Source organism: Mesoplodon densirostris, chromosome 2, assembly GCF_025265405.1.
Source record: "Mesoplodon densirostris isolate mMesDen1 chromosome 2, mMesDen1 primary haplotype, whole genome shotgun sequence".
Classification (NCBI taxonomy): domain Eukaryota; kingdom Metazoa; phylum Chordata; class Mammalia; order Artiodactyla; family Ziphiidae; genus Mesoplodon; species Mesoplodon densirostris.
In genome coordinates this window covers 161,342,281-161,486,459 of record NC_082662.1, presented here as the reverse complement: position 1 = coordinate 161,486,459, position 144,179 = coordinate 161,342,281, and the positions used below count along the sequence as shown (strand labels likewise).

Here is a 144,179-nt window from a genome sequence, read left to right as displayed (position 1 = left end):
GAGTATTGCCATTATAACACTATTAACTCTGCCAATGCATGAACATAGGATGTCCTTCCATTTACTTAAATCGTCTTTTTGACAGTTTTGTAGTGTTCTGTGTACAAGTCTTGTACTTCTTGTACTTCCTTTGTTAAATTTATTCCTGGTCTTTTAAATTTATTTATTTTTGCCTGCATCGGGTCTTCGTTGCGTCACGTGGGCTTTCTCTATTTGTGGCGAGTGGGGGCTACTCTTCTTTGCAGTGCGTGGGCTTCTCATTACAGTGGCTTCTCTTGTTGCAGAGCACAGGCTCTAGGTGCATGGGCTTCAGCAGTTGTGGCACACAGGCTCAGTAGTTGTGGCTCACGGGCTCTAGAGCTCAGGCTCACAGCTCTGTGGCACACAGACTTAGTTGCTCTGCAGCATGTGGGATCTTCCCAGACCATGGCTCAAACCCATGTCCCCTGCATTGGCAGGCAGATTCTTAACTACTGCACCACCAGGGAAGTCCCTGTAGTTGCCTTTATATCATATAAAAGAATAAAACAGTTAGAAACAAAAATATGTTTATATTGTCTTTTATATTTAGCTATGTATTTACCTTTTCCAGTGCTCTTTATTTCTTTGTATGGGTTTGAGTTACCATCTAGTGTCCTTTTATTTCAGCCTGAAGGGCTTCCTTTAGTACTTCTTATTAAATAACTCTGCTAGTGACAAATTGTCTCAGAGTTTGTTTACCTGGGAATATCTTAATTTCTCCTTCATTTTTCAAGGATAGTTTTGCTGGATATAGAATTCTTGGTTGACAGTCCATTTCTTTCAGTATTTTGAATATGTCATCTCATCTCATCTTCTGACCTCCATGGTTTCTAATGAGGATCCTTTGTATGTGATGAGTCACCTCTCTTGCTGCTTTCAATATTGTCTTCTTGTCTTTGGCTTTCTAAAGTTTCATTATGATGAGTCTTTGTGTAGATCATTTAGAGTTTATCTTACAGTTCACTGAGCTTCTAGGATGTGTAGAATGCTGCTTTTCATCAAATTTTGGAAGTTTGGGCCCATTATTTCTTCAAATATTCTTTCTGCCCCTTTATCTCTTCTCTCCTCCTGAGACATTCATTTTGTGTATGTTCATATGCTTGATTGTATGCACAGGTCTCTGAGGTGCTGTTCATTTTTCTTCATTCTTTTTTTTTTCTATTCCTAGGACTGGATAATTTCAATTCACCTATCTTCAAGTTGACATTCTTTCTTCTGCAAGCTCAAATTTGTTTTTAACACCTCTATTAAACTTTTCTTATTTTTGTGACTGTACTTCTCAACTCCAGAAGGTCTACTGAGTTTTTTTTTTATTATTTTTCTTTTTATTTATATTGTCTAATTGGTAAGATATCATTGTCATGTTTTCCTTTAATTCTTTTGTTATTTCAACATATTTATAATAGTTGGTTTAAATTCTTTGGCTACTAAGTTCACCATCAGTTCTCCCTCAGGGACATTTTCTTTGGCTCCCTTTTTTTTTTTTCCATGTATGTGTCATATTTGTATTTTCCTTTGCATGCCTCATAATTATTTTGAAACTGGATACTTTACATAGTATATTGAATAATATAACAACTATGGTATCAGATCACCCTCCTCTCCAAAGTTTATTATCGTTGTAAGTATTCTGAAATATGTAACCAATGAGTTCTCTCCTAGGCTTTTTTTAAAGTTCTTGTTTTTATTTTTAATCTGAGTTCCTAGGGGTCATCCTTGAGTCAGTATTACTTGTAGCCAGCCAATGATCTAGTGGAAGATTTCCTTAAATGCTTTGTCTACATGTCTTTCACCCTGTGCCAAAGGGATCTGTATGTGAAGGCATGCCTTCAAATTTCAGGCAATGTATGAAGCAGTCTTAGCTTTCACTTCCTGCTGTACAATGTCAGTGTCAGCCAAATGTGGACTGGAATGGCTGAAGCCTTCTCCTTTTCAGGTCAAGTCCTGCACACACACACTACCTTCTAGATCCTCAGAAATCAGGGCTTTCTGAAGTTCCTTAGTTCTAGTTACCTAGCTCTAGGACTTCCTTTAAATTTTTTGGTCATACTCTTTTTTGCCTCAACTGAAATCACAGCCTTAGACCAACCACTATGATGTTGCCAGCATATTACTATTATTTCAGGTAACATCCTGGGGATAGAGCTTTTTGTTGTTGTTGAGCTATCTCTGAGTCAAAACGAATAGCCCCAACACCCTGGGAATGAAAATTTTCCAGGTAGCTGCACATACAGACAAAATATCAATGGTACTATACAGATGTGTATTTTAATCAAGTTCCAGAAGTGGTCATCCCTCTCCATTGGCTGCAAGACTGCTGGCTTGTCATGATTACCCCACTACCTGGCTGGAGAGGAAAGGGGGATGGGAATAGTTAAAATGAGTTAGTTAAATGACATAGATACTGCTACCTTACAGAAGTTTAGTTTCTCTTGCATAGACAATTTTCAATTTGTTCCGTGGTTTTGGTTAATTTCTAAAGTCGTGAAATGATTTTAGTTGTTTTGCCTGTATTTTCTGTTTTTGTGAGAAAGGAGTTTCACCATCTCACTCTGCCATTCCACAACACTTCTTTAAGTGTTACTTTTTTATCCTGGCTGTGCCTGTGTAATTAGAATAATATGTGTGGGTGTTAAACCAATGTCCACTTGTACTCCATCAAGAGCCAGACCTGGCCAACTCAGAGTTTAGAGTTTCTTTTCAAATTATAGTTTCTCCCACAATATGGAAATACTTCTCTTCTATTAAGAAGGAAACAGGAGAATATTATGTAAGTGAAGTCTATGCCAGGAAGGAGAAGTAGATCAATTGCCCCTTCTATCCTGGTGGATTATGGGAAAGAAAAGAGAGTTGACTAAGTACTATGGAGAGATCTTTCATTTCTTCATTTCCCCCCACTCAGGATGAACCCCAAGGAAAGGGATCCAGGGGAAAGATCCAGATGCACATGCCTGAAGATCCTGAAGGAGAGTGCCCAGAAAGATTGTCTTAAAGTATCTCTCCTTCTTTCCCAAGGCCTGTACATGGTACTCAAACATGTGACCAGATGTTGAGGTGCTGATTGGAGCAGCATACTGGCTAAGACCCAGGGTCTGAATGAAGTGGTTGCCACATTTAAAATACCATATAAATGCCCTAGACTGTGAGTTCTAGTCACAGATGCTTGCATATCCTCCAAAACGTCAAATAAAACCAGCTGTACCTGAAAGGCTGAGTAGCTGCCTCATGGCAGGGCCCAGAAGAGACCAATAAGATTCTAGAGAATGCTACATGAGTTCCAATCATTTGTCTTCTGTGTTGCCATGAGGTTGCCCTTGGAAAAAAAGCAAGGGATGGAGGCAGGAGTAGAGATGGGGAGAGGAAATCTGAAAAGCATTTATCCAAAAGAGACTGAGTCATTGAAAATACACTGTTCCAACTAGTATAGCCTGTGATGCAAGAAATAGGAAGTTGAAAGTCTCTGCTTTCCCCTCCCAAGGGGATGTGAGGAGATTGTAAAGAAGATCAGCCAAGAAGATCAGCCATGTATTAGAAAATAAAGAAGCTAATTTTCTTTGTACATCTAAGTATAGTACAAGTTCACATGTGATCCAATTGCATCTTTTTACTTTTTCCCAGTCAGACAGAAGTATGCTCTCCTCTCCTTTCTCTTTTCCTCTCTGGTACACCCCACAGAAGTGCTAGGGCTATGGTCAACCTGACAGAAGCAAATTTCTGTGCTTGTTCTCACTGCTAGGAATCTCCATGTAAGGTCATAGAGGACTCCAATGCTTCAAGTTCCCCTGCCTTGAACGCCCCCTACCTCTTCCCCTTCTCCATATGACTGGCTGCCTGTCCTTAGTAATCAGCTTGCACATCTATCTCCTACTCCCCCTCCTGAGTCAAACACCAGTTCTCTGGGCTCCCACAGCACCCTACCCACCTCCATCTTCCTCCCTCCAACAATATATCATGTGTTCACTTACTTCTCTTCTTTCCCTACTGGACTGTGAGCTTCTGGATGCCTGTTCTGTGTTTTATTTGCCTTTTCTCAGTACCTAATCTAGTAACTGGAAAACAGAAGATATTAATTCTGGCACTGGGTGTTTATTACTTTTGATTCTGTGTCTCAAATTTTACTACTTTGTACTTTTTGTTCACTCAAATTATTGAGCACCTACCACAGGTCTAGTACTAAATAAAACCCAGCCCTTAAAGTTGAGGAGCTTATAATTCTGTGGGGCAGATAAATACACTGAAATACAATGTGTTGAGTATTTTAAGGAAAAAAAGTGTTGTTAAGCAGAATAGACAAAGCCCTAACTTTCATGAGAGATCAAGGTAGATTTCATATGGGATGATATGTTTTATTTGAATCTCAAAGAATGAGTAAAATTCTGCAAGAAAAGTATAGGTGACACGGGGGTGGTGGTCACTAACAGTATGTGAAAAACAAGGAAAGATAATTCACGTTCACATGTTTAACATTTATTATTCCACCCAAGAGTTGAAATGATGGATATAGGTTGACTAAAAGTGTTAACCATATTTAGTGGGTGGAATCTGGGAGCTAGTTGAATCACAATCCCATGTCTTAGAACTGAGCTTTCAGCACCAACTTCGTTTCTAAGTAAAACTACAGACTTAATCATTATATTTAGATTGGCAATGGCTTTCATTCATCTATGCCATCATAAGGTAGGAAAGGATTTTCAGTGTCATCTCTTCCAGTTTCCCTGACAATGTGGAATCCTTCCTGGAGTATCCATGTCAGGAGTTCAACCAATAGCGTGGCCCATGTTCTGGCAATGTTTCCTCTGAAGTAAAATGCTAAAGAGGACAGGTACTGCTTGATCCTAAATGTCTTCTTTCCTCAAAACCTTAATCTGTTTGAAGATTATATCTGAAGCATATCTGGATTTCCTAACACTTGCTCTGGTTTGAGGAAATGAATAATAGGGGAGAGAGAAATTATGATTTTCAGTGTGTGAAACTCTTGAATACTTACGTGCACTACATCAGAACAATATCTTGCTCTCTCTTTCTCTGTGTGTCGTTGTGTAGACTATACTTGGCTCTTTCTCTTTATCGGGTTGAGTAAATCTGTCTCTTACATGCTTTGATATGTCTGTCAATAAGATCTCATTATAGATACTTAATGAATATTTAACTATAAACGTAAAACATAGACAATAGCAATATAGACTATAAACATCAAAAAGTATTTGAACAGATAAAGATACCTACAGTGAAGGCAAAATAATATAAACAATACAAGAAGAATACCATAAATGTAACTTTATAAAGAGATGCTATAGGTGACTAGGTGCCAAATGAATGCTAAAGAAAATAGGTGCTTTAAAGATCAGAGACAAAGGAAGTTATCAGAGGTCTGTATGAGCTCAGGAGGATATCCCAGAAGTGAAGTGGTGTGTGGGGATTGTGGGCTTGAGCTGAGAACAGGTGAATAGGTGGGGTGAGTGGTTATCTTTGGGGAGAGAAAAGGGGATGTGATTAGGAAAGGGCATGAAGAGGACTTCTGGTGAGCCAGCAATGTTCTAGTTTTTGAATGAAGTGGTAATTACACTTGTGTTCATTTGTTTTATGAAGTTTTCTGTATGTGTTAAATTCCACCATAAAGTAGTTTAGAGAAAAGATTCATGGATGAAAAAGGCTCTATTAATTAAAAATAAAGTGCTTCTGAAGCCTCCACTATGATACTGGGAGGTCAAAGATGAGTAAGATATAGTCATGGCTCTCTGGAAGCTGCCATTCTACACACAGGGAGAAGAGGCAGTGACTGGAGATGAGTCCAGAAAGGTAGCCAGGAACAAGGTCATGGACACTTTGTACACAATGCTAAGGCACTTCAACTTTCTCCAATAAATAACGAGAACCCACTAACGGTTTTAGGCAGATTTATGCGATGAGATTTTCATTTTAGAAAGCTAACTCTGGTCATAACATAACATATGGAATGGGGAAATGAGATAAAACTCAGGGCCAGTATCTCTGATAGTCTTATACTGTTTTCACTTTCTCAGATACACGTTTTCTTTTCGTAACAGCTTTGAACTAAACAGCTGTGTCACAATCTTATATTTTCCAGAATAGTGTACACAGTCCTTGCCAGTCACAATAAATACAATTTAGCTGCTTTAATCCATTTTGTTAGAGTAGAAAGAAGAAAAGAGAAATATGAGTTGAATAAATGAATGGACCAATGAATTATCTTAATGTCTTTGGCCTCCTAAAACTTATTGAGTTGTGTCCAATTTTATCAGCAACATCTGGTCAGTTCCTAAATTTTTATTTTTCTCCTGATTGCATTTATTCCATCTTTATCTCCTTAAATCCCTTTCACCGTACCAGGAAATTTTTTTTAATTTATTTTATTTATTTATGTATTATTTGTGGCGGCGTGCAGGCTTTCTCTAACTGTGGCGAGCGGGGGCTACTCTTTGTTGTGGTGAGAGGGCTTCTCATTGTGGTGACTTTGTTACGGAGCACAGGCTCTAGGCATGTGGGCTCCAGTAGTTGTGGCGAGAGGGCTTCTCATTGTGGTGACTTTGTTACGGAGCACAGGCTCTAGGCATGTGGGCTCCAGTAGTTGTGGCACGTGGGCTCAGTAGTTGTGGCTCAAGGGCTCTAGAGCGCAGGCTCAGTAGCTGTGGTGCACAGGCTTAGTTGCTCCATGGCATGTGGGATCTTCCCAGACCAGGGCTCGAACCCATATCTCCTGCACTGGCAGGCGGATTCTTAACCACTGTGCCACCGGGGAAGCCCCATACCAGGAAAATTTAAAGAGGTATTTATAGTAAATAAGCCCCCAGTTGGTATATATCTCTATAAAAATATAATTTTAATTATATTATTTTATATTATAAAAATATATTTAGGGCTTCCCAGGTGGCACGGTGGTTGAGAGTCTGCCTGCCAATGCAGGGGACACGGGTTCGTGCCCCGGTCCGGGAAGATCCCACATGCCACGGAGCAGCTAGGCCCGTGAGCCATGGCCGCTAAGTCTGCGCATCCGGAGCCTGTGCTCCACAACGGGAGAGGTCACAACAGTGAGAGGCCCGCGTATCGCCAAAAAAAAAAAAAAAAAAAAATATATATATATATATATATATATATATATATATATTTATATTTATTAATATATTTAAATATACACTTACATGTTTGGTATATTTAAATTTATATTTACAAATATATTTAAATATAAGTTTAAAGGGGGCCATAGCTCTAAGATTTTCTTGTAAGCATTGTGGGTGCTTGTTTACAAGGTTGCATTCAAGGGTCACTGCCCAGAACCCAGATTTCAGGAAATACTGATGGGAAAGAATGAGAAAAAGAGCAAAGGATCAGCAATCATGTCATTGGTGTCAACAGTTCCTCAACTTAATAACACTTGCATCATGTCTGTAGGAGAATCTGAGCTATTTTCAGAATTTTGTTTCCCATGTTCTGACAAGAACCCTTCCCTTTTCTTTTTTTATCAAGGGTGTTTTTTTTTTTTTTTCTTTTGAGTCAATGGTTTTGAGTGGAAAATGCCCTAGAGCAGTAAGAGGAGGAAGGAAGCTCCAGAAAACCTCAGTGATGAGAACAGGAGTCCCAGTTTTTACAAGAATCTTGTGTGGCTCTGTGCATGTGTGTGCATGTGTTTTTGAGGTTGGAGTGGAAAAAAGAGAGGGTGGAGTACAGAGGACTTTATCCTCTGCTAGTTCTCAACCCACCCAGGATAGGGGAAAACTTCAGGAGGGACCTAAGAAAACATGGAAGGTCAGATACAAGCTGAGGTCCAATTTGAAAATCTATATAAGACCTCTTTGCCTTAAACCAGCAAGAAAGTAAAGGTCAGCCAGTGGTCAGGTTTGAAAGTCTCTATCTGCCTCTGACAGTAGACTTTATGATGGAAATCACCAGGCCTTTATCCAGAAAGAAGAGAAGCATAGCCTACAGGGAGAAAATCCTTCTAAGCAGACGTCTACTCATAACAGTTTCAAGTCCAGGTGTGAAAAAATAAATCAAGACTCATGTACCACATTCTACATATTTGAAAGTTCTAAGTCAAAGTAAGAGGCTGTTAAATTAAATATTTTGTATCATCTTACATGGATTATAATAGTTTGGAAAACCAAGTTCAAATTCGGAATTTTCATATTCTGCTCAGAGTTCTGTTCTTGAATGTGGTAGCATGACAGAGCTGGTCCCTGGACCCCCAGCCCACAGTCTGCTTCCCCTTTCCACCTCTGGATCTGTTCCGTAATGTGATGAGCCATGAACACATGTGAGTACCCCAGCCTGCCTGTCCAAGCTCTGTCTCTATCCCTACAAATAGCAATTCTGCGGCTAGCTCTCGGACCTAGGCTTGGGTCATCCCTTGGATGAATTTTACAGAGAGAAAGAGGGAGAAAGAGGGTGAGCTCATGGGCCACAGCACAAGGTACTGTGCCTGGGAAGAGAAGAGTCAGGGGAGAGTGGGTGCCCAAAGCAAACTATATTTTAACTTAATTTAGGGTAACTATACTTTCTCTGATTCAGCATCAGATTTTACACTTGACCAGCAGGATAAAACCAGAGGAAATCTAGGAAACAACAAACCAGTTGTTTTTAGTAAGGACAAGCCAAGCTCATTAAAACAGTTGAAAGGACTTTAACAAGGAACCCAGAATACTGAATTGTGGTCCCATGTCTATCACTCACCAACAGGTCCACCCCCCAAATTTGTGGGGCCATGGGAAAGAGTACAAATGGTCTTCCTCATACCATACACCTAGCTATGTGAAAGTTAAAATCAAGTATCAAACTGTTAAATAAAATATGTCCTGTCCTATTACTCTGACAAATATGCCTTCATAATGATCTGGAAGGTCAGGTACAAATTCAGAATTCTTGGCCTCTTCAAACTTGGTATGGAAAATTGCTGCACCCCTACCCTTGCTCTTCCAGCCCTTGGCTCCTTCCTACACATTGAGGGATCTCACACCTTAACTTACACATCCAAGGTATGTCCACAGCACTCCCCACTCCCTACCCTTTCCATTCTTGATGCAAACTCCTGCCCTGATAACTTGGAAGCCTAAAGAAGGGCACAACACAAGCATGGTTCACTCACTAGATGACTGGCCCAGGGAAATGCCCAAGCAAGTAAGCCTGGAAGCAGGTAAATATGGTATAGTCCACAGGCTCCATGTAGGCATATCCACTTGGACCTGACAGCTCCTTACCAGGGAAGGGGGCAGCCAAGGAAAGGCTAGCATGTGGCCCATGGGCTGCCAGTACTACTACACATGCACCTGGCCCCAGGAACTACCTGCCCCTTATGCCCTTGTCAGGCATCTGAACTCTATCATTGACCCCAAGGAGAAGAATCTGAATGAGATGTTGCTTTGTGAGCCACTATGATTCAGGCTTCACGACCTTCTCATACCCTGAAAATTCATCCAGCCGGGACAGGAAACTGGGAGCTGAAAAACTTGACCAATTCAGACCACCTGCTGAGGCAGCAGCTGTCAGCTATTGAGGAGACGTCCTTCGAGATCTCAGGGCTGGAGTTCTCTTATGCTTTATCTTAGGGCAAGAAGTTATAGCTGTGGCATTTAATAGCAAGTGGTGAAGATGAAAGAAAATTTCCCAGCTTCTATTATTAAAAAACAAATTTTGTATTGGTAAAAGAATAGATAAATAGATCAATGGAACATAATAGAGAACCCAGAAATAGACCCACATAATATAGTCAACTGATTTCTGACAAAGGCAAAGGCAGTACAATGGAGCAAAGATAGTCTTTTCAGCAAATGGTGCTGGAACATCTCGACATCACATGTCAAAAAACAAAAGAATCTAAACACATACATTACATCCTTCACAAAAGTTAACTTAAAATGGACCACAGATCTAAATGCAAAAGGAAAAACTATAAAACGCCTAGAAGATAACATAGGAGAAAACACAGCAGAAATGACCTCAGGTTTGGTGATAACTTTTTAGATACCACATCAAAGGGACAATCCAGGAAAGAATTGATAAACTGGACTTCATTAAAATTAAAATTTTCTGCTCTGTGAAAGATACTGTCAAGAGAATGGGGGTGATTATGATGTCTCAATGCAAATTCATCAATTATAACCAATGTATCACTCTAGAGGGTGTTGTTAATAATGGGGGAGGCTACGCATAGGTGGGGGTAGAGAGAATATAGGAATATATAGAAGTCTCCTTTCAAGCATGCCGTGAACATAAAACTGCTCTAAAAAGTAACGTCCATATTAAAAAAGTATCTAGGCAAAACAGAAACCAAAAAAAATTTTTTTTGATCAGCCATAAAAGATTGAATTATCTTTCTATTCTCTCTATAGAGAGTATTACCAATAATACTTATCAGTAAGAGGTGATAGAGTATGCAGTCATAAATGTAGGGATAATCATGGTAGAGGAATGTAAGACAGACACTGTTTCAAACTTATTTTTAAAGAGATATTGCTATAGACTGATTTGTGTCCCCTTAAAATTCACATGTTTAAATCCTAAGCTTCAATGTGATGGTGTTAGGAGGTGAGGACTTTGGGAGGTGATTAGGTCATGAAGGTGGAACCTTCATGAATGGAATTAGTGACCTAATAAAAGAGACCCCCAAAGAGCTCCCTCACCCCTTCTACCATGTGAAGACAGTGAGAAAACAGCTGTCTGTGAACCAGAAGTCCACACCAAACATGGAATCTGCCAGTGCCTCAGTCTTGAACTTCCCAGCCTCCAAAAGTGTAAGAAATAAATTTCTGTTGTTTATAAGCCACCCAGTCTATGGTTTTCTGTTAGAGGAGTCTGAATAGACTAAGGCAGAGATCCAGGAACTAAAAAAAATAATAAAAAAATTTTTAGGGCTTCCCTGGTGGCGCAGTGGTTGGGAGTCCGCCTGCCGATGCAGGGGGTGCGGGTTTGTGCCCCGGTCCGGGAGGATCCCACGTGCCGCGGAGCGGCTGGGCCCGTGGGCCGTGGCCGCTGGGCCTGTGCGTCCGGAGCCTGTGCTCCGCAACGGGAGAGGCCACAACAGTGAGAGGCCCGCGTACCGCAAAAAAAAAAAAAAAAAAAAAAAAAAAAAAAAAAAAAAAAAAAAATTTTAATAAATAAAAACAAAACAAAACAAAACACAGTACCGCACCCACTCCTACCAGCTTTTGAGCGTTAACTATATTCCAAATACTAGCACTTGCTTTACAGATTTCCTCATACAATCCTCTTTATCCCCATTTCAGAGATGGGGCAGGAAGAGTTTAAAGAATGTGTCGGAAGGCACACAGGTAGTACTTGATGGTGCCAGGACTTGAACCCAGATGGCTGGTTCTTTAGAACATACTCTTTTTTTTTTTTCTCGGTACGCAGGCCTCTCACTGCTATGGCCTCTCCCGTTACGGAGTACAGGCTCCGGACGCGCAGGCCCAGCGGCCATGGCTCACGGGCCCAGCCTCTCCGCGGCATGTGGGATCTTCCCAGACCGGGGCACGAACCCACGTCCCCTGCATCGGCAGGCGGACTCTCAACCACTGTGCCACCAGGGAAGCCCTAGAACACACTCTTAAGCACTGGGCCTCACTGTCTTCCCGGATCCTCACTGAGCATGGAAAAAAAAAAAAAAAAGCTGTATCCTAATCCCATCTAGTAGTCCTGCAATCCTGAACTGATGTATTTAATCTCTCTGTCCTCATTTGTAAAACAGAGGAAACAGTATCTCTCCTAGGGCTGTGCTAAGAACTGGAGGAAATAAGATAAGTGCCCAGCACAAGGATAGAAGAGCAAGGTATTCAGTAAGTGTTGTTTCCTCCCTTCCCTCTTTCCTTCGGTTGGGCTGCAGTCGGCACACCTACAAAGCCTGCACTTGCCCAACTTTAAGACGGAAGAAAGCCCAGAGTCAGCAACAGAGACATCAATGGTTTCATGGATGGGGGAGCTTACCCGTTTGAAGCAAGGTCCTGGAGCGACTTCCCACAGCGAGCGGCCGACAGGACATGGCGGCAGGCTTCCCTCCTGGAAGGAAGGGAAGATTGCCAGTTAGAGTGGGAATTTAAGTCAGGTTGGCTCTTCAGTTACCATGGAAACTAGCAGAGGGGCAGGCCCCACCCCTTTGATTAGAACAATCACCAGCTGGGGTCTGGGGCAAGTATGTAGGAAGGTCAGCCATTGTAAGTAGGGTGTAGGTGAAGCAGGCACTGGTCCCGGGGGGTTGGTACTGAGAGCAAGAAAACAGCCATCTCGAGTGGCTTGATCATACACCTTCCTTCCTTCTTTCTTCGGCTACTTGGCTCTTTCTTTGACTGCTTTCTTTTGGCTACTTGAATGCACAATTCACCGAAATAATATTGATTTTCCTTTTGGCATATCTTCTAACCAAACATGTCCCTCTACCTGTCTTACCTTGTTTCTACTGTGATCACATGGATGCCCATTTTGTTTGTTTTGTAATATGCTACCACAGTTTTTTTTTTTTTTTTTGAGTGAGGAGAAGGCAGGGTGTGATTTATAAATTAAGTAAATGAAAGTATGAGGCCCTGTGAACCAACGTAACTCTGTCATCAGTACTGGAAATGATCGTGCAAAGCATGTGTCTTTTTCGCTGAAGTCAGCAGTTCTGTTTTGACACAGAAGGACAGAATAACCCCCCGAGGAAGTCTGTTCTTCAGTTCTTGCACAAGCAGTTTAAGGGCTGGCATTTGTTTAGCCTGGGCTGCCTTCTACTTTCTTCAACTGTGAGCCTCCTGTGAGCTGCAGCTTCCTGATTTTCCAGGTGGGTCACAAATCAGCTGTGTGAAATAAAGGTGCTGGCACAAACCTGGAGGATCAATTTTCTGTCCTGAGAAGAACAAGTTATTTTATCCTTTGCTAAACAAGTTATTTTATCTTTGTTAAAAGACCCTTCCACAGAGGCGGGGGAAAAAATCTACTCCTTAAAATCAGAGGAGACTGATCAGGAACGTGGATTTCATCCCTTGCAGCTGTGTCTCCATTCAGTGGGTGGATTCAAGAAAGCAAAAGTCTGAGCTGCCTGTTCCTCCCACTGGGCAAGGATGCCACTTTTTTTCCTAACCAAAAGACTGTTCCACGCACCAGAGATTCCTCCTGGGCTGGCCCAAGCTATTTGCATCACAGCTGCTCCCTCCCAGCCCCAATTGCATCATCAAAGCAGAAGCCCTGGAGGGACCTTATCTCTGCCAGTTTCTCTAAGTTGTGATTACTTTAAAAAGTGAAACCAAATATCTACTTCCTTCACTTGGCACACTCCTGAGGAGCTGCAGCTACTCGCTGGAATGTATCCAGACTCCTCCTTTCACGCATCAGAGCCCTGTCCCACCCTCAAACCTTTGTTGACCTGACTTTATTCCCCCAACTGCCGGATTCTTTAGTGGTCCCATAAGGTCCTGCCTCCCTAACACCAGGCGATCGAGGCTGGGTCCCTGCTCCTGGAGAGATGGAGGGGCTTGGAGTAGACCCCTGGGGTTTGGTGCCAAGGTAATTCTACCACCCTGAGGACTTGGAATAATGATTCTTCTTGAAATCGTGCAAAATATGCCAGTGGAACACTGACTTGTGCCTAATTAAAGGAGGCTTTGCAAGTACCAAACCTACCCCCTTCCCTTTTTTGGGTTCCTTGTTATGTAAAGTCTGAGACGGATTTTTTTTTCTTTTTAATAAAGAAAGTCCAGAAAGGACCACCCAGCATGTTCTCCTTAATCTCTGGTGTACCTGTAGGTTGAGGGGGGACTCCAGTTTGAAGACCCAGCTATGAACATCCTATTACACTGATCCAGCGCCCCGCTCCTCTCCCCTCCCTTTGCCCACTTGTCTCTCAGGTTTCGTTTTACTGAACTAGTGGTTCCCTTCTCAGCTGCAGTCTGTGGAGCTACATCATGGACTTTCTGCCTGACTTTGCTGGCCTTGTACAGACTCTTCAGTCACCTCCTGCCCTGAGGTGGGGAGAGCGGAGCCAGGTTCTTGTGAATGAAAAGGAAGGAATCATCACAGGGCACACCTCACTGCACCTCTTCTCAACCAGCTTCCCAGGTATTGACTTGTGCTAACAACAAAAGGGAAATTTCTTGGGTGTATGTTTCCACATCTCAACTTCAAACAGCACAAACTGGCTCAATCCCAAAGCCTAAAAGACATGCTCTGCAGATAATAATGAGTTCTAATTTAATTCCTTAGATTCTTTTTTGCATTCCAAACATCGCTAAGGGGCAGGTTTTTTCCATTGAATGCTCCAACACGTTACCTTTTTCAAATTCAAGTCACCAGGTATTTTCACAAAGCTCAGGATCCTGTCTTAGTTGCTGAGAAGAACTAGCCTCAAAATGTTTTTTTTTTACAAAGTAAATAAATGTCTCAAGAAATAAAAAAAAATGTTTAAAAATTTTCTTCAGATGAGGGTCACCCATCTCCTTCTCCCAGACAGACAGAAAAGCCAGTTCTGGGGCTAAGGTGACCTCCCCATTCTTTGCACAAAGCCAAGAGTGCTGATAAGGGCTCCCCACTAAGGGTAAGGAGTCAAAAGTGGGGCCCCATGTCACTTAGTCCCTTAGTCCTCACTTTAAGCCCAATTTAAAAGTTTTCAAAGCGGATCTTTGATTAGAAGGAAAATATTGTACAATTGAAAAGGCTGCTTTTCAGGAACCCTGGTGTTTCCCCAAGGGGCAGCCATTTTAAAGCAGTCCTACTAATGGGTCTCTTGGGCTTAAATGTCAGTATCACAAATGCTGGCTCTGGGCTCTGGCAGGTACCAGGGGCCTGATAACTTCAACAGGTACCATTTCTCCACAGCTTCAAATTAGCCTCCTCCAAATTTACTTTGGTCAATGGCTCTTCAGTGTCCTCAACATAATTTTGAAACTCTTCTGTCTGGCTTTCAAAACATGCTACAACCACTTTCACCCATCTGTCCACTGGACCCCCACTACAACCCAGCATGGACACTCATCTGCTGCCCTCCCACTGACCCGTAGTTCTGATGTTCAGACCTTCCAGCTCAGCCCCACCACCACGCTTAGCTCTCACTGTTCACCTCACCTGGAGATTCCCTGCGGCTTTATTCCACCTGCCTACGCTCCACTGTGCTTCCAGGCCTGGCAGTAGCTGACCTCATTGGCAAAGCTTCCCCCGACTGCTCCACCCCCACTGGTCTGGGTAACAAACAGAAAAAAAAAAAAATTTTTCTTCAGGCACTTTTTTGAGGCAAGGTCAATCTAGAAATAACTGGATGTCTTCAGTCCTTCAGGCAAATGCTATTCCAAGCAGACCTAACTGAAGAAAGTGCTCCACACGGCATGTTTTTTATGGCACCCTCACTGGAGATCAGAAACTCATGTCCTTATTTCTGTGAAATGTCTCACACACAACTCTTAAGGATAAGGAGTTAGCAAGGTTAACAATGTAATAAAACCCAACTGGAGCTGGGTACTCATAGCTGCCAGGACTCCCTTTCAGTCTCTTCCACATTTCTCTGCACATGGATCTCATCCTCTCTCATTGCTGAGTGGTCTTCTCCACATTGGGGTAAAACATGGTCACCAGCCAACACTTGAGTTTGACCTCTTGCAACTTTTACTACCGGAGATGGTCTAACTGATCTTTCCCTCTCTCTCTCCTTCTCTCCCCCTCCCTTCCTCTCTCTCTCTCTCTCTCCCCTCAAGCCCAAAAGTCCTTGGGCAGAGAATTCATTGATTCAGCTTGGGAGACCCAGGGCATGGTCTATTCTGACCAGACACTGGGAACCATGAAATATAGTCACAGGAAACCAAAATGTTTTGAATGGTTGGAGTGGGGAAGTAACCATTGGCTGAGATCATGAACGATCTTCTATAACAGATTTGGGTTTTACTTTGAAGGTAATGAAGGAGTCATTGAAGGATTTTAAACAAGGTAATGGCTGGACACCTGCATATTTTAATGAGCACACTGTAATGTGGCAGAGAAAGCTTGGAGGGGATTGAGTGAATGCAGCTGTGCATCAGTGCTCTACCTCTCCCTTCTACACATCTGTGCCTCATACAAGATTCAGGCCCAGAGCGGCCATGACCTGGGCCCCAGCATTAGCCTTTAGCCAGATCAACAGCTAGGATGCCTTGCCACATTAACTGGATGGGCAGAATCTAGTGGAACACATATATCCCTGACCCAGAGGAAAGGTAGAAAGTATCTGTGGGTTCTGCTCCCAAGGAGGCTTTGTCACCATGTTCTCTGTGCCCCTGCTAGCTGTAAGAGAATGCACGTAAGGAGTTCAGGTACTAGGGAACAGACTTCCTTTCTCTTCCTGGAGTCATTATGGCCCTGAAGTGAGGGGAAAAAATTATTTTTAATTGCATGTTTATGAACTGCTGCAGGAGTGTCTCCACTTAAGTGCAGGGGAGGAAGAAGTATTAGGTTCCTTGGGTGGGCCTGAAAATTAAACTGACAAAGACAGATTAACAGAAGAAAAGTCATACATATTTATTTAATGTAAGTTTTACATGACTCTGGAGCCTTTATAGGGAAATAAAAACCTGAAGAAATAGTTAAGCCTGAGTGTTTCTATACTAGGTTTGATGAAGAGTGGGAAGTCATGGAAAAACATGATAGAACAAAGGGATATAAGCTAAAGGTAGTAAACTGGGAAACTTAGCAAGACACGTTCCTCTGGATTCCTCTTGACATCCCTCCATCTTTGGAAATAAGAATCTTTTTTCCCTGCAGGTATAGAAAGGGCTGCTTCAGGAGAGAAGGGGACATTCAGAATTCTCCCTGCACCTGTCAGTTCTCTATTTCTTCTAGCTTCCAATATTCAATGATGCCAAGGCACCATGTTTCAGAGTAATGTTTTCTTAACCCCATCAAGCAACCTCTATTGGAAGCTGTTTTACACCTCTTCCCTAATGTGGCCTCTTGAGGCATAAAATCTTGTTATTTATGTTGTTTATTTGCTGAAGGTCAGTTTGCTCATTGCTTCCTTCTCAGAAATATTACCTGTTATGTCTAATTAATGGTTCATGTCTAGGAACTCTAGGGCGAGGGCTCTGAATTGTCCATGCCACTCTTGAACCACACCACCAAGAGAGTTAGAAGCTGCTTCTCTCCCCTGTCACTGAGAACTGATGTTCCATTACCTGCTTTCCTCTTTAATGAGAAATAAGCTTTGATGTATGCCATAGACCAATTTACCTAAGAAACTTAGCTTTAACTGAACACTGTCCAAAGGCATCCTTGCTGGACCTGATAGTTAACCTCAGCCAGCAAGTATGGATCAGCCCTGGCCTCTACAAAAACCATAAAGACAGCCCCATAAACCCCATGGTCCCTCAGCTCCTGGCTTTTCTTTAATAAACTTACATTGTTGAAGGGGGGAAAACTAAGCATGTGATAAAACCTACATTAGATCTTACCTCAGGACATTTTTATTATTTATATTATTCAGTAGAGTCCAAATGAAAGGTTGAAAACAACCTAACATTTTGGGTAAACTACTCCCCCCAAAGAAGACTTTTTTTTTTTTCAGTGAGTCAATGGAGAGAAAGTAATGATGAATCTTCAGAGGCCGAAAACCAGGAGAAAGTGGGAACCCAGAGAAGTCAGGCAACATTTGAGTTCATAATGGGTGAGAATTTTCCAGAATAGATAAACGACATCTACTCTCAGATTGACGCCCCAAACAAGGTCAATGAAAGGAAACCTACTTCTAGACACATTGTGCTGAATACCATCATCAGCACTTGACATTGGTTTCCAACCCCCTTCTGTGGTTTGGTTGGGTTTGGATTGGTTGGTAATCTGAAAAACTAGAGATTACATTTCTTAGACTCTTTCTCAGCTGAGGTCCTGGATGTGACTGAGCTTCTGCCTGGGCTCTCCCGTGAAACTGGGAAGGCAGAAGGGAGGCAAGGCCATCTTCCTGTGGCAGCTCTGTCTGGCGAGTATGGTCCTGAGACATGAGTGTTTCAAGACAGTGGTGGCAACTGGACACAGTGATCCAGCACCCGACAGGCCCCACCGTTGTGGGGATATAAGCACTGAGGCGTTTGGGATGATGGACACAGCATTCCTGTTTGGTCACCCACCTGGTGGAGTTTCCTGACTTCTCACTGCAGCTACAGCTGTGAGTCCCAGTCCCAGGAGTGAGGACAGCCCCCGCCTCCCACCGTGTTAAATGGTGTTCAACTGTTCCCTGTGTTAAATCGCACTCTCCTCACTCCCAACTCTGAGGAGCACAGGAGGGGCCTCTCATGATCCAGACCATCAACTACCAGAGAAGAAATGGAAAAGATAACAGAACATCATCACTCCCCAATGTGTGGGGTTCACTCTGAGGGGCGTTGCCACTCCTTCTCTCTGTCTTTGTCTCAGGTGGAGCTCCTTATTCTCGGTGCCTGCCTAAGAAGGGTCCCTAATTGGCAAAAAGGCTGGAAGCTCTGCTTCAGCCTTCTGATTACCTGTGTCATCTGCTGTGCAATGCTGAGACTCTGCCACCATCCCCTCGGACAGGTTTCCTCTCTCTTGGTTCAGGGAACCCTTGCTAACAGTCTCTTCTACTCTGTTTTTTCTGCTTTTCTTCCTTTTTCTTCTTCCTTTTCTTCCATTTTCTTTTCCTTGATAAAATCTGCAGTCTTCTAAGTGTAATTATGGCTCTTGGGGTTGTTGGTTCTGCTTTTAACATTTTTTTCTTTTTTAAATATTTATTTATTTATTTTTGGCTGCGTCGGGTCTTAGTTGCAGCACGTGGGATCTTCGTTGAGGTATGCAGGATCTCTCCTTGTGGCACGCGGGCTCTTTGTTGCAGCACGCAGGCTTGTCTCCAGTTGTGACCTGTGGGTTTTTTCTCTTCTCTACTTGTGGCGTGCAGGCTCTAGGGCGCATGGGCTCTGTAGTTCTGGCGTGCGGGTTCCAGAGCACGTGGGCTCTGTAGTTTGCAGCACATGGGCTCTCTAGTTGAGGCACGTGAGCTCAGTAGTTGTGGCACACAGGCTTAGTTGCCCTGTGGCATGTAGGATCTTAGTTCCCCTGTGGCATGTAGGATCTTAGTTCCCTGACCAGGGATCAAACCCGTATCCCCTGCATTGGAAGGTGGATTCTTTACCACTGGACCACCAGGGAAGTCCCAACGTTTTTTTCTTAACAATTAATTTTTTCAGCTTTTGTTTTACTTCACTTCTGCTAGTTTTCTTAGGACTTTTAATGTGTTTTTTCCCCCTATATAATCAAGGTAAATGCTTTATTTGTTTATTTTCTCTTTATTTTTTTAAGAGTGAAAGCATTTAAAACTATGAATTGACCTCTGAATATTCCTGTGACTCCATCCCCAAGATTTTCTGTATTACAAAGAGTTCTAATTTTTGTTTTTTACTCCAAGGTCTGTTATTAAGTAATTGGCTTATGTCTTATTTTAGTGGTTATATTGGAGATTTTTAAACATTTTCCATATGGTATTCCTGTTATTCATTTGAATTCTTACATCAATAAAAGTAATAGCAATAAAGTATTACTAATAACTATTTCTCACCTTATTGTACTGTGACCAGAGAATATAACCTGGAGAATTTCTTCTATTGTTAATTTATTCAGATCCAAGGAAACTAATTCTACTCATTAAGAAATTCCTTGTGCTTGTTTTCTATTTTTCCTGAGAGAATTCCAAAGAAGCAAAAGTCTTATTTGTATTTACTTATGTTCTCAGTATATGTTCTCAAACTTATGTAGACACCTAAAGGTGAACAAAGTATGCAGATATCTGAAGCCATGAGCCTCCTAGATGTCACTCGAAGTGTAAAATCTAAAACTCTGTAGCAAATGAAAGGGAAACTCTCCCTTCAATGAGCCGAATTCCTAGCATAATCTTCTCTCTCAATTTCAGTTTCCCATGTCACTCATACATCCAGACATTTCCCATTGAGTTCGTGTGGTATACTCTCTCTTTATGTCATTACTCATTCCTTAAGTATCTACTCTGCTGACCAAATCATTCCAGCAGAGTGATTTATACCACCATTTCTCCCTGGCACATGCCATTTTGCAATTTCTTGTTTGCAATTATAAATCTTCTACATGGGGAGGAAGTAGCATATTTTATTTATTTCGGCATCCCCAGGGCCTAACTCACTACTCACTGCACATATGTTTGCTGAATTTAGTTTGATTTTGAAAGAATTTTATCTTTAACAAAACATTTACCTGTCCTTTATTTCTATAACAAGATGTTAGACAGAGATGCATGCCCCTTCATCTCCCTCATAAGAGGGGTGTGGGCTTCCACGGGGCCACTGAAAGAGCTTAACATGTGACCTCTATAGGTCATAAGGGTGTGCAGTCTAATGTCCACCCAGAGAATATCAACTCAAAATATGAGCCAACTGCTCTGGTGGCAAGGACAGGGGAAGTACTGTTACACTGAGATTAGCCAACACTACTAGAGCTTGTCAAGGCAAGCGATGTTGATGGGAACCAGGTGTGAGAGCTCATCTTGGGTGCTTGTCCTATACAGCCTCCTAAAGAGTCAGAAGAACCCCAGCAAAAAGTTGGAGATGAAAGCCAGATTACCAGAAACTACAGGAGGCACAAGTAACCATCTAGATTAGGGAAGTGTCTTCTCAGGACAAGGGAACTTGAAGTCTGAGAGACTTGATCTTGGCTTCCAAAGAGCCACCAAAGTGCTTCATGAAAGACTCTGCTTTCAACAGCTGCCATATATAAACTGACTCTATCTGGTCGGTTCAACTGATGCTTTTTCTATCCCTTTTACACTCCCAGACCAGCAAGTTGGGGAAGGATGAGAGGATAGGGAGATGGAGAAGCAGCCAACCACTTTCCCCTTTCCTACTAGAAGCTTCCAGGATGAAACAGGCTGATCCAGGAGTAGGAGGAGATAAGCCATTAAATCACATTTTGATATCTGTTTAATATCTTCTCCTGGATATTCTAATTACCGACTTCAGACTGTGTTTGTTACTTGAAGCAACCCTACCTCCTGAACGTAAAAGCCTTGGGATCCACTAGAGTTTTCATAGAATAGGAAAGAGTACCTCCTCTGAAGAAACATTAAAGGGATGGAGGGAGGCCATGAACTCGTACTCTGCTTATATCATGAGTTATACATGGTGACTCTACTGCTTCAACTTCATGTGATCCACTCGATAACCAGTGAGGGATGAAGGGCAGTTCTAAAGCCAAGACCCACAAATGTTATCAAGAGGCAACAGAATGTCAGCTAGGTCTTTTAGTTGCAAAAACTATCAATAGCTAGTTTAAGCAGAAAAGGAATCTATTATGGGATATTAGGTAGCTCAAAGGTCCAGAGAAATAAACTTATGGCTGAGTTTCCAAAAACTCCTTCCAGAACTTCACCACAGAACAGCACTTTCAACACTGGTCCCAGAACCAAGCCACTGCCACCTGCACCCAGCCCTTTTCCTTACATTATTTACTGCAAAGTTACATGTCTGATTGGTGGAATCTAGATTACATGCCAGCACCATCCTATTCAACAAAGGTGGGAATCATAACAAAGTATAGAGTCTATTTAAAAGATTTTGGACAGCCACAAATGACAGATGTGTTTATTCTGGTTTATTCTGGCTTCTCATCCTGTTTATTGCACTGTGGAGTAATTCCTGACTTTTTTTCCAAAGCCTTGAGGAATGTCTAGATTTTGTAACTCTTCTTGGCAATAGAAGTTTTCTGCCTGTTAGGATCCACAAAGATTGCAAGTTGCAGGGCAAGCTGCCTAGCATTTTTATTTTTTCTGCTACTCAATCAGAAATCTTAATATTCAGCTACAGCTTACCACATCCATGAAGACGTCTCAGGGAGCTAGCTCCAACTTACAATGACTGCTTTTGCCAATACTAAGTTTCATGTTGTGGGATTTCCTTAAGTTTTTCTTCATCTTTGTGTTGGGGAACTTGATTTGTTTTAAGTAACAATTTTGTGTTAGTTATTTTAAACACAAAATTATTCAAGAAAATCATAAGCAGTGTAATTCACTCTTGGCAAACAAATACTTCCAGCCGGGTTTCAGTCTCTCCATAGACACAGACCCCAAGGCAAGTTAACATTTGGCAAATTATTATCTACTCAGAAAGGAAAAAAAGATCATGAAAGTGTGAGTAACAAAAACTGGGGACAAAAAGTCAAATTTACACAAAGTTGACGGTATCAGTGCAACATTTGGCACATGGTGACATTCTCCTCTAAACCCATTACTCAACCTCAAAAGAGCCAGCCCAATCCCTTGGGTTTTGTTTGGTTTAAATTAGAGATGATATTTTCCCTGAAGAAATAATCATCCTTGAGTGAATTTTCCTCTAAGCCATGGTATGTGGGAAAAGAGGAGAAGGAGGAAGAGGAGTGCATATTGATAAAGGCAAATCATAGACAAAAGTGGAAATTTGTTATTTTCTCTTGCTTCTGTGGAACAAAAGGCTATATCATGTGACATCAGGGTAACCAAAAGGACCACCCACCTTTCATAGGAGTTACATTCTGACCTCTTTTTACAGGAAAATAGCCCTATTAGAAGAAGCTCATGCAGATAAATCCATAATTTTCATTTTGGTATGAATTCATTCATTCATTCATTCATTCACTAGTCACCACACATTTACTGACTGGCTCTAAGGTACCAGGATTGCAGTAGATATTAGAGATAAAACTGTAGACATGACACAGTTCTTGCTATCATTGACCCTAAGACCTAGTAAAGGAAGCAGGTAAGCAATTTATCAATTACAGTTGATACCAGACAAGATAGAAGGTATAGGATTTAATGGAAATGGGTATGAAGGATAACTGTTTAGACTTAGAATGAAAAGGAAGCTTTCCTGGAATAAGTGATAATTAACACTAGAATGAAGAGTAAACATTAACCTAGTCAAAGGGAGTGAAGAAAGCATTTTAGGCAGAGAGATTAGAAAACAGGCTTAAGGAACTGAAACTAATTTGTTATTCTTTAGATATAGGCCTTTGAGGGTTGAGGACAAAAGCGGGTAGAATATGAGGCTGAAGAGACAGATACCAGACCTTAAGCCACGAATATCATTTAGAAATTAGGTATGGATGTGAGAAATGGCAGTCACCAAAACACCGTTTAAATAAGATAGTGGATTATTTTTCTCTCATGTAAAACAAATCCAGAAGTAGACAGTCCAAACTATTTCCATGATGGAGGAACCATCAAAGATTTCAGCTCATTCTTACTTTCAGTTCTGCCATCTTTATGGCAGGACCCCTCTCCACAAGACCATTTCAAGGTCTCACGATGGCCACTTCAGCTTGAGCCACTTTTCTTTCAGTCAAGGAGATGGAAGGAGAGAGAAAAAGCAACAGGTTACAGTCCCCCTGAGTTAGTTTCCTTTTGGTGGAGCTTTTTGAGATGCCATACTTGACATTTTGGCTTATATGTCACTGGCCAGAATTTAGTCATACAACCATTCCTATCTGTAAGGAGTGCTTGGAAATGTAGTTTCTTAGTTGAGCACAATTGCTCTCCCTAACAAAATCAAGGTTCTGTTAGTAAGGAAGAAGGAGAAAACAATATTAAAGGGAACTAGTAGTCTTTGCTATGTCATTCGATGTTAATTCTACCTTGAGGGCAATGGAGACTCATCCAAGAGTTTCAAGCCAAGAAGTGACCTGGTGAAAGTTGTATTTTCAAAAGGACCTCTTACATGCGGGGTAGAGACAGGATTGGAGGAGACTTGATTGGTGGCAAGGGGACCTATTAGGAGGATATTGAATAAAACCAGGCAATAGGTGATGGTGGCCCAAAAGTGTGATTTGATAAGGATAGAATGTGAGACCAGAAGGAAAACCAGGAGCATAAAAGAGTAAAGACAAGGATCTTGTTGGCATCAAAGATAAATCTCACCCACTTACCAATGCATTTGATATGGCTCATCCCCACTCAGTCTCATTTTTCTGGGCAAAGCAAGCCAACGTTGCATTTAACTCAGCTCTTTGGATGTCACTCTACAACTGAGGTAATCAGAGTGCTTGTCCCATGATTTTTTAAATGTTATAAAACCATTCTTATTACATATGCACATCCATTTATATAATTTTATATAAATTCATAAATAGGACTTCACAAATCCTATTGTTTTTGATGAAATATTTGATGCATGCAAAATAATATGTACATTATGGAACACAGTAATAAAACACTCATTATCCCCATCCAACTTAAGAATCAGAATGTTAGCAATACTTCCTTATGTTTAAAAGCCTTCACCCACAGAGAGTCAAAATATCCATGCTTTTTGGTCACCTATGACCATGCTCTTTATATACAGAGAGAGGTGACAGCAATATGCGACCTCAGTGGCCTTATATTTTCCCCAGTGCCATAAGGTACCCTAAAACCATAACAATAATAGCTAATATGTAGTCAGTGCTTATTATATGCCAGGCACTTTGCTAAATGTTTTACATACATGGAATAACTTAATCTCCTCAATGATTCTGTTAAGTAACTATTACTCTCCTCCTTATTTTACAGATGAACAAACTGAGGCATGGAGTAGTCTAGTATTTTTCCCAAGGTCACACAGCTAATGAATGGTAAAACCAAGATTCAAAGAGGTCATCTGGCTTTCGCATCTGTTTCTAGCCACCATACTATCCCATTGCCTGTAGATGTATGACAACACTGATGGTGGTGGTGCTGGTTGCAGTGCTGGTGGTACCTTTTCCCCTTAAATATGGCTGGTCCTCTAGTAGAATGTTAGATTCAGAAGTTTTAGAGATTATACTGACAGATTTATCCATCCCATAGATTTAGAACTTCTTGACAATAAGAATTAGGACGAGAAATTACAGATCTAAGGCCCAAGGTTGTGACGTGTGTGGCAGACTTTATTCTGGAACCCAAGGGTCTTACCTTAAGTACATCTCTTATTCTAGTACACCAGACTGGCTAGGTTACAAAGGATACCTTAACTGTTGACTTGCAAATAAAGCATAAGTAATGAATTAAACCAGACAAGTCAGTGGTGAAGTTTTCATCTCTCTCCTTGATCACTACTGCAAGGAATCTAGAGACTTTTTTGTTTGTAAAAACTCCAAGTGAGTCATTTAAAATCTCTTTTGAGCAGAGATGTGGAGTCTCAGGTCTCTTTGGGGTAGTGGTGAATAAGGTTATACTCCAGGCACCTAAAACAGTGCATGGCAAAATATAAGCTCCATGAAAATTAGTTGTTAACATCATAACCATGATTCTATGGTTTTAAAGTAGGAAAAGCCCCTTGGAAAATAATTGATTTGAAGACCCTACTGCTCTTTGTATGCAAGACTTTAATTGTTGTACAAAATATTTAGACTTCTGAAGAATAATGTTTGTAGTACTGCCATATTGCTTGACTTAACCTGTACAACGACATTAGAAAGTATACAAAAGCAAGTGTCACCAAATTACAGAAGTGATGTAAAGCTTACATTTGACCACTTGTATTTTTAATACAAATATAAACATAATTATTCCCCACCAATATGCATTAATCCCAGCATAGTTAGAACACAGACCAACAGTTTCACAAGTTTCAAGCTATGTCTAGAGGTACAACAGGTGTAAAAAATGATAAAGGTAGATTTATGATCTGATTCCTTGATGCTCTGAGATTTTAAATATAGCTCTGTGAGTTGTTCTATATATAGTCAATTTCTTATTCTCTCCAACTGTTTTAGCTGAGCAATCCTAGTTACTGTAAAAAAAAAAAAATCCCAGACTCTCAATAACTTAAAGCAGTGGAAATTTCTTGTGTATGTAGGCCAAAAAGGTGATTCTGATTGATAACAAGAGACAGGAAAGAGACTATTTCATGTAGTCAGTTACAGACCCAGGCTGAAGGAGGCTTCAAAGTTTCCCTGGAGATCAATATCCAGCCAGTATATAGGAGAAGAGCATAGAGTATTGCAAGTAGGATGGGCTATGACTCACATTCCATTGGTTAGAACTCAGTCACTTGGCCACTTCTAACTTCAAGGGAGGCAGAGAGAAAAGGAAGCAGTTTTGTCAATTAGCTAGTAGTCTCTGCTATTGTAAACCTTAGTTTTCTCATCTGTAAAATGCTAAGTCTGCCTTTTTTAAAAAACTTTCTTAAACCCATAGAAGTTTCAATAATAAAATAAAACCTCTCAGGCCTACTACTTCATACAAATCAAAAAGTCTGCACCATTTGCTAATGATGCAAAATATTCCATTTATCTTATTCATCTTTCTTGCAAACCCACAAAATTTTCTCTCTCTCTACTTCTTTTAAAGGCTCTTATGTCTTTGGTTTCTGTTAAATAAGACTCTACAGGTAGTGACTAAAGATTATTAAATATCTTGAAAATGTCAAGAGCTGAACTGTACTTAGTGCTCCATTTCACCCTCACAACAATCCAGTGAGATATGTTTCATTATCCCTATTTGTACAGTGGTGGAGCAGGGAAGGCAATGAGTAGGGAACCTACAATTAAGTAATTAGCCAAAGGACACAGCTGATAAGTGATGGTAAAATCCCAACTTGAAGTCAAGCCTCCATTGATTCGAAATATTGGGTTTATACCAATCATATTATTCTACTTCCTTTCTATCTCTCTCAGATTCTCCAGAACACCTACAGTGTCAGGCACCTGGTGAAAGAAACTGAATAGATACTTGTTCAAATAAATTGAATTGAAATAATAATAAACCTCTATTGTAAACCTCAAGTTTAATAAACCTCTATTGTAAATCTATGTTTTTGAAGGACATTTATATTGTACCTTCCTTGATTGTCTTCTCCATGCCTTTATTTTTGCTTTTCCTCCACTGCATTCCCTTCCCTTTCTTGATGGTCCCAAGGGCCATCTCAGCCCTCCTAAGAAGGAAGCTTTTATTTAGGAAATTATAGCACACATTGTGCTGCCTGCCACTTAGCCACTTGAGAATTTCTGGCAAAAGTCTTATGAAGAGCATGACTTATTGCAGTTTGAGAGAGTTTCCTGTCTATTTAACTTTATGGGAAGAACATTAATTCAATGGAATGTGGATCTAGACTCAACTGTCTGCTCGTCTAGACTTAGGCTTGGGATACTATTTTTTTCTCCAGTCTCCTTAGCTAGATATTTATTCCTCTTCCAGCAAGACTCCTGTTGCATGCTAAATGAGTTACTAAATTAACAGGGAAGTCAGCCAAGCCAGAAGAAAGTCATGCTATTTTTTCTGGTCTAAGAGCAACTGGCAGAAGTCTCCTCTTACAAGCATCTTCTGCTTGTAAGCACGTGGCTAGGCTACAGACTCAGAATGAATTCTACAGCTATAAAGAAGGTGTGGGCAGGTGATTAACAAAGGTGGGACTGCTTTTTTGTGGGTAGTTAATTATGGTTTATGAGGCTTGTCTAACAAATTATACCCACAGGAACAAACTACCTTCAGAAAACAATAAAAGTATGGGTTCTTAGGGAGCTATTTCCACACTACCAATCTAAACAACAACAAATAACTAGGGGGCAGGACCTGGGCTTATAGAAGGAACATTTCACTATTTAGTGAGCAGACATTATTAATGAAGATACTCTATCCTTCACAACACTTTGGGAAAAAAGAAATGTGGACCCATCATGAGAATTTTATTAGTAATACCAATGTTTTATCTCTGTACCTGCTAAGTTTCTTCGAGATACATCATTTATTTATTCACAAAAAATTATTCACTGGCCGACCTTATATGCTTAGCACTGTGTCAGGTATAGAAACTCATCATTGTAGTGCCTGAGAAAAAAACTTGCTTCAAATCACCATAATAAAAACATTTTTTAAATGTATCATAAAATAATTATATAAAGTATAATGGGAATTCAAAGAAAGGAAAAGATTTCTTCTTCCTAGTGGAATTAAAGGAGGACTTAAAGGGGAGTTTTCTTTGAACTAATCCTTAAATGATGATTGTACTATTTATTTTATTCCACATTATACACAACAGTTTCAGAATAGCTGTACTAATATGACTACCATCTATACAGTTACTAAGAACAGTTTAAAACATATTTTTAATATACCCTCCCCATTCTCCCTTACATACTTTAAAGTTATGTTATGTTGTCAGAGGATGTAGCCATTATATACTATAATCTCTTCCTTCCAAGTCTTATCTTTATGAAAACTAGGTGTTTCATGATCACCGCAAGTCCTTAGGTCAATGTCTATCTATTTATTATAGCTCATTTTCCGATAGATTCTTCAGGAAGGGTTTATGGGAACAATATTTCCTGAGTTCTTAAAAGTTGAAAGCAATTTATCTATGCCCATTATATTTGAATGTTATTTTTGCTGGATACAAAATTTTTATCTTGTACTTTCTTTCCTTGAGTATTTTAAATGTTTTCCATTTTCTTCTGGCTGTTTGTGTGTTTGTGGTAGGCTGCATAATGCCTCCCCCAGCCCCCATCAAAGATACCCATATCCTAATACCTGGAGACTGTGTGTGTTACCTTATATGGCAAAGGGAATTTTACAGATATGATTAAGAGCCTTGAGATAGGGAGGTTACCCTGGATTATCCAGATGGACCCTAAATGCAATCACAAATATCCTTATGAGAGAGAAGCAGAGGCAGATTTAACTACAGAAAAGAAAGAAGGCAATGTGTTGATTGAAGCAAGGAGAGAAAATGTGAGGTGAGGCAGGGCTATTGACCAAGGAATGAGAACAGTCTCTAGAAGCCGGAAAACACAAAGAAACGGATTCTCCCTGAGAGCCTCCAGAAGGAGCCAGCCCTGCTGACATCTTGATCTTAGCCCTGTAAGATTCATTGCAGACTGTCTCTAGAACTGTAAGGGAACAAGTTTCTGTTGTTCTAAACCCATTAGTTTCTGGTAATCTTTTACAGTAGAAATAGGAAACTAATAGGGTGTTGGTCTCAAAGAATCTGGTGATAACATTTTTGTCAAGATGCCTATTAAATGATTTCCCTTTTTTTAAGTTCAGTAATTTTACTATGTCTTGGTATTGGTCATTGAGGGTCAGTATTCCCATGTATGCAATATGTGGTTTCAAATATTTTTGATTTCAGAACAGTTTTTTAAACTATAGTTTCTAGCACTTTTTCTGTTTGTTTTTTTTAATTGGTTTTCTTCTTCAAGGACTCCTGTTATCTTATATACTGGTACTTCCTTGCCTCTTCTCCATGCTGTCACTTTCTCTTGAACACTAGACCCAGGAAGACAAGCTAGAATCCACATCTGTCTCTGGACACCACCAACTTTAAGGACACTGGTAATCTGCAGGAGAAATTAGATCCCTTTACCACAGAGCTGCACAAGTATATGGCCCAGGACTTGGAGAAGCCAAGGAAGGAGATCTGGAAGGAGGTGGATAAGCTGTGAGTTCGGGTGTTGCCTCACAGTAACATGGGGACCTGGCAGATCAGCACCAATGGCTGTCAGTTGCCACAATGTCTCCAACCTCTCGAGTATAAAAACGGCTGCTCCTTCATTTCCACCTTCTAAGTTTCATGCAAACTTCTCCCTGTACAGGGAAAAGAATCCTAGGAATTATACTTCAACCTTAGCTAACTTGTACTAATATGAACCCACCACAGTTCACCCCTGTCAACATAGTATCTTTTAATCATACTTAACTTCCAAATAAAGACAATAGCAAAATGATGCTTCTACCAATGATACAGCTATCCCTTGTGCAACCAAAAACATGTTAACTCTCTCCCACAGATAAGATACAAAGTTCACTTATCCATCTTTGGATGATGTTCTGTTCCTCTTCCAGCTGAGTCACACTAAGATGTAAAGTTAACACCATGAACACGTTAATAGTAGATGTGACAGAGGAATGGGAAAGTGGAAGGAAAAGAGTGGTTAATGTGTGCATAAATATGGTCATATCAAAATAAGGAAAAATACTCATAACTATTATAGTTCTCATTTCCAAAGTTGGTCACATGGTCATAGATGTGACTAATTTTTTAACTTCCTTTTTCCACTATTCACCCCCACCTCATTGGCCCCCGCTAACATGTTTTGCTTCAAACAGCTGGTTTCTTCAAATTTTCAGATCTTGAGTTAAATGGCATCTCCTCAACAAGGTCTCTCTACAATTTAAAGTAAATAACCCCACTATTTTCTTTTCTCACAGCACTCTCATTTTCTCTTCGTTTTTTGTTTGTTGATTCTTATTTTTTCATGACTTTCAAAACAACAGTTTTAATGAATGAGCAAATGAATTCCTCACCACTAAATCTACCACTCACATCCTACCAATCAACAGGTCCTATTCGTTTTTTGTTCCTGATATCTTTCAGATCCATTCCTTTCTTTATAGTCATCAACACTCAGTTTCTTACTGACATCCTGATATCTTATCTGGTATCTAGCTTCTCCTCACTCCAGTTAATACTGTGCACTATTCTCAATACTTCGTGGAAAGAAATGATTCTGTGTTTGTCTTTATATTTTGAGTACCTAGCATAGTAGGCACACAGTAACACAAAGTAGGAATTCAATAATTATCTGAAAAGTATAGATAGATGATAGATAGATGATGATGATGATAGGTAGATAGATGGGTGATAGATAGAGATGATAGATAGGTGATAGATAAGATAGATGATGATAGATAGATAGATAGATAGATAGGCAGATAGACAGATGATAGGCAATTCCAAAGCACTGCCAAAAACTAAATTTTAGAAACAGGATATATTTAAGTCGCAAACAAATAAATAAATGTGCACAGTGATTGAAATCTTCAGGGATTATTCTTTAGTGCTCATAACATCTCTCAGGTTGATATCTGAAAATACTACTTTTTAAAAAATATATAATTAATATTTTAAAAACCACTCACTGTGGTCTTCATTAAACATTAATTCTGAATTTAATAAGAAGCTCTCTGTATACCTTTTGCCAAAAGTATTAAAAACTTTTATGACATTTCCTTTTCTTATTTTCTTCTAGTAGAAGTAATTAAAAGCTTTTCTTCAACTGACAGAGAACAGTACTCTTATGAATTGGGTCAAAATGAAAAGTGATATTGACAAGAACTTAGGCTCTGCCCCCAAATCATGATAAATTCTCTCTATTCAAAAATGTTGATTGTCTCCCTTTGCAGGATATGATCTAAAATTCTTAGCTATGTCTTTAATGCCTCCAATATTTTATCCTCAAACTACTCATTAATCCTTACCTCCAACCATGACCAAACACAGATTTCTGTCCTGGAAAACAGAATATGCTCAAATAAAGGAATGAGGGAGTGAGTGTCATAACCACAGTGGAAGTTCCTTGTCCCCAGAAAACACCATGAGAATTTCCACCTCTAGGCATTTGCACACACTGTTCTCCCCCTGCTATGTTCTCCTTTCCTCTTCTCCAATCTAAATTCTGCAAGGTTCTTCCATTTGCTTTAGTGATTTCCCCATCACTAAAGCAGATAAATTCCATTATTCACTTGGCACTCACTTTCTGCCTTGTGGAGTGACTTTTGTAAATTAATAATTATTGAGTAATATTCCATTGTATATATGTGCCACATCTTCTTTATCCATTCATCTGTTGATGGACACTTAGGTTGCTTCCATGTCCTGGCTATTGAAAATAGAGCTGCAATGAACATTGTGGTACATGACCCTTTTGGAATTATGGTTTTCTCAGGGTATATGCCCAGTAGTGAGATTGCTGGGTCGTATGGTAGTTCTATTTATAGTTTTTTAAGGAACCTCCATACTGTTCTCCATAATTGCTGTATCAATTTACATTCCCACTAACAGTGCAAGAGGGTTCCCTTTTCTCCACACCTTCTCCAGCATTTATTGTTTGTAGATTTTTTGATGATAGCCATTCTGACTGGTGTGAGATGATATCTCATTGTGGTTTTGATTTGCATTTCTCTAATGATTAATGATGTTGAGCATTCTTTCATGTGTTTGTTAGCAGTCTGTATATCTTTGGAGAAATATCTATTTAGGTCTTCTGCCCATTTTTGGATTGGATTGTTTGTTTTTCTGATATTGAGCTGCATGAGCTGCTTGTAAATTTTGGAGATTAATCCTTTGTCAGTTGCTTCATTTGCAAACATTTTCTCCCATTCTGAGGGTTGTCTTTTCGTCTTGTTTATGGTTTCCTTTGCTGTGCAAAAGATTTTAAGTTTCACTGGGTTACATTTGTTTATTTTTGTTTTTATTTCCATTTCTCTAGGAGGTGGGTCAAAAAGGATCTTGCTGTGATTTACGTTATAGAGTGTTCTGCCTGTGTTTTCCTCTAAGAGTTTGATAGTTTCTGGCCTTACATTTAGGTCTTTAATCCATTTTGAGTTTATTTTTGTGTATGGTGTTGTCTGTCACACAGAGTGAAGTAAGTCAGAAAGAGAAAAACAAATACCGTATGCTAACACATATATATGGAATCTAAAAAAAAAAAAATGGTCATGAAGAACCTAGGGGCAGGATGGGAATAAAGACTCAGACCTACTAGAGAATGGACTTGAGGACATGGGGAGGGGGAAGGGTAAGCTGGGATGAAGTGAGAGAGTGACATGGACATATATACACTATCAAATGTAAAACAGATAGCTAGTGGGAAGCAGCCACATAGCACAGGGAGATCAGCTTGGTGCTTTGTGACCACCTAGAGGGGTGGGATAGGGAGGGTGGGAGGGAGGGAGACACAAGAGGGAAGAGATATGGAAATATATGTATATGTATAACTGACTCACTTTGTTATAAAGCAGAAACACACCATTGTAAAGCAATTATACTCCAATAAAGATGTTAAAAAAATACAAAAAAAGATAAAGAAACCAACAGAAAAAATAAATAAATAAAAATAATAATTATTGAGTATTGAGACCAACTATGTTCCAGGCAATATGTTAGGTACTCTTATGCTCACAATAACCCACAAGGTATGTGTTAATAACCCCTCTTTACAGATAAAGAAAGTAAGATTCAGAGAGGTTTAAAAAAAAGAAAAATTTGTCAAGGTCACCAAGCTAGAGAATGACAGAGTCAGGACCTAAAACTAGGTTCCAAACATCATGAGCTTTTCACCATAGCACTCTGCTTCATTTTGTCCATTCATCTCATTCATTTATTGAACTAGAGTGTATCATTTTCTTAATCCAATGAGAACTCACTGAGGCATGTAGGCCTGGTAAGAGGTTATCTCTATAGTCTAAAGAAGAGTTACTGAGGAGAAGCCATAGCCCACAGGCTCATGGGTGGGGACTGGGAAAAGGAGGAAAACAGGATGACACTGGGGCTTCTGGCTTCAGCAATGATTATGATGTCTTTAAACAACATCATGAATCAGGAGGAGGGGCAGGCTTGGTGAGGGGGAGGACATTCTTTTGTGAGCATCCTGAGTAAAGTGCCCAGTACTTCCACATGGAGTTTCCCAGAGGCAGGGCAGCAGTGGTTAAAAGCATGGTTTTTGGTGTCAACTATCCCTGGTCTTGATTCTGAGCTCCACCACTTATAAGCTGTATGTCTTTGGGCAAATTACTTTACCCCTTAGAGTTTGTTTTTCATACATAAAACAGGAATAATAATACCTACCGCCAAGGGCTGTTGAGAAGACAGAATTAAACAATTCATATAAAATGGCTAATATGATGTCTGGCCTATAAGTACTCAATGAATGGCATTTATCACTAATTATATAGATGATTACAGTAAGTTTGACTCTGGAGTGCAAGACATCTGAGCTGGAGAATGATTTTAGATATCAGTATATGAGCAGAGGTTGAAGGCATAAGAATCAATGAAATTGGCAAGTGTATGGAACAGAGATCACAACTCAAATGCCCCATGGCCAGGCAGTAAGTGAGTGAAGTGAGCTGGTATAAGCACATTTGCACATTGTATGAAATGGGGGGAACTCTGGAGAAATGGAGAGTGCATAGTCCCTCTAAAGAAGGAGCCTGCTACCCTGCTTGAGATGATTCCTGTCATGTCAAAACTGGGCCCAGCATCACCAGGTCTCCTGTTTTATATCGTTTTGTCAAAAGAAGCCAAAAATTCCCCAATGTTTAAGTGTAAGCAACTAAATTCAAACTTAACAAGCAAATTGAACACATATATAAGCCAGACGGTGGCTTCTTGGCTGCCAGACTGTGACCCCCATTGTAGAGAAAGAGGGCTGAAGATGGAGCTCTATAGAGCATTATTGTAAAAGTGATGGGTAGAGAAAGAGGAGGGGTAAAGGCAGCAAACAGAGAGGGAAAGAGTGGACCAGAAAGCGCTGAGTTCAGAAAAGTCAGGGAAGAGGAGCATTCAGGAAGGAGAGAGTTAACACCATCACAGGTGGCACAGGGATCACTGTGGCCAGTTTGTGCACACAAACTCATTAAGTGTTAGGACCTCTACTTAAAACTGCAGATGTAGGGCTTCCCTGGTGGCGCAGTGGTTGAGAATCTGCCTGCTAATGCAGGGGACATGGGTTCGAGCCCTGGTCTGGGAGGATCCCACATGCCGCGGAGCAACTAGGCCCGTGAGCCACAACTACTGAGCCTGCGCGTCTGGAGCCTGTGCTCTGCAGCAAGAGAGGCCGTGATAGTGAGAGGCCCACACACTGTGATGAAGAGTGGCCCCCACTTGCCACAACTAGAGAAAGCCCTCGCACAGAAACGAAGACCCAGCACAGCAAAAATAAATAAAATAAATAAACTCCTACCCCCAACATCTTCTTAAAAAAAAAAAAAAAGAAAGAAAAGAAAACTATCAATATGGGAGAAAGGGGAGGGGTTATAACATAAAATAAACTTGGGAATATACAAAAGTATCTTGAAAAAGAGTGAAAGAATATTTGAAGAGACAAGAGGTAATGTGTTGAGACCCAAGAAGAAATTTCTGCAATTTAGTCTTGTAAGATATAAGGAAGTGTGTTAGGCAAGTTTATCCAATGCTTTAAAAAAAAAAAAAAAAAAACTGCAGATGTAATTACTACTAAGGAGAGGGGACATAATACTCAAAGAGACCATCCCACAGTTAGAGACAAGACAAGAAGTCCCAAGGGAAAGGACAACAGTACCTAGTAGAATTCTATTTGTATCAGTCTCTTGAACCATGAAGAGGAGCCCTGCGGACTTCCAGTGAATGTCTTTTCAAAAGCAAAGGTGGACTTTGGCAGCTCAAGCATCCCTTGGACACAATTGGGAATTGGAGGCAGATAGAAAACCAGAAAGTTTACCCTGTCCTCCCCTCATCGGGGAATTAGCTGATCAGAACACGGAAAGGAAGAGAAGGATAAATAAAAACTCTCAACACTCTAACCAGTAGTGAATTCTGAGATCTTTTATTTGTTTCCCTGTAGATATCAATATTATTATTAGCTATATTATTAATGTTAATATTAATACTCTCTGAGAGCCAGGAGAGCACTAAACACAAAACTATGGTTTAAAATAGGGGACCTGCCCTGTATACTTAAGAACTAATTACAATTTGAATCAAGATTGGAATCCCTTAAGCCATTCCCTAAACAGAAAGTCACTAAGTAACAATTGGCAACTGCCCTCAAAGGAATCACCAAAAAGGCTGAGGGAAAATGTTAGTTTGTACGAGAAAAAAAAAAAACTCCATACGTAAAAGAGAAGATTATACATATTGACTCACAGCAACCAGTACATAGGTATTTACTATGTACATTCACAGTTAGCATTATGAGCATAAGATTCTAAAATGATCATTCAACAAGGGAGGAAAAAAGCAGGATCCAAAAATGGGGAATTAGTTGTCTAAGGTCCCTTGGCTAGTTAGTGACTCTTAGAATTCAAATCTCCTGACTTTTCATTTCCACAAAACTCCACTGTTTTTGGAGAAAGGTTAGTTATCCCTTTGAAGGAATGATTTACATGGGACACACATACTTTGACGGTTGGCAGCTGGGGGAGTGAGTCTAGTGGATGGCAGAAATGTCCCTGTGTGGCTGGAGGAGGCCAGCATGGGAAGAGCAGGCCATGTGTACACACAGGGAGTGGGCGCCTGTGAGGAGGGGCCATAACACCAAAGACAACCAACCCACAAAACAAGCTTTGGCTTGGAATGTGTACATCCAGAAGAAATATAGTCAGAAATTCCAAACTTAAAAAAGTAAACATACATTTTCTTAAATATTATCTATATTCATAAACATTTACTTAGAATAAGTAATACTGAATAACTTTGACTTTGAGAACATAGTCAATAACAAAGAAGTACACACGCACACACACACACGTTTAAATCCTCTGAGTAGTCAAGACGGGTCTCATAGAATATCTTGCTCAGAACAGTTCACGTAGGGGAGTTCCCTGGTGGTCCAGTGGTTAGGACTTGGCACTTTCACTGCCCTGGGCTAGGAACTAAGATCCTGCAAGCCGGCTTAGGGAATGGGGGGACCAGTTCATGTAAAGCATTTAGCCTAACGCTTGGTCTACAGCAGGCCCTCCATAGATGTTTACCTAGGATTATAACAATTATGTGAGTGCCTGGGCAGCCACTCAGAGTTTGGTTACTCTTACCTTATGCACAGTTTCTTTTATTTAGCTTCTTTTTATTTAGAATTTTGATTTAGCTTCTGCCTATAACAGATTAAAACTGAGTGGTGGGAATACAGTTGGAGACAGACAGGCACTTAATTGGAGATGGAAAATAATTGTATCAAACAGACAAGAAAAAAATCCAAATGTAATTGAGACCATTTAGCGTAGGGCCAAACTGCCTTCCACCTTTCTGGAGACCCTGAAGATATCACTGTAGCGCATCACAGTACAACTACTATGATGACCCAAAATCATCCAGAAATATTCTATGATATGTCACACACTCTATTTAAAATTGCAGGGAAACACTTGCTACCATTCTAAAAAGTTTTTATAAAAAAATTCAAATTTGTAAAAGTTTTGACACAGAAAACTTACAAATCATCTGGAAATTAAGAAAAATCACATTTGTCCACAATGCCATAAGCCAGATACATTAAGTGGGATATTTAAACTAAACATTAGGTGATCTTATTCTCTTGAAAGCCTTGGTATTGGCTGATTATTGGTCCTTCTAGCCTCAACTATCAATGTGAGATCATATGTGATATTATGGTGTTCCTAGACAGAGATCATTATTTTTCATAAGATGTAATAGCGTCTCAATGTCTTTTGACATAAAGTTGCAATTGATCATAGAATTGCTTCTTTTTTTTTTTTTTTTTTTTGCGGTACGCGGGCCTCTCACTGTTGTGGCCTCTCCTGTTGCGGAGCACAGGCTCCAGACGCACAGGCTCCACGGCATGTGGGATCTTCCCGGACCGGGGCACGAACCCGCGTCCTCCGCATCGGCAGGCGGACTCTCAACCACTGCGCCACCAGGGAAGCCCTCATTTTTTTTTTCTGAGACTAACAAGGTGGTCCATGAGTACAAGGTGTGGGGCTGAGTATGTAGCTCAGCACAAGCAGGAGGATGGGCATGTGCTACTTTGCCTCTCTGTGGCAAAGAATGTGATTTCCTTCCCAGACAATTTAAATTCCCACTGACTGTTGCCCTGAGAGGTCCAGTTTCACTGCTCTCCTGAGTGATAAAGATAACGCTCACAATAAATTATCTCACTCTCCCAGTTTAGAAAAATCTCTCTCAGTTTTCCTTAAGTCACTGATAAGATTTTTCACAGCATCACATCCCCGAGATGGTTCTTTGAAGGGAAATTTCTATCAAGAACATTTGGAGGCTGGGAAAGCAAAATGGAGAAAAAAAGAAAGAAAAAAGCACAGAGTATTCCTTAGCCAGCTATCTCATCAAGTCCTGACAGCTGTTTACAAGTTGATTTTCCTTTTGAACTCCGCCACATGAGAGAGGTATTTAGGCAATATGCAAACTTCAACCAATTTCATCTTGAAGAGGCACCTTTGGCTGCCAGGGGTCAATCCATCACCTTTGGCAGATTCATAAACCCTCTCCCTGGTCTTCTTCATTTTGACAGTGCCAGATGTCAAATATCCAGCAAATGGTAGTCAAGTTTCTTTTTCAATAATGAAAGTGCATTACAATAATTTCCTGATCAATAGAAACAACATCCTGAGGAAGAGGCACCTATTTTTCTCACTCTCTCGGAGGTGCCAACAGGCTTGAGGCAATCCTGAGGGATGAGGGCTAGGTGATTTAGAAGATATAAGGATAAATACATAAAGTTAATTGGTACATAAAATAAAGATTTAAATATCCCTGAGTGGGGGAGGGAGTGATCTTCTGGTCACATCTCAAGTGGCCATATATGAGGGCTGAGCTGGGATGACTCCTCCGCTCCCAAGGAAGAATCTGTGTCCTGTCCACCCCCAGTTTGGCATTCATGTTGGTGCCGGGCTTAGATGCAGCCATCGGGTCCTCAGTAGACACAGAATCCACCAGGATTTTGATGAATGAGAATCAATTCCCCACCATTCACCTGAATGTCTTCGCAGGAAGCATTGTGAGTGGTCACATTCAGGTAGACTTTGTCCTTGAAAGCCAGACTGGCCACTGTGACAGAGTCAACAGACGTGACCTTGCTCAGGGAGAAGAGGGGTTCCCGACCCTTCCGGTACTGAAGCCTGAGGCTGAGCTCCTGAGAGAAGTAGCCCTTCAGGGAGATGAGATAAAACCCATCACAGTTGATGATGATTGAGTTGTTTTGCACCTTCATGGTTCCATCCTTGTTTGGGGATGTGATGATGAAACCATTCTCATTTTCACACTCTAAGGAGGGTAGGGTAAAAAAAAAAAAAGATTCCTTAGCTCAGCGTTGGGCAACAGCCTTACAATATGTCTAGAAACACATGAAGAGAAAGAGACAGGGAGAGATTTTGAGAAGAATGAAAGGAAGAAAATACGGTTTTTCTCCTTGAGGGTTGGAATCTGCTTTCCCTGTGGAATAGATGAGGCAAAGCTAATACTAGTAGCCAAGAGAGTTACAGATGGGGCTGCAGTTCAAGAGCAGAGAGAATATAGCAACTGGCAGTTATCACAACATACCTGTGGCAGGAAATGGAGCCTCAAGGTTTCCCTGATTTTTCAAAACCAGGAGGGATTGGCAATTCGGTGCTTCCTTTCTTGCTCAATGGACAGACTAGGGCAAAGGGTGGTGGAAGTGCCCCTTGCCCGGGTCCTGAACACCCCCTCCATGCAAAGCAATTGCTTTTAACTCTTCTCTGTCCTCTCTCCACTTGATCATGAAATGAAAAATTTTCACATGCCCCGGGCACTAGACCTACCAACAGCATGTGTTACTGGCCTTTGCCAACAGTCACTTAAGCTTAGTTATGCTGTGATCCTAAGTAAAGCTTAGTAATGTCCGTGGGCTCAGATTCTGCTCATTAAGATGCATGTAGAAGAGCTCAAGAACATAGACCTACTTCTCCCTTCTACCTTTTTATTGCTAGTTTTTCCTGGAAGGTGTCTTGGGAATAGTGGTTGCCACAGGAGAAAGAAAAGGAAGAGTAGGAGGACACAGAATGATGGATTTCATAGCTTTGTGTGGGGCCATTTCAAGTGTAAATCAAAAAACCAAATTTCTTTTATTTCTATGGTAGCCTCAATATAATCCTGGGTGGTCAAGCAACCACATCTCAAACTCCCCACTCTGCCCCATGTCCCTCAGAGATAGGAAAGAATAGGTACTTTACTGAAATGTGCACTGCTGGGCACATTTCAGTAATTCTTGCTTTGTATCAAGTCCATGGGAAATACTCTGAATTGAAAGTAAGGATTACTTATAGAAGGCAAGATATACTTTCCTTTAGCTCAGGAGGACTTAACAAATGAATATCCATACAGAAACCACTGGTGGTTGTTCTAGTATTAATCATGGATCCAAATACTGCTCTCCAGGTAAAGTATCACCTTGACTTCAAGTCCCCCAACTCTCATTAAGGTAAAATCCCATCCTATAATAGAATTACTGGGGAATGACAAGTCTTACAGTCAGACAAACTTGTAAGAAGTAAAGCCTTAGTTTTCTTACCTAAAAAATGAGAATAATTCCTACTCAAAGGGTTCCTGGGAAGATTAAGTGAGGAATATGAAGTAATACAGTGACAAGCACATATTTGGTAACTAATTACTCCCCTTTTCTTCTTTATACACCTTCTTTGTCCCTAATGAAAACAATATGCAGCCTCCAACAATTTCAGGATTTAATGTTTCCTTAAGAAAAGAGAGAGATCTTGCGTTCTGGGAGAAATTAAGAGGCTGGAGAGAAGATTCTTTTAAAAATATGAATCAATTAAACTTTTGACAATACTTACTGGTAAACCGTACTCTGATACTTTGGATTGGAGGGTATTGAGATGGCACCTAAAGGAGGAAAAAGTATATATTTTTAAGAAAAAAATGAACAAATGGAATTCATATCCTGTGAAGCAGAAATGCAGTAGCCTGTAAAGGGAATGACTTGACAAGAGATTTGTTTTTTTCTATGTAGATTAGACCCAGCCTTCCTGCCTGCCCCCCTTGCCTTTCTATAACATCTCTTAAGGTAAGGTAGGAGTCTTCTTCTCTTTCGTGCAAGCATCTAAGTAAGATCTGTCCTCATTTGCCAAACTCTTCCTTGGCGTATTGTTTTGGCTCACTAAGCCCCAATTTCCCATTCTGGATAACAGAGCACATAACAGTCATCTTCTTAAGAAACCCATTCAGTCATAGAGATCCTTCATGGACAAGGCTGCGACCAATCAATCTTTCATGGCCACAGGCTCCCAGAATGCACTGGGAGTGAATTCTGAATGCTTCCTGACTGCTCGCTTTTTCACTGGAAAACAGGAGTAAGTGTCCTATTTTCAGGGCATACAGGCAATAAAAACTGTTCTAATCCTTCAGAGATGAGTAGATCTGCATGTAGCATTTTTTAATGTTGGGTCTTTCCCTACTCTTTTACCATGTGAAAAGTCTAACTTGAACCAAGTGAGTACTCAAAAGCAAGAAAGAAGTAAAACAATGAAGAAAGGAAAGCTAATAAATAAAACATCTGTGGAAATTTGGTGGTTAAAAGAACAAAGAAGTTCAATATGGAGCAAACTCCAAAATATTAACATATTAAGTGAGAAAAGCAAAAGCAAAGGGCAGAATCATGTATAAAGTACATTACCTCTTGTGTCAAAAAATAATGATAATGTTTGTGTGGGCACTGAATTTATCTGACAGAATATAATGTTGCCTCTGGGGAAAGGAACTGGAAGCCTGAGGACAGGAGTGGGAGGGACCCTTACTTTCCATGGTTTACTTTTTTATATTTTATAAATTTTCTATTACCTACTAAAAAAGGAAATAGAAAACAACAACAAAAACCCACCACCTACTGCACCTGCCAAGGACAAGAGCTCCTCCCACCAGGCTATTTTTGGCAAGATGTCCTGATCAAAGGTGTGGGGAGGAATTTGTTTTCATACTCTGGGGTGTGGAATCCCTGCTTCCCACTTTCCTGGCACACTCATACCAGCAGTCAAACAGATTCCACTGGGGCCTGCCCACGCAGATGAAGAATCCCCTACTTCCCTTGTACATAAAATCATAAGCCTCACCAAGCTTAAACCAACAGGCAGTGTAGGAAGAAGGAGAGCCTTTCTGAGCCCTGCCAGTGCCTGGGCCCCTGGAGCGATATTAGTCAGCAGTGAGCACGTGGAGAGGTGTTGACCTGGGAAGACTTGACAGTCTTCAGCTCTCTCCCCTCTGCGGACTGTTTGTGAGGCTGGATTGGTGTCCTTCATGCTTAAAGCAATGTTCTGGAAGAAGGCCTCTCAAAAGGCATATTACCCAATCACGATCACCATAATCCCCTGGGTAAATGAATACCCCCACTGCTCTCTGGGCAGGTTGGTCCCAGCCTGAATGGCCACCTTGTTAAAGTCAGAAGCAGCCTGCGCAGTCGCACAAAGAGCACAGGACTCAGCATGCAGCAACCTGCTCCTAATGCCAGCCAGGCAAGTATGGTGTCATCTTAGGAAAGTTTTATAACTTCTCTAGACATCAGTTTTCTCATCTTTAAAACTTCCTCGGGGCTTCCCTGGTGGCGCAGTGGTTGAGAGTCCGCCTGCTGATGCAGGAGACACGGGTTCGTGCCCCGGTCCGGGAGGATCCCACATGCCGCAGAGCGGCTGGGCCCGTGAGCCATGGCCGCTGAGCCTGTGCGTCCGGAGCCTGTGCTCCGCAATGGGAGAGGCCACAACAGTGAGAGGCCCAAGTACCGCAAAACCAAACAAACAAAAAAAACAACTTCCTCAAAGATCACAGACATCCCTTTCAGCACTAACTGTTCATGATTTAAATTTTAAAAGTTGCAACCCTAAGTCAATTTTAATAAAAGAGAAAAATAGGAAGCTTCCTCACCCCAAATTTGCATAAAGCTCTCTGACCTAAAAGTTCTCGTGGTTTGATTATTTGACTGACTTTGCAAAATCTCCAAAAGGTTCCTGCAAATAAAAGAAATTTCCTAGTGTTCTAAAATACTGTGATGACTAAGTAGGGGCAGTAATGACCAAGAGGACATTCTGAGACCAAGATGCTGAGAGGCAGCAAGGAAAGCACACGTGACTTCCTCTTTCAGGTAGATGCAAATGCAACTCCAGATTCGGGCTTCCTTTACTCCTCCTGAAGGTCACCCAGTATTACAAATTTGCATATTCTCACAAGTTTCTTCCTAGCATCAACACCACCAAGCCTAGGCAATGCTGAGAAATAAGACGGTGTTTCCTCTTGCTCCATGCCCTTCTACAACTTGTCCCTTCATCCTCCATACCTGATCACCTCATGCTGACTACCCCACTGCCCAGAAATACCCTCACAATGCCCAATTCAAGGCCTTCCATCACCTGGCACCAACCTCCTTGTCAAGCATCATGGCTACACATATCCTTTCTGTGTCTTATGCTGGAGCCAACCATTTCCTCTAAGCTCTTTGCCCTTGAATAGAGCCTGGTAGGACAAAACAGAGGGCATAGGCTTGGGAGTCAGATTCAGTTCAAATTGTGACTTCTCTAGTTTTGTGAATTTGGAAATGTTGTATACCATTTCTGAGCTTTAGCTTTCCTGTCTGTGAAAATAAGGCATAATATTATTATTGGAATGTTCCAGGAGATGACTGTAAAGCTTAAATAAGTTAACATATATGAAAGTACCGAGGAGTTTGCCTGGCACATGGTAAGCATTTGAAAAATACTTGCTTCCTTTTTTCTCTCCACCAAGAATGGCCCTCCATCTATGTCGACCCATCAAAGTATCACCACCTTCAAGGCCTAAATCAAATCCCTGATTTTTGGTCTCTCATAGCAAGTACTTAAAAACCACTCTATTGGGGCTTCCCTGGTGGCGCAGTGGTTGAGAGTCTGCCTGCCAATGCAGGGGACACGGGTTTGTGCCCCGGTCCGGGAAGATCCCACATGCCACGGAGAGGCTGGGCCTGTGAGCCATGGCCGCTGAGCCTGCGCATCCGGAGCCTGTGCTCCGCAACGGGAGAGGCCACAACAGTGAGAGGCCCGCATACCGCAAAAAAAAAAAAAAAAAAAAAACACTCTATTCCCATGGATGTTTATAATAGCTTTGTTTATTATTGCTAAAACTTGCCAAGCAAAAGCAATCAAGATAGCCTTCAGTAGGCTGAATGGATAAATAAACTGTGATACATCCAGACAATGGAATATCATTCAGTGCTAAAAGGAAATGAGCTTTTCAAGCCATGGAAAGACATGGTGGCACCTTAAATGAATATTACCAAGTGAAAGAAGACAATCTGAAAAGACTATATACTGTATGATTCCAATTATGTGACATTCTGAAAAAGGCAAACTATAGACACAGTTTAAGATCAGCAATTGCCAGGGGTGAGGGAGGAGGGAGAGATGAACAGGTGAAGTGCAGAAGATTTTGAGTACTGAAACTATTCTGCATGATACTCTAATGGTGGGTACATCTTGTTGTTCATTTGTTAAAATCCATAAAACGTACAATACCAAGAGTGAACCCTGATGTAAAAAAATTTTTTAAATCACTCTATTGACTTTCATTCTACCACCATTGGATACATGTCTCATCTCCTCTACAAGACTACTTAGCTGTGTGCTCTTGGGAAAATGGCATTACCTTGCTGATTTTTAGTTTCTTCATCTGTAAAATGGAAATAGTAAAATCTATATCTCAGAGTGTTGTTGTGAAGATTGAATGAGATAATGTATCTAAATTTTCAGTACCTGACCTGGAACATTGTAAGGAGTTGATAAATGTCAGCTATTATTCTTGGACGCCCATGAGAGATAAGATCCATGTCATGTTCTTAATTTAGTCTATATAACACTAATTTAGCTTTACATATGACTACAGAATGAAGGAATTAATAAAATGAAAAACGAAGTCCAACAAAATTCCTAAAATATCCCTCTGGCTCTCTGTAGCCCAGAGAAACAATACAAAAGAATCCTGGCTTCATAAGAAAGGTTACCAGAAAACAATACGAAAATATTAATTCTACCCACATGCACAAACATGGTCTTTTTCATATCAAGAAAATCAAAATCCTCATACCTTCTCCAGATACTAAAAGAAAATGGAATATATCAAAGGTCCCAGAGGGCTTTCATGTAAGGACAAGCTATACAATAAGGCTTTTTCAATATGCAAAGTCTGAAGAGCCAGTACCATCCTCAAAGGGGAAGGGAAACTCCTATAAGTCTACACACCAGAATCAAAGCACAGTCCTGAAGTTTGAATGAGATGGTTTCAGAAGCATGAATATAAAAGAAGTCATCTTCTAAATGAACATTATATTTTACAGATGAAGAAACTGAGGCCTACAGAACTAAAGAGATTCAACTCCTGTCCTCCAATGAAAGTACAACTTTCATTATACCAAAACACAGTTTTCTTTCTCCCCATGCAAATTTAAAGTGTGGAGAAATTTCTTTGAAGACTTTATTAATATTCCATTTCTTGTGTCCACTTCAGTGCAAAGTTGGAGGAAAGAAGAAGTTGCCACACACAGCAGATTGGCAGGGTGGTGGTCTCACGATGACCTCATCATGAAAGTGCGTAGGGAGAGCCAAAAGTTCAGGCTTCCCTCCTGGGTTTGAGGGCTGTCATAAGTAGAGCCAAGAAAACAGAGTACTCAGCAGGCAGCTGATATATGGGCTATTTGACCAATTGACTGAATAATGCACATGTCCTGTCTAGGAGCAGCTAAAGATGCGACAAAAGGTCAGCTGTCCCACTGTTCTCAAACTCTAATGTGCATCTGATTCACCTGGAAAATTTGTAAAAATGTGTATATGGCCAGTCTATCCATAAAGATTCTGATTCAAAAGGTGTAGGTGGATTCAGTAATCTACATTTTTACAAGCACCCAAGGTTCAGGATTTGAGAATTACCACACTCAACTGTGAACTCCTGAAGGCCCAAATCCAGAAAATGTATCTTCGACCATGCCCTTGGCAAAAAGCATGCCTGTTCCAAAGGTGGTGCTCAAAGGATGTTTGCTCTACTGTAAGCATTATTCAATAGTTGATTGAATAGTTATATGATTGCCATGTTATTGCTGATTTGAAACAGCATCAACAATTATTGAGTACCTGCTATATGGCAGGCATTACATTCAACTCTAAGAACACAAAGGGAAAGAAGACACAAACCTTATTTTTGACAAACTTGTATGTCAACTGGGGAAACAGCTCCTCTACAAAAAAAACCTTTGGTAAGCATCAACAGGCAATGTATGCCACAAGGTTCCAGAGAACAGAAAAATCATTGCAGGCTTTGGCCACTCAAGGACGAAAGACATGGTTTAAGGCCTTGAAAGCGAAAGAGGATCCAGATAATCCAAAGACATTATATGGAAGAAAGGTCTAGCAATGAGATCATTCTTGGTATATTCAAGAAAAACAATAAAAACTTATTGAGAACTTATAACATGCCATGCACTGCGTTACTCTTTCTCAATTTCATTACCTTTTTTGCTATCCAAAATAACACTGTTAAGTAGAAATAGTAATTACCCATGTTTTACAGATAGAAAAATGAGAATCAGTGCTGTTAAGAACTTGCTCAGGAAGAAACAGGTATTAACTTGAGTTTGATTGAACCCCAAGTTCATGGTAACATCCTTTCCCTTTATCCTACTCTATTTTAGAGTAAAAAAACCCCTATGAAAGCATTTGTCTGAGGGTTCAAAATTAATTTGAATTATTTTAATTGTCAATACTGAATAAGATTAAAACATTAGGTTTTAGATAGTTGTCAAAATATTCAGATATATCTCAAAATATCTAGACATTCTCCAGGAAAGAGCTCCTCAGTCAATCCTACAAGGTTGTTTGTGTAGTACAGGTTGGCAAAGCCATTAGCTGGGCTCTGATTAGATGCCATTGTCCTGATAAGGGGCAGCAGGACAAGTACAAAGTAGGCAGCAAGCAGGCGATGCAAAGGAGAGTCAGAATTATGTCCTTTCCTGGCCTCTCTCAGCACCTGGAGCACTGAACTGTCTGAGAACACAGATGGAAAATGTCTGATATCTAGCATGTACCCAGCAGCCTGTACCATGTTCCCAAAAAGGTGATGCTTGCTTCATGAGCTCATCTTTGGAATGTGTGAGTTTCTAATTCTGACTCACTGGGATGTGGCATGAGGCTGCCAACCTTATAGTCATGTGGCATTTGTCCTGGAGGGGGATGTATCTGTGGCAGGAGGGAATGATACTCATCAAATATGAAACCAGGAAGTGGGCTCTGCATTCATTATGTGGGCCTTGCCCTTCCTCACTTGATATCAGTCAAGATCCTAGGTGGGAGTGGGATGGGATGTGAGTCAGTGGAGGATGGCGGGGAAACCGATCTGTGATGGGGACTCTGTGGTTCACCCTGCAACCTCCACTGGGATGTGAATGTCTCCTCCCCCAACACTGGGCTTCATGTCAATCAGAGGAGACCTGAGAGATCATGAAAGCACAGCCTCACAAGCTCTCAGGGTGTGTCTCAACAAGCCTCTGAAGAGGAAGATGGAATTTTCTATATTTACCCATTACACTGGGCTGGGAAGGTAGACTCTCACCCTGGTGGACTTAGTGTGTACTCAGCGGAAACTCCCTTACAAAGGGAAGGGCCCACACTTCGGATCAGGGAAGTTCAGAACCCCTCTCAGAGAAAGGAATAGGAAGAATGGGCAAAAACTGATTCTTTGGCCAAAGAGTCTTCCATAAACAGAAAACTTTACCCCCAAAGTTACATTTCTTAGAGATGAAGATGTGTGACTTTGAAAATCCTGCTGAATAAAGAGTCTACTGAGATTTAATGAATACAAAGAAAAGCCATTTTACCTGTCATTCAAGACTCTCTCTTTCTCTATCCCCACCCTTCACCATGGCTGCCAGCACTTTTTGCTGTAATCTCTCTCTTAACTTTTACTCACCTCGCTACTACACAGCCCCTGTGATATCCTAATACAGCCTCCTTTCTCTAACCACTTCCACTTTTCTTGTCAAATTTACTTAGTAATGGCAAGTCTCCACTAACTGACCCTCTCCCCTCTATCTCAGAGAACAGGAACTGTGGTTTCACTGTCTCAAATGCTTAGCAAATTAGCAGATTCCTAAGAGGAATATCAGGTATTCAGATAAACAACCAAATGAACCAAGAGCACCCATGTGACATGAACACACCTTCAAAATTTTGTGATTTGCAAAATTTTGCAACCAATTCTTTATATCCTCAGGGGGAAGATTTTCTTACATCTGGGTTTCCCTTTCCACATTTACTGGGGAAATCCTTAAAGTACACTGACAAAGGGGTCTGCCAAGACATTTCTAAGAACTCCTTTCCTGTCAGACAGAGAAAGACAAATACTGTATGATATCAGTTATATGTGGAATCTAAAAAATACAACAAACTAGTGACTATGACAAAAAAGAAACAGACTCACAGATTCAGAGAACAATCTACTGGTTACCAGTGGGGGAGAGGGAAGGGGGGATTGAAAGGTACAAACTACTATGTATAAAATAAGGATATATTGTACAATACAGGGAATATAGCCAACATTTTATAATAATTATAAATGGAATATAATCTTTAAAATTGTGAATCACTATGTTGTACACCTGAAACTTATATAATCTTGTACATTATATAACTTGTATAATCTTGTAATAAATTTTAAAAGATTAAACTGAAAAAAGAAATAACTCCTTTCCCCACCTTGGTGATCTCCAGCAAAACACCCTAGTCTCTAAGCAAATGGAAGGGTTGGTTTACAAGGTACCCACTGCATTATCATAAATCTTACAATGCCTTAAACATAATGTTATTTATAAATAAACCTTTGCTGAGCTAAGGTAGAACTTAGCCCTTTAGACTATGCCCTGATCTTGGCTAGTGGCTGCATAATCACATAGTATCCGACACTGGCTTAAGCCAACATCATATGTGATTGCTCAAGGTTTTTTACATTGCCCCATTCATCCTTAAGTACAAAGGGGGTAGCAGAATTATTACAATCAATATCTTTCTACTTGAAGTCACTCATTCCCCATCTCATTTGCTATATAAAAAAGGAGGCACTATTGCCTTGGAAAGGCAACCTAGTAGAATGGACAAGGCATTGGGCTGGGAATAGGAACACTTAGGTATGGTCTTAGGCCAGAACAAGTCCTTTCCCTTTCTCAGTTTCTAATATCCTTATGTTTATGTCCATCCTCAGTTAAGATGGTGGAATAAGCACTGTGGAATTAGGAGTGTCTAAGGACTTTTCCATACCAGAGATTAGGCAAATCACAACATTCAAAAGATAAATCCCAAATTATTGGTAGATAAGAAGACCTTTTGAATAGAAGACCTTTGCAACACAATAAACCCCTCAGCTGTAAGAAAAGCAACAGTTTTTTCCCCCAAGTGGCTCCCTATGACGGTTAATGAACAATCAAGAATATCTTTTGTGTTGTTTATGCAATGAAGCTCTTAGCCTCATTTGCATGAGGCTAAATAATCCTCAACCTATATTCTGGTGTGAACTAAGACTGGTGACTGGTAAAAATCATAACCGAACAGCAGTGGAATGATGATGGTGGTGGTAACAATAATGACAATGACATTTTAAACTAAAGCCTTCTTGTTAAATAATGGAAGAGAAACGAAGCACCTAATGCAAAAATTAAAGTATGCTCACTTTATAATCCCAATTGAGAAACTAGATATTGAATCCATGTAGATAGCCCTCTGTGAAACTTCTTACTGAAGAGCTGTACCCTACTTGGTTATCCAGTGCTTATCACACACTATGTTATTGCTTCACCATCTTCTTTCTCCACTAGATTGCAAACTCTGAGAGGGCAAGGAAGACCAAGTCTTGCTTACCATTGTTTCCTCAATGTCTGACAGGTAACTTATTTTCCATAGATCTTGTTAAATAAGTAAATTAATAAATGGTTGGTAGTGAGTTGAATAGTGTCCCTCCAAATTTATGTCCACCTAGAATCTCAGTATGTGACTTGATTAGGAAATAGGGTCTTTGCAGATGTAATTAGTTAACATGAGGTTAACTAGATTAGGGTGGGTCCTAAGTCTAATATGACTGGTGTCCTTAAAAGAAGAGGAGAGGACACACAGATTCGCACAGGGAAGATGGTCACGTGAACTTGGAGGCAGAGCTTGGGGTGATGCAACTACAAGCCAAGGAACACTAAGGATTGCTGGGAGTCACCAGAAGCTAGAAAGAGGCAAAGAAGGATCCTGAAGGATCCTTCCCTACAGCCTTCAGAGGGAGCATGGCCCTGCTGATACTTTGATTTTGAATGTCTATCCTCCAAAACAGTAAAAGATTACATTTCTTTTAAGGTACCCAATTTGTGGTACCTTAAAAGGCAGCCCTAGGAAACTGATACATGGATGAAAAGATATTTGCATATAGTGTGAAATCACACTTACAACATTAAAATAATTCTTTGAATCAGTCTGATAGAACTAGAAAGGCCCAGGGAGATTATATAGTCTAATCTCCTTATTGTTTTTTTTTTAAAAAAGTACAGCTCGGAGTGAATAAATGACTGAGCTAGTGCCCAAATCCAAGTTCTCTTGCTCTTCTATGAATATATCACACATGGCAATGATTTGTTTCATCAAAATAACCTATGCTGTATTATGCGTTTGTTAAAGCTTCATTGGTTGTGTTATCTATATTTGTGGAAGTAGATTTAGATCCCTTTTTAAAAAGAATCTTACTTCCCTTTATGCCAGGTTATAAATCTTTCCCCCAATTTTTCTTCAAAAGCAATTAATGTCAGAAAAGGAAACAAATTTTAAAACAGCCAGCCGAAATTCTTACGGCTTAGAGCCATGGCGTCTTGGCTAAGTGTAACGGAAAGAAACAGGACTAGAATTTAAACCTGGTCGTAATTTATAACCAGACCTTCCTATATTGACCTAGACAAGTCTCTATGCCTCAAACTTCCTCATTGTAAAACTGCACACAAATATCTGTCTATCTTCCTCCGAGGTCATAGTGAAGAAGAGAGGACAAAAGTAGGGAAAAGATCACAAAACCAGAGATGGTTATTGCAAGTAGCACCAGGAGTGATGCCCCTCAACCTCCACAAAAAAAGTGCTTTGAGTTCCCAGTCTTCATCAAACCACATACAGGGCCAGATTAAGATCTTTATGGGCCTTGGAAGTTAAAAACGTTAAGCACCCAACACACAGGTAACTCAAAATATATTTTACATTACTGAGCAGTAAAACATGTGTTTAACAACTTCTTTTATAACCCAGCAATGTTTTTTTGTTTGTTTGTTTGCTTGTTTGTTTTGTGGTACGCGGGCCTCTCACTGTTGTGGCCTCTCCCGTTGCGGAGCACAGGCTCCGGACGTGCAGGCTCAGCGGCCATGGCTCACGGGCCCAGCCGCTCCGCGGCAGGTGGCATCTTCCCAGACCAGGGCACGAACCTGTGTCCCCTGCATCGGCAGGCAGACCCTTAACCACTGCACCACCAGGGAAGCCCCCCCAGCAATGTTTTTATAATTTCCCTTGATGACTATTCTGATGCTTGGTTATAATTTTTTGTAATGTTAATTGTCATTTTCATCCTGATCTTTGCTTGACAGTTTCACTGGTTCTCTAGGGTTGTGCTGTGGCGACCTACAGGGCAGCCCAGCCTGAGGGTACATCATTTACACTCCCTGGACAACCCCGCAGCTGCCCACCTATATAACATTTTGGGAGTGTCGCTTTCTATCCATAAGCCCTTATTCAATTAGTACTGGAAGAATTAAAGTTTGGGTCTATTTGCCCATCTTTCTGTCCAAGTATGTTCTTAAAGAGCATTTTCAATGTTATCAAAGCTAGACAAATTTATACAAATTAATAACACATCAAACTTGCATTTCAGGATGAAAGGTTTGCTGAAAAGAAAGTAATGCATAATTATGCCCATCTTAGCTCCAACGTTTCTAATATTTTGAAACAGACCACTCTTCTAAATACAATTTTCTGCCCTATTTGGCAACCAAGTCACTGGAGAATTGGATGAACTACATCAACGTAAATGGAGATGGAATCAGCCTGGGCCATGTGTTCTAAGTGTGCCGTTTTAGATCTCTGAACCACTTTCAGACACTAACTTGATAACATTTTATACCCTCATAAATTCTCTCCTTCATTTTTCCTTTGTTCAGTAATACAGCCATGAGGTCTTAATTAGACATCTATATTCAAAAATGTTAGAATTATACCAAGAGGGTTTTTTTTAGCCTTAAAAATTACAGTAGGGGGCTTCCCTGGTGGCGCAGTGGTTGAGAGTCCGCCTGCCGATGCAGGGGACACGGGTTCGTGCCCCGATCCCGGAAGATCCCACATGCCGCGGAGCGGCTGGGCCCGCGAGCCATGGCCGCGGAGCCTGTGTGTCCGGAGCCTGTGCTCCGCAACGGGAGAGGCCACAGCAGTGAGAGGCCCGCGTACAGCAAAAAAAAAAAAAAAAAAAAAAAAAAAAATTACAGTAGGAAAGTCAAAGTCCATGAAGTTAAGGTTAACTTTACCTATAATATGCTTTCTGAGATTTGAGTTATGGAGTGTGTGTGTGTGTGTGTGTGCGTGCGCCATAAGGCAAACATTTTAGTGGTGGTATGCTTATGGAAGCATATTCATGAATAATAATAATCATCTCAACATTTATAAAGCTCTGTAACACATTTGTTCCTCACAATAACCAAATTCCAATTTTTGAAAATGATTAAATTGACACTCGGAATTTTGGGGACTTTACCCAGAGTCACAAAGCTAAAAGACTGGACTGAACCAGAATATTCTAGTTCCTAGTCCAGTGTTCTCTCTCCTACACCTCAATGACTCCCCTAAAATTTTGAGAAGATATGTTGTATTTTTGTATGAGGAAGTGTTTTAATGCCTTCATTTGGCTACAAACAAAATGCACAAGCCATAGGATGCTGGGGAATCTAATTTCATCCTAACACTACCACATATGCCATATATTTTATCTGTGACTATGAGAAATAACCCTTCTACTTCGTTATTCAGTTGTATCTTTTCACTCCCTAAATAGGAATAACAACATTGTATATGGCTCCTCCAACCTAAGTGATTCCAGAAGATTAATGTTCATGAGCCATGAATGGCGAATCCCTGAAGTGGGTGGGGAAGCTGTGGGTTCTCTGAAAGTGAAGGGCACAGAAGTAATTTCCATTAAAAGAAACAGAATTGGAAGGGCAGGGTGATCAGCCCCTAGGCAAGGCTAGCTCTACTCAGGGCTAGTAGCTAGGAGTTGAGGTCAGAGAAAAGGAAAAGGGCCGGTTATACTCCAAGGTCTATACCAAGAGCCCTTCTGCTTGCTTCCCATCTCTCCTCTGAGTGTGTATATTTGTTTCTATTCATGTGTACATATGTGACATTTTCCAGCATGATTCCTGTCCAAGCTATTCTGTCCTATTTTGGGTACTTGGGTCACAACCCATATCTAAATTTTTCTTGTAGAAACTATCATCACTGTGTAAATAGTGAACAATATTAGGCCCGCTTGATATTGTTCATCCTCTTACACATGGATGAGCGCTTGTCTTCCTGAGAAAAGTGTTCTTAACTCCTCAGGAAATAAGAGTGGGTTCTCTTTAAAAGATATCCAAGAACTGTTAGTTTTACTGTGGCGCCCCCTAGTGCTATGTGAGGTTAGACTCACTTTCTGTACTTGTCAATATGCAGACCGCATAAGAGTAGCGAAATTTGGAGAAGCGACAAGTTGGGTAATTTTTCCTGTATTTTCTTTGGCATAGAATGGAATGAAGTGTGTTCCCTTAGCATGAGTCACAAGACCCTTTGTGTCCTGCCCCCACCTAGATTTTCATCTTCATCTCCCTCCACTTTCCCCAATGAACTCTCAACTCCAACCATTCTGAACAACTTGCTCTTTTACCTAGAAAGCCTTCTGCCCCTACCCACCCACCATCATCCCTCTTGTCTATTTAAAGAATTTCCACCTTTCTTCTAATATCAGGGAAGCATTACCTCCTCCTCCGGCTTGTACCCTCCCTGAGTTTCTGTTTTCCTATCCATAAGTGGACTATGTCTAATGTCTGCTCAAAAATCCAACAATTCTATACATTTTCAGTAGTACCTCCTTTAAGAGCCTCAAAATACTTAGTGACAAATCAGTTTAATACTTCAGATGTTTCTTTTTAGCTCCCATAAAATTTCTTATAAAATGCAAATTCAATTACATTGAAAATTATTTCCATGTCTATCATAAAAAATGTCTTTAAAAACTTATTAAATTACATGGGGACACATTTAATTTGAGCTAATCTGAGACAAGATTTTTTAATCAAAAATGCCTCTTTTTCTTCCTAAAGGATACAAAGTCCAAGTTATAGTCTGAAACTTCATCAAGAAACTGAATTCTAATTCTGGCCATCACTGATACAGAATTGGTCAGCTCACTTTCCAAATGCCTTCACTTCTGTCTTTCCCAGGAGTAAAACTGATAAGAATATAAACCTTTAACTGTGGGTGGGATGTGCTGAAGAATTATCACTAAAAGCACATCTTTAAAATACTCTGATAAAGATGATACAAATCTTGGAAGAGCCCAGCTTCAATAGCTCTGAGACACATGTGTATAATTTGCAAAAGCTTCTCACCTTATAGATCAGCTTTTTTCTGCCACTGTTCCCAGGTGAAGGTATGGGGAAGAGTGGAAGCCTGATACTTTTTTTTTTTTTTTTTGCGGTACGCGGGCCTCTCACTGTTGTGGCCTCTCCCATTGCGGAGCACAGGCTCCGGACGCGCAGGCCCAGCGGCCATGGCTCACGGGCCCAGCCACTCCGCAGCATGTGGGATCTCCCCGGACCGGGGCACGAACCCGTGTCCCCTGCATCGGCAGGTGGACTCTCAACCACTGCGCCACCAGGAAAGCCCAAGGCTGATACTTTAAACGGCAGTCCCAATAAACATCCAAACAGCATGTATTGATTTTTGTGACTCAATTTTATAACTTGTATCATGGATATTCTTCTACAGCATCCACTTCTTTCCCTTTTCTAAATAAGGTATTTTGCTAATCCAGAATAAGTTACTTAGATAGGTACATGGTATATAAATAAATACAGATTACAAGTATATGTGCAAATTTGATTTCCCTCAGTCCTTTCTTAAGAACCAGGGTATCCAGAAGCTTAGGCACAAAAATCTGTCCACTTAAATTGGTATTTCTCAGATCCTCATACCCATTTTATGACTATATATATATAAACTACATACCCACAGGATATTGACCTGGAAGAGATATTTCTTGATCATTTGATCCAACTGCCTCATGTTTCAGATGAGAAAATCAGGACCCAAAGAGGGAAGTGTATTATATAATGAGTGGGTAAGGTCCATCTTTTTTTCTGACATTCAAAAACAAAAACTTCTGCTTTTCACATAATAAAACTTAACCAAGTGGTGAGAAAATAAAGGTTACTAAATAAACTTGATTGAAGGGAAGGTTGACTGCCAAATGGAGTTTAACAGTTTCATATGTATTTTTTTACAGAGTCATCCATATAGGAAATTTTTTATGAAGTTTAAAATTTAATCTAAGAAATAAGAAAAAAAATCATGATTATTCTCCAAATATCTCTCCTACAATGAAAGAGATCCAATTTAACTAGGCAAATGGTGAGCATTTCAGCTTTATTTCACCCCCTATACAGATCACTCTAATATTATGTCTTATAAAAGTAGAGATTGATTGGCATCACCACCTACCCCATCCTTCAACCAAAATTCCCAACAATCTTATCTAGGAATTTAGAAAAGCTATCAGTCTATGTCCCTTCTTCAGCTGTTACTTTACACCCTTCTCTCTCAATCAATCTCTCTCTCCCCCCCACACACACGCATGCGTGCACACACACACACACACACACACACACACACACTGCTGCCACCATGACTGATCAAGTTCTGGGGAGAACACACACGAATGTCCTTCCCCTTAACAAAGCTTATGAGATTAAATTTAAGGACACAACATGCTGCCCTGGGTCTTATTAACAGTATAAGAAATGATGTTAGCTAAAACAGTCTAGCTAGAAGTAAGAAAAAAAGTTGAAGTTAATGTCAAGTTAAGAATTTCAAATATCTGTGCCTCAAAAAGTTCTGTATCCAAAGTATACAAGAACACGTTTGTTGAACAAACAGCTCTAATATGCCTCCTCTATCTTTGCTTCCATTTCTGGGCCAGGACCAGAGAAAGCTAATTCTCTCCCAAAGATCAGCTCCATGAATTCTAGTATCCTGGAAGCCAGCCCTCAGCTTCCCTTCCAGGCTCTAGCACAGAACTGCTGGGTGACTTGCTAGAAAGGACCCCTTTCCTCTGCATCCCTTGGGTACTGATAGTTCGGGGCGGCCCCCGCCACCAGCTGGCTACACACCTGTATCTGTTTCACCTTTTGCTCTCTCCTGCTCAGAGCCCTAGTGCAATTAATTGTTGAGCCTTGACTGGGGCCGTATGTTCTGTCTTTTTATCATCCCACAGTGTAAGGAAATATGTAACGCTGTGGTTGTTTGAAAAAGTACTCTCAGGGCTCCCAGACCTGGTGAATAAACTCAGCTGTTCTATTTTGGGTTACTCTTTGTTTTCTTCTCGGAAGAGCCTAATTCCGGTCTCTGTCTTGGGCATCCTGCCATGGACACTTTGCTCCTCCCCCCACACCCTCTCCCCAGATCGCCTACTCTAATTTCACCCAAAGGCTTCTGTGAAGAGAAGGAAACGTCTGGCATGATGAGGATAGGATGGGTGTGTTGTGGTGCTCACTGGTCTGCAGGCTTGAGTATGACACCAGCTGCACTTCGGGAATTTGGGGACACGAGCACTCTATAGTACAGTGATCACCACCACACCCCCATTAGCCTGTAGGCACTGAAAACCCCTACTTCCTGCAGGCGAAGACAAGCCCAGGCATCATCTAGGACTCTGCTCATCTTATCCTGATCTAATTTGAGGTACCCAGTCTCTGACCTGGCCATCAGAAATAAAAGTTCCTATTGTCTGACCTTTACCAGGGAGAGACTTTTCTAACACAGAGCATCCACCAGGAGAACAAGAACTATCAGACTAGCCCCAACAAGGGAACATAGGGACACTATTCTTTTTTTCTTTTCAGTGGAATCTCCTGCAGTCAAGAACATCCTTAAAGAGCTAATAATGTTTGTAGATATGAATAAGTAAATAAGAAAAAATAATGTAAAAGGGACCATAATAAGGAGAAGGAAAAATGGAAAGAATATCTTCATTAAGTGGGGGAAATACTAAAATGATGATCTTCCACTACATAATGTATTGGACAAAGTGATGTCTATAAGTTGTGATTGGTAGAGAAAGGCTGTGAGAAACAATATCTGATCAAGTTACTGGGGTAAATGCTTGGCCATGCACACATACAGGAGTGAACACATACATCTCTGCCCTTAAAATACAAAGGCTAGCTAGTTAAAAGAACTTAATACTGATACATTTAGCATTCTTCAAAAAGCGTATTTCCTTGAGAGTCTATGGGGTTTATGAATACGATAGGAAAGTGTAATAATGTAAAGAGATTTTCTTATTTCCTTTTTACATTAATTCCCTGATCAGATGCTTACTAGCAGAACAGGTAAACCAAGTAGGTATATCAGTGACTCAAAGCTTCTAAGTGACAGCTCATAAAGGAATACCAGGATTCTTGCATTGCAAAGAAAAAGAATAATCCAGAAGCAGTGCCCCTGCCCTATCTCCACTGTGCCCCACCACTGCCACTGCTGAAAAAAAAGGAAGGAAAACAGAGACAAAAGGGTGTTTGACCACACTTTACGATCGCTGAGCGGAAAAGGGAAAAAAAAAAATTTTGGTGTCAGATTATTTCCAAGTGACCATTTGCAGCTGTTGGAGCTGCCATCAGCCTGAGCTGGAGGAAAGGACATGCCAGTGGTGCATCTTACCTGAGCAGAGAAGTGAAGACAGATGTAGGTGAGACACAGGAGCAGCCCCAGCCCCTGAATTACGGAGGACACCAGCAATAGCTTGTTCCTCAAGAATCTCCGTCCTGGTGCGTTTCCAACATGCTCATTCAGGGGTTGGACCCCTTCCATCTTCACAATCTGGATGCAGGGAAGATGAAAACTGTGACAGAAGGGAACCTGAGGGAGGACTGACCTCTTCCCCGCAAAGAAGGAGATGAAGCCAAAACAAGGTGTATCGATCAGAAAACACACAAAGGTCCCAGGACCAGAGACAAGAGGCGATTGAAAGAGCAGAGCGGACTCTCAGTTTTAATGCTGCAGCCTTTGCAGGCAGGCGGGGGAACTTCTTTGTGACTAATCTGAATTTCCCCTTTACTTTCTTTCTTTTTTTTTCTCTGGGCTAACAGGGAGTTGTTTTTGTGGCATTCCAGTTCTGATTTGAGTGACTGTGAAATGACAGTCATAAAAGTGTGCTATTTTCTTAATTTCTCATTGCACCAGTAACCAAATTGTGGGTCACTTGATAAAGATAAAAATCATCATCCACTGATGTAGGAGCTCATCTATCCCTTCCCCGAGGTGTCTTAAATCATAGAAGAGATTGAAGGAAAATGCTAGCCTTAAGTTCTTGGCTGCACTTGATTGGGTAACTAAGCACTGAACCCATTCAACAGATTCAGGGGAAAAAAGCACACGAAGACCATTCTTCAAGTGAAAAAAAAAAGAGAAAAGTTTAAAATAGGATGGTGAATCATGTAGAATAAAGGAGTAAGATCCTCTAGTTTTAGTCCATTGCATTATAATAAACTAGCATATACTGAGCATCTACTATGTGTCAGGCACTGTGCTAGACAGCCCTAAAATCTTTTTCTCATTTAATCTTTGAGGCAAATTTAGTAAAGACTTACATGATTAATTTTAAGCATAGCAGGAAAGAAGCAGAAGAGTATCCTGACTTTTTCCCTTCCCTCCACTATACATTTTGTCCATACATAAGTTTGCATGAACGAACAAATGAATAGCTTCAAATAAGCTCTGAAGGTTGTTCCTTTCTTTGAGGTCAGGGTAGACACAGAACTTGGAAAGTAAGAGTATTCTACCAGTAGACACTACTTACCCTTCACCATTGAAATAAATGATCAAATGAAATAAATGATAAAGTTATTGATAATGTCAAGGTCATATTAATAAATATTTACTGAATACATAGTGAGCCCAGTACTATGTTGGACAGTATAGGTACACTGGGAGGGGCTGTTTAAGAGAGAACAACTCTTCTGTGGTCAAGTATGTCTCTCTGAGCTCCCTATCAGCCACTCAATGGATATTTAAAGAAGGAAAGAAGAGAGAAATAACATCAACAAAATAAATGAGCTGTTGTATGCAACTTAATTTTATAGAAAATTGATATGAGGCATATTCAAGAGGGAAACAGCTTATGAGAAATGGAAAGTACATTTATTAATACAGTAATACAGTTTAAATCAATTAATATATGAATTGATACCCTCATTATAATCATTATACTTTGCGTTTTCAGAACATATTGGTCTTCAGAAGTTCAAGTTTTTGTCTGAAATATAAGGTGACTGAGACACTACACCATACACGCCAAGCCAAAACTAGAAATCAAGTTCCATCTAAACTTAATTCTAAATAGGTATTCCTATGAGAAAAGTATGTGTAACATACAGGGTATGGATTAAAAAAAATTGAAAGGCAGAGTCAAGATGGCGGTGTGGGAAGACGGGGAGTTAGCGTCTCCCCACAGCTAGGGTGCCTGCTGGCTGCTGGTGGGGAACTCTGATGCCCAAGGAGATGGAAGGAGCCCTAAAGTGAACCGGTAGGATGCAGAGGGACTGAGGTGGGGAGGAGAAGTGGAGGCCAGACAAGATCTATGCCCCTGAGGTCAGGGAGATCAGGACACACAGGTGGGAGGGACCCTCCGGGAGGAGGGGGAGAGGAGCAGAGGGCGACTGCCCGCCCACTCAGGCCGGGAGCCTGCTGAGCTCCCAGGCCCGTCCCCTGCCCTCCAAAGCCCCCTCCAGGCTGCATGGGTCCTTGTGGGCATAGGAGGGAGGCCGGGGAGATCAGGAGAGGCAGGCAGGAGGGACCCTCCCAGACTGGAGGAGCAAGAGAGGAGAGAAGGGCATTTTCCCCACCCACTGGAGCCCCAGAAGCCTGCTGGGCTCCCAGGGGAGGTACCATGCCCTCTGCGGCCAGGGGTGGGGGGCACGCCTGGGCCCCTTTGGTTCCTTGAGCCTAGGTCCCACCCCCCCCCACAGCCCCCAGGGACTTTTCCAGCCCTATGGGTCCTGAACATTGGCCCCGCCCACAACCCAAACCTCACCCTTGCTTAGGCCCCGCCCCCTACAGCCAAAGCCTCCTCCCCAACCCCCCACTTTTTTTTTTTTTTTCTTTTCCCTCCTCTTTTTTACTATTGTGGTACTGTTGTACCTTCTGGTTGTTGTTTTATCTATATTTTTATTTTTATATTCTTTCTGTTTCCTAGTCTAATTTTATTTTTTACTTTGTTAATGTTCTCTTTATTTATTTATTTTTTGTGCCACCCCAAACGGCTTGCAGGATCTTGGTTCACAAGCTAGGGGTCAGGTCAAAACTCCTGTGGTAGGAGCTCTGAGTCCAAAGCACCAGACAAACAGAGAACCTCAAACCCCAGGGAATATTCATCGGAGTGAGGTCTCACGGAGTTCCTCATATCAGCACCAAGAGCCAGCTTTACCCAACAGCCTACAAACTCCAGTGGTGGAAGCCTCAGGCCAAACAACCAGTAAGACAGGAACACAATCCCACTCATTAAAAAAAAAAAAAAAAAAAAAAAAAAGAGGCTGCAAAAAACTATGTCACAGATAAAGGAGCAAGGTAAAAACCTACAAGACCAAATAAATGAAGAGGAAATAGGCAATCTACCTGAAAAAGAATTCAGAGTAATCATAGTAAAGATGATCCAGAATCTCAGAAATAGAATGGAGGCCCAGATTGAGAAAATACAAGAAACATTTAACAAAGATCTAGAAGAAGTAAAGAACAAACAAACAGAGATGAACAACACAATAAGTGAAGTGAGAAATACACTAGAAGGAATCAATAACAGAATAATTGAGGCAGAAGAATGAATAAGTGAGCTGGAAGATGAAATGGTGGAAATAACTGCTGAGGAGCAGAATAAAGAAAAAAGAATGAAAAGAATTGAAGACAATCTCAGAGACCTCCGGGACAACACTAAACGCACCAACATTCGAATTATAGGGGTCCCAGAAGAAGAAGACAAAAAGAAAGGGTCTGAGAAAATATCTGAAGAGATTATAGGTGAAAACTTCCCTAACATGGGAAAGGAAATAGTCACCCAAGTCCAGGAAGTGCAGAGAGTCCCATACAGGATAAACCCTAGGAGAAACACACCAAGACACATATTAATCAAACTAACAAAAATTAAATTCAAAGAAAAAATATTAAAAGCAGCAAGGGAGAAACAAAAAATAACATACAAAGGAATCCCCATAACATTATCAGCTGATTTTTCAGCAGAAACTCTGCAGGCCAGAAGGGAGTGGCAGGATATACTTAAAGTGATGAAAGAGAAAAAACTACAACCAAGATCACTCTACCCAGCAAGGATCTCATTCAGATTCAATGGAGAAATCAAAAGCTTTTCAGACAAGCAAAAGCTAAGAGAATTCAGCACCACCAAACCAGCTTTACAACAAATGCTAAAGAAACTTCTCTAGGCAGGAAACACATGAGAAGAAAAAGACCCACAAAAACAAACCCAAAACAATTAAGAAAATGGTAATAGGAACATACGTATCAATAATCACCTTGAATGTAAAATGGATTAAATGCCCCAACCAAAAGACACAGACTGGCTGAATGGATACAAAAACAAGACCCATATATATGCTGTCTACAAGAGACCCACTTCAGACCTAGGGACACATACAGACTGAAAGTGAAGGGATGGAAAAAGGTATTCCAGGCAAATGGAAATCGAAAGAAAGCTGGAGTAGCAATATTCATATCAGGTAAAATAGACTTTAAAATAAAGACTGTTACAAGAGATAAGGAGGGACACTACATAATGATCAAAGGATCAATCCAAGAAGGAGATATAACAATTATAAATGTTTATGCACCCAACACAGGAGCACCTCAATACATAAAGCAACTGCTAACAACCATGAAGAGAGAAATTGACAGTAACACAATAATAGTAGGGGACTTTAACACCCCACTAACACCAATGGACAGATCATCCAAACAGAAAATAAATAAGGAAACACAAGCTTTAAATGACACAATAGACCACATAAATTTAACTGATATTTATAGACCAATCCACCCCAAAGTGGCAGAATACACTTTCTTCTCAAGTGCACATGGAACATTCTCCAGGATAGATCACATCTTGGATCACAAATCAAGCCTTAGAAAATTTTAAAAAATTGAAATGTTATCAAACATCTTTTCTGACCACAATGCTATGAGATTAGAAATCAATTACAGGAAAAAAAACCTGTAAAAACACAAATACATGGGGGCTAAACAGTGCACTACTAAATAACCAAGAGATTACTAAAGAAATCAAAGAAGAAATTAAAAAATACATAGAAACGGCTGACAATGAAAACATGACGACCCAAACCTATGGGATACAGCAAAAGCAGTTCTAAGAGGGAAGTTTGTAGCAATTCAATCTCAGCTCAAGAAACAAGAAAAATCTCAAAAAGAAATCTAACCTATGCTTAAAACAAGTAGAGAAAGAAGAACAAAGAAAACCCAGTCAGTAGAAGGAAAGAAATCATAAAGATGAGAGCAGAAATAAATGAAATAGAAATGAAGAAAACAATACCAAAGATCAATAAAACTAAAAGCTGCTTCTTTGAGAAGATAAACAAAATTGATAAACCCTTAGCCAGAATCAAGAAAAAAAAGGGAGAGGACACAAATCAATAAAATTAGAAATGAAAAAGGTGAAATCACAACTAACACTGCAGAAATACAAAAGATTATAAGAGACTACTACAAACAACTATATGCCAATAAAATGGACAACCATGAAGAAATGAACAAATTCCTGGAAAGGTACAATTTTTCCAGACTGAACAAGGAAGATTTAGATAATATAATCAGACCTATCACAAGTAATGAAATTGAAACCATAATTAAAAATCTTCCAACAAACAAAAGTTCAGGACCAGATGGCTTCACAGGCGAATTCTATAAAACATTTAGAGAAGAGCTAACAGCGATCCTTCTCAAACTCTTCCAAAAAATTGCAGAGGGAGAAACACTCCCAAATTCATTCTATGAAGCCACCATCACCCTGATACCAAAACCAGAAAAAGACATCACAAAAAAAGAAAATTATAGACCAATATCACTGATGAATATAGATGCAAAAATCCTGAACAAAATACAAGCAAACAGAATCCAACAGCACATTAAAAGGATCATACACCATGACCAAGTGGGATTTATCCCAGGGATGCAAGGGTTCTTCAATATACACAAATCAATCAGTGATACACCATATAAACAAATTAAGGAATAAAAACCATATGATCACCTCAATAGATGCAGAAAAAGCTTCTGACAAAATTCAACACCTATTTATGATAAAAACTCTCCAGAAAGTGGGCATAGTGGGAAACTACCTCAACATAATAAAGGCCATATATGACCAACTCACAGTAAACATCATTCTCAATGGTGAAACACTGAAAGCATTTCCTCTAAGATCAGGAACAAGACAAGGATGTCCACTCTCGCCACTATTACTCAACATAGTTTTGGAAGTCCTAGCCATGGCAATCAGAGAAGAAAAAGAAATAAAAAGAATACCAATTGGAAAAGAAGAAGCAAAACTGTCACTGTTTGCTGATGACATGATTCTATACATTGAAAATCCTAAAGATGCCACCAGAAAACTACTAGAACTAATCAATGAGTTTGGTAAGGTTGCAGTTTACAAAATTAATGCACAGAAATCTCTGGCATTCCTACACACCAACAATGAAAAATCAGGAAGAGAAATTAAGGAAACAATCCCAGTTACCACTGCAACAAAAAGAATAAAATACTTAGGAATAAATCTGCCCAAGGAGGCAAAAGACTTGTACTCAGAAAACTATAAACTACTGATGAAAGAAATCAAAGATGACATAAACAGATGGAGAAATATACCATGTTCTTGGATTGGAAAAATCAATATTGTGAAAATGACTATACTACCCAAATCAATCTACAGATTCAATGCAATCCCTATCAAACTACCAATGGCATTCTTCACAGAATTAGAACAAAAAATTTTACAATTCATATGGAAACACAAAAGATCCCAAATAGCCAAAGCAATCTTGAGAAAGAAAAACAGAGTTGGAAGAATCTGGCTCCCTGGCTTCAAACTACATCACAAAGCTTCAGTAATCAAGACAGTATGGTACTGGCACAAAAACAGAAATACAGATCAATGGTACAGGATAGAAAGTCCAGAGGTAAACCCACGCACATATGGGCACCTCATTTATGACAAAGGAGGCAAGAACATACAATGGAGAAAAGACAGCCTCTTCAATAAGTGGTGCTGGGAAAACTAGACAGCTACATGTAAGAGAATGAAATTAGAACACTACCTAATACCATACACAAAAATAAACTCCAAATGGATTAAAGTCTTAAATGTAAGACCAGACACTATAAAACTCTTAGAGGAAGACATAGGAAAAACATTCTCTGACATAAACCACAGCAAGATCTTTTTTGACCCACCTCCTAGAGTAACGGAAATAAAAACAAAAATAAACAAATGGGACTTAATTAAACTTAAAAGCTCTTGCACAGCAAAGGAAACCATAAATAAGATGAAAAGACAACTCTCAGAATGGGAGAAAGTGTCTGCAAATGAAACAACAAAGGATTAATCTCCAAAATATACAAACAGCTCATGGAGCTCAATATCAAAAAAACAAACAATCCAGTTGAAAAATGGGTGGAAGACCTAAATAAACATTTCTCTAAGGAAGACATATAGATGGCCAAGAGGCACATGAAAAGATGCTCAACGTCACTAATTATTAGAGAAATGCAAGTCAAAACTACAATGAGGTATCACCTCACACCAGTCAGAATGGCCATTATCAAAAAATCTAGAAACAATAAATGCTGGAAACGGCGTGGTGAAAAGGAAACCCTCTTGCACTGTTGGTGAGAATGTAAATTGTTACAGCCACTATGGAGAACAGTATGGAGGTTCCTTTAAGGACTATAAATAGAACTACCATATGACCCAGCAATCCCACTACTGGGCATATACCCTGAAAAACACCATAATTCAAAAAGAGTCATGTACCACAATGTTCACTGCAGCTCTATTTACAACAGCCAGGACATGGAAGCAACCTAAATGTCCAACGACAGATGAATGGATAAAGAAGATGTGGCACATATATACAATGGAATATTACTCAGCCATAAAAAGAAATGAAATTGAGTTATTTGTAGTGAGGTGGATGGATCTAGAGTCTGTCTGTCATACAGAATGAAGTAAGTCAGAAAGAGAAAAACAAATACCAGATGCTAACGCATATATATGGAATCTAAAAAAAAAAAAAGGTAGTGATGAACATAATTTCAGCGCAGGAATAAAGAGGTAGACATAGAGAATGGACTTGAGGACTTGGGGTGGGAGGGGGAAGCTGGGGTGAAGTGAGAGTAGCATCGACGTATATACACTACCGAATGTAAAACAGTTGGCTGGTGGGAAGCAGCAGCATAGCACAGGGAGATCTGCTCGGTGCTTTGTGACCACCTAGAGGGGTGGGATAGGGAGGGTGGGAGGGAGATGCAAGAGGGATATGGGGATAGATGTATGCATATAGCCGATTCACTTTGTTGTGCAACAGAAACTAACATAGTATTGTGAAGCAATTATACTCCAATAAAGATCTACTAAAAAAAATTGAAAGAAAAATCAAGTGTGTAGAACTTAATTCTTGAGTAATAGTTAATAGCTAAAAATAAACATTAAAATCAGTAACTATTTACTCATTTGTTTCCAAACACTGACTATAAGAGCCACAGCAAAAAAAAAAAAAAAAAAGCCTAAAATACTATTGGAAACAGTAGAGACCAGCTGAAAAAGAAAGAGTAAAAACTATTAATGCTGAAAGTCAAAGAAAATATTTTTAAATGAAAAATAAAAACATTTACAGAGTGCATCCTTGTGCCCTGAGCAGCATCTTTTCTCACTGTTAACAGCCTGGCTTCTGTAAAGAAAAACTGACAATTACTGATATAAATTACTGTCTTTATAGACAATGAGAACTATGCAACAGAATGAATTCCCATTTTGGTGATGCCTCAGGAAGGTTATACTAGCTATACCAACACTTGGTCCTGTACATCTGAGGCACGCCTGTCATCTCCCCTGCCTCCATCTCCTACTGCCGTATTTTGCCTACTTGTAATTTTTTATTGACATTTAAATGATGTTTTACATTTGTTTCTTTTTAAATTGAATATATTCTCACAGCTTCTTCCCATTCTTTGTGGGAAGAGGGGGAATACACATGGAAAAATAAATATTAATTGGGCTGTAAGTTCTGGGCAAGACCTTTTGATAAGACTATGAAAGCATTTCAAGGTTCATCATTGGGCTGGTCTAGCATTTGGAACAAATGTAACCAACATCAGAGATATCAGTGTTGGCATTTCAATCTTGGGCAGATGGACAGAGTCCTCCATCTCCAAAGTTGACATGTTTTTAAAGAGGTCAAGTATGTCACCTGAATCTATGTGCAATTTTTTTTAAAGTATCTCACAAAGATTAGATACACCAGAGCAAATCAGCCTTGGAATGGAAGCCTCAGACTTCATTCCAAGCAATTATCTTCCCATAGATCTTTAATCTCCAAATAAATAGCCACTTCAAGTCTACAGAAAAGTATGGGGGGAGGGGAGGTTTTAAAAAAAAAAAAGCTTTGACAACTGACAGAATACCTCATGTTCAGGAAGCAGCAAAACTTTTCTTTGGTTGGGGGGTTGGTATTTGCTTTTTTTGTTCTTTTGTTTTGGGGGAGATTTGTTTTGATTTGGAGGGTTTGGGTGGTAAAATCTGCAGTTTTCCTTTGTTTCTAAGTCATTAGTCCATTCAACAAGCATGAGCCAGGTGCCTACATGCTGGTGCTGGGGGGAAAGAAATGAACTAAAAAGGAGGTCACAGACAGGTAGGGAGGACAATCACAGCCAGTAAAGTATTGGGTCTGAGGTGGCTATGCAGGAGGAAAGGGTGCACAGGAGTGGGTTAAGGACTTTGAACTATATCCTGAAGGCACTGGGGAAATATGGAAAGCAGAGTGTGATATTAGTACATTTTAGGAAAAAAATCAGAGTGAAATAGAAATGGCAGGGTGGGATCAAGGAGATCAGCTGGGAGATTGTCCAGGGTGCTCTGTGCCAGTTGAGGAGATGAGTAAGTCTAAAACCCCACCTCTGCACTCAGCTCTGCAAGCCCCCCATCTTAGAGCAGGAGGTTTCATTCTACGAGAAGGGGAGCTAATACCTTCCTACAAAGGTGTGCTCAGCTTCCCAAGTCCTGAACAAAGGGCTGCAACCACCCATATAAATGCACATTTTTCTAATTCATAAACTCAGAGAGGGCTCCTTGTTCTAATTCACACAAAGACAGCTGTATGAGCTGGGTGGTCCTCAATCTTGTAATTATTTAAGCGAGAAATAATAAGGTCCAGATCTAAAACAGAGAGGATAAAGAGAGAAGATATTCACAGTAGATATTCATTCACCAAACATTTTGAGGGCCTACTTTGTGCCACCCCCAAGTGTACAAAGGGAGTCATAACTTAGCGCTGACCTGGGACAGGTGACAGAGTAAGATGGGAGGTGATAGAAACAAACGCATTTCAAATATCAAACACCTGATTTTCCATTTGCCTTCTCAACCTGCTCTTGATCTCAATGTTCCCATTCTAGTTAATGTATTCGGCACTCCAAAATCTCAAAACCCTAGAATCAGCTTTGACTCTTCCTTGCCTCAATCAGTCAGACTTGTAGGACTATCCACTATCCCTGCAATACAGCTCATACTTTGCCATTTCGACTGCTTCTGCTCCAAGTCCTTACTACTTTCTCCCTTGAACCTCTGAATTAAACTTACAGCTGTTCTCCCTACTTCTTTCCATTCTCTTTGATGTCTAATCCATTCTGCTTTGGCAGGATCTTTAAACCCAGTGATGACCAAGTTCTTATCAAGGAGTATCCATCTCATAGAGGATAAAGTTGAAATTCTTTAGCATGACACTCAAGTCACACTGTAATGGAACCCCAAGTTTCCTCTCCAAATTCATCTCCATTTTCTGATTATTTCTGATGATCATTTTGCCTCAAATATCCTTATCCTCCATCTCTGATGATCAAAATCCTACACCCTACACACTTCCCATGAAGGGCTAGCTGTCTTGTGAGGTAGTGAGCTTGCGGTGCTCCAGAAGAGGCTAAACAATTCTGGCATTGCGTAGGGGATTTGTAGGATCAGTAGTTCGCAAAGCCTAGTTGATCATCAGAATCACTAAGAAGAGATTTTGAAAGGTTCAGATTCCTAATCTCTAACTCTAGAAACTCTGATTTGATAAGTTTGGAATACTGCCTGTGAATCTGTATTTCTAAAAGCTTCCTTAAGAGCCAAAATTGTTAATCTCCCCAAATGACTACTTAAAGTCTGTTTCACTGTTACATTTCTGTAACACGAAGCCTTGCCTGGGCCTCCCAGAAGGATGCGGTTGTTTCTGCCCCTGTGTAGATAGCATTTTTCATACTCTGTCTTATCTTACAACTATTCAAATCTGTTTCCGTCACCTCCATGACACTGCATGATATTGAGGTCAAAAGTCCTGTATCGCACTCACTCACAGGCCAGAATAGTCTTTCTATAAAGATTTGCCAAATTAAATTGAATTTGCTTGCAGTAGATTTGAACTATGCTATTTTCAGGACCAAAAAGGAATGAGAGTCTAAACAAAACTGAAAATGGCACTATTAAATACAGAAGTCTCCTGATAGCTGGATTTTGATCTTAGTGTGAAAGATTAGCAAACCTGAAATGTATACTTTTCATTGAAACCGGATGCACACCATTAGTACAAATGCAAATGTGAACTCGTATAATAATATTCCGTTGGGTTTCAGACTCATTAGCCCCTCATATGTCAACTCCTCTTCTTCCGATGCTGATTTGCCTCTCATTCTTCATGTTTGCTCCTTTTCTTTATCTTGAATTGACCACTGGAAGTTATTTGAGGGCATGATGATAGATTCTAAAACTTAGTGGCACAAAACTATTACAGAATCTTTTTCTCTCTATGGAAACATGCCCATGAAGTACTACACCATTAAGGAAAGCAAATATATAGACAGTTTTTTGGCTCACAAAATTACATTTTAAATTGTGCATTTAAAATATGTATGCAATGCCAAGAACATATAAAAATTTGTAAGTAGATCTTTCAACTAATAATATAGGCGAGTTTTCTAAAAAAAATCAACTTTACTGAAATATAATTACAGACAATAAACTATATCTACTTCAAGTTAACAATTAGATGAGTTTTGACAGCTGTATACACTCATGAAACCACCATCACATACAGAACATTTACTCATTCCCAAAAGACAATTTTCTTTAAATAGTAATCATTCCAAAAGCAAACCTAAACTGAGTACATAAGAGATTCCCTCCTCCTTCCAAAATACATTTAATTGGGTATAAATTGTGTAAACCACTGATTCTCAACTGGGGTGATTTTACCCCCCAGGAGTCATTTGGCAATATCTGGAGACAGTTTTGGTTGTCTGGATTTGGGGTGGGTGCTACTGATACCTAGTGGTTAGAGGCCAGGGATGCTGCTAAACATCCTACAATGCACAGGATGGCCCCCACTACAACAAAGGACTATTGGCCTAAAATGTCAGTAGTGCTGAGGTTGAGAAACCCTGGTATAGATGTCCATGTCCATAACTGACCTTGAATGAGGCAACACAATATTCACTTTCTAAGTCTTCGCATTTGCTTATTGTCCTGCCTGAAATGCCTCTCCAATGCTCACCAACAAACCTATGAAGAGGGTACTATTTTTCTCCCCATTTTATAATTGAAAGAAACTGAGGCTTAGAGAGGTGAATTAACTTGGCCAAGGTCATACAATTAGTATGTGGCAGGGCTGGGATCTGAATCCAGGTCCTTTTACTCTGGAGCCTGTTCTTAATATTCTATGCGATACTACTGATTTTTCTAAATACAAGCTCTATGTCTGGCCTGGGCACTTAGTAAACAGTCAATATATCTAAGCAAATACTAACATGCCAAATGTACACAGTCACTAATTCAATAAGAGAAAGTAACTTCTTTCTGTCAATTAGATATTATTTTTTTCCAAATTATTGGTGAATGGGAATATATCTTATGTTCTTGGGTGTCTTATTTATACCAAGCACAAAAGCCTCCTTTCATTCAATCTTCCTGGGAAGACTATGCATAGTTATTAGTAACCACATCTTTTTAACATGAGGAACCAGAATCTCAGAGTAAATTAACCACAATAGTGTTGGGATTTAAACCAAGATCATCTGGGTTTGTCTGTTTATTTAACTGTACCAAACCCTCAGTAACTGTTATTATAAACCGAATGTTTGCATCCCTCTTAAATTCCTATGTTGAAGCGCTAACCCGGTATGATGGTATTCTGAGATAGGGCCTTTGGGAGGTAACAGGTCATGAGGGCAGGGCCCTGATCAGATGGGTGAGTGCTCTTATGAGAGGCACCAGTTTGCTCTTTCTCTCTACCTGCCAAGTGAGGACACAGTGAGAAGGCAGCCATCTGCAATCCAGGAAGAGAACTCTCACCAGAACCTGACCGTGCTGGTTCCTTGATCAAGGCCTTCCAGCCTCCAAACTGTGAAAAAATGAATTTCTGTTGTTTAAGCACCCAGTCTACGGTATTCTGTTATGGCAACCTGAGCAGACCAAGACAGCTGGAAATTATAAAACTGTACCAAAAGAACACTGTTTCTTAAATTCTTTCTTGTTTCTACCCTCAGATATATCCACTCTGAGATAAGGAGCTTTTACCCTGTTATCTTCAACGTCCTTCTAAGGAACTTTTTTCTGAATGTCTTCCTATACTGTAGCTAGAATAAAATAATCTATACAATACACCAAGCAATGTGTCTAGGCAGAGTAGGCTCTACATAGACGTAATTGTGTTGTGTTTTTTAAACCTGTAAATGCTTTTCAGTGTTTATTCTTTCACTGACATATGTTATATTAACCACCGCTTAAAGCTTTTGGCAGGCTCGATCAGCAGTCTCTCTCTTTGTGAAGGTAGTATTCTCTATGTCCCTACCCCCAATACCATTGTATATGGTTTGTTCACTCATTTCTGCCACCCTAAGCTGTACTGAGAAGTCCTTTCTGCAAAAATCACACACGCACAGAAACCCTACAGCTTTATTCAAATTGGCTTAGGGAATTCCTCTAGGCTTCTCCTTCCTACTTTCTGCTGTGTTCCTTGGTGCTTTCTGCAGTTCCTACCATTTTCCTTCCTATATTAGCTCAAACTTTCCAACATATCTTGGTTAAACTTGGAATCTAGATCTCAACTTCCTGTTTCATCACTGACCCTGAAGTCCCAGAGGATGCCCTGCTAGGCATTGCTCAAGCTCCAGGTCCCCCAAATCCCTCTGCCCTAATGTGGGGCTCTTCACCACACTGGTGACCTTCCCTCTGCCCTAGGCTCAGCATGGGGAAGATGGATTAGGCTCTTCTTTTATCACAGATCACAGTCTGCCCTGTCTCAGAGTTCTGCATGTATGTGCCTGTCTCCCCACATGGAAGAGAGTCCAAGCCCCATTCATTCTCATATGTCCCAGCTCCCCTAGCAACAGTCCATGGCTGTGCTCAAGACAGGAAATGAATTAGACTGAATTGAGGCTACAGTTGTATTCTAGTTCTTCAGAGCTTTTATTCTTTTCTTCTACCCTTCTAGCTCCATGGTTCCCCACCCTTCTTTGATCCCACTCTGCTTTTATTCTTGACACTTTGGGCAAAAGTCAGAAGACCTGTATGCAAATCAAAGCTTTGCTACTTGCCACTGGACAAGTTATTTAACCTCCCAGCCTTCATTCAGTCGTCTACTATAGAGGAGAGAGAGAAAGAGAGGGAGAGAGAACGAGTATCTGATATATGTTAGCATTCAATAATTGTTATTTGTCACTATTAGTATCATTATTGTAGCTTGAAAATGGCCATGGTGAGAGTATTTACACCACTGAAATTAGTAAATGCTACAAATTGGGACTTTTTTTTAGACAGCTGCTTTTCCAGCACACCACTAGGCTAGTACTGCATAATGAAATGATAATATTTTTTATCTATTAAGTTAAATAAATCACTATTAAAATTAACTTCACCTATTTCTTTTTACTTTTTTGATATGGCTAGCAAAGAATTTTAGATTACATTGTGATATTCTTCTTGGCTGGCGCTGGGCAAGATAGACCCTAACCTACATGGTAGCATCACCCCATCAACACCCCACAGTATGGTCTCCAGGTATTTCTGGGCATCCCAGGGAGCTCAGGTGCTCCAAAAAATGGTTTGAGTTGATATTTGCCACCTTAATCAGCAGTTCTCTCTTTGAACCATTGTTCTTCCTGAGTCTTCAGGATCCTTGCATGGTCTAATCACCTTGACATTCCAGACAGATCTCTCCACATCCTTGTTTGATTTGCTGTGGGTTAGATCCCTTCCACAGCTATTAGAAATGTCTACTCAGAGCATCCAAGAACCCAGTATCTCTATTTCAAGGGTCCTTATCCACTTCATCGCAGTTCCAGGTGGCAACAAGGTAAGAGCCAACTCAATGCCCACCAATGAAAAAATCCTAAGACTCCTTATACACACAAGTCCCTTCTTCTTTTACACTCTCTCTCCAGTTACTTAGACCTCATCTTCTATTCCTGGCCCAGGGAGAGGAGAAAATTCTATGAGGGACAAAATTACCCTAATATACAAAAAACTGCCTTTGATGTTTCCTAGGTGCCCCCACCTCTAACTTTTACATTATATTAAAGCTTCTTCATAATGTGTTAAATATGAGATTCTGTTATTGCAAGGTTAGCAAAAAAAAATCATGTTTTTCATGGGTCTTTTAGTTACTGCTTAGATAGATAAAAGGGAGAAAGGTTTATTACTTGTTTGTTTCTTTTTTAACTTGTTTATTAATACTGATATATACAGTAAGACTCAGTAGTCTAGGTATGATGTGAAGTGGCTTGACTGCTAAGGTCATGGCAGTAGAGATGGTGACAAATGACCAGATGTGGGTTATACTTTGGAGGTAGAACACTAAGGTTTACTGGATTAGATGTGACAGGTGAAGGAAATCAAGGAATCAAAGGTGACTTCTGGGCGATTTGGCTGAGTAGCTGTGTAGTGGTGTCGTTAACTGAGCCTTAGAGGAAGACAGAGGAGGAGCAGATAGGGGAGGCAGTTTGCAAGTCAAGAGCTCTGCTTTGGACAGCTCCTTATTTAAACACCACAGAGGTGTTGAAAATGACTCCAAGAGTAATTTTATTTTCCCCATTTTACAGATGAGGAAACTAAATCACAGAGAGGTTATGTGACTTGGCCAAGATCATTTGCCTAACTCACTCCAGGTGATGTTTTCCTTTACATAGCAGTATAGAGGTTAAGGTTGCTGAATTCTAATCCCAGGACCACCATCTACTAGTTGTGTGACCCTGTGACAAGGCATTTAATTTCTCTGAGCTGTGATTTTGTCCTTTTGAAAATGGAAAGTTTCCTGCTCAGGATCTGTGTGAGGGTTAGGTGAGACGAGATAGGCAATGTACATGACATAGCATATAATAAATGCTGGGTAAATGTTAGCTAATATTATAGTTGGTCACTTTCAAAGCTAGGAATATTGTTGCCTTATGATCTTAGGTTTACTCCAACTAAAAGGACCCATCTAGGAGGTATATTTTCTCCATCCAATTGTCCTTTAGCTTTGGCACTAGTTGAAGACTAGTTATTAAGACTAGCTACGAGTCATTATGAAGACTATGTACCAGAATGACAACTTGGTCGTCTGTGATGGATATATTCTGACATCTAAAAATTAGGTGGGGTGGGTAGGAAAGGGGGCGGAGATGTAATAAGTGAAACCTGAAATAAAGCCTGACTAAGTAAAGGAAACATCAGAGACAAAAGACAAGATACAAAAACTCCACTGAAAGGGTCTGAAATGACCAAAGAGAAAAGTCCCAACCTTAATCAGGGAAAGTTAGTTTCATCAGTGAAAAAAAAAAATAACCACACACACGATACAATCAGGCAGCAGAGATCTTGATACTGGAAAACCAAAGGTGAGGAGTATTCAAGAGCATTTCCCCCACACTCACCTCACAGGAAGAACTGGTCCAAAATTAGCAAGATTGAGAGGTTTTAGTTTAAATGCCTGGAAAATTCCTTCCCTGAAGAGCAGCCTCGTCCACCATCCCAATGGACACCCTAACTTCAGAATGCCTTTGGTGATACCATCCCTTCTCCATCAATGGCCAAAATAAACAGCAGTGAAAAATCACTGACAACTGAGGGCAGGGGTAGGGTAGGGGAATGACCCACTGAACAGTCACCAAAATGGTGCCCTTTCTATAACTCTGAAAAGTAAAATGAGGACGCGATCATTAATTTTAGTATGAAAAGCTATCAGAGGAAGCAGGGCAAAAGCAAGACCACAGAGAGAAAAGTGAAAATGGCTAACGTGTCATGCCTTTTCTTTTTCAGAAGTACAGGGTCCACCCCACCCCAGGCAGGCTTCCTCCAGGTTGGATCCTGGCTACTCATCTGGTGTGGGGTCTTTGGTGCCTGCAGTCTGGGGAGTCAGTCTAGTAGAACTGTTAAAAGCAAGAGCTCTGGAGACAGGCTGCCCAAGTCTGAATTCCAGCTTACCTCAAGTGTTTCAGTCATAATGGAAGAATTATTGGAGTAACTGGGCAAATCACTTAACCTTTCAAAGACTTTGTTTTTCTCATTATTAAATGAGGGAAAGAGTATAGTAACTGTATCTAGTATCTAACTCTGCAGGGCTGCTGTGAGATGTCAGTGAGATAATGCATGTAAAGTACCTAGCACACAGCTTTTAATAAGCATTTACATTATTATGTCATTATCTGTAGTTTCATTCTGATTAGACCAGGATTTCTCAGTGGGAATGAGCCTTAAAAAAAACAACTGCCAGGAATTTGTTCCTTTTCAGTCTACTTCTGTGGCTTGCCACTACTCTAGAAAAGAATATTTACTGAGTACTTACTAAGTGCCCCCCAAAATTGCTAAAAGAATAGCAGGGAACCATTACTTAAAGTCTCAAGAATAAAAAAAGAGAGGCAGGAAGATTAGACAAAGGTGGATTTCAGAAGTTCTCTGAAAGAGATGAATCCGTGAGGAGGGGTAAGAAAAGCCAACTTCTGCATACCTATGAAGGTTAGGATCATTTCTAATGGGTCATGAAGAGTGGTGACTTCCTCTTGTGTGTTTTTATTTTTCTTTCTTTTCCCAAACATATCATAGAAACCCAGGCAACCATAAAAGCTGTGTCGACTGGAAGCAAATATAAAAGGGGAGGGTAGAAACTCTATTGTGTGGCTGTATCTTGTTTCAGTAAGAGCTCCAGGAGGAGAGAAACCCCAGGGGAAAGAATATGTGGTGGCTAAAAGCAGACAGCCAACCAGTTACTCCTGGGGACCCCCAGACAGTAAAGAAGACACAAATGAGGTGGTTGCCTCAGGGGGATGCCTGTCAACTCCACAGTAACTCTGGAGGGATATGCCCCAGCCCAAAGCCCCCAGGTGATTTCCTCCTCAGAAAAAGCAGCCTGGGATAATGGCTAGAATGCTAGACTGGTGGGCAGAAAGGTGAAGGTAGTACTAGGGTAATTTATTGCCAAACCAGGATTCTTTGTGAGTGAAAAGGAAGACTACTCAAAGTAATGCTGGTCAACAGCTCAGACCAAGAACGCCAGGGTAAGACCAAGGCATGACCCTAGTCAATGTCCACTGTCCTACTCTTTGCACAAACATATAACTAGAAGACTAGAAGCTGCATGCTGGGGAACAAAGAAGAAAAGAGTGGATAAGTGATGAGCAAGGAAACAAACTTTTTTTTTCATTTTTTTCCCAAAACAAACAACTTTTTATTGAAGTATAGTTGATTTACAATGTTGTGTTAGTTTCAGGCATACAGCAAAGTGATTCGGTTTTTTATATATGTATATGTACATATACGTGTGTGTGTGTATTCTTTTTCAGATTCTGGAAACAGACATTTTTAAAAGGCACTGCTGGTGTACCAGGCCCTTGTGGAGTAACTTTATATTCATGATCTCATGTAATCCCTTGCAGAGTGGGAACTATAGAGGAAGTGATGTTGCTGGAATGTGAACTCAAGACTGTCTGAAGTTAAAACACTTCATCCCTTTTTGCCCCATCCTACCACCCTGGTTCCAGCACTCATCACCTCATTGGCAGGCTGTAATGGCCATAGTAGCTACTCTTACTGAGTACTTTGAAAACTCTACTGGATACTTTGTATATGGTGGTGCATTACAATCATCAAAAACCTGCAAGGCAATAAGGAAATGGGAGGTTCAGAAAAGTTAAGGGCCACACGGGGGTAAGTAGTGAAGCTAAAACTCAAACTCAGGTCCATCTGGCTGCAAAGCCAAGGCTCTCACTCACGAAGCTGTAAAGAGTGATGCGATTAAACTGAGAGTGAGGTGGGGTGGGCCCGCAGGGCTGTATGGCACAAGCAGACGGAGAGACAGGTTGGTCACAGAAGCAAACTTTCCCACCCAGTCCTCGGCTCCAGCCAGGCCTGTCCTCCCTGCCGCCTAGACCCCCTGCGCACGTGGTCCTCGCCACCCCTTTGTAATTAATTGACCACACTGTTCTCCCGTCTTATAACCATCTCCCCTTCCTCTCTGCCAGTCTATAAATTAGCCTTTGTCATGGTGACACTTTATTTCCGTCACAGTGTTTTACTCATACAGCTCTGTTTCCTGCCCGTCCTGGCTGTAATTTTTCTCTGCATAGAGACTCTAAGCAACTTTCAGAACTGAGGCTCTCAGTCCCTTTAATATCCCACAGTGACTAGAAGGCTACGGTCATGTGGTAAGAGGTGGTTAAACCCTCCTGCATTAGGGCTGAAGGCTTGTAGCACTTTCCTCCCCGACTCCAACATCGAAAGAGGAATTCCCCAGGAGACACAGAAGCCACTCTTTCACACACACACACACACACACACACACACACATCTCCGTCTCTCTAAGTCTCTTCTGACTTCTAAATATCACCAACTCTCAATTTTCATAGACTGTGCTGGAATGACAAATGCATTAAGAATGAAAAATATAAATAATCCCCAGAATTTCATTTGTTCATTAATTTCTTCCTCCTCGCTTTGAACCAATCTGTTAAACTGACTTCTCTAACACATGTGCATGCTTGACCTTGCTCTTGGGCCAGATTTTTTCAAAATGCAGCAAAATTCACTAGATGATATGTTCCATAAGAGGAGGGACTAAAGAGTTTCTCAGTGCCTGGCACATGTAGGTGTTTTACATGTTTTTTGAATGAATGAGGCCCAGGTGGATGATGGCTGTCCCAGCAAATGCCAGGTTAGACAGAGCCCCAATAATTTCTGTGTGCTATGTAAGCCCCTAGAACTTAGGTGCAATCTGAGTAAAAAGAGGAACTACAAATTGAAATTAAGTTGTCATGCCTGGGCCAAAATAAGTGGAGGTTTTAAAAATAGAAAAATAGAAGTTTTGCTTACAATTCTTGAACACAGAGATTGTGCATGAAGGCTCATACCAACTACAGATGTGGAGGAGGAATAAGAATTTTCTCGTCATTTTACTGGAAAATAAAAGAACAAAACAAAGACTAATAAGCACCTAGTAATCTACTAAATCCTCAAAATAAGTTTACTTTACCTGACGTACAAAATGTGAGTAATAATGATATGTATGGCCTTTCTTAAGTTAAAGAAATGAATCAGGTATTGATCTGGGTGGGGCATAATTCATCATACCTAATTATAAGTACATCACCCCTTACATCATGTTTTTTTTCAGCGCATGATCACAGAGTCAATTTTGCACAAATATTCGTGGGGCAGATTACTAGTTGCCCCTCCTCTTATTCTTAGACCCTTGGTCATACAGGTAGAGACTACATTTCCCAGCTTCACTAGCAATTGTGATCATGTGATTTGATTCTCCCCAATGGAATGTGAGAGTAAGTGATAAATATAATATATATTCTATATCACTTGCTTAAAAGGAAATTGCCTGCCTTAGGCTTCCTCTCTCTGTTCTCCTTTGAACTGAAACACAGGATATATCACATGATTTTGCTTTGTCTATGCAAATGAGCATCACTCCCTAGAAGGCAGAGCAACAAGGTGAAAGGAGGAGCCTGGATCCCTGATTGGCCTCACAGAGAGACATGACTTCTATCTTCCTTAAGTCACTGTATTTTGGAGTCCTTTTTCCCACATCTTAGCTTTTTCCATATTTAATACAATTTGAGAGAGATTTATCTGTCTTCTCAAGGGCTCTCTTAATCCTTGTGTACCAAGATCATTCTTCTTTGAATCATCTAATCATGTTATCATCTTTATTGATTTTCTCTTCTTCAATTGTCAACTGATCTGAATCTGCCACAGCCTCCTTTTTCAAAAGCCTTGTGATTCTCCAGTGCGCTTTTACAGACTTCTTAGTATCTTGACTCTCTTGCAAGATTTGCACTTTTACTCATCACTCACTTTACTTTGCATTCAAATGCTCACAACCATGGACTTAGAATAAGATGGGGAAGGATATTTATGTGTGGACTAATTTCACTATTAGCCAATTCACTGGTGAATATTTTATGTTGTAAAAACTTTTGCTTCTCCCTACGATCTAACTGCAGGGACTTGGATAATGCTACTTAAGTGCCAAAGTATCATACCTGAGAAGAATTTCAAAAGTTTTTTTTTTTTTTTTTGTGGTACGCGGGCCTCTCACTGTTGTGGCCTCTCCCGTTGCAGAGCACAGGCTCCGGACGCGCAGGCTCAGCGGCCATGGCTCACGGGCCCAGCCGCTCCGCGGCACGTGGGATCCTCCCGGACCGGGGCACGAACCCATGTCCCCTGCATCGGCAGGCGGACTCCCAACCACTGCGCCACCAGGGAAGCCCTCAAAAGGTATTTAAGAAAGGGGCAGCTTGTTGTATATATATATTTTTGTGGTTAATCTAGATTTTTTTAACATGCACACGTAACAAACTCTAAATTTCATAAATTTTCAGCCACCTCTTAAACGCTGCATGTATCCTACAATGTTTCAACCCTAGTCAGCCATCACTCCCTGAATCTAGATTCTATGGCTATCTAGTATTTTGGTTCTATCCTGTTTTGATTTGTCTAACCAATTAGACATTATTATTACTGTTGTTGTTTTATACAATGTTTTTATTTAGCCACATATTAATCACATATTTGCTCACCATTTCTTTTTGCAACTCAGACTTCTCATTCATGCTCAAACCCCAGAGAGGACCGGCTTGTGGCTATAAATTCTTAGGAGACATTTTTTTCCCTCCATTGAAACCATGGTCAAACCAGACAAGTTTCCTTATTGTTCCATTCCACATGGCAGATTCATTTGGAGTTTAACCTTAAACTGAGCTTTGTGTATGGGTCTCTTATGAGATCCCCCAAGTTAGGCCAATCTTAGGCTTTATCTCTTGCCTTCTAAGTCCTGTGTATACATCAAAATAAAACCTCAAGGTCACGTAGGTTTGTCAGATAACCTCAAATGAAATCTGCTTTGATGTTCATTTGCCCTCCAGGTTCCCACTTTCACTTAGTTTTCAACCTCTGCGAATGTCTTCCTTCCTTTCTTGCTCAGAGATGTATTTTTAAAATATTCTTTATATTCCATTCATTTATTTCGGTTGTTTTCAACCTAAGGATAATTCAGGATACCTAACCCTCTTGCTGCTAGAGCTGGAAGTCTGCAAATCCTAATTTTAAACAATTAACATTTTCCTAAATAAGGTCTCTGCCACAGTGTAACAGTAGTAATAATAACAGCTAATATTCACTAAGCATTACTATAAGCTGAGTACTGTTAAATGTGTTTTATTTTATTAAGTCATCTAATCCTCACAATACCACTAGAAGATCAAACCCAGATAATCTGATGCCAGAGCCCATGCTATTAACTACTACACATTCTGTGTCTACAAGGCTTAGATGACAAAGGAGGGTTCAATTTCATACATATAGGAAGAAAAATATGCAAATCTTTCCTAATTAACGCAGCCAGTGAAAACTTCACAGACTTGCCAGGAATTGTTTTTTCTAGGACTAGGAATGAGTCATACAAAACCTCTTGGTAGGCTCTGTGTTTGAGATGGAGTCACAGGTATAACATAAAGCTAGGACTGTGATAAGGTTTCATCATATATGCCACATCTTCTATATGGAGTGACTGTGTAGGACCTGGCCTTGAGAAGGAAACTGAGGCTGTCTCTAAACTCAAGGAGAAAGGGGGTTTTGACCAATTATCAATGTCTTCCATGGACCAGGATGCAGAAGTGCCATCTCTGGGCTATTCCTGACCTAAGATGTGGATGAGGACAAAATCCAGTCCTTGGGTCAATCTTCCTGCCACCCACCCTGGCTAACTGAGCCAATCTTCCCTAGACTCCCAAGTTATGCTTTCTCTCTGTTTCCTTTTTAGCAGCAAGTGGAAACCTTACCCAGATAGGTCTAAAGTCATTCTCTCTCCACAGTTCCTTTCTCTGGACTGTTTTACCTAACTCTATTAAATGCAGCTTTGCAGATAAACTGGCCCATGTCTTCAGAACTGAGAAGAAACCAGGAAGAAAAGAATAAAAAATGAGCACAGAAAATCCTGTTCTAAGTGTGTGTATGCATATCCGGGGTCGATGGGTGGGTACAGACAACTGTACAGACAGCTTTCTAAATCCAAAAATACCAGAAGACATTTTCAGTGGCAATAAATGTAAGTTCCGGAGTCATTCTGCTGGAGTTTGAATCTCAGCTCTACAGAAAGCTATTTGACTTTGAGCAACTTACTTAATATCTCTAAGCCAGCTTCATCATCTATAAAATAGGGATAATAGTTATACATATATCATAGCAATTCTCAAACTTTTTAAATCTCAGGACCTCTTTATACTCTTAAAAATTATTGAAAATTCTTAGGAGCTTTTATTTATGTGTCGTACATCTATTGATATTTACCACCACAAAAATGTAAATTGAAAAATTTTAAAAATATTTATTTATTCATTTTAAAATTAACCCTATTACATGTTAACATAAACAACAAATTTTTATGAAAAAACTCTATTTTCAAAAAAATTAGTGAGAAGAGCTTTACATTCTTATAATTTTTTAAATGTCTGGCTTAATGGAAAGTAAGTGGATTCACATATCTGCTGCACTCAATTTGTTGTGACATGCTGCTTTGGTTGATGTATATGAAGAAAACATAACCAACTACAAATGTGCAGTTAGAAAAGAGAGGAGTATCTTAATATTCTTTTCAGATAATTGTGGATATTGTCATTTGATTACACATCAAAACGCAAAAGTGATAGTTTATTAAAGGTTAGTTGTCATGTAGAATCAAAAATCGTATCAATGAACATATTATACTGTTATATGAAGATCCACGGGAATATCTTACATTTTGAAAAGATCTTTTCCCATGCATAAATTTGCAGCATTATTTAGTCATGGGTCATTTAAAAATATTGGTTCATTGAGTTACACAGATTTTTCAAACATGGACCCACTGCCTTATGTTATGGCTAAATAAATAAATCACATTCATTAACATCACCACTAAGTTCATCATAAAAGCCTTCCAAGTATTAGAAAGCTGTCAGTCTCAAGGTAGCAGATGCAAGTTTTCCCAAAGTTAACTTTCACTTGGATGCCTGATTTTATCATTGGCAAAAAATACAGTCAGTGGTTCTTGAAACAACAGACACACTTCTTCCACTTTTAAGAAAATGTCTGCCAAATACTCAAGCCTGAAAAATCAGAAAGACCAACTCTTTGTTAGTCTTTTTTTTTCAAGTAAAAATTGTGTTCCATGAAAAAAAAACAGCGAGTTTAGCTCCCAACTCAGTCACACCGGGCTTTCCCTTGAGACAAACATATTTCAGTGTGCAACATAAGCACTTCATGCAAATGTCCCATTTTACCACCTAGAATAATAAAAAGACTTACACTCAAAGAGTCAAAGTTTAATAAAATTAATTTTTGCTGCTTCATCAGGACATCTAAAATAAAATTGGTTTTTTTTTTTTTACTGTGAGTACCTGAAGAATATAATGACTATTACAGTGTAGCACCAGTACCTTAATTTATGTGAAAGTGACAGCAATTATCTGTGATCAGTTCAAATGTCAATAGAGTGACAAAGGCAAGAATGTCTTAGTATTGTCATGAAAATAGTTCTGACCTCACAGACCTCTTAAGGAACCCTGGGCTCACAGATCACACTTGAAAATTACTGCTGTAAGACCAGATATCAATAGACTTTTTCTGTAAATGGCCAGATAGGAAATATTTTCAACCTTGCAGGCCACATAGTCTCTGCCACAACTACTCAACTCTGCCATTGTAGTGTAAAAGTAAACATAGGCAATACATTAAAAAATGAACATGACTATGTTCCCATAAAACTTTATTTACAAAAACAGGCAGTGGACAGGAGTTGGCCCCAGGCCATAGTTTGTTAATCCATGGTATAAACTAAATGAGATAATGAATTAAAAATACTTGCCACAATTTCTGGAGTATAATTTACAGTAATTACTCAGCTAATGACAGCTATGACAAGTTTTCTTAACTCTCTAACACACACACACACACATACACACACACACACACACACATCACAGCAAGATTGAGAAGCCTTAACAATACAGTACTGCTTTCTGCTTACTGTCCTTTACAATAAATTGACAGTTAACCTAACTGACTGCTGAAATGATAGATTCAAATTAGTTAAATAAATAAATAATAAGGAGACAATAACAGAAGTTTAGTAAAAAGGTATTACTTTAAGAACTTGAGGAGTTTGCAAATTTACTTCACAGCAAGGCACGATTTATTAGACAAGCATTGATCCAGCTACCTGGAGCTCTGAGTCCTAGTTCCAGATGTGTCATTAACCAATTTGTAACCCTAGATTCCTCTGGGCCTCAGTCTCCCCATATTTAAAATGGAAGACATTGAGTTGGATAGTGTATCAATTTCCTATTGCTACAATAATGCTGTATAACAAACAACCACCAAACATCAGAGATACATCACAATAAGCATATAGTTAGCTCACGCATTTGTGTGTCAGCTGCAGGTCACCTGACTGAGGCTTGAATTTGTTGGGTGGTTCTGCTCCACATGTCTCTCATTTTCTTTCTGGGACCAACAGAAGAGTTTGGGCATTATCTTCTGGTAATGATTGAGGTACAAGAAGGCAAAACAGAAACATGTAAGGCCTCTTAGGTCCCAAACTTGGAAGTGGCATACCATCACCTCAGCCTCATTCTATTGGCCAAAGCAAGTCACGTGGCCAAAACAAAGTCAAAGGGTGGGGAATACACCTTTACCTTTTCAAGGAGTACAACTTCACAGTCACATGGCAAAGAATGTAGTTACATTGAAGAACCAAGGCTATTCATGTAACATACTACAATTTTTACCTGAGATCACTTCTATCTCTAATAAAAATTATAGCATATTTTAAATTAGAAGCCTTACCTATGTAGTTTTTCAAGAGATTGAGACTCTTTCTTATTTATATAATTTCTTCAAGTTCACTTGGGCCAATGAAAGAAAAGAAAGAGGGGCAAGGAAAGGCAATGAGATAATTATGGAAATGGGAAAGAAGAGTGGCATGGGGAAGGGAGGGGATGTGAAGAAAGAGGAAGGAGGAGGGAGGGAAGAGAGGGAGGGAGAGAAGGAGACAGGTGTGAGAGAGAAGGGAAAACTAAAGGGATGAGGAAGGGATGTGAGGAGGAAATTAATAATTAAACTTGTTCTTAGGGAAACCCTATCAAAATGTAACCTCAGGCAGAAAAGTTATTAGAAGCCCATTAGAAAAAAAAATTAGCTCATTCTTAGGAACTAGGTTTAAAAAAGATGTCTATTATGATTCTACCCAGAATAAGCTGCATGGAAAATGTGATTGTCTAATACACATTTTATTTTTAATCTTTCTGTAAAGCTGATTTAGCATAAAGCATGTCTAATTAATTTAAACTTGTAAAGCTTTTATTATACAACAAATCAAATTTCATAGAAAATTATCCATGTCTAAAAAATTGAAAGTGAGATTTTTAAATTATACCTTTTTTATTATTGAGCTTATTTTCTACCACAGTTTCAGATCCTATTCATAGGTTTACCTCATTTTTTCACATTTACTGATTAGTATTGGCACTTTCAGACTGTAAGTCTCTGATTTGATACTAAGTTTGATTTTAAAGCATTTCCAGCATTATGTTCTGTTAGTTTCATCTTGCATGTGTTCCCCTCATTTTTATATGTCTTCTTTATTTTTTTAAATTAAAGTATAGTTGATTTACAATGTGTGTATATGTCTTCTTTATTAACTGTTTTCCACAAAATAATTTTAGGCCTACAAACATTTTGAAGAGGTCACCTAATTTAGTAAGAGAGAAAATATGTTTCCAAATCTTTATTTTTATTAAGGGGCTATTATGACAAAGGTTAAGACACGTTTATAACTAAAGAGTTAGAAACCTGGAATCAGCCAAGAATCTGAAATTATAATGATTAACATTTTCCATCTGTAGAGTCTCTAAATTCTGAAACCAGTTTGAACCAATTCGTGTTTGGAGGCAAGTGACGTGTAGGAGGCAAGAGCACAAACCAAGTCTCAAGCATCTACGTTCCAGTCCCAACTCTGCTACTAATTACCTGACAAATGACCTAACTTCCCTGTACCAGTCTTCCTGTTGCGGAGCACAGGCTCCAGACACACAAGCTCAGCGGCCATGGCTCACGGGCCCAGCCGCTCCGCAGCATGTGGGATCTTCCCGGAACGGGGCACGAACCCTTGTCCCCTGCATCGGCAGGCGGACTCTCAACCACTGCGCCACCAGGGAAGCCTTGTACCAGTCTTGCCTGAATCATAACAGGAGGAAATCCAAAATCCAAAGACCACTAAGTTTTCTCCCAGCAGCCATGTCTTGCAAATTATTCTTGTCAATTTTCATTGAGTTATTTTTCTTTCTGCTGACAGATGACCCACTGAAAGCATTGAGATTTTGGGGTTTTTTTTCAATGATTTTGGTCCTTTATTATCATCAGATACCAGCTTAACTATCTCAGTGATACAGAGTCTCAAGTATCCATTATATAAACATTATAAAGGAAACATCTATCGCTGGGGAAAGAAAAAATGGTCCTGAATGCATCTGATGTGACAGGCACTGTGCTAGGTGTGTTGAAGCATGTCATCTATACTGCGATCCTTTGAGGAATATTTAATTTCCCTTGATTAAGAGAAAAAAGAATCTGAGGCTCAGGGAAAGTTACTAAGTTGCTCAAAGTCACTAATTCACTCTTTTATTCATCCATTTAATAAGGATTTAGTGAGCGTGTGCTCCATGGCAGGTATCATTCTAGGGGAGGAATAGACAATAAAAGAGTACTCAAAAAAAATCAACAAGACAAATAATGTATCAAGTATTATAAGAACTAGGAAGAAACCTAAACAGGGTAGGAAGCTAGGGAGTGAACAGAGACATACATGATATGAAGGAGAGATCCAGGCAAAGATTTGGAGTGAAGAAAGAGCAAGTATAACAACGCTGAGATGGAAACATGGCCACTAAGCAGTGGAGCTAGAATTTAAAATCAGGTCCATCTGACACGCAAAGTGTGTTTCTATCATGTCAAAAAACAAAGGTGCTGGGACTTCCTTGGAGGTCCAGTGGCTAAGACTCCAGGCTTCCAATGCAGCGACTGCAGGTTCAACCCCTCGTTGGGGAACTAAGATCCCACATGCCCCACAGCCAAAAAAAAATTAAAAAATAAAAAGCAAAAGCACTAAAAAACTCACACCCTGAAATGAGGTCATTTAAAAAAACAAACAAACAAAGGTGCATTTAATTGATTTCTGTGGAACAGGCTGTGAGGATAAAAATCTCAAAATATCTTAAGAAAAACAAACTCCATCTTTATCGAAAACAGCAATTTATAAAAAGGTGGCTTCAAGGGCTTCTGGTTAAAAGTGAGGAAAACTTTTCCAGAATGGGCTGGAGAGAAAGCCTGCAAAAGCACCTTCTGTTGAAAGGACCCTCAAAGTATAATTGATATAAGGTGTGGGTGTGTGAGACTGTGCTCCAGCCCTTGAGGCTTTGAGACTCATAATTTAGTGGCAAAATCTATCTTTTCCAGAAAATGTACTATTGAAAAGGATGCAGAATGAATATATCAGTAGGGATGAGATGTTACAGAACAGAGCTATTAGAGGGTCTTTGTATTATTAATTGTTTTTTAACTTCTACTTTCAGAATCAGAGAATCACATCATTCCAGGTTTAGAAATAACTTTTTCTTATGATATATTCCATTGAAATCCAGCCACCATACATCAACCATACCACCACCCCTCCACAAAGGACCACTCAGCCTCACAACTTTATTCAAAATCAACCTGCTAAACGCTGATGCGCATTACTGACTTAACAATGGCAAGTCTGTGAGCCTGCTAGCCAGCTCCCTGATGCAGATATGGAACACTGATCACCACCCTCCCTGTAAGTCACCCCTCCTGCATGTATACATCTGTCCCCAACCCATGCCCATCCCCACCAGGGCCTAGCCACAGAACTTTCTATGTTGATCCTACTTCTGCAACCCTTTCACCCAATTTACCTTGTTCTATAACGTTATCTGTCCTTCCTGAGAATGTATGATTTGTCTCATACCCACATTCTCTTTCCCAGACCATCCTCACAATCCCTTCTGCTCAAGAGCAACTTCTACCTCCCAGGAACTTGTATCTCATCCATTTCCCCAGATAAGGGAGGCTAGTAGATTTTGACATACAAACTAGAATCTCATAGAATCCTGAAAGAAGAGCCTGGATTAGGAGGAAAAGGGACAATGAGATGGGTAACTTTAGACCTCCTCTAATATAGCACAGTCTACCGCCATGGGGCAAGAGGCACAGAGCAATCATCTGCTGCCTGTTGGCACTTTCAAGCCCCTTTGAAGGAAACAGGATTTATATAAAATGCAGAATGGCTTGTTGGAACCTGTATTTTTCTGCTGAAGAGCCATTTATGCTCAGGTTAGAAACTAACTACAAGCCATGTAATCAATCATCTGACAAATATCCATCCTCCAGTCCCTATTTATTTTTGTGTCAACTTTGAGTATTCCTACCAAGAGTTTCCCAGTCTCAGCTTCAGCAAACTCAATGGTCAGGACTTATCACTTTCCTAGAGAATCAATTCTATCTGTGGATTACTCTGTAAGAAATGCCTTCCTTGCAGTGCCTTCAAATCCTTAGTTCTTTCATATTACTAGATGGAGTGCCTAGAAGTTCCCAGCCACAAGTGCATTTTGAGGCTGTCTATGAAGCAACAGATACTTCCAAAAATAGGGCACACTGCAGGCTGTGGTGGTGAAACAGGGGGTAGAAGAGCTGGAAAGAAAGGCATTAAGAAATGTCTTTAAACAAAGAAAGTATCAATTGATTTTTATGACCGTAACTAGATTACGTATAATCTAATTTTGTAACTATGGGAGCATAAAACTGTGGCAGGTAGTGCAATTCAGAGCACCCACGTACCAACCCAAATTTTTCTGTTAACTAGCATATGACATGGGACAACACAAGGCACCTCTGAGGACCTCTTTTTTTCACATCTGAAAATGCAGGGAGGGGTGTTGGAGGAGGAGAAGGGTACCAACTGATTTCTAAGGCCCCATGGGGGTACAGAACAAAATAATGGGCTTTGGCATCAATCAGCTGCAAACTCCAATTCTGTCACTTTGTGTGTGATACTGTGTGTCACTGAACACATTTTAAGCTTCCCCGATCCTGTTACTTGTCTCTTAAGATGAGGACCATGATCCGTACCTCACTGGACTATAGTAGAAGTAAATGATGTCTCCAGTATCAATTTTTTTTTTTTTTTTTCGGTATGTGGGCCTCTCACTGTTGTGGCCTCTCCCGTTGCGGAGCACAGGCTCCGGACGCACAGGCCCAGCGGCCATGGCTCACAGGCCCAGCCGCTCCGCGGCATGTGGGATCCTCCCAGACCGGGGCACGAACCCGTTTCCCCTGCATCGGCAGGTGGACTCTCAACCACTGCGCCACCAGGGAAGCCCCAGTATCAATTTTTGACATCCAAGAAATGCAACTTCCTTTTCCTTCCTCCTTTCAGTGATCCACTCCTGGCACCCAATATGTCTGAACTGCTCAGGAGCCAAGCCAGCCCTCATGTGTCCCAGAACACAAATCTGCTGACTCAAGGATCTAATCTTAACCTCAGCCACCTGACAACATGGATCACTGAATTCATCTTTTCTCCATTTCACAGTTTCATGTAGAGATGAACCAAGGTTACAGACACCTCTGACAGAGTTAGGGATTTTTTAATTTTTGTTTTTTAAAGCCAATAAGAAAAGCAAAGGCTAGTAGAGATGAAAATGCTGTATACATATTTTCAGTGACTCTGGAAGGTACAAGATTATACAATACTTGCCCCTACTTAAGACTTTTATTTAATTAACTAATTAATTAGTTAGCTTTATTTTGCCTCTGCTATGTGCCAAGCCATGTGATATATTTATGAACAACAGGATATGGTCTCTGCCATCTCTGAGCTTATAGGCTAGCAGACAAGATAGATTATTAAACAAAAATTTATAATAAAGTATATGTTAGAGAAGTTCGAGACACTTTAGCATCACACCTTCCTTCATGCAGAAGAATAGAAAGTTTCCTAGAGAAAGGAATAATTAAGCTGATGTCAGAGGTATAAGTAGGAATTGAGGGGAGAGTGTTTCAGATGGGAACAGCATATAAACAAACGGCCCAGATGAGAGAGAATGTGTGGCCACTTCAAGAAGCCAAAACACATTCATCATGATAGCAGTAGAAGTGGTCAGAGACAGACAGGAGAGGGAGGCAGAGGCCAGTCATGGAACACCCTGTAAGCCACAGTATGAGATTTAAAGCTTATGCTAATAGCAATGGAAAGCTGTTAGAGGGTGTTTAAGTAAGAATGTGACATAATAATTTAAGTTTTAGAAGGATCACTTTGATGACAACATGAATAAAAGATGAAAGAATTAGCAAATAAGAAGGAAAGAAAGCAAGAAGGGTAAATGCAGCGGGTTGGGAAAAGAATGGATAATCTTTTAGGAATTAGAGTTGACAAGACAATTAATTAGTTGGGGTGAGGGTAGGGAGGAAACCAGAGTGAAGTATGGGTTTCTGGCTTGGACGATTGTGTGTGTGACAGGGCCATTCTTCAAGGTGAGGAACACTAGAGGGGCCTGGCGCACGTTTGCAGGGAATGGAGGATAGTTGTTTTGGACATATCGAAATTGAGATACATTTTGAAGCAGCAAGACTTGTGAGTACTGAAAAGTTGATCTAGATGTCAAGAAAAAGGTGTTTGTTAGCATCTGAGGACCCTTCTCACGTTATCAAAATGCAAGGTTGAGAAAGATAATCCAAAGATAAAATTGCCCATTTAATTTCTCCAAAATGGCCTACCAATAAGGAGCTATCCTCTCGGTGTCTCTGGATGGACTACATGTCCTCCTGTTCCTTGTGACGTCACTCTTATAACAATGCCACATCCTGCACACCAAGGGTGGGAGGACACAAGAAAAGGGCAAAGCTGGGTTTTATAGTCAGTGGGAGGACTTGGGCAGAGCACATGTGACTGCAGGGAAGTAGCCTGAGTCTACCTACTCATTTCACAATACATGCCCTCCCCCCAAGTCAAAGCTTGTGCACTTGAACACCAAAGCTTCCTGCCCTAAGCAATAACACCAACACTTGGTACCAACACATAGTGCTAAATCTTTCTAAGCCTCAGTTAAATAGAGACAGTAAGAGTACCTCACAGATTTTGTGAGGAGTAAATAATGCATAATTAGCGCTAAACATAGTGCTTGACACACAGTAAGCACTCAATAAATATTGGGTGGTGGTGGAGGTCATACTGATGATCAGAAGCATAACAGGTCTTGAAACTCCTAAATCATCAAACCTACTAATTTTCATGTATTTTTCAAAGAATACGATGCAGAGTATCCTTAATTCTGAACATTCAAAAATTGATAATCCATACATGGCAACTCCCTGTTCATCAATACAGTTCATAAGCTATTCCATATCTAACTATTCTATCTAGATGGCATCCAGTGGCTAACTTGAGATCTTTATTTTGATTTGCCTGATTGGTTTGTTTTATGAACACTTTAATTTTGATCATTTTAGCACATGAATAAAACTTGGATGAACTGTAATTTTTGATTTAGCTGATCATCTTGAAACAAACTTTCAACATTAGAGAGAATATGCCCATTTTTAAAAATTAATGGATTACACTGAAAGTTAATACAGAGATAGAGGTTAAAAAGATAGAAATTTTTTATATAAAACTTATTTATATAAAACTTCCAGTCATAGGGTCTTATTCACTTCAGTATTTTCAGTTTCTCAACATAGATCTCAATAAATATTTTTTGAGAGATGGAAGGGAGAGAAGTAGAGTGAGATCTGAGGCGTTCAAGATCAAATCTGTGGAGAGACTAAACTCATTAGGGATCCCACCAGAAAGAATTACTTCATAACATAACTAGGAAGACTGAAATTTTGCATAGATGATCTAACAAAGGTTTCCAAAGTGTGATCCCTACTCCAGAACATGCACATCACCAGGGAACTTTTTAGATATGCAAATTCTAACGCTCCACCTAAAACTCACTGAATCAGAATCTCTAGGAGTGGAGCTGAGCAATCTGTTTTAACAAGCTCTCCAGGTGATTCTGACGCACACTCAGGTTTGGAAATACTGAAGAGCAAGGCACAAACTGGGTCCATGGACTTTAAAGGGTTTCTGAGTGTTTAAAATGGCAAATACTAGGCAGACGTGTAGATCTCAGTCAAATTCAAGCAGCTTTGCTCCCAGAATTCTACATTCACCTGGCATACTTCACACCATTTAAATTAACTGCAGATTCCATAGAAGCATCTGAGTTTCCACTTCTGGTTAATTGCCCAACAGAAAGATCTGAAGAGGAATTTTGTTATAGAATGAAGTGGGAAGAAACTGAATTAATCTAGGAACTCCTTGAGGACTGAGACAAATGTTGTTCCAAATTATTGGACTCCCATTGTCTGTGAGAATGCCTAGCAGATAGAAGGTACTCAAAATCTGTTTGTTGAATGAATGGAGACATTCTGCATGTGGGAAGGGCTGACCCAGGCGGTCCCTCAAGATGGTATAAATGGGAGGGTGATGATAAAGACCTAGGCTTGAGTCCCAGTTTCAGCCCTAGCATCTGTACAACCTTTCACTAGTTGCTTAATCTCCCATAGCTTTATTTTCCTTATATGTACAACAGAGATGGTAAGTTTCTATCCTCTAGAGTTATTCTGCGAATTAAAAGAGAAAATACATGTTAAGGACATAGAAGAGGGCCTGGGAGATAGGAAACTGTCAATTAATGTTGGTTCTTAGAGTTTTTTTTAATATCTGTTATTACAGCAGTACTACTTTGGATGAGTCAAGGCTTAGGAGTAAGGCCTCTATCTTATTCAATTTACATTATAAGGTTTTAAGCCTACCCCATATGGCAACATGTTTTCCCTGAAAAGAAACATAGGGACTTGTCCTTTATTGAAGTCCTTTCTAGAAGGCAGAGAAGTTACAATCAGAGAGTAAGGTAAATGCCCTATTATTGTGTGGCTCTTGAGTTTTAAGCAGGTTTCAGTTGGCTAACAAGGTCAAATGTTTTATGTTTACAGAAGAATCTCTGCCAAACTATAGATTCGTCCACTTTTGTGATATTTCCAGTCCTTAGTTCTCATGATAGAAAAGGAAAATAGAAAAGAAAGAAGGAAGGGTGGGGAGGGATGGAGAGAGGGAAGAAATAAAAATTTTCCTGAAATTCTATCTTAAAGGACAAGTTCAATTGTTAATAATTACGTTGGAGGAATGCTGATCTAAGATTTTAACAGCTTAATTATAGATCTCTTGATATATCTTCATACAGTCTTTATACAATACTAATCTGAGATTTGAAGCTCTGTTGAAGTTGTTGAAATTCAAAATTATTCATTGAAAATAAATATATGGAATTACTTAAGAAGTCCCTCCAGCATGGAACTTCCCATTTTTCTCTTCCTTTGGGTTAATTATCTATATAATACTAGACATTAAATGGTTAAATACACCCTGCGCTCCTGCCCTGAGTCCAAGTTGGAGGAATGGTTATTTGCCTTGCCCAAGAGGATCTTGACATCTATACTTCTATCTACTGCAGGATGACTTGGTCTCCAACCAGGAAGCAGCTTTTCCCATCAGAGTAGGATGTGTGCTCCATCACTCTGAGCAGACCAGTGCTGAACACAGAGAGAAAGCAGCAGATCAGGAACCAGAGGGATCAATGATCCAAGTAAGACCAAGAGATTCCCCCAGGTTGACAAGTTACTGCAGCAAGTATTTCATAGGACACTTTGGAGGTAGTAAACCTCCACTGAAATTTTCAATAGAAGTTCTACTTACAATGTGTTTTAGAAGTTGCAGATGAAATGATTATCAGCTTACCTGCAGCAGGATAATTTTCAGAACTTCCTTGGAATCTTCCATGCCTCCCTTCCACAGCCTTAACATGGCCTGGACAACTATAAAAGTTTCCCAATCCCCTGTATTTCCTTGCAATGGGGAATATTTTCAGGTATTTTTCTCCTGCACCACTCACTCTGCTTTGTCAGTTCTTTTTTACCAACCCTTCAACTTTGATCAACATCCTGCTACTCCCCTGCTCATTTGAACCTGATATTTCAGATCTCTCCTCACAGCCAAATCTTCCTGTGTTCAGCTACCAGGCATTTTTTTTAAGTCCTACACCTGTCTACCAGTCATATCCATTCCAAACACAAGAGCTTAGCTCTGGGATCTCCACTTGTCCAAGAAGAAGGTCAAGAGCAAGGATTTTGAAACAAGAGTGAACGAACTCACTTAAAAAGAATGGAGTATAAAGGGCGTAAGAAGAAGGTCAGTAGAAGCCTGGAGAATAGGAATCAGTAGCAGACCAGTGACTGCTCTTTGCCATGGTGGCAAAGAGTTCTCATAGGATACTTAGGAGTATGAGTATTCAAAAAATTAAAGTTGAGGGTTGGACAAGGGAAGTAATGAGGAAGATGTAGGCCTTGCAATTCTGCCTTGATAACACAAACATAAATTTAGGCAAAAAATGTCAGGACCTTGCAATTGCTTCCCATCTGACTCTTGTCTAGTAAGAAAGAGAACTAAGCTATAGGTACAAGGGATGAAGCTAAGATGCATCATTTCTAGGCTCTGCCTAGTGTGGAGAACTTATGGTCAGACAGCACTATACAGTTGACCCTTGAACAATATGGGTTTGAACTGCACAGGTCCATTTACACACAGATTTTTTTCTTCAGTAAATAGAGTTGGCCCTCCATATTCAGGTGTTTTGAATGAGCAGATTCAACCAACCTCGAATGTAAATTTCCATCAGCAGTTGACTGAATCTATGGATTCGAAACCAACAAATATGGAGGGCCCGCTATACTATGCCATAAGGGACTTAAGCATCCAGAGGATTCTGATACATGAGGGGGCTCCTGGAACCAACCTCTGCAGATTCTGGGAGACCACTGTAAAATGCTGGTAAGACAGCTGAACAAACTCCTCTGACGTTATGGGGTTTTCCTGCTTAAGCTGAACCAAACATATAAATTAAAGTGAGCTGAGTTTTTCCTCCAAAGCTTCCAAGTTACTCTAAGTCTCTTTAGTCATGGCTAAACAATAGCTGTAAGAAGAAGGTGGGTGCAGTAGCCAACAGGTCAATATGCAATCATCGGTCCTATCTCCCCAGCTCTTCTGAAAGGCATCGCAGAATGAGAGATACAGAACTAAGGACATGAAGGCATTAGGTCTAGTACTGAGTTTAGGGTTATGGTTGGTTGACTTCTGCATGAGACCTTAAACTCTTATGTTCTATTGAAGAACCAAGTTCTAAATGGAGCAATTTTAAAGAATGGATGTAATGCAAAGGCAACCCCGAGACAAACTATGGTTAATGCAGGAAAATCATTAACATTCAAATTCTTTACATAAGGTCCTTTGCCTGAATACAGACCTCTCTAGCTTATATCTCATTAAAAAGGTCTAAGGTCCTGGAGCAATAGGAATTATTGGATCAAGAATGATGGGGCAAACCTAGAATGCCTTGGGTTTATTAAATGCTGTTTAGAAGCATCTTTTGAATAAGGTTGACAAAATTAAAATATAAAGGAGATTAAAAAAGGAACTGCCTGAAACAAAATGGAACCATAGAAAATGGAATCATAAAATATAAAAGAAGAAAAAAGCCTGGGGCTCAGAAGGAAGAAACAAGGTTTGAAGAGCACATCTTTGCCCTCGTGTACTGGTTCTCAAACTTGGCTGCACATTAGTCACCTAAGAATTTTTTTTTTCAAATATTAATTCCTGGGTCCTGCCTCCAGAGATTCTGATTAATTGGTCTGAGGAAGCAGCTTGGGAAAGGAGGTAAGACAACTCTTTCTCTTTCTCAAGCAGCCTATGCAGTCACGTCTGACTGAAGCTGCTAATCAAGATCAGCTGGACCTCAACACTCATGTCCATACTAGGATGCTCGAAACAAAGGTCAAAAAGAACTGACATACAAGGACGGCATGCCTTCCTGCTTTTTTTTTTAGCCTATGTGCTTTATTTGTGCTTTCTTTTCAGTTTGTTCATTACTTTAATCTCCTCAAAGTCATGAACAGACTTTGGCATGATGATTGATGTCAGAACATTTAATTATATAAGAAAGCAAAGGTCAATTTATAATATAAAGCCTAATTTACAGGACTATTATTGCCAACCTCTAGAGGGAGCTCAAGGTTCCTTCTCCCCACCTCCTTTCCAATCCCCATGGAGAAACATTGCTTAGGTGAAAGTTTAGGATTTTACTGGCTATTTGATATTGGACGGTACCACATGGCCAAGTTAACTATTTTATAATGTGGGTGTGGCTTATTTTGGATTACCTTCTTCTTTGGAAACTGAGGAGAATGAGGGTAAGTGCACTTGGGTTTTTGTTTGGCAGACAGAAGTAGTTCATAATATGCTAATTAGGTGCATATTAGCAGAGCAAAAAGGAGTCCTTCAAGGGGTCCACTGAAATGTCTTGCTTTAGGCTTAAGAGCTAACCTAAGATTATTTTGCCTCATCTGGCTTCACCTTCATCATCTGTCAGCTTCTAACTCTCCCCTCACCTTCCCACTCTCCCCAACCCTCGGCCAAAGAAACTCACAATGAGGGGAGGGTTAGTGTAGGTCATGATTCAGATAGTATCCTAACAAAATATCATTTTAATAACATCATCATTTTTATTCAGGTGTTGTTAAAAGAGGGATAAAAGGAACTGGTAAGAGAGTCTAGTTCTTGCAATTCAGCCTTGCAAAGGTAAAGGGAATCAAGTCAAAAGCATCAAGGCTGAACTTCTAAGTTTAAATAATAGAAAGATAATAGTGCCTGACTTTGTCTCAACTGTCCATCAACATATCTATGAAGACTGAAACAAGCACACAAACAGAAAAATACTAACATAAAATATGTAATAAAAGATTTACCAGATTCTGAGCAAAATTACCACAAATGCTTGTCTTAGTCTGCTTGGGCTGCTATAGCAAAATACAATAGACTAAGTGGCTTAAACAATAAAAATTTGTTCTGGAGGCTGGGGAGCTCACGATCAAGGTGCTGGCCAATTGGGTTCCTGGTGAGAGCCCTCCTTCTGGCTTGCATACAGCGTCCTTCACACTGTGTCCTCACCATGACAGAGAGAGAGTGCTGTGTGTCTCTCCCTATTAAGGACACTGATTCCATCATGAGGGTCCCACCCTCATGACCCTATCTAAACCTAATTGTCTCCCAAAGGTCTTGTTTTGAAATACCATCATATTGGGGGTTGGGGCTTCAACACATAAATTTGAGGGGAGCACAATCCATAGCAACCATAGAAGAGAGAGGGTCAATTTGAGAAACTTTTATAGCCTGATCTAAATTCTAACCTTGGAAACAAGAGTACATCTGTATAGAATGAAGACAGACTGAGGCTTCCACCCATCTCTTACTGCACTACACTTTTCCTTAGAAGCGTGACTTGCAACAACTGAAAAACAGATACTTCCCTTATCTTTTGGGGAAGACCCTTTGAGGTGGATGGTCAGGCCATTCCTCCTGCTTTACTTTTAACCACATACCTCTAAAGAACACTCAACTGTTTAAACATAGCTCCTACTCTTGAATTCATAGCCATTCCAAGAAGAGTTCTGATATTGTTCAAATATAAATAGACGCCAAAGACAATACTGGGTTACACGGAAGCTTTTGGTAGATGAGGCAAAGAGATTACAATCATCTTCTTGGATGCCTGTTCTTCTTTAGATCATTTCTCCACTTTTGAACTCATTGCCCATGTGGCGGTGTGATTAGATGAGGCCAGATTTTCCTCTCCCCTGGGAGAAAACACCATCTATCCCTTCTACTTTAGACACTGAGAATTTCTTCTCTGTCTCCCATGGGTATTAATCCAGTCTATGCTTTAAATAACACCTATGCACTGATGGCTCCACTTTAACTTCAGCATAACTAACTTCACAAAAGTCCAAATATTGTATGGTAAGGATTCTGATATTAATCTAGTCCCTCTTGATTGACACCCATTTTCAGCATAACTGTGGCTTTAGACATATAGCATCTACATTGAGAGTAACATATTTACATAGTACTTTATTAGTATTTTTAACCAGAATTAATTAAGGGGCGGGGAGGATTGCAATGACTTCTGACGTCAACCACCTGGAGTTGAACCAAACTTCACAGGTGAAGGGCACAGTCCTTCACAGGACTGCCCTCATTTCAGATACCAGCTGTAAGTGCAGAGGTCTCCAGGCCACCTTCACTTCTGACCAAGTGTCTACAAATTTGGGGATTCCCACTACCCCCTCAGGTTTGATAATTCACTAGAACAATTCACAAAACTCAGAACACTACTATATTTATGATTAAAGTATTATTATAGCAAAAGGATACAAACTGGAACCAGCCAAAGGGAGAGATGAACAGGGCAAGGTCTGGGAAGGTTTTGTGAAATAAAATTCATATTTTATGGCAAGACGAGAAAAATTTAAACATAAAAAAATTTCTCTGCCCTCTGGCCTCTTCTCTACCCTCCACTGTGCATTGTGTATCTGCATTAGACATTGACCAAACCTCGCCCATTGGCAGAAATAGACCTCCTTAACCCTAAAGAGTAACATTGTCCTAGCATCAACAAGACGACAACTTAAAAGATAACATTCCTTCTTGATCTTATACAGGCTACAATGACCCTTAGATCTGATTTTGTAAACTATCAATAATACGTCATTTAATGTACAGCCCTCTGTCTCAAAAAAACTATATAACTGTCCCTTGACTTCTAACGGGCAATATAGCTCTCAGAGTTTTCTGAGATGCTGTTCCCAAGTTATAATCCTCAATTTGGCTCAAATAAAATTTCCCATTTCTTTCTCACATCTACTGATTTTTTGTCAACATGCATGGTGCAGTTGGCAGGATATCAAAGATATCCACCAGAAGGCACCTGGCATCTACCCGGAACTGGCAGTTGGTACTAGCATGGGCCCACTGAGCCTCACCAGTTTCTCCGTACTCCTCAGGTACTCATTGTTTGAGTGATGATCCTGAAAATGTTATTCAAGCTATTTTGCTTAAGATGTGGAGTCTTAAGGGGCACTGGTGCATTTCCTAGGCCAGGACCCTTAAGGGGTCTGGGCAAGAGGCCCAGGGAAACATAGGGGGCTGGATTTTTGTTAAATTTGCCTTAATCCAAAAAAAATGAGTTGATACATGGTCTGAACAAAACTTTTGCTAGTGAAATGAGAGACTTAAATTATTCAGCTCCGAAGAATAAGTAAATACAGTTCCTCCCGGCAGCACCACAGACAGGAATAACCTAGTGCTCTAGCCACCCATGATGGTTTTAAACTGTCACAGGGAGAAACCAAGCCGTGTAAAAGATGTTGAATTGACCCAAGTATAACTCCTTGAGGAATTTGACTCAGAAGCAGCACACATGTGATCCACCATGCTCTCCTCAGAAAATTGTTCAGATTATATCTCATATCTCATATCTGAATTGGGCTATGAAATTAATACTGGGAAATTGTGCCTCAAAAGTCAAACAACTCCCATGCAAACAGCCACCTACAGGAATACCAGCTGGGTTTATGTATGCTTGCAAGCACTTAATTGAGAATTAAAGGAAATCAGGCCCTAAAATGGCCAAGATGGGGTTCTTCTGGCACTCCAAAACAATTTTGAGCATGCAGTTAAAGCTGGCAGTCTTTTGGATCTGTGCCTTGCAGAGTCTACTGGAAACAACAGTGCTAAGTGTTTTTGTCTTAGATTAGCAGGGAAAAATATTTGTTAAGTCTAGCTCCTTGGATCCTTTGAATTGGAGAAACATCTAAATCATTAAAATTTTAGAAAGCTCTCATCTTAAACTATTGTATCTATTTTAATTGGTATGCGGAAGTCCCCAAAGGCTTCAAAATTCCCAAAGAGCCTCATTTAAAGATCTGTTGTAGGGACTTCCCTGGTGGTGCAGTGGTTAAGAATCTGCCTGCCACTGCAGGGGACACGGGTTTGAGCCCTGGTCCAGGAAGATCCCACATGCCGCGGAGCAACTGAGCCTGCACACCTAGAGCCAATGCTCCCCAACAAGAAGCCACCGCAATGAGAAGCCTGTGTGTCGCAAAGAGTAGCCCCTGCTTGCTGCAACTAGAGAAAGCCCACATGCAGCGACAAAAATCCAACGCAGCCAAAAATAAAATAATTTTTAATTAAAAAAAAAAGATCGGTTGTAAAAGGCTAATGAAAGATTAATGATATAAAAGGTACCTAAAACTTTACTGCTCCCCTCTTTCTTCCTTATTTTGAGTACTCATTCTAGTAATCTTCTGAATTGCCTTTCTACCCCGAAGACACTATTAAATGGCTACTTTTAGAACTGTGACCCCCTGAGGCTGTAAGTGAGTCTCTCTAGATCAAAGGAACTGAGGGCCATAGGTAAAGAATTTCTTAAAGCCAGGGAGGATCCACAAAAGTATTTGTAAATGGATTGCCAAAATGGGAAGCCACCAGTCTGACTAAAGAGACCACAGCTGATTTTTTTATTGGAGGAAAATTGCTTTACAATGTTCTGTTAGTTTCTGCTGTACAATGAAGTGAATCAGCTATATGTATACATATATCCCCTCCCTCTTGGACCTCCCTCCCACTCACCCCCCATCCCACCCATCTAGGTTATCAGAGAGCACAAACTGAGCTCCCTGTGCTATACCGCAGCTTCCCACTACTATTTTACACATGGTAGTGTATTTATGTCAAACCTAATCTCCCAGTTCATCCCACCCTCCCCTTGCTCACCACCCTGTGTCCACACGTCCGTTCTCTATGTCTACGTCTCTATTCATGCCCTGGAACTAGGTTCATCTGTACATTTTTCTAGATTCCACATATATGCATTAATATATGATACTTGTTTTTATTTTTCTGACTTACTTCACTCTGTATGACAAACTCTAGGTCCATCCATATCTCTATAAATGACCCAATTTATTTCTTTTTTATGGCTGAGTAATATTCCATTGTGTATATGTGCCACATCTTCTTTATCCATTTATCTGTTGATGGACATGTAGGTTGCTTCCATGTCCTGGCTATTGTAAATAGTGTCGCAGTGAACACTGGGGTACATGTGTTTTTTGAATTATGGTTTTCTCTGGGTATATGCCCAATAGTGGGATTGCTGGATCATATGGTACTTCTATTTTTAGTTTTTTGAATAACCTCCATATTGTTCTCCATAGTGGCTGTATCAATTTACATTCCCACCAACAGTGCAAGAGGATTTTCTTTTCTTACCCTCTCCAGCATTTATTGCTTATAGATTTTTTGATGATGGCCATTCTGACAAGTGTGAGATGATACCTCATTATAGTTTTGATCCGCATTTCTCTAATAATTAGTGATGTTCAGCATGTTTTCATGTGTTTGTTGGCCATCTGTATGTCTTCTTTGGAGAAAGGTCTATTTAGGTCTTCTACTCATTTTGTGATTGGGTTGTTTTTGTGTTTTTTTTATACTGAGCTGCATGAGCTGCTTGTGTATTTTGGAGATTAATCCTTTGTCCATTCCTTCATTTGCAAATATTTTCTCCCATTCTGAGCATTGTCTTTTCATCTTGTTTATGGTTTCCGTTGATGTGCAAAAGCTTTTAAGTTTAGTTAGGTCCCATTTGTTTATCTTTGTATTTATTTCCATTACTCTAGGAGGTGGGTCAAAAAAGATCTTGCTGCGATTTATGTCAAAAGCATTCTTCCTGTGTTTTCCACTAAGAGTTTTATAGTGTCCGGTCTTACATTTAGGTCTCTAATCCATTTTGAGTTTATTTTTGTATGGTGTTAGGGAGTGTTCCAATTTCATTCTTTTACATGTAGTTGTGCAGTTTCCCAGCACCGCTTCTTGAAGAGACTGTCTTTTCTCCATTGTATGTTCTTGCCTCCTTTGTCACAGATTAAGTGACCATAGGTGTGTGGGTTTATCTCTGGGCTTTCTATCTGGTACCATTGATCTGTATTTCTGTTTTTGTGCCAGTACCATACTGTCTTGATTACTGAAGCTTTGTCAAATAGTTGGAGGTAGGGGAGGCTGATTCCTCCACCTCTGTTTCTCCTTCTCAAGATTACTTTGGCTATTCAGGGTCTTTTGTGTTTCCATACAAACTGTACAATCTTTTGCTCTAATTCTGTGAAAAATGCCATTGGCAGCTAGATAGGGATTGCACTGAATCTACAGATTGCATTGGGTAGTATAGTCATTTTCACAATGTTGATTCTTCCAATCCAAGAACATGGTATATCTCTCCATTTGTTTGTCTTATCTTTGATTTCTTTCATCAGTGTTTCATAGTTTTCTGAGTACAGGTCTTTTACCTCCTTAGGTAGGTTTATTCCTAGGCATTTCATTCTTTTTCTTGCAACAGTAAATGGGATTGTTTCCTTAATTTCTCTTTCTGATTTTTCATTGTTAGTGTATAGGAATGCAAGAGATTTCTGTGCATTAATTTTGTATCTTGTAACCTTGCCAAATTTATTGATTAGTTCCAGTAGTTTTCTGGTGGCATCTTTAGGATTCTCTATGTATAGTACCATGTCATCTGCAAACAGTGACAGTTTTGCTTCTTCTTTTCCAATTTGTATTCCTTTTATTTCTTTTTCTTCTCTGACTGCCATGGGTAGGACTTCCAAAACTACGTTGAATAATAGTGGTGAGAGTAGACATCCTTGTCTTGTTCCTGATCTTACAGAAAATGCTTTCAGTTTTTCACCATTGAGAATGATGTTTGCTGTGGGTTTGTCATATATGGCCTTTATTATGTTGAGGTAGGTTCCCACTATGCCCACTTTCTGGAGAGTTTTTATCATAAATGGGTGTTGAATTTTGTCAAAAGCTTTTTTGCATCTATTGAGATGATCGTATGATTTTTATTCTTTAATTTGTTACTATGGTGTATCACACTGATTTGAGTATATTGAAGAATCCTTGCATCCCTGGGATAAATCCCACTTGATCATGGTGTATCATCCTTTTAATGTATTGTTGGATTCAGTTTGCTAGTATATTGTTGAGGATTTTTGCATCTGTGTTCATCAGTGACATTTGTCTGTAATTTTTTTGGTGACATCTTTGTCTGGTTTTGGTATCAGAGTGATGGTGGCCTTGTAGAAGGACTTTGGGAGTGTTCCTCCCTCTGCAATTTTTTGGAAGAGTTTGAGGAGGATGGGTGTTAGCTCTTCTCTAAATGTTTGATAGAAGTCTCCTGTGAAGCCATCTGGTCCTAAACTTCTTTTTGTTGGAAGATTTTAAATTACAGTTTCAATTTCATTACTTGTGATTGGCCTATTTATATTTTTTATTTCTTCCTGGTTCAGTCTTGGAAAGTTGTACCTTTCCAAGAATTGGTCCATTTCTTCCAGGTTGTCCATTGTATTGTCACATAGTTGCTTTTAGTAGTCTCTTATGATCCTTTGTATTTCTGAGGTCTAAGTTGTAATTTCTCCTTTTTCATTTCTAATTTTATTGATCTGAGTCCTCTCCCTTTTTGTCTGGATGAGTCTGGCTAAAGATTTATCAATTTTGTTCATCTTCTCAAAGAAATAGCTTTTAGTTTCCTTGATTTTTGCTATTGTTTTTTCATTTCTATTTCATTTATTTCTGCTCTGATCTTTATGATTTCTTTTCTTCTAATATCTTTGGGGTTTTTGTTGTTGTTGTTGGTCTCCTTTCTCTAGTTGCTTTAGGTGTAAGATTAGATTGTGTATTTGAGATTTTCTTGCTTCTTGAGGTGAGACCAAATTGCTATAAACTTCCCTTAGAACTGCTTTTGCTGCATCCCATAGGTTTGGGGCCAGTGTGTTTTCATTGTCAGTTGTTTCTGTGTATTTGTTTAGTTCCTCTTTGATTTCTTCAGTGACCTCTTGATTACTCAGCAGTGCCCCATTTAGCCTCCGTGTGTTTGTGTTTTTTACAGTTTTTTCCCTGTGATTGATTTGTAACATCATAGCATTGTGGCTAGAAAAGATGCTTGATACAATTTCAATTTTCTGAGGCTTGATTTATGACCGAAGATGTGATCTATCCTGAAGAATGTTCCATGTGTACTTGAGAAGAAAGTGTATTCTGCTGCTTTCAGGTGGAATGTCCTATAAATATCAATTAAACCTATCTGCTCTATTGTGTCATTCAAAGCTTGTGTTTCCTTATTTATTTTCTGTCTGGATGATCTGTCCATTGGTGTAAGTGGGGTGTTAACATCCCCTACTATTACTGTGTTACTGTCAATCTTCCCTCCCTTTTATGGCTGTTAGCATTTGCCTTATGTATTGAGGTGCTCCTACATTGGCTGCATAAATATTTATAATTGTTGTATCTTCTTCTCGGATTGTTCCCTTGATCATTATGTCATATCCTTCCTTATCTCTTGTAACAGTCTTTATTTTAAAGTCTATTTTAGGGACTTCCCTGGTGGCACAGTGGTTAAGAATCCTCCTGCCAATGAAGGGGACATGGGTTTGATCTCTGGTCTGGGAAGATCCCACCTGCTGCAGAGCAACTAAGCCCATGAGCTGCAACTACCGAGCCTACACTCTACAGCCCATGAGCCACAACTACTGAGCCCACAGGCCTAGAGTAGAGCCCATGCTCCTCAATGAGAAGCCACCACAGTGAGAAGCCCAAGCACCGCAACAAAGAGTAACCCCCGCTTGCCTCAACTAGAGAAAGCCCACATGCAGCAATGAAGACCCAACACACCTAAAAATATAAAATTTTTAAAAATGGCTTGTTTAAAGTCTACTTTATCTAAGTACTGCTACTCCAGTTTCCTTTTGATTTCCATTTGCATGGAGTATCTTTTTCCATCCCCTCACTTTCAGTCTGTTTGTGTTCCTAGGTCTGAAGTGGGACTCTTGCAGACAGCATATTTATGGGTCTTGCTTTTGTATCCATTCAGCCAGTCTGTCTTTTGATTGGGGCATTCAAACCATTTACATTCAAAGTAATTATCAATACATATGTTCCAGGGGCTTCCCTGGTGGCTCAGTGGTTGAGAGTCCGCCTGCTGATGCAGGGGACATGGGTTCGTGCCCCAGTCTGGGAAGATCCCACATGCTGCAGAGCAGCTAGGCCTGTGAGCCATGGCCACTGAGCCTGCGTGTCTGGAGCCTGTGCTCCGCAGCGGGAGAGGCCACAACAGTGAGAGGCCCGCGTACCGCAAAAAACAAAACAAAACAAAACAAAAAACTTGATCTGCCAGGAACATGCGTAAGAGCTGGCCACTCAGTAATCTCAACACCCACGATGGACTACAGAAGGGAGAAACGGAGACATGTAAGTAAGAGAGCTGAAATGACTCTAGGGTGACACCTAGAAGAGTTAAACTCACAAACAGCACATTGGCCCACCACACAATCATCACTAGTGATTTTATCTAGTGGGACAAACCTACCTCAGGATGGGGAACAAAACTTTCAAAACAAAAGAAAAAGGAACGACAGATTGTCAGCCTCCAGCTAACACCCCAGCCAGGTTCCTATACCGTACGTTTGGAATTCTTACTTGCAAATACTTACTTTATTGGGAAAACCATACTAAAGGAGATCGCAACGTAAAATGGCCAAATTGGGGCTCTTTTGACATTCCAAAACTAATTTTTTTTCATACACAGCTAGAGAAAGTTGGCCATAAAATCAAACAGACTGAATGGAATGCTTAGTTCAGTAGGTATTTAGAAGCTTCTAAAAGGGGAAATGATAAAATAACTTTTCTGCAGGAAATCAACAAAAAATTGCTTGAAACAATATTGGAATTTTTTAAAAGCCACTAACATTAACACTGTATCTCCCTCTTCTCCTCCTTTATATTCTCTTTTATCTGAACTGCCTAACCCAGATGCTCTTTCTCTCTTCCATCACCCCCACCTCCTGCTCCTTCCTCTCCCCCAGCAAAGGAGGACGCAAAATCAGAAATAAGCATAGCTCCCTTTAAGAAGAAACCTACTACCGGAAGAGGAGAACCATCATTGATGCTTACATATACATCCTGGACCCAAGCAGAACTTAAGCTAAGAAAATTCCCAATCCTGGGACTTCCCTGGTGGTCCAGTGGTTAAGACTTTGCCTTCCAATGCGGGTTTGATCCCTGATTGGGGAGCTAAGATCTCACATGCCTTGAGGCCAAAAAACCAAAACACAAAACAGAAGCAATACTGTAACAAATTCAATAAAGACTTTAAAAATGGTCCACATCAGGGACTTCCCTGGTGGCACAGTGGTTAAGAATCCGCCTGCCAATGCAGGAGACACGGGTTCGAGTCCTGGTCCGGGAAGATCCTACATGCCGTGGAGCAACTAAGCCCATGCATCACAACTACCGAGCCTGCACTCTAAAGCCCATGAGCCACAACTACTGAGCCCATGTGCCGCAACTACTGAAGCCCGTGCGCCTAGAGCCCGTGCTCTGCAACAAGAGAAGCCACCGCAATGAGAAGCCCGCGCACCGCAACAAAGAGTAGCCCCCACTCACCGCAACTACAGAAAGCCTGCGTGCAGCAACGAAGACCCACAGAGCCAATAAGTAAATAAATAAAAATTTTTAAATGGTCCACATCAAAAACAATCTTAAAAAGAAAAGAAAAGAAAAGAAAATTCCCAATACTAGTCAAGATTCACTGGGATTTGCGAAGGAATTCTCATTAACCACCTGAAACTATGAGCCCAGGTTTTCCAATTGATATCAATTAATACAGCTATTAGTTTCTGAAAGTAAAGCAAAGGAATGGATAGAGAAAGCACGATGGAGAAACCCCTTAATGATTTCGATTTACATAGCCCACCAGCTCACGCTGAATGCAAGAAATTAGCTCATAAATTACTCAGACCTCCCAGAGTTTTTTCCAAAATCTGTATAGACTGGATAAAGACTGAGCAGTGTAAACAAAAACCAGATGAATCAATTCCAGAGTATTATGAGAGGTTCAAGAAAACGTTTAAACAATATTCTGGCATGACACCTGAATCATTCTCTAAACACCAAAATGATCCTTTGCTCACCTCCACCTTTTTAGAAGGCATGGATGAGGAATTAGCTACTCTATTAAAAGACACAATTTACGATGGGCCCCATTACACCGACCAACTTTCCAAAACCATTAAAAGGAAAGAGAGAAATACATCTATAGAAATTATGAACCTTTAATTGCACCAATTAAGTAATCAAGGTCGGTCGATGGTTAACAAATCTCGGTTCTATCCAAGACTGACAAAGGAACCTAGCATTTGCTTTTACTGTAAAAAACCAGGTCATCAGAGAAGGGACCGTAGAAAAATGAAAAAAGATTGTGAGGGCAAAACTGGATTTCAGACCAGAAAATCCAAGCTAAACAAGAATAAGGCTGCTCCAAGGGAACAATGGGAATCTTTCCTTTTCTAACACCCTGGGAGAAGTGGAAATGAAAATACAAGGAGAAACAATTAAATCCTTAATTGGGGCCACCTTTTCAGTTTCAAACTCTATCAAAATCAAGGGCTCCCTCTCTTGCAGTAATACTTCAAAGCAAATGATGGGGGTTTCTAACATGCCTATTAAGGTTCTTAAATCATTACCTTCAGAATTTTGCTTAAGAGAACTTAAAGGAAGGCACTCCTTTTTCCTAGTAGAAAGTATCCGTATTCACCTGATAGGTAGAGATTTATTAGAAACTTAAAAAGCCCATATTTCTTTTACTCCTAAGTGGGAAATGTTTTGAGATCTGTAGGATCAATCATATTTCCTTCATCATATAATGTTTGTGATCCATGATGTGACTGATGCAGAACAAGAAAACTTGCTAGGCTTAGTACCTGAAGAATTATGAGCACTTGATCCAACTGACATAGGCAAAGTACATTCTGCATCACCCATTAAAATTAAATCATACTAAAGATGATCAGCCTAGTAAGACTAGAAAATAAGGCTGGGTGTCTTATGAAAAATGCCAATACATCACTTCCCTTAAAGATAGCAATTAGCATGGAACAGATTGGATCAGGAAACCAGAAATATACTGGGTTGCACCTAACACCAGACATATGAACTAACTTACGTGATTGGACATGTGAATGCATGTTCACATCTTTGAAAGTTCACAACTTGAAGGTTCGTATGTAGGGGACTTACTGTAATTCAAACCAAATGCTGTGTTTTCACACCAGACAAATCCTCCAATATAATGCATTTAATGACCTACATGAAAAATCAGATTTCTACCTTAAGTGATCCACTTCCTAGTCTTAGTGATCTTTTAGGGAGCTGGTTTGATTCTGGAAGCTCATGGCTTAAACCCCTACTTATGACTTTATTAATGTTACTAGCTGTATTACTTATATCCCGTTTCATAAGATTATTGTTTCCTGCATTACCCAATGTATAACCAGGCCTCTGACAAAATTAATTATGGCTAAACATTTTGAGGCAGTTGACCATATGTATATAACTCTACATAGAATAATGGTAATAGTACAACTCTAAATATGGGGAAAAGCAACAGTGGAAAACATTTTCTGGATTACAAGAGACTAGTAAAAAAGGCAATCCAGAGAATTTTAGATTATCAACAGGGCCTAATTCAAAAATTAGCACATGAGTGACCTTTCAAGAGAATCTTCACCTGATCTGGGAATGAACCTTAGCACTGTGGGAGAAAATTGGTCATGAACTGCCTCCCAAACGTTAGTTGAATTTATGACCAAAAGGAGGCAGTGTGGACAAAGAACTTCACTTGCCATTTCAGCAAGCAAAGGATGTGCAGCCATAAAGCCATCAGCCACTGAAGTGGCCCTCACCATGGTGCACCTGGAGGGGATTCAAGATGGAGAAAGACAGGATACTGGTCCTAGACAGTTGAGGTGCATATCAAAGGAATAATTTCACTAAGCCCAGACTCTTGCATCTTCCTGTACACAGAAAAGCACTGAAATTATTAACTTGAGATGTCTGTTTTTCGTGATTAGCAGTAATCTTTGGATGTCCAACTTACACGTTTTGGGGTTTTTTTTTTTTTTCAGCAAAAACTCCTATATATCCTGGTTCCTCCCCTACCTCTTTGGAACAGTACCTCAGAGCTATCTGAGAGGCTGCCATTCCAAGCTATAGTCCTCAGTAAGGTCCGTGAATAAAGCATAATTTTCAACTTTTAAGTTGTGCTTTTTTTTTTTTTTTCAGTCGACAGTAATCAGTCAAGGTCTCTGTGAGTGGGCTTAAGAATAGCCATTAATCTTTCTAATTCCTCTCTGAATTTTGTAGGCTCTTCTGACAGTGGAGGTAAGACCATTTTATAATTTAAAAGATCAGCTTCTGTTCAAGGGACATGAATTCTCTGTGGTAGCGGTCTTGGAGTCTTGGATACATCAGCAAGGGACATTGCACATAAATTTCTGAAGCTGGCAGGGCCTGATTATAGAGCCCCGGGAAGTAGGAAGAGTCATAAGGCACAGCAAAATGAGCCTTCCTGGCTGTATCTACTAAACTGACTTCCTGGCTATCAGCATTTACACAAGTGACCTGTATGCCCTTAGCTTGGAGGTCAGGCCTGAGTACCCTCTCTAATTTTTAAGGAAAAGGAAGTTGAAATAGGCAGCTGGATGTCTTCTGGAGAAGCCAGAGTCTTAGGATCTAAGGGAAATGGCTGAGGATTTTGAGGTGAGGCATTTTAAACCAGGGAGCCAGAGATCCAGATCTTCTTGAGGGTCAGGAACAGGGAGTTGGGGATACAGGGGAATATAGGAGGGAGGAAAAGGGGAATTTATGTCATATTTGGCTTTTAATTTTTATTCTGACTTTTGTTCTTTCATTTTATTAAGGGATTCCCTGAGGCTAGCCATTATACTTCTTTGGGTTTTCTTTTCAATTTGATCTTCCCATAAATACCAATAAGGCAGCTGCATGGAATGAGAGCTCTCTAAAAAACTTTTCAAATATAGAAGTTTTTCCAATTCAAAAGATCTGTCATCTGGCCATTGATGAGCAAGATCTTCATTAGTGTACTTATCCCAATAGTGACTCAATCCAATAAGCCTATTTATGGAAAGACCCAGAAGTATCTTCCAGGCTTAGAATAAATCTTACTATGGACACAGGAGCTATCCCTGGCGGGAACACAGATGATGTAGCCCCCATGATCCAAAGGTTCACTCCACACAATACTCTAAGAAAGTAAAGGCCTTTGTTGCACAGGCATTAAGTATGGTGTCCTGAAAATGGCATCTCTGGTCTCCCACAAAAATGTGCGGCACCTCTAGCCACAAACCCACTAATTTATGGCACCAGGAAGGTTCTACTGGAATGGACTATTCCAGCACTAATAAGCAACAAAGGTAGAGACAACAGAGGCCCCGTATTGACTAAGTCCCCTTATGACAAACTCCCTGAGAGTTAGTACAGCTGGACAAAGAGAGTGCTGTTTGTAACTTCATGTCTCAGAACCCCAGTCTATTCAACTGGCCACCAGATGCACCCCAGTAAGTTCACCTTCCAGATGGCAGAGACCCAAGAGAGTTTTCTCATTGGTTAAAACACAAAGCTCTTCGGGACATATAATAAGACAGAAGGAAAAACCTTATCTGTTTTGTTTTTTTCTTATATGCAGATTAACAGCTTTAGCTAAGTCCTGGGTTTCTTGGAGCCACACTAATGCCTAAGAGGAATGAGTCACAAGGTTGGGGAGTATGTGATGTTTTACAGAGTATCTCACTGCATGGAAATTTTCTTGAACTTGGCAGGTGACCTAGTGTCCATCTAACCCATTCCTTGACCAACTTATCCTTTCATGGGTGCCTTCTTGAGGTGGTGAATACCCTAATAGCTGTCAAATGCTCGATTCGTGCCCACCAATGGTGTGGCTGCGGCTTCCAAGATATCCCTGAGCATAGCTTTTACCTCATGTGCATATTAATCCTCAGCAAAGTTTGTCTAAATAGACGCCAGTCTGGTGAGATCCACAAACTCACCAGACTCCAGGGCAAGTCCAGACAACAGGCTTATAGGGCCTGTGCCTGCATCTTACCCTATGGAATTTCCTTCTTATGACAAATAACACAATAGACAGAGACAAAGAAAGATAGTGAGGAAAAGGATCAACCAACCAAGAGTGCTCCACCATATTTCCAAAGAGTCGCTGAGTCCAAGGAACTAGCTCCCCAAATATTTTCAACTGCTAATCTAAATTTAGAGAGAGAAAAAAGATTCTCACCACTTTCGCTCCAACAGACCCTGCAGACTGAGATTCTGGGAGGCTGATGTGGTAAGAAATTTTACCTTCTGCCAGCCCTTGCCAGACATCCCAGGATCTCTTAATCTGTAGCAGTCTTCAGGAGGAAGCAGTTTATCAGCCAGATGCTGCCAGCCAGTGACGTATTCTGTTGACTCCACCAATTGTGGGGGAGGGGAATTTCCCATTTCCCCTCTTAGTTCTTTTGGCTGGCAATTAAAATGACATAAGGCAGATTAACAAGAGAAAATCAAATCTATTATATATATAAGGGAATCCAAATAAGCATGAAGAATTCCAAAGACAGCAAGGCGAGATGAGGTACATATACTATTCTGGACTAAGGCAAAGGAGGTAGGGGTCTGGGACTTCAAAGGGAAGTAAGGTAATTCATAGGAAGATTAAAAGAGTTAATGTTGGGTAAACAAATATTTGCTGGGCCGAGGCAGACAATGGGCCACAGAGAGAACTTAGATCAAACAGGCCTTGCTAGGTTCCTCCCTGTCTACCACACCTAGTTCATACTTTTCTATAGTTATTTACTGTAATAGCTCCTTCCTGGGATAGTCCTCCTATCTTAAACTCTTTTAGGCAGTAATGGGGAAGAAGCTCAAAGATTCTTCCTGAGTCTTTTGGGCCTTGCCTGTTTTCAGCTCAAAATAATCCACGTGCCAAGAGGCACATCTTGGGGCAGCCTACCCTGAACCCCATCAGTTGTGACCAATGGCCTGACTATATGGTCAGGCAGAAGAGCAATGGAAAACTTGGCTATTAAGGGATGCTCACATGGGGCAGGGCCCTTCTGGAAATTACTATGGTGATTTTAAATTACTATGGTGATTAAAGTAGGATATGTCAATACCCATCAGAAGAATTACATTCTAGGACGGGAAGGTATTTGGAATGAGTGAGGTTTCCGGGTGCACTCACTTGGGGCAGCCACCTGGGTCCATTAGATGAGTGGGCCTTGGGGGACTACAACAATGCATATATGGTCTGAATGTAGACATATCCCTCTTACACTCTATGAGGAACAAAATGTCAATAAGGACTGTTCTGTGGTAATGGTGAGTAGCGCCACTCCCATATCCACCCCTTGATTCCTGGACTGTGAAATCTGGCTGTGGAAGAAACAGCACCATATATTGGACACTGATTCAGAGCATATATAATCTTCTGGAGAACCCTGCCCCAGCCTAGCAAGGTATTATCACCTAGCTAGTACTATATAACTAGTTCTTCAAAAGTCCATTCCACCATTCTCTCAAGCCAGCTACTTCAGGATAATGTGGAACATGTTAAGAGTACTGAATGCCATGAACATGGGCCCATTGCCACACTTCATTTTCTGTGGAATGAGTTCCCTGAACAGAAGTAATACTGTGTGGAATACCATGACAATGGATAGGCATTCTGTAACTCCATGGATGACAACTTAGGCAAGGAAGCCAAATCCATATCCATATCCAGAGTAAGTGCCCATTTAAATAAGAACAAAACATTGCCCTTTACATGATGGGAGTGGTCCAATATAATCAACCTGTCACCAGATAGTTATCCTATCACCTTGGGGAACTGCGCCATATTGGGACTTAGCCACTGCATTCAGTTGTGGCCATAGCCAGGTCAGCTTTGGTGAGTGAAAGCCTATGTTGCTGAGCTAGCATCACCTCCAACCCTGTCTCAAAAATGGCCACTTTGGGGCTTCCCTGGTGGTGCAGTGGTTGAGAGTCCGCCTGCCAATGCAGGGGACGCGGGTTCGTGCCCCAGTCCGGGAAGATCCCACATGCCGCGTAGCGGCTGGGCCCATGAGCCATGGCCGCTAAGCCTGCGCGTCCGGAGCCTGTGCTCCACAACAGGAGGGGCCACAACAGTGAGAGGCCCGTGTACCGCAAAAAAAAAAAAAAAAAAAAAAAAAAAAAAAAAAAAAAAGGCCACTTTGTTCATGAGTCAATTGGGTGATGACAAGAGTGGCTAGGGGAAGAGGCTGATGGTTATCCGCAGAATGGGTCATCCTAACCACTTGATTACTAAAAAAAACTCCTCTGCTGAGTTCACCCTTTGATGAGCATTCCCTTGGACACAAATATCTTCATATCTTTTGCCCATTCAGAGAGGTCTATCCACATACCTTTCCCCAAATTTCCTTGTCACCAATTTTTTAATATGTTCATTCCAAGTCCCTAACCATTCAGCCAAACCACTGGCCACAGTCCATGAATCAGTATATAATTGCACATCTGGCTATACCTCCTAAGTAAAGTGAACAACCAGACGCACTACTCAAAGTTCTGCCAACTGGGAGGATTTCTCTTTACCACTGTCCTTCAGGGATGTCCTAGAAAGCAGCTGTATACTACAGGTGTCCACTTTCAGATGCTGCCTGTATATCATACAGAACCATCTGTAAACCAGGCCTAAGGCTCTTCTTATTCTGTCAACTGATCACAGGGAACTCCCCATGAGATTATATGTGCAGGCTGGGAGAGAGAGGCAGTGTAGCAGGAGTGGAGACCATGGGCATTTGGGCCACTTCTTCATATAACTTGTGCCTTCAGGGCCTCCTCAGGCCCAATGACATATATACCACTTCCACTCAATGATCCAGTGCTGATGTGCATACCCCACTTTTGGGCTTGGTGGGAAGATGCATGGTGGACAGCTCAGATCACATGGTAACTTGATGGCTCATGGTTAAATGTTCAGTCTCTACTAAGGCCCAGTGGCAGGCCAAGAACTATTTCTCAAAAGGAGAGAAGTTATCCACAGAGGATGGCACAGCTTTGCTATAAAATCCTAAGAAACTAAGGAACTAGCTGTGATTTACCAATAAGAGCCTGCCAAAGGCTCTAATCTGGATCCGTATCTGCCACTGACACTTCAAGCATCACTGAATCTGCTGGATCAAATGGCCCAAGTGGTAAAGCAGCTTGCATAGCAGCCTGGACTTGTTGCAGAGCATTCTCTTATTCTGGGCTCCACTAAAAACTAGAAGCCTTTTGAGTCACTCAGTAAATGGGTCAGAGTAGCACACCCAAATGAGTATACTGCCTTCAAAATCCAAAGAGACTCACTAAGCATTGTGCCTCTTTTTGATTTTAGGATGAGCCAGATGCAACAACTTATGTTTCACCTTAGAAAGAACATTTTGACATGGCCCACACCACTGGGCCCCTACGATTTTCACTGAGGCCAACTGTCCATGAACTTTTATTGGATTTATTTCCCACAGTCTGACCTGCAAATGTTTTACCAATAAGTCTAGAGTAGTTGCTATTTCTTGCTCACTTGGTCCAATTAGCAAAAGTCATCAATGTAATGGACCAGTGTAAAACCTAGTCAGAGGGAAAAGCTATCTAGACCTCTGTCAACTAAATTATGACATAGTGCTGGCGAGATGATATACCCTTGACACCAACTGCAGCATTACCTTCCCAGCACATCATCTACGACAATACATAGAGTATTTGCCAACCAGGGAAGCTAAGCCGAGCTTCAGTGCCTAGGGTTTTTAACTGAGATTTCATTACATGGGCATGATTGATCAAATTACCATCTATGTAGCTGAATTCAATCTCCAGCCTAACATTCCCTCCCCGGATGTCAGGCTGATATCACTGTGGCTCAAAGTCCCAACCTCTATTCACCTGGTTTGTCTTTCTGACATGGCCAGCTTCTCATCCTGAGTCATCTCACTAGCACAAACTATCAGGGTCCACCATGAATAACAAAGATATTCTTATTATTTGAGAAATTCCAAGGATTTAAACGTTACTTCCAGTAACCAGGGATAAAAGCCAGCCAAATTTTTATTCCAAGGGTTTAGAGGCTATCTCCCAGGAATAAGGGCAAAGGCCAGCCAAATTATTTATTACATCAGCATATACCTGTGAGAGAGGCTTCTGCCAAACATGTGATTATATACTTTTTTTTTTCATTCAGGAAAACTCCAAAGCAGATCAAACCAGAATCAAGATTGACACTCTGACCTGGCTCCTTGATATTAAGTATCCTTTGATAACATGATTTTTTAGTATATCCATAGTTTCCAACATATGGATGTACCACAATACACTTAACCATTCCCCTACTGATGGCTATTTAATTTGTTTTCAGCTTTCTTCTGCTTTGAAGAACACTTTGATGCTTAGGGATACATATGATTGAGCTGTTCTTTATCAGGCAACATAGAAGGCTCTTCTAAAAGAAGTTTTAAAAATTATGTTCTCTCCTCACACATATTTAAATTGACATCCAAAATTTTTGTAACGTTTAGTTAAAAATTATATAATCCCTACTATATTGTAAATATTAACATTTTAAAGTAACACTGAAAGGCTTTCATGTTTGCCCAAAGGGAAGAGTAGAAACTTGATACCTGCCATTATCCATTGTTTAAAATACAAAAGTACTTCCTCAATGGTCAGAAATTTTGTATCATCTCTTTTTCTTCTTGAAATCACATTTCCATTCTATCTCTCCACAGAATTTTATCTAAATTTTTTTATATTTAAAACACTTTATTATCCTATCATACTTTCCCTCAATAAAATACATACATTGGTTAAGATTTCTTTTTTTATTTTACTTCTTGGAACTATAAGACTAATTATTAAAAATTTCTTCTGGATTAAATTATAACAGAAATTATTAGCATTATACAATTGATCAAGTAGTATGTAGTAAGAAGTTTTTATTGGAAGCGTATTCCTTAGTGACATGAATGGAGTTTTAAGAAAACATGGTTTATCCTTGGGGGAAATAATACTTCATGCTAAATGAGGCAAGATCCAGCATCAACTTTATTTTAGTTTTTATAAACTAAACTGAGAAACCTTGTTCATATAAACACATAGGAATTGGAGGAGATTTACTGTAGCAATTTCCTCAATTCTTTGGACTTCTTTCAAGTTACATTCAGAAATCAGATAATAAGCCATCATCAGAAATTATATTTAACATGCATCATGTGACAACCCGATTTGATCCTACTGCAATTTTGTTGAAAGCAAATAATTGGAAACCACCTACCTCGCTAAAGAATTTGTTACCCAGCAAATAAGTTATTCACTTTCTCAATTTCTGGGACGTAAACTAGAAAAAGGCTTTTACCAATGCTTAGCAAATGATTATTACTTTGTTGACATGAAATAAGTAAGGTGGAGGAAGGGGAAATTCACCCCTTTTATTCCTGCCTCACTGTTGAACTAGGACATCTCATCTCATCTTCTCTTCCCCGGGACTAGGATTTACACAATCAGCTCCCTGGATCTCAGGCCTTCAGACTAGACCGAATAACACCACTGGCTTTCCTGGGTCACCAGGCTTGTAGACCACAGCTGATGGAACTTCCCAGCCTCCATCATCTCATAAGCCAATTCCTCATAATAAATAAAAATATAAGTTAATAAATATGCCCCTCCCATTGGTTCTGTTTCTCTGGAGAACCTCAATTAATACACAACATACAATTTTTTCATGTCATTACATTTAAATATAAACATTTGATTTTTTGTAAATATTCAAATTAACTCTATATTTAAATATACTTTCTATCAAATCTTGAAGCTGCAGATTTAGCAGAAGCTATTTATGCGAAATATCTGCTGTATAATCTAATGAACAAAGCAGGACTTAAGGGCCTCCCTGGTGGCGCAAGTGGTTGAGAGTCCGCCTGCCGATGCAGGGGATACGGGTTCGTGCCCCGGTCTGGGAGGATCCCATATGCCGCGGAGCGGCTGGGCCCGTGAGCCATGGCCGCTGAGCCTGCGCGTCCGGAGCCTGCGCGTCCGGAGCCTGTGCTCCGCAACGGGGGAGGCCACAACAGTGAGAGGCCCGCATACCGCAAAAAAAAAAAAAAAAAAAAAAAGCAGGACTTAATTGCCAAACCAATCAGTCAAATCAGACATAGGTTCTGACATTTTTTTCAATTAAAATAAAGCATAGTAATAACCATCTCTGTAACAACCAGCTCCCTTCTGAATTATAATTCTGAGAAAAAGAAAGAGAGAGGAGGGACTGAAACCTACCCTAAGTTTGTTAATGAATGCAGTAAGGCTGACCTCCCTCCCTGGTTCTTTTTAAGAATCTGCTGTTCGCTTATGACACTCCGTTGGGGTACTTCAGGGTTACTGCATTCAGTGGCTTCGGGGGAGGAAAGAGGAACAAATTGCTGAGTGAAAATTGTCATAGTTTCACTGCCCCACTCTACAGCAAATTTGAATTCAGAACACCACAACACAAGGCAAAATATCTTATTTCTATGGCATGCTTTGCTTTTCATGGAAATATGTGTAAAGCAAAGAAAATAAAACAAACTAAAAAACTAAAAAAACTTTATGGTACCTAACCCAAAGGCTACTTCTCCAATACCAATATTTCAAATGGTCCCCAATTCTTACCCCCAGGGCAATGTAGCATAATAAAATTCAGGATGAGTGAGAGGTAGGACTTTCTTTTGTGAGAGGGAAAGGCCAATTGTGAAAAGGAGCTGTGAAAGGAGTCCAGAATATTCTCTTACCCAGGTGGTGGACTGTCACGGGTTCATTTTAAGGAAGAATATATTTGGAAGTTGAGGGTCTAGAAATGTGTTTCCTCAAAACTATCTGTGACCATATACCCCTAAGTAAGTCTTTACTTATCCTCTGGGGTACACATACCCTCTTTATAGACTGCTGATCCAATAAGAAGGTTAGCTGCGATCTACAGAATAAGTAGGAATTAGCCAGGCACACAGACATAGGGGAAGTCCTGACAGGCTACTTTTTAAGATAAGAAACAGGAAATGGAGTGCCTTCAAGAAGCATGCTGTATCAGCGGCTATATATGTGAGCAGGAACTTTTAGATAGAAGTTACTCTTTTATTCCCATCAGTCATCATTCCCACACACAAGCATGTGCTCATATTTTCTTCTTCCTACCTGAATGACTGCCTACCCATTCTGTCCATCCAAATCCTTTTCACTCTCCAAAGGACAGCTCATATCCCACCGCATAACTTCCTCCTTCATCTCTGAAGGTTCTGGAACCAACTCCAATGTGTGGGACTGAGGGGTTTTCCCCACACCACCAAGTAGTTCTCAAACACCAGCTGGGTGTCCTACAATTCAACTCAATTCTGACACTACCTCGAGACAGTATCAGATCCCCTAGGTTAAGGGCTCAGGTCTACAAGACTGAACCCTGCTCCATTCAGATGCCAATTGCAAGATCAGGTTGTCACAACCTGTGCTTCTGACCAGCTGTTATAGATTGCCTCCAATCTATAACAACTCCTTCCTTGAGTTTAATTTGCTAGAGCAGTTCAAAGAACTCAGAGAAACATTTTACTTACTGGATTACCTGTTTATTATAAAAGGATATAACTCAAGAATAGCCAGATTGAAGATACGCATATGGCAAAGTATGGGGAAAGGGCGAGGAGCTTCCAGGCACTTTCCAAGCAACACTCTCCCTGAATCTCCATGTGTTCACCAACACAGAAGTTCTCTGAATCCTGTTCTTTTGAGTTTTTACGGTGGCTTCATTACATAGTCATGATTAATCAAAACATCGGATATTGGCAATCTATTCAAACTCCAGCCCCTTCCCCACTTCCCAAAGGTTGGGGGAGGGGGGGCTGAAAGTTCCAACCTTCTAATTGTTACCAAAATGCAAGTCCCTGAGCCTGACGCATAGTGAAGCCAAACAATACTAAAACGCTGGCATCTGGAACACAGAAAGGTTTATTGCAGGGCCATGCAAGGAGATGGGTGGCTCATGCCTTAAAAAACTCCCAAACTCCATGAAAGCTTTCAGCAAAGCCCTTTTATAGGAAAGGTGAGGGAAGGGCATGGTTAGTTGTTACAAACTTCTTGTCAGATCCTTTGTTCTTGAGGTCAGCTCAAGGTCAGGTAACATGTTCCTATAAATCTCTACCAAACAAATGTTACTCTCTGTTCTGACAAGAAAGGGGAAGGTCCCAAGGCTCAACTTTCACCCTTTGCGGTCCAGGCCTGGCTAAGAGAAGGGCTTCCCTGCAGGGGCAGGGGGAGGGGTTACCCTGTCCAGGAATGTTCATCCATCACCCAGTCTGGGTCCTCCCACCAGTGCCCAGGCCTGGCTGAAGGGGCAGATCTCAGTTGGTGGCTCCCTCAGGGCCAGGTCTCCAGACCAAGCCCAGCTGTCATTGCTGAGGGAGCCAGGCGCCCAGGACCCAGCTGGCCCTCAGGCTCCTCAGGCTGCCCAAATGGTGGGGGTCAGGTCCCCCAGACTGTGTCCCATGCAGACTGCTGCCGCCATTAGGTCGCAGAGGCAAGGATGGGGGAGAGGTTCACCACTGCCTCAGGGCCTGGGCATGACCAGTGGGCAGTCCTGACGAGGGCTCTAGAGCCCTGCAGGACACACCCCCAGCCTGTTCCCTGGGGCCCCCAACTCACCCGCCAACCCAAGGCCAGGTGAGCTGGAGGGCTCTGGGGAGAAGGCTGGGATCTGCCTCTTACCTCACTTTCCACCTGAAGACCACCACTCCGCCACGTTGGCTCAAGGCCCCTCTAACAGTAGCTCCTTGACAGTTGTTTGCTTAGGGGCAGGGCCCACTGAAGCGCCGACCAGTGATGGAATGTGCCCTCTAATGGTCGCCACTGACAGTGGCTTGCTTGGGAGAAGGGTCCACTGTGGCACCAACCAATGGCTGGATGGGGCCCACTGTGGCGCCGACCAATGGCTGAGCAGGACCTCTAATGCAGCTGTAACCATCCCACATTAATGGTCTTCCAGTAACTGTTGCCTGGTAATGGGGGAAGGGGTTGGGTAACAGTGCTGAGCAATGGCCCAGTGCTAAGGGCTGCTCACTGCAGCACTCTATTACATAATCACATAGTTGGTTCTCCTGGCAACCAGCCCTCATCCCCATTCTTAGGTGTGGTCCAAAAGTCACCTCATTAACATAACAAAAGACTCCTTTGTCACTCTCTTCACAATTTCAAGGGCTTTAGGGTCTCTGTGCCAGAAACAGGGACAAAGACCAAATACACATTTCTTCTTACAATTCACAATATCGTAATCTCCATCTCCTCAAAACTCCCTGGCTACCAGTTGTGTCACAGAACTTAGTACAGTACTTGTTGTTTGGGGCTATAGTGTTTCCTTCTTGTCTGTGTACACTCCTGGTTACTATAACTAGAGTAGGAACAACCTGAGGGAAAGCATCATTTCTTATAATTCTTCTGTATTGTCCTATTTGACTATTCATTTGCCTGCTTCACTCCCAAGCCTTGTGATGGCCTAAAAGGGAAAGACTTTGGCTCTAGAGTTTGTAATCCTCAGCACAAGGGCTAGGCGCTCAGGAAATATTTGTTCAATGATTAATGTGAGACTTCCGCCTAGCTTAGATGAATGCTAAGCAGATCCTGGATGAATAATAGGTGCTTTTGAAAGGAATACTATGTTTTAAGGCACAGCAAGAGAAACTTTAGACACATTACTTTTCATCTTTATCACAGACTTCCAGGGTAGAGAGTATTATGTCTATTTCGCAAATGTGAAGATTCAATGATTAATTTACCCAAAGTCACACAGGAGGTGGTGAAACCAAAATTTGATTCCAAAGCCAGGCTCCTTCTGTTATACCATACTTCCTTTAATGAACACTTTTAAAAATTTAGTTGCATTGCCCTTAATTGGTGAGACTATCAAAGAATATGCAGTGCATTTTAAAGTCTCACTCTACCATTAGTATTTCATAAAACGAGGGTGAATATGACTGTAAATGATTCATGACATGACATAAAACCAATGTCACCTTTATTCATACTAGGTTCTTAATATGCTTGGGTTTGTTTCTAAATTTTCAATTTATTTTCATTACTTTAATTATGTATGTCTAGATGCTTCTGGAAAAATGCTTTCTGCTTCCTAACATTGCAAAAATCTTTCAAAACATTAAAAACTTCAGAATTCAATTTTTCTACAGTTGAGGAAGTTTTAAATTCTGAACTCAAGTTCTACCTGGACTCCTTCTCCTCATGTTCTTATAGCAATAGCCACCATGCTATTTTTTCTGAGAAGGGAAAGGAAGTTATACTTAGATTTTATCCCAAAATAATAAATAAGCACTCTAAACTGCAGTCAGAATATTTTCCTTTATGAGTTCTGCATTTAGTGTTATGCTTAGAAAAGTCTTCACCATTCCAAGATCTTGTAAATATTTGGTATCATTTTCTTCTAGTACTTCCATGATATCATTTTTTTGCATGTGTATCTTTAATTCTTCTAGAATATTTTACAAATGGAGTGAATTGGGGTTAAAATATATTTTCCCTCCAATGGTTAATTAGTTGTCTAAATAATTTCCATTGGTTGGAACTGTCAACCTTTAGAACTGCATACTATGTTCTTACATATGTTTGGATCTAAGTTTCCTATTTAGTTCTATATGCCAGTATCTATATTTGTTTTCATTTTAGTTTTTAATATCTAGTAGTTCAAGTCTATGCTCCTTATTTTTTATTGTTCCTTATTTGTAAGCATTTCTTGATTATCCTTGACTATTTATTCCTCCAAATCTGAATCCATACTGTCAAGTTCAAAAATTTTATTGTGATTTTTATTGTGATATCATCTTAATAGAGTAATTTACAGAGAATCTGACATCCTAACTACCAGATCATCTAAACAGAAATATAGTTATGTTAATATAGTATGTACTATACTATACTATATGTACTATACTAAATATAGTATGTTAAGAAAGACAAAGTCTTTCTTAATGTTGTTTTCTTTGGATTGTTTTACTAGGTATTTGATACTTTTCATTTCAATTGGGAATGAAATCCTTTTCCACTACATTTTCTAGCTTTTCAAAAAAAATTCTCATTCATTACTTTAATTTGCTCTTGTGGCAACAGACAGGAGTCTGTTGCCACAAGAGCAAATTAAAGTAATGAATTTAATTATGGCCTTTCTGACTCTAATACCTCCTTTTCTACTCCATCCTATTGCAAAAGTCATCTTTCCAGATGGCAAAATCAGTCATAAAATGCCCTTCTTATAAACCTTAACTCTTCAGTGCTTTGGGGATAATATAAGTGTTTAAGCTGGCATACAAAGCCCTCCCCTGCCAATCACTTTAGCTCCATCTCTCATGGATGTTCCTCTTCTTTCACAATCTCCACTGATATACTGAAATAGCATTGCTTCCCCAAATGCCCAAATGGCTATGCACACCTTTGAACATAATGTTTATTTCAACTGAACCTGCTTTTTCCCTTGAGCAAACTCTTAATTATCCTTCAGGAACCAATTCAAGTGTTACCTCCCACTTATAGCCTTCTATGAGCCCCACAGTATTGATTAGGTTTTTCCTTGTGCTACTACAAAACTCTGTCATAATTCTTGTATCTCTTAATTCTTGCATCTCTTACTAGAATATATATATATATATATATATATATATATATATATATATATATATATATATATATATATATATATATTGGCAGTACGCAGGCCTCTCACTGTTGTGGTCTCTCCCGTTGTGGAGCACAGGCTCCGGATGCGCAGGCTCAGTGGCCATGGCTCACGGGCCCAGCCGCTCTGAGGCATGTGGGATCTTCCCGGACCGGGGCACGAACCCGTGTCCCCTGCATCGGCAGGCGGACTCTCAACCACTGCGCCACCAGGGAAGCCCCTAGAATATATTGTATATTTGTTTTGCTAAACAGTGGACATTTGATAGCAAAGACCTTAATCACTTACTTAATCACTCTTTTATTCTTAGTGGCCAGCAGTGCCTGGCATATAGTAGGTCTTAATGATTGTTTGTTGGATTAATAAAATATAATAATAATAAAGCCATCCTAATAGGACATAAACACACTCTCAAAAGCTAAAACTATACTAGAACACACACCAAAAAAAAAATCATTAATGAATATAAAGAGTATGCAGGAGTAGGAAGAGCATGGAAGGATAATATCCAATCCAACCTAGGATAATGGGAAATTCTTCTAAGAGGAGGGACACAGGGTGAGTATTTGAAAGATGGGTGTGAATTAGTTCAATGGGTGATATAGTAAAAGGTTTTGAAGATAGAAAATACAGTTTGAGAAAACAGGGCAAATTACTGTAAGTAGGGTATATATATTTCAGCAGGAAAATACAGCCCAACTTTGTACAGAAATGGGATGACCTCCCACCAGGTGAGAGTCTTCATTGGTTACCTCAAAATAGGATGGGCACCTGCTTGGCTGGTTTCTAAAGTATAGAGGGTACATGAGTCAACCCTCAACCAATAACAGGCTCTATTATCACACTTAAGATTCTGCTCAAATATCTTTCCTACAGGAAAGCTTTCTCAGCCCCCATCCAAACTGAACTGTGTGCCCTTCTTTGTGTTGCCTGTGAATTCCTCCAGCAGACCAATGCCTTGGCATTCATATGATTAGTTTATGTGCTTTACTCCCTTTTCTAGACTTGAGTCTCTGCGACAGTCACATTTATTTTTATATTCCTAGCATCTATCACGTGTAAAACATTTGGAGAGCTCTCAAAAAATAATATAATTATAACTGCCATTTATTGTCTACCATATGTCCAATGAGTGTTTCTCAAATTTTTAGAATCCAGGAACTACTTAATGGGAGTTCAAACCATACGGAATCAGAGAAATGCTCATTACTGTCACTCTTATTACCACATGACATTAAGAAATATTTTAAATTCAACTGCTATTTTAAAAACTCAAGTGAGCACCTTTACTCTTGATATCTAGAGTTCCCAGTATGGAAAAGAACATTTTTATGTTCATATGTTATCCATTTCTTTACACAGCACTGAAAAGATACAGTCAGTGACTGTTATCTATTGTACACACTATTTTCACTATTTCCTTTAACATAAACTAAGATCAAGAGACGTATTATTGATCAACTATTCTCTGCAATAAATAAATAAGGTTTGGAAAAGAACTCAATCTCCTTTATTAGCAGGGCAACACACATTCTTGATGCAAACATAGTGGGTATCTTGGAATTATGTATCCTGATGCACCTTTACGAGGCTACATTATGGTTTATGAAATCACCAGTAATGAACAAAAACATATCTTCTGTATAACATGGGATTTCAGTGATGAATAAAAGAAGTCATTGTGCACTTTTCCCTCAAATGTGAACAGCACATATGACAAATGCTGATTCCTACTCTGCATACCAGTAGGTCCATCAAACTATGAAAACAAAACGTGTGCTAGATTGTACATGTAATAGTGATTGTTCATGCACATTGTGGGACATTAATTAGTGGGATTTTGTATTGGTCATCTATTGTTGCATAACAAATTACCACAAAACTTAGTGACTTAAAACAACAAGCATTTATTAGTTCAGTTTCTGTGGGTCAGGAATTACCCAAATGGTTCTGGCTGACAGTCTCATATGAGGTTGCAGTTACAGTCATCCGTAGGCTTGGTTCAGTCAGTTCCCCAGATTGCCAGAACTACAGAATCTATTTTTCAGAGGAGGCAGAGGAGAACAAGGAGGGAAAGAAGAAGGAAGAGAAGGTGTTCCTATAAAGGAACACTAATTTGAACACCAGGTTTCTCATCTAAAACCAATGAGGTCAAAAAAAAAAAAGTGACAGCATTTTTCAAATGCTTAATTAAAGAACTGTTAACCCTGAATCCTGTATCTGACAAAGCTTTTCTCCAGAAACAAAGGAGAAACAAAGACATGCTCATTAAACTAAAGGAAACTGAGAAAATGTGTTGCTAGCAGATTTACTCTTAAAGAATGGCTAAAAAAATCCACACAGGGGCTTCCCTGGTGGCGCAGTGGTTGAGAGTCCACCTGCCAATGAAGGGGACATGGGTTCGTGCCCCGGTCTGGGAAGATCCCTCATGCCGCTGAGCGGCTGCGCCCGTGAGCCAGGGCCGCTGAGCCTGCGTGTCCGGAGCCTGTGCCCCGCAACGGGAGAGGCCACAGCAGTGAGAGGCCCGCGTACCGCAAAAAAAAAAAAATCCTCACAGAAAGAAAATGGTAACAGGAGAAGGATGGGTCTTCCTGACAGCAAAGAAGATCAGTTGAATGAGCAAAAATAGTGGAAAATATAATAAACTGTCTTTCACTTCATAAAGTTCTTTAATCATATTTTATGGTTGATACAAAAGTTATAATACCATCTGATGTGGTGCTCAACGTATGTAGAAAAAGTATTTAAGATGATTATACTTAAAAGATGAAGAGGTTAAAGAGACTTCAAATAAAGTATGGTTTCTAAACTTCACTAGAAGCGAAAACACCAACACCAGTAGGCTGAGAGTTACATATGCATATGGAAATGTCTAGAGCAACCACTAAAATATATACAAAGTGATATAATTTTAAAATGCCATAAAGAATTCAAAATGAAACTCTTAAAAGATGTTCAAATTACCCACCGGATGGCAAACAATGATAAGGAACAAGAAACAGAGGGAACAAGCAGAAAACAAATAAAATGGCAGACATACACCAGTGAAAAGAAAGAAATTGGCAGAGATTTTAAAAACACAATCCAGCTATATACTCTCTACAAGAAATTAATTTCACACAGAATAATATAGATAGGTTGTAAGTAAGTAAATGGGGAAAGATATATCATGTAAAAATCAAAAAGAAAAGCAGAAATGGCTATCTAATACTAGATAAGGTAGACTTGAGAGCAAAGAAAAGTATCGAGGACCAAAAGAGACATAACATCATGACATTATGCAGTTACTGTATTTGAAATCTTGAGTGGTAGTAATAAAGGCTGCAGTTATAAATACATAACCTCAAAATATGTGTTAAGTCATTTTTCATGTCACTGATGATATGGCCTCCAGCTCAGATAGAACAGAATGTTTACTCTCGTGATTATAAAATTCATTTTTATATATCAAAATACATTATATGCATGCAGCTCACTAGGTGGAATAAATATTTATATTTACCATTTCTAGTCTAAAAAAGTAATTTCCAAAAACATATTATTCCAAAAGGGGTCTGGGGAGTAGGTATAGGGGTAGATGAAATAAGAATGGAGGGAGGTGCAAAAGGGAGGGGATATGGGAACATATGTATATGTATAACTGATTAAATTTGTAAAATAAAATTAAAAAATATAAGAAAAAAAAAAAAAAAAAAAAAAAAAAAAAAAAAGAATGGCAGAATGTTGTGGTTGAGTAAAAGGATGACATGATCTGACTTATGCTTTAACAGGATCACAGTGGCTGCCTGCTGAGGATAGACTGAAGGGGCTGTCAAGGGAAGCAGCAGAGGGACTGGCCAGGAGGCTATTGCAATAATCCAGTAATCCAGTTAAGAACAATGGTGCGTCAAACCTGATGGCAGCAGAAGTGCTGAGAAGCAGTCAGACTCTAGATATACTCTGAAAGTAAATGTGGCAGGATTTACGGACAGAACAGATGTGTGGTATGCAAGAAAGAGAAGTCAAGAATGCTTCCAAGGTTGTTTTGACTTAAGTCACTGGAAAATCAGAGTTGTCCTGTACTAAAATGGGGAAGACTATGAGCAGAGCCAGCTGAGGGGGGAATATTTAGGAGTTCAATTTTGGGCTCATTAAGTTTGAGATGTCCGCTATACTTCAAAGTAAAGTACCATCTAGATGCTAGACTCTGAAGTTCAGAGTAAGGTTATAATTTGGAGAGTTGTTTTTTTTTTTAACATCTTTATTAGAGTATAATTGCTTTACAATGGTGTGTTAGTTTCTGCTGTATAACAAAGTGAATCAGTTATACATATACATATGTTCCCATATCTCTTCCCTCTTGCGTCTCCCTCCCTCCCACCCTCCCTATTCCACCCCTCCAGGTGGCGGTCACAAAGCACCGAGCTGATCTCCGTGTGCTATGCGGCTGCTTCCCACTAGCTATCTATTTTACGTTTGGTAGTGTATATATGTCCATGCCACTCCCTCACTTTGTCACAGCTTATCCTGAGTCGTGAGACTAGGTAAACTCACCCAGGGAATGACTATAAGTACAGTGGTAAAGAGGTCCAAAGACTGAGCCCTGGGGTTCTCAAATGCTTAAAAGTCAGGAACTTGAGGAGGAAATAGGGTCTGCAACTGAGCATGAGGGTAGAGAAGATTTGAAGAGAGAAGAGATAGTACAAAATAACCACGCAGGAGAGTGGGAGAGTGAATAGTCTAGGGAAATATATTGTTGGGCGGCACGATGCTTAAGTTGAATGATCATAAATTTAAAATGACTGAACGTGGCTGTACATTATTTTTTCCAACTACACTGGGCTGTGTAGGGGCAGGCACAGATTAGATAGGATTGGAATTAAACCAAGCAAATGAGAAAACAGCAAGGAAGTTGAGGCTGTATAAAAGGAAGTATAAAACAAAAACTGTTAGAAATGCAAAGTAGCAGAAAGATTTCCATACCAGATATTAAAGCATATTATAAACCTATAATATATTTTTTAAATGTGGTGACAATGTCAGATTACAGAGTCACGAATGGAGCAAAGATGAATTTTCAGAAATACGTATAAGAATTTAGTATACAATAAAAGTGGCATTTCTAATCATTAGGGATAGCTATTGGATAAATGGTACAGAGATAATAGTTAACCAATTAGAAAAATATAGATATTGATTAATTCTCATTAAGCACTGTACACCAAAATAAATTCCAGAGGAATTAAAGATTTAAGTATTTAAGAATTAGATCATAAAAGCCGCAGAAGAAAATATTCATGAACATGTATATAATGTAGGATAAGGATGGACTTCCATGTACGACATATGTATGTGAAAAAGATCAAGTTTCAAAGTAATATTTATATTATGAATTTTTGGATATAAGTGCATAGAATATAGAAAACTGTTAATAAGAAATATGTCTGGATGTTTGGATTGTGAATAATTGTATTTGCTTCTATAAGCTTTAATGTATTTTGCAAATTTTCTGCAAGGAACACGTATTACTTTTGTTTAGTTTTTATATTTATTATTTTTAACTAAAGAAGTGATATATATTTATAACAAGTGAAATAAGGCAGAGATGTATAAAGTTACTAAACTTCACCCTATCCTCCACCCCATCTAACTCTTTCCATTCCTAGCCAAATCAATGGATAACGATCTAAGATATTAAGAACGCTTTGGATAAACTGTAGTTTATTCAAGCAGTCTCCTTTTGATGAAGAATGAGTTTCCACTCAGGAGTTATTACAAACAATGCAATAAACATCTTTGGACTTTTATTCTTATGTGCTGATGTACTTGTTTCTATAAAATGGAGTTCTAAAAGTAGGAATACAGAAGTAAAAGGTATATGTATGCTTAGTTGCAAAAGATACTGCCAGAATACCTTTTCAAATTATAGTAACTACAGTAGGCAGAATTTTAATATGACCTCCTGCTCCCCGCCAGGTACACACCTTGTAATAACTCTCAGTACTACGAATATTGTAGATTCCCAGATCATGTTAGTTTTATGACCTTAAGAGAGAGATTTTTCCATGTGGGCCTGACCTAATCACATGAGCCTTTTAAAAGCAGAGAATTTTCTCCAGCTTAATATGAAACAGGAAGTCAGAGATGTGAAGCACAAGAAGAATCTGACTTGCCATTACTGACCTGAAGATGGAGAGGGCCACATGGTAAGGAATCTGGACACCTATGGCTGCTGAGAGTGGCCTATGGCTGACAGCCAGCAAGGAAATGGGGACCTCAGTCCTGTGACTGCAAGGAAACAAATTCTGCCACCAGTGAGTTTAGAAAAAACCCAGATAAGAACCGTGGCCCTGGCAAACACTGTGATCCTGAGCAGATAATCCAGCCACACTGTCCCTGGACTTCTAACCTACAGACACTGTGAGATAATACACTTTGGTTGCTTTGAGCCACTAAATGTGTGGTAATGTTATAAAACAACAGAAAATAATACAGTAAGATTCACCCTCCCAACAGCAATGTACCAGGTACCTATTTTCCTCATTGTCTCACCAGCATCAAAAGTTAACTATATATATTTTTTAATTGACACAGATATGTAAAAACACCACGGAGAATTGCCCCTGAACAAATCCAGCTCTCATTCCACACCTTTATGAGTACACCACTCTGATGGCCCTCTAAGTAATGTGACTGATGGGATGAGACCAAATTCATTCAATTGTAAACACCTGCAAATCTCTTATGACCAGTGTTTTCTAGGAGAGAGACAATAATTATACACAAGAATTACAATCCCAAGAGCACAAACTGTACCCCTGGAAAAAGTGGTTTCAATTGTCAGAAAAAAGTGTTTTAAATTGTTGGGGACTCCCCCCACCAGTGGGACAGACATCAGTCATGGGGAACAGGTTAACAGTGTCTCCTGGGTTTATCTCCAGGAATGTAAGGATAGATTAATATATGTAACTTATTAAGATCAATTACAATAGTAACAGCTAACACTGTTATTATTAGCAGCTGACATGTTTCTAAGATCTTTACATACATTCATTGACCCATTCAAATCTTAAAACAGTCTGGCTAATAATAATGTCATTTTATTAAATAAGAAAAACAATAAAAGCATTTTACTTGGTTATTTTAAAAAAGAAATTTGATAAAATGAACACTACATCTTGATTTAAAAGAACCCATTAAAAATTTATAATAGATGTTTCCTTAACATTATAAAGAATTATGGATTTCCAACCAACAATCAACTTCATACCTAACAATGAAAAACTAAAGATAACTGTGTTAAATCTATGCCAAAGAGAGAGAAACAAAAGGCCAGTGACAACTGTTTCATGAAAAAAAAATCTCAATACAGGTTTAGAAAAAGATTAATCCAAATCTACCCTGTCTCTATAATTCTGCTGTCCAGGGAATAAAACTTTTCCCTAGAAAGACACCCTCTAAGCTACAGGCTCCAGACTTTCTCCCAACTGTCCTCTTCCTCCTCCTCTCCTTAACACCCCTACTGCTAACATCCTCAGAGTATAACCAGTTGTTCCCAACTTTGCACGTTTGGGAAAGACTCTCAAACACCATGACAGCAGTCAACTCCCTGTAATCTTGCCCAAGGGAAAAATACATTAAAGCTGGAAGCAAATGAAGCAGCAGAGAGTATGAGCAGAGAGTCACTGAGTCAGAGCCTCCAGATCACAGGAAAGGAGCTGACATCCAATCCAGCTGCATTCCTGATTAGCTCCTGTGACCATCATTAAAATTTATTAAACTCAACTTGGCAGAGATTTCCTCTTTTACATTACAATTTTGCAAAAAAAAATTGACTATTATTGACAAGAAAATTGGCATTTACCTGCATTTTAGAAAGGGAGATTAAAACAGGCCATTGGGTGAAGCAAAAGCAGAACCAGAGGGAGAACTTGCTCATCTCTGACCATTTCAACCCAAGAACCAGCTCCGGAGTCCCTCAGCCTCCAAAGGGCACTCAGTACTGCTGCTAGATTGTCTGCAGCTTGATGCTAAATTGGACATCTAATTGTGATGCTGGCATAGAACATTGATTTCTTTTTTCTTTCTTGGCTGCATTGGGTCTTTGTTGCTGCGTACAGGCTTTCTCTAGTTGTGGCGAGAGGGGGCTACTTTTCCTTGCGGTGCACAGGCTTGTCATTGTGATGGCTTCTCTTGTTGCTGAACATGGGCTCCAGGCACGTGTTCTTCAGTAGTTGTGGCATGTGGGCTCAGTAGTTGTGGCTCAGGAGCTCTAGAGTGCAGGATCAGTAGTTGTGGCACACGGGCTTAGGTGCTCCACCGCATGTGGGATCTTCCTGGAGCAGGGCTCGAACCCGTGTCCCCTGCATTGGCAGGTGGATTCTTAACCGCTGAGCCACCAGGGAAGCCCAGAACAGTGATTTCCTTTTTTTTTTTTAACTTATTTATTTATTTTTGGCTGCGTTGGGTCTTCGTTGCTGCACGCGGGCTTTCTCTAGTTGCGGCGAGCGGGTGCTACTCCTCGTTGCGGTGCACGGGCTTCTCATTGCGGTGGCTTCTCTTGTTGCAGAGCACGGGCTCTAGGCATGCGGGCTTCCATAGTTGTGGCACGTGGACTCAGTAGTTGTGGCTCGCAGGCTCAGTAGTTGTGATGCACGGGCTTAGTTGCTCCACGGCATGTGGGATCTTCCTGGACCAGGGCTCAAAGCTGTGTCCCCTGCACTGGCAGGCAGATTCTTAACCACTGAACCACCAGGGAAGTCCCCAGAATATTGATTTCTGAAGGCAGCATTTCTCTCCCTTTCATACAAGGATACACAATTACAGTCCCTAAAATAAAAAGAGCCCTAGTTCCTCAGAACAAATCAGCTATAATAATAATAATACTTCAAACGCTCCAGGTGTTTGTAAGTCCATCAGTTAGAATGAAACCTTCTCTTTGAATGCATTCAACCAGAGTGAAACTCTGGCTGTGGTAAAAAAAAAAAGCAGTACATGGTTTCATGATATTCAACCTACCACCTTCCACAGTGATGAGACAGAAACCTGTTTGGGGTGAAGAACATTGGGGAATTTGTAGCAGCTACTATCTGGCATAGATGTAACTGATCCAGATCTCTTCTGTCCAACCAACTTCTGATGTCTCAACCATGACAATAACCAGAAAGAGGCCTAAATACAGAGGAAAAGTGAGTCTTAAACCAGGAGTGGGTGGGTCAGAGACTGGAGTCCTGACATGACCTGGGTAGCCCTTCTAACCTATTGATTCCAATGTTTAAAGAACGCTCTATTTCTAGGCCTCCTGGGAATTTCAACAGTAGGAACAAAAAAATGAGGGGTGAAAGGTGGTAAGGTGGAAGAGATACTGTCAACTCATGAGTAAGCTACTTAGCATAAAGCTGAGACTTATTAACTATATAATAAATGAATCCAGGTCAATTCCAGCAATGAAAGACACTAACTATGAACCAGACATTAAGCTAAAAGCTTTGAATGTTCATTTAATTTAATCTTCACAACAGTCCTATGAAATAAGTATTGTTATTGCCCCACTTACCAGACAGGAAACTGGAACTCAGAGACATTAAGTACCTTGACTAATGGTAACAGCTCATCAATGACTAAACTGGAACTGGAGCCCCAGTCAGTCTGATTCCAAAACTCATGTTCTTAACCATTTTATTATATGACCAAGCTCTAAGAAAAGGTTCTTGGCAGAAAGAGCACGGTGAGTGTAAGAGGGACAATTATACTAGGGGAAGAATGATACCACCAAAAGTCCCAGCAAGCATATAAATGAGAATGTAGGTCTGAATCCTTCTTGTATCAGACCTAAATTCTGTACCCAATGAGATTTGCCCATCTAAGAAAATTGTCATCCAAATCCTCTCAGATAACTTAAGTGGGAGACTCCAAGTCTCTTTCTTATTTTCCCTAGCCTTCCCAGACAACCTGAAGTTAAGAATGTGTTCCTATGTTCTCCCATTACATGTGTCCAGAGATTTTGACTATCTTGTTAACAACTATATTACCAGCACCTTGCACAATGCTTGGTATAGATGTTCACTTAGTTATTTAATGATTGAATGAATAAACACCTTTATATATCTCCTATACGCTTCTTCTTGATCTTTCAAAATGATGCATTTCTGGTTATCTCTAGCCTCCCTGACATTGGCAAAAAATATTTTTTATTCTTCTTTTACACCCATTTATTTCAAGTTCCAGCTGGGATGGAAGACTTCAATAACACTTGTCTTTGTCTCTATTAAGTAACTCTACCACCATCATTTACGTCATCCCCACAATATAAAGGCATGAAAAACATTGCACTTAACATCTTAACAAATCAATATGACCCCAGAGCACAGCTAATATATAAGTGATTGTATAAATATGGAGAAACCGTCTTTCCATGCAAGTGTGTTTCAATTCTAACTGAGGAAACGGGAAGCACAGCAAGGGGAGATTTCCAAGATACATGTCCCAGCTACCAGAAGCATTCTTGAAATAAATTGATGTGATGATATAATTTGGCCAATTCATCAAGAAAGATAAGACCAGAACTCCCACTAAAAGCATTAGAAGCCTTGTAAGAATGTAAGACCAGCCACAGTGGCTACCCACTGTCAACAAAAAATATCTTAAGGAAAATCATATTTGTAACCCATACATGTAAAATTAACTCTGTATTTCAAGAGAAATTCTTCCTAGCATACAAGAAACATAGTAGCTGCCTTATTTGCCAAATGAACATAAATTGTTATTGTCAGAAATTCTCTTTTTTCCTGCCTACTGACTTAGTTATCACTTGGTGACTCTCAAAAGTTAGCCAGCTAGTTTCCTACATCAAGTTCTAGGTCAAAATCACAACTTCTTGTTTTTTTAAAAAAAGTCACTTAAGGTGACTAAGGGAACACTATATTTCAGAATCAAATGTATATCTATGTTTTTCATCTTTCTTTTCATCTCTCAGTGACATTCACTGCTGTTGGTCACTCTTCCTTTACAAAATGCTCTCCTCATAGTTTGAGGCTGTACTTTTTCGTGGCTTTTCTTCTAGTTCCTAAGGCCCTCTGTTTCTTGTTTTCAGTATGTAAGAATCAAGATACAGAGGGATATATTATACTCTACATGAAAGAATCTCATGCTTAACATCCTGAATGCTTTAGTATAAAATCCTGGGTTTTTTACTCTATGACCTTAGGCAAGTTACCCTGTGGGCCTAAGCCTGAATATCCTTGCCCTCAAAATGACAGCAAGAACACAGGAATTTGGCAGAGTGGTATGTACACATCACATCTTCTTTATATGTCCTCACCAGAAATTGAATAAGCACTTATGCATGACTGCACTTCTCAGGCAAAATTTAAACTGCAAAATTTCATCAATATTACTATTATTATGATGATTAAAATCAGTTTCCAGGACTTCCCTGGTGGCACAGTGGTTAAGAATACCCCCTGAGAATGCAGGGGACACAGGTTCGGGCCCTGGTCCGGGAAGATCCCACATGCCACGGAGCAACTAAGCCCGTGCACCACAACTACTGAGCCCGTGTGCCACAACTACTGAAGCCCGCACACCTAGAGCCTGTGCTCCACAACAAGAGAAGCCACCGCAATGAGAAGCACGCTTACCACAACGAAGAGTAGCCCCCGCTCACCGCAACTAGAGGAAGCCTGAACACAGCAACGAAGACCCAATGCAGCCTAAAATAAATAAATAAATAAATAAATAAATAAATTTATTTTTAAAAATCAGTTTACATGACAAAGCTAAGATGACTCTTTATGACTATTTTCAGTTAGAGATTTTCTGGTGGCTCAAGGTGATCAATTATTCACATCAATGGTTCTATTCTGTGTTGGTTTGGTACTGCAAGTAGAGGAATGGGGTGATCATAACATCTACAGCTTTTGAATTTATTGAATTTATTATGCATGAGATATTTGCTAAATTATTTGCTAAATGATATATCTCATTCAACAATCCTATGATGGAGTTACTAAAATTATTCCTGTTTCAGAGAAAAGTAAACTAAGGCACAGAAAGAATGAGAATTTGCCAGTCACGTATCACTAAGTGGCAGAACCAAATGTGTTTGACTCCAAGTCTTCTCATGCCCACTCTCCACCTCAATCTTCTTATGAAAAATCTGCTTTTCCTTTGTGATTCTAGAGTCAATTTTAGGATCTTAGGCCCGACACTTAAACTCTCCGGTTAATAATAATATGTATATGAATACGTAAAATAAAATTACTAAATCCCATAAAGTCTAAGATTCCTTTTAGCTTGAACATATAATCTTTGATTTTTATGCATATAATAAATTCTTCCTAAGGTGTAATGCATAAGTGATGACAGATAAAAAACTTGATATGTCACCTGCAGTGACCAGTCGAGCAGACACTTGCCATTATTAAGTAATAACTGCTTTATTTAAAAGAAAGTAAGCTTATTTTGAAAGAGAATTGCAGGCATCAATTACAAGCAAATGCAGAAACATCTTTCAGCTACAAATCTGTCCCAGATCTATCAACACATACCATACTGATGACCACCTTTTTTTTTTTTTTTTTTTTTTTTCCGGTATGCGGGCCTCTCACTGTTGTGGCCTCTCCCGTTGCGGAGCACAGGCTCCGGACGCGCAGGCTCAGCAGCCATGGCTCACGGGCCCAGCCACTCCGCGGCATGTGGGATCTTCCCAGACCGGGGCACGAACCCATGTCCCCTGCATCGGCAGGCGGACTCTTAACCACTGCGCCACCAGGGAAGCCCGATGACCACCTTCTTAATTTATGTCAAAGGTAAGTTATTCATTCAACAATTAGTTGTAACAGGCACTGGCTTCAACTGAACATAGTTCTTGAAGACCTCCACTTTTGTCTTTATGGCAAACTACATAATCTAAAGGACGCTTCTGCTATAAAATAACTAGATCCTGGCTGAAAACACCTTTGAATGCATTTCTGGAATATCTTTGAAGGCTCCAACCAACAACACCCCCACGAAATTAAAAAAAAAAAAATGAGCTGAAACCAGAGTGGGAATCAATGAGTAAAAAGCAAGAAAAAAAGACAAGATTTTTCTGCAGGTTGTTTTGATCAGTACTGCAGTTAAGTGAGAGAAACTAAGCCTCAAAGTAGGCAATCTAAATCAAAGATTCCTACAGAAAGTCAGAAACCTAGAAAGAGGTAAAAATTGTCCCAATTTGGTAGTGTCTTCTGACTGCTAGTAAAAACAACTGGAAATCCTCTCTAGACAAAAGTAGTCCCAATGTATGGCCTCAGGATCCTCATGGATGAATTTCAACCACGAACTCCATGGGAAACTGCGTTAATGTCCCAGTCACCAAAATGCACCATGACTGAGGGGAAAAAAAAAACCCAGCAAATTTAGAGGGCAAACTACTTAAAACAGTTGAATTCGCTGACACATAATATAGAATAACTATGTATGAAATGCTTCTAGACATAGAGTCTCAAAAATGAGCAATAATCAAAAGTTTTAAAAATGGGCAGTGAGATATGAAAAACTGAACTCTTAGAAGCAGAAAGTATAATTGTTGAAGAGGAATTTTTTAAATTAGAGAGAAAATGCAGATCACCAACAAAGGAATGAAAATTAGATTAAACTGACAGCTGACTTTTCAACTATAACAATGAAAGCCACACTGGTGTTTTTAAGGTGTTGAGAGGCAATTACTGTCAACCAAGAATTGTATACTATCAGAACTACCTTTCAAAAATGAAGGTGAAATAAAGACATTTCCAGATACATAAAAACTAGCAGTCACCAACAAGAGACCATCATTAAAAAGACTACCAAGAATATATTTCAGGCAATAAGAAAAATCTTCCTAAGAGTAAGTCTAAGATGCTGGAAAAAATTATGAGCAAGGAAAATGATCTACATATAGGTGAACCTGAACATACATTTTATTTATAGGGAAACCTTAATAACAAAGGCTAATAGATGGACCTAATAAAAATAAGGACCTAAGTAAATGGACGACAATAATAGTATGTAAGTTAACAGAAAAGTAAATGGAATCAAAACATTCTAGATTTTCTACTGCTCATAAAAGGCAGACTTTGATAAATATGATGGTAAAATTTAAAGCATATTTCTAAAGGTAACAGAAATAAAGAGGGGACACTGGAAGAAAACAAACAAAAATTCAATTAATAAAAACACAAGAAAAAAAGCATGAAAAAGCAGAACAAAGAAAAAGTAACATGATAGAGGAAAACAGCCAATATATATGAGAAAAATAATCATCTTTAAATATAATGAACTAAAGTTAACAATTAAAAGATATAGATTGTTCACTTAGATTTTTCAAAATTCAGTTGTATCTTATTTACAAGAGAGCCAGTTATAGGCTATTTCCAAGAGAACTGTCTATTAGCAAACTATGGCTCATAGGCCAAATTATTGTGTCTGTTTTTATAAATAAAGCTTTGTTGGATCACAGACATACACATTTATTTACATGTTCTCTATGGCTGCTTTCACTCTTCAGAAGCAAAGTCAAGTAATTGCAATGAGACTGTAGGGCCTGCAAACCTGGCACTTTATGGGAAAATGTTTGCTGACGTCTGACCTAAAATAAAAAGACATGGAAAGGTTAAAAGATTCAGTTAATCTAGAAAATATTTTAAAAATAAACTGTTTGTAACAGTAAAGTAGCCTCAGAAAATAACGAAACACTGCCCAGAGAAATTAAAGAAGACATAACTAAATAGAAGTATATACTATGCTCATGGATTACAAGACTCAAAATTGTTGTCATTTCACCTCAAAATGTTCTATAAATTCAGTTCAATCCCACTCTAAACTCCAAACAGAGGTTTTGTTTTGTTTGGTTTAAACAAGCTAATTCTAAAATTTATATGGAAACATAAAAGACCTAGAATAATCAAGGCAATCTTGTATTAGAATAAAAGTGGAAGAATTACACTATCTAACATGATGACATTATGAAACTGAAGAAATTAAGACACTATTACATTGGTACAAGAATAGAGCAATGGTACAGAACAGAGATACAGAAACATACACACATACAGTAACCTGATTTGTATCAGAGATGCCAATTCAATGGGGAAAGGATAATCAATTCAATAAATAATGATGAATCAATCAGATATCCATTTTTAAAAGTTAACCTTAACTCCAACCTTATGATACGTGCAAAAATCTATTCCAAATGGATCAGACTTAAATATGAAAGCTATATCAATAAAGATTCTAATAGAAAAATTAGATGTATATCTTCTTGAACTTGCAGAAGACAAAGGTTTCTTAAATAGGACACAAAAAGCACTAACCATAAAAGAAAAAAAGTGATATTTTAGACTTCCTTAAAATCAAGAACTTCTGTTCACCAAAAGACACTACTAAGATAATGAAAACGCAAATCACAGAGATATTTTTTAATGCGTGTAACTGACAAAGAATTATTATCCAGTATATTTGTTTAATTACATACATCAATAAGGAAAAGACAGATGACCCAACGGGGGGGAAATGAGCCAAAATCCAGTCACTTAATAAGAAAAAAAAAAAGACATCCAAATGGTGCATAAACATATGAAATTGAGCTCAACATCACTGTTCATCAGAGAAATGCACATTTAAAACCACAATGAATTCTCTTAGCTTTTGCTTGTCTGTAAAGGTTTTAATTTCTCCATCGAATCTGAATGAGATCCTTGCTGGGTAGAGTAATCTTGGTTGTACGTTTTTCCCTTTCATCACTTTAAATATGTCCTGCCACTCCCTTCCGGCTTGCAGAGTTTCTGCTGAAAGATCAGCTGTTAACTTTATGGGGATTCCCTTGTATGTTATTTGTTGTTTTTCCCTTGCTGCTTTTAATATTTTTTCTTTGTATTTAATTTTTGATAGTTTGATTAATATGTGTCTTGGTGTGTTTCTCCTTGGATTTATCCTGTATTGGACTCTCTGAGCTTCCTAGACTTGATTAACTATTTAATCCCATATTAGGGACGTTTCCAACTATAATCTCTTCAAATATTTTCTCAGTCCCTTTCTTTTTCTCTTCTTCTTCTGGGACCCCTATAATTTGAACGTTGACGCGTTTAATGTTGTCCCAGAGGTCTCTGAGACTGTCCTCAATTCTTTTCATTCTTTATTCTTTATTCTGCTCTGCAGTAGTTATTTCCACTATTTTATCTCCCAGGTCACATATCCATTTTTCTGTCTCAGTTTTTCTGCTATTGATTACTTCTAGAGAATTTTTAATTTCATTTATTGTGTTGTTCATCATTTTTTATTTGCTCTTTTGTTCCTCTAGGTCCTTGTTAAACGTTTCTTGTATTTTCTCCATTCTATTTCCAAAATTTTGGATGATCTTTACTATCATCACTCTGAATTCTTTCTCAGGTAGACTGCCTTTTTCCTCTTCATTTGTTTGGCCTGGTAGGTTTTTACCTTGCTCCTTCATCTGCTGTGTGTTCCTCTGTCTTCTCATTTTGCTTAACTTACTGTGTTTGGGGTCTCCTTTTTGCAGGCTGTAGGTTTGTAGTTTCCATTGTTTTGGGTGTCTGCCCCCAGTGGTTAAGGTTGGTTCAGTGGGTTGTGCAGGCTTCCTGGTGGAGGGGACTAGTGCCTGTGTTCTGGTGGATGAGGCTGGATCTTGTCTTTCTGGTGGGCAGGTCCGCATCTGGTGGTGTGTTTTGGGGTGCGTGTGGCCTTATTATGATTTTAGGCAGCCTCTCTGCTAATGGGTGGGGTTGTATTCCTGTCTTGCTAGTTGTTTGGCATAGGGTGTCCAGCACTGTAGCCTGCTGGTCATTGAGTGGACCTGGGTCTTGGCATTGAGATGGAGATCTCTGGGAGATTTTCACTGTTTGATATTATGTGGAGCTGGGAGGTCTCTGGTGGAACAGTGTCCTGAACTCGGCTCTCCCACCTCAAAGGCACAGGCCTGATGCCCAGCCGGAGCACCAAGACCCTGTCATCCACACAGCTCAGAATAAAAGGGAGAAAAAAAGAAAGAAAGAAAGAAAGAAAAAAAGTAAAATAAAATGAAATAAAGTTATTAAAATAAAAAATAATTATTAAAAATAACAAAAAATTTTTAAGTAATAAAAAAAAAGAAAGAAAGAAAGAAGGAAGAGAGTAACTAAACCAAAAAACAAATCCACCAATGATAACAAGCGCTAAAAACTATACTAAAAAAAAAATGGTAATAAAGAATCTCGGGGCAGGACAGGAATAAAGACACAGACCTACTAGAGAACGGACTTGAGGACATGGGGAGGGGGAATGGTAACCTGGGACAAAGTGAGAGAGCAGCACGGACATATATACACTACCAAATGTAAAACAGATAGCTAGTGGGAAGCAGCCCCATAGCACAGGGAGATCAGCTCGGTGCTTTGTAACCACCTAGAAGGGTGGGATAGGGAGGGTGGGAGGGAGGGAGACACAAGAGGGAAGAGATATGGGGTATATGTATATGTATAGCTGATTCACTTTGTTATAAAGTAGAAATGAACACACCATTGTAAAGTAATTATACTCCAATAAAGATGTTAAAACAATTTTTTTTAATAAAAATAAAACCACAGTGAGATATGCTACACACCACCAGAATTACCAAAACTAAAATACAGACAATACTAAGTGTTTGCAAGGATGTAGAGCAACTGGAATTCTCATACAGTACTGGTAGGAGAGTAAATTGGTACAATTATTTTACAAAACTGTTTGGGTGTATCTACTAAGGTGAAACACATACTTAAAATTCTATTTAAGATTTAGCAATTCTAATCCTGGGCATTTACCAATATATATTTATTCCCTCCACCAAAGACACAGACAAGAATGTTCATAGAAGTGTTATTCATTACAGTACCAAATTAGAAACAACCTAAATGACTGTCAATAATAGAATGGAGAAATATTCACATGATATTCAGAAAAATTATTCAGAACAATTTTAAAAATCCACTAATACAGAAAAAATATAAATAAATCTCAAAATCATACTAGCAAAAAAAAGACACAAAAAATACATATTGTATATTTCTATTTATATGAAGCTTAAAAATATATAAAACTTAACAATGTTGCTAAAGGTTCAAAGAGTGGTTTAAGTGGTTATTGCCAGGAAGCAGACATGAGAGTCTTCTGTGGTTCAGGAGATGTTCCACATCTTGAGCTAAGTGATAGTTATATGGGTGGGTATGTGTGTATAAAAATTCTTTGTACTATATATTAAAGATTTGTGTATTTTACTGTGTATAATTTACCTCAATTTTTAAAGTGTCAAAATACATAAAGCAAAAATTGATAGAGCTATAAAGAGAAATGGATAACTCAACCATCCCAGTATTAGACTTCAATAAACCTCTCTCCTTAATAAATAGCCAAGCAGACCAAAAAATTAGTAAGAATATAAAAGATTGAACACAATTAACAAGATTGATTTAATGGAGATATGTAGAACCAGTCCCTAACAATTAGAAAATACCCTTTCTTCTCACATACATATGAAATATTTATAAGATAATAAGTCATACGTCAAATTCCAAGAAATTTCAGATATGTCTTGTTGTATAGAATACATTCTTAGGGCATAATGCAATTAAGTTTGAAATCAATACAAAAAATTTAAAACTCTCATACATTTTGGAAACTTTAAAACACAGTTGTGAATAATTCATGGATTAAAAGAAATTATAATAGAAATTTTTAAATGTTTAAAACTAAGCAATAATAAAAATAACACAGATCAGGACTTCCATTTCTGCCATGTTGGAATAAATAGAACAAAACTTTTTCTCCTACTATAGACCTTTGTAAAACTGGACAAAAATATGAAATAATGTTTTAAGAAATTGTACAACAGGTACCGCAGAACTGTGATCCCTAACAGAGAGGAATGAACTAGGACAACCCTATGCTCACCCTGGCTTTCTGTTGGAGGAATTTCCAGACTCTAGCACAGAGAGGGAGAACACAATCAGAAACCACATCCCTCAGTGAGTTGAAGAGGCAGAGAAAGGAGCTCTGGCAGTGGGTGAGGGTGCTAAGGAGAACATATTTTTCAAAGAAGTGTACTAGAAAAAAGGAAGAGATACAGAGAAAAGGCTCTAGAAATATTCATAATAGTCCCCTTTAGTCCACTGCTAAACCGTAAGCCATGTACACATATGGTGAAATGTTGTAAGGCTGGGCAAAGAATTACAGGAGAGCTCCAAAATGAAAAATTCTCAGAGCTCTTATAAGGTGGAGGGATGTTTGAGTTAATGAAGGCTACTTTAAACTTTTCCAAATAAAGTTTAAAACAACTTCAAAATGAAGAAGCTTATCCACATGTAACGACTGCTTGCCAGAACTTTTTCAATGTTCTTTAAAAAAATGTAATCAAATCCAAACTCTCAACAATGTACCAATCATAATAACCAGCATCTAACAAAAATTACTCTTTAAAAATTACTAGACAGGCAAAAAGCAGGAAAATATGACTCACAGTAAGTAGAAAAATAAGTCAGTAAAAACAGCCAAAAAACAACAGTAATGAAAAATTAGCAACCAAGCACATTAAAACATAATGAGAGTAGAAATGGCAAGATTTACAAAAGAACCAACTGGAACTTCAAGAACTGAAAAAGCAATATCTAAATTGCAAAGTTCATTGAATGTAATTACAGCAAATTAGACACTGCAGAAGAGTCAGTGAGCACGAACATATGTAATAGAAACCATCCAAACTAAAGCAGAGAGAGAAAAAGAATGGAAAACATTAACAAACCCTTAAGAATCTGTAGGACAATATTAAGCAATCTAACAGAAGTGTAATTGGAGTCCCAGAAAGAAAGGAGAAAGATGTGAGGTTGAAAAAAAAATATGAAGAAATAATGGTTCAACATTTTCTACATTTGATGAAAATTAAGAGCCCACAGACCCAAGAACCTCAATGAACCACAAGCAGGGTGAAAGCAAAAAAAAAAAAAAAAAACAAAACTTACAAGGCACGTTATAATTAAATTGCTTTTTAAAAATTTTCATGAAGAGAAAATCTTAAAAGTGCCCAGAAAAAAATACATGTTACAACATATGACATGATATGACATGACATTACAAATAAGAATGACTGAAGAGGGCTTCCCTGGTGGTGCAGTGGTTGAGAGTCTGCCTGCCGATGCAGGGGACATGGGTTCGTGCCCCGGTCCGGGAAGATCCCACATGCCACAGAGTGGCTGGGCCCGTAAGCCATGGCTGCTGAGCCTGCACGTCCGGAGCCTGTGCTCCGCAACTGGAGAGGCCACAACGGTGAGAGGCCCGTGTACCGCAAAAAAAAAAAAAAGAATGACCGAAGACTGTCAGAATAATGTACACCAGACTACAAAGGAATGATATCTTTTAAAGTGTTGAAAAAAATCTGTCAACGTTAAGTATATCCATAAAGAATATCCTTCAAATGAAAGGAAATAAAGACCTCTGCAGACAAGAGCTGAGGGACTCTGTCACTGGCAGATCTACACTAGAAGAAATATTATAAGAAGTTCTTCAGATTGAAAAAAAATTATACCAGATGGAAAGATGGATCTACACAAAGGAGTGAAGAGACTTAGAAATGCTAAGTACGTGGTAAGTACAAAAATTCTCTTGCTTCCTCATTTTTTAAAGATAACTGAGTGTTACAGCAAAAATAATATGAAAGTAGTGTGGTTTTTATAGAGAGAAGTCAAATGTGTGACAACAATACAACAAACTACAAAAGGGTAAATGAATGTATACTGTTGAAAGATTTTTATGTGATATATAAACAGGTATAATGTTATTTGAAGGTATCAATATATTGCAGTAAGTTAAAGATGCAACTGAAACCGTACAGCAACCATTTAAAGGAGACAGAGCTAAGAGGTCAGTAGTGGAAATAAATAAGAATACTAAAAAATGCTTAATTAATCTAATGCATGGTAGGAAAGCAGAAAAAAGGTAGAAAGAACAGATTGGACAAATAGAAAACAAATAGCAAAATGGTAAATTTATACCTAATCAAATTGTTTATCATAAAGAATGTAAACATTTGTTAACACTCCACTTAAAAGGCAGAGACTGTCAGATTAGATAAAAAGGAAGGCCTACCTTATGCTGCCTATGAGAAAGTTTGACTATAAAGATACAGACAAGTTAAAAGCAAAAGGATGGAGCATATATCCAGAGACAACTCTAATTCAAAAAGATACATGCACCCCAATGTTCACAGCAGCACTATTTACAATAGCCAAGACATGGAAGCAACCTAAGTGCCCATCAACAGATTAAAGGATAAAGATGTGGTATATATACACAATGGAATATTACTCAGCCATAAAAAAAGAATGAAATAATGCCATTTGCAGCAACATGGATGAACCCAGAGATTATCATATTAAGTGAAGTAAGTCAGACAAATATCATATTTCACTTACATGTGGAATCTAAAAAATGATACAAATGAACTTATTTATAAAACAGAAGTAGACTCACAGACATAGAAAACAACCTTAGGGTTATGAAAGGGAGTGGGGAGGGGGACATAAATTAGGAGTTTGGGATTAACATACACACACTATATGTATATATTTTATACATATAAATAAAACAGATAAACAACAAGGACCTACTATATAGCACAGGGAACTATATTCCGTATCTTATAATAACCTATAATGGAAAACAATCTGAAAAAGAATATATATAAAACTGAATCACTCTGCTGTACACCTGAAACTAACACAACATTGTAAATTAACTATACTTCAATTTTTTTAAAAGGTTTAAAAATTAAAAAGCAAAAGGATAGAAAGATAACATTAAAAACTCTAACCATAAAAAAACTAAAATGATTTTATTAATATCATGCAAACTAGACAGGAAAATAAGGGAAGTTATCAGGGACAAAGACTGGCACTTCATAATGATAAGGGGTCAAATGATTAGGAAGATAACAATCTTAAGCCTATAAAGACTCAATAACAGCTTCAAAATACATGAAGCAAAACTGACAGAACTTCAAGGAGAAATATAAAAGCCCACAAATGCAATTGGAAATTTCGATACTGTTCTCTTAATAAATGATAGAACAAGTAGAAAATCAATATGGATATAGAAGACTTTAACAACGCTATCTAACAACTTAATCTAACTGGCATTTAGAGAACATTACAACTAACAACATCAGAACACACATTCTTTTCAGGTACACATGTAACAGTGAGCAAAATAGACTCTATGCTCTTCCACAAAACAAGTCTTCTTACGTTTAGAAGAATTGAAACAACAGAAATTAAAGTTAAAAAGAAACAAGGAATATAAATCAATACCTAAAAGAAATCTGTAAAAGAACGCATATTTGGAAATTATAAGATGCACTTCTAAACAACCCATGGATCAAAAATTTAAAAATCACGAGAAATTAGAAATAATTAAAGAAAAATTAAAACACACCATAACAAAATTTGCAGAGTATATGTATTATATATTAAAAATTATATATAATTAAATACCTAAAGGGCATTTATGGTTTTATATACTTACATTAAAATAGATGAGAAGCCGGTTTCCAGGGTGTGGGGCCTCCACGGCAGCCTCCACATAGCTTGGCTCCTCAGGTGGCTGCTCCATGGGTTCCTGGCCGCCATCACCGCCCTCGTGCTTGCCGTAGCCTCCTGGTTCATGCAGCCCAGGAGGCCCGGATCTCCTTCCTCAACGTAGCATTCTTCGGCTTCCCGCGCCGGGCTCTGCACAGATTCAGATCTTATCTCCACTTTGTACACGCCCAGGCAGTAATAGCCGGGATCATAGTAGTGGCCTGTGGGCGGAGGCTGCGGGAATGGCAGGCAGCGGAAGCCCTGTGCCTCCAGGAGCTCTGCTAGTTACGAACAGAGAACTGGGCGGAGGTCTA

At 39.7% G+C, this 144,179-nt stretch overlaps 1 protein-coding gene across 1 annotated transcript; it reads right to left on the bottom strand.

Annotated features, from left to right (window-relative positions):
• Positions 1-38,340: 38,340 nt before the first annotated feature.
• TNFSF4 (TNF superfamily member 4) lies at positions 38,341-143,873 on the bottom strand. Its single transcript, XM_060088573.1, has 4 exons — positions 143,813-143,873; positions 57,422-57,580; positions 40,238-40,286; positions 38,341-38,690 (listed from the first exon to the last, which is right to left on the bottom strand). The coding sequence occupies exons 2-4, from the start codon at positions 57,569-57,571 to the stop codon at positions 38,341-38,343; spliced, it is 549 nt and encodes a 182-aa protein (XP_059944556.1). The 5' UTR covers positions 57,572-57,580; positions 143,813-143,873.
• Between the last annotated feature and the right edge of the window lie 306 nt (positions 143,874-144,179).

What these genes read in the sequence shown, in the direction of transcription:
- TNFSF4 (XM_060088573.1), bottom strand. Translation starts at nt 57,571, where the DNA reads ATGGAAGGGGTCCAACCCCTGAATGAGCATGTTGGAAACGCACCAGGA. An exon ending in GTCTTCACTTCTCTGCTCAG is followed by an intron (nt 40,287 to 57,421) that starts GTAAGATGCACC and finishes TTCCTCCTTTAG; the next exon opens with GTGCCATCTCAATACCCTCC. An exon ending in TATCAGAGTACGGTTTACCA is followed by an intron (nt 38,691 to 40,237) that starts GTAAGTATTGTC and finishes TACCCTCCTTAG; the next exon opens with AGTGTGAAAATGAGAATGGT.